Source organism: Cryptomeria japonica, chromosome 3 (genome assembly GCF_030272615.1).
Source record: "Cryptomeria japonica chromosome 3, Sugi_1.0, whole genome shotgun sequence".
Classification (NCBI taxonomy): domain Eukaryota; kingdom Viridiplantae; phylum Streptophyta; class Pinopsida; order Cupressales; family Cupressaceae; genus Cryptomeria; species Cryptomeria japonica.
Genome location: NC_081407.1, coordinates 53,039,367 through 53,183,545, shown reverse-complemented (window position 1 = coordinate 53,183,545; position 144,179 = coordinate 53,039,367). Strand labels below are relative to the sequence as shown.

The window sequence follows — 144,179 nt, the reverse complement described above, 5'->3', positions numbered from 1 at the left end:
ATGATATTTTTGCTGGAAAACAGATTAAGGAGGCAATTTCCAGCATGGGTTCAGAAAGAAACAAGCAGATAAAGGAATACTTAAAAAACTTTCAAGCAAGAATGAAGCAAAGGGAAAGAATCCCTCAGAGTATTGTTGATAAGTATGACAAATTGATATGCTTTGTTTAAAGAGAGATGAAATATGGATGGAGGTTGTCACACCTAGAACTATTTGGGTGACAGAAATGGGATATGAAGTGGACACCAACATTCTGGAAACTTATGCCAAGAGACTTCTAGATGCCCCATCGGAACATACTGAGAAAATCTTTAGCACTATTGAAACCAGAGAGAAAGATGTTGCTATTCAGAAGCAACAAAAGAAAAGGGATAAAATATTGAAAGATGCTTCAAAATTTGTCAAAGATGTTACCAAGGGATTATTGAAACTTGATCAGTTGAGTGGTGTTGCTACAAGCACAAAAGAAAGAAAATTTGACCAGCAACTGGTAACACATGTTTCTCCTGTTGCTACCTCATCCGAGACTGATAGTGACAAAGCTGGAGAATTTAAAAGGGTGGATAGGAAGAAGAGAAAATCTCCACCGGTACCTGCTCCATCACCTAAGAAGACAAGGACACTTAGGAAGAAAGAACAGGTTGTGAGAAAGCCTAGCAGTCCAAAGAAGAAGATTACATAGAAGAAACTGGCACCAAAGGTATCTGATACACTTTCCCCAGAAGAGCTCGTTAACAAAATAACTCAGGATGGTAATCTCAGCAATGTTAATAAGTTTTATCATTCTTTTAATGATTTGGATAAGAACATTATTGAAGAAAGCATAATCTTGTATTTAGATATATATAAGAAAGTTCTTATTGAAGTCATTGATGTTCTCCCCAATGACTTATATCTAAGCCCTGAGGCAAAAAGAATGTCCATCATGGAATTGGATAAGAAAATGAAGGTTGAAGCATTGTCGGCTGTTCATCCAGCTAAGTCTAGACAAGAAATAGATGAATTGATAGCAGAAGCTAACATAACTATTTTTGTCAGTGGTCACCGACAAGTAAGCTTCATGGCCGACAGGATAAAGGAAATCACAGATGAGACAACAAACAAATGGGATATTTTCTTTGTGGAAAAAGAGAAAAGAGAAGAAAAAGAAAGACAAAAAGATGACAAATCTTTTACTAAGATATATCAAAAAGGAGATAAAGGGAAGAATAAAGTTCGCAGTGTTCCTGACTTAACAATAAAAGATAACTTACCACCACTGGCTCAGAACACCCCACCGACAACAGCAGAGGCACAAGCAAAAATATAGAATCAGCCCACAGAAAAGACATCAGAGGAAGAAAAAGCAACAGATGTCGTTGATCCTGAGTCAAACGTTCTATTCACAATGAAGGTTGACACTCAGGACATCAACATTACAATGGATGATACCTATATTTCAAGAATTGATAAAGAAAGTGTTGAGGAGAAGAAATCATAATCTATAAATACTGAGATCTCTGACTCACCGGTCAAAGCAGTTGACACTTAGTAGGATATTGAGATACCGGCAGATAAAGCACAAGAACAGACAACATCTGAACCGACAAAGGATGAGAATAAGGAAGAGGAAGTGATTAAGGTAGCTGAACAAAAAACAGAGGAAGGTCAAAGAAATCAGGAGAAGAGAAGAATGATAATGCAGAACCTAGCACCTCTCCCAGTACTTCAATTTTGGATTTCAGGCCAACAACTGTCACAAAAGTATTATTGGATTCTATAAAGAAAATAATGGAGTGTAATGCCGTAGAATTTAAGACTATCGATGGTTCTCTACCGATTTTGCAGATGATTGCACTAGAGTGCAAGGTAGATCATATTGTTGGCTCGATAGGTAAATTGGACACATTGTCCAAATTCATTTCTATTAACATTCAGTCATTAGACAAAATAAATGAGGAGACTATTCAAGAAAAAGTTGATAAAGAAAAGGAAGTATTCTTTGGAAAAATAATAAAAGAATGTACTCAGCAGATTGATACACTGCTACTAGCATTGAATTCTACCATTTTGGAGTATAAGGAATTATACCGGGAATCTTGTAAACCACATCAACCAACAGATATTGATGATCGGATCAGAAAAACTCAAAAGGAAATTGATGATATTGTGGATAACATAATTGGTTCTTCAGAACTAACATCAGTCATAGAACAGGGGATGGCTATACATGAGGAGAAGATTGAAAATATTGAAAAAGAAAAGGCAAGACTGAAAATGAAAATGAGGGAGTTGAAGAATAAGCTTAGTCCAAGATTTGATAATCTAATCACTCACCGGATTGCGCAATCTAAGGCTACAATTCAAGGAGATAGATCACCGGAACAACAAATGCATTATCTTACCAGAATGATCAGGCAAACAAAAACAATAATTACCGATAGTACGAAGTTCATGCAGGGTCTAAACTTAGTTCTTGCAGATATTTTTCAAGTTGTACACAACAGACTTCAGGGTTCTAAGTAAATTTTTGAATTTTTTGAAATTTTTTGACATCCTTTGTCATTGATTCCAAAGGGGGAGTATGTAGTGAGAAAAATATACTGAGTAAGGCATGAAGAAAGTGAACAAGATGAACAGATCATTTCCCCAAGGGGAGCACTCACAGTTTTGGATTCACAGTTTTTGATTTTTCTCATGAGTGTTGCCATCAATGCCAAAGGGGGAGATTGTTGGCATTATACACTTAGATGAGAAAGTTAGTTGTTGTCATTGATGGCAACAAGGTTCAACCGGCCATAGACTTCACCTACCGGCACCGGTAGTTACAACACGGCTTATTCACACCAGTATCCAGTTTACACTGACAAAAGAGTATACCGACATTCCACGCCAACTTGACAATAAGTATTGTTTATGCAAAATAAATTGTAATATAAATTATAATTGTATGGTCGACATCTTCTATTGTAAAGACTCATATATTTATGAGTTCTTGTAGGTCATTTGAAAAGAAGGAAGTGAAAACATGAGATAAGATGGGATATGATAGCGAATAGTTGTATATGCATTTTGATGTGTTTATTTTGGAACGAATAAGAAGCAGAGCAGATCAAAGACTATTTTGTATAAGCAAAATCATTTGACAGCATACTGCTAGGGTTTTTGGCAGAGTTAGAACCGGTATCAGATAGAGCATAACAACGAACTCATCCAACATTTTGATGCAAGTTGTAAGAGTTCTATTTTAGGTTTACATTAGTGTGATGTTGTAGTTAGTGAGACTCCACTTTTGTTGTTGAGAAGTGAGCTCTAGGCAGTTGGCCTTCCTGCATGTGCAACCCCCTTTTAATATTTATTCATATGGCTAGTGAGTAAATATTATGGGTCACAAATCCCACCGAGGGTTTTCCCTTACCAGGTTTCCTCGCCAAAATATTTTTATTATGGTGTGAATTGATGTTGATTCCTTTGTTTCTCTTTACTGCATTAGTGTTTTCTTGTCGACATATTAATCTCAGTTATAAAATTGTAAGTAAGTCTAAATCTTTCATTTATCGGTTTGACACTGATTCACCCTCCCCTCTCAGTATCTTTGGGATTAATCAATCATCTAACAATTGGTTCACAATGTGACAGTAGATAAATGACAATCAATGATATTGTTGAATATGACATTCAATTTGCATCAATGGTGCTGGGTTATAAATTATATCAGTACAACAAAGACAATTCAGTATCCGGAACAACTATCGATCCGGCTTATCCGATATTGAAAGAAGACAAAAAGTATGATTTGTGTGGAGTGCTCCGGAGAGAGATATTGAGCAATTTAAAGAAAATCAAGCAAGATAAGAAGCATGCATTCAAATTTAGAACCTTGATTATATGTTTAGATTTCTACTTTATGAATGAGATTTTGGGAGTTGGGAAGGTGTAGTGGGCCTATGATAGGCCGATAGCAGTGCAAATAAAAGAAACACTTTATTGTCTTGGAGATGCTACAATCAAGAATGGTATTCTTTGGGAATACTTCAAAACATTTCAGAACATGATGTAAAGCCATGAGAGAATTCCTAAGGAGATTGTGGAGAAATATGAAGACTCAATATGCTTCATGGTTGATATTGACCAATGTCTTATGGAAGTTGTAGAAACTAGAACCTCATGGATCATGTCCATGGGATATGAGGTTGAAGCACATATTCTTGATGCCTATGTACAATATTTATTAAGCAAAGTGGTGGACTCATCTGAGGAAATATTTGGGACTTACATGGAGAAGAGCTTGGACTTACACTCTAAGTTCAAGAAGCATAAGATATAGAGGAAAGTTAGGAAGGAGGTAGAGCAGTTGGTAGAAATTAGAAAATTACCAAGGAAGTAGTCCGAAGAGCTAGGGAGAAGAATATTCTAAAAGAGGAAGATATGGTCAAGCTAAAGAAGGCTAAACTGAAAGCTCCTATTCCTAAGCCAAAGTAAGCAAAGGATTTTGCACCCTCATCCAGTGGTCAGAAACCTGTTAGTTCACCTAAGCCTCAAGTCAAACCATCCGGTGAAGGTATAAGGAAGCAAGGACAAGCTAGATTACTCATCCCTGATGATGAAGAAGAAACTGAATCAAATGATGCATTTAAGAAAATAAAGAAGAGTGGTAAAGCTGCTAAAATTGACAAAAACAAATCATTCGGTGAGAAGCAGCCCAACAAGAAGACCAAATCAGATGACTCTGTTATGACTATTAGAAAGGTTAAGGAAACTATTGTCAAGGTAACCTCAAACCTATTTCTAAGTATTATGAGTTATTGGATGATGCCAAAAAGAGGATCATAGAAGAGGAAACCATTGAATATCTGAATAAATATAATAGAGCTTTAATTGAGATAATGTCAGAGATTCCTCGAAGTTTATATGGCATTCTAGACAAGAGGAAAGAAACTGCTAGAATAGAAGAGGAAAGAATAAGGGAATATGTGTTGGTCCAACTTAGTCCTTAAATAGCCAAGGTAGAAGTTGACATGATTTTTGATGAAAAAAAAGAAAAATTCAAAAGCCAAAAAAGAGAATAAAATTATGATTGGTAAAAGTGATGAAATTAGAAGAGAAACTAAACAAATTTTGAGGGCAATTCTATTGGAGAATAAGTATGAGGTAATACAAGTGAGAAATCTTAGGAAGATATTGAGAAATCTGTTCTGGAAGTCCTAGCTATGCTATCCCTAGGAGATGAGTCAAAAAATGATGAACCTTCTGGTCAGGCCAAATCAGTTCCAGAAGAAGCTAAAGTTGAAGTAGATAAGGACAATATTGATGTAAATAAGGCTGATAATCCTTCGGTCGATGTCAAAAATGTAAACTCAGAGGAGAATGTAGTTTAGGAGAAGTTAGAAGTTAAGGTTGAAATTGAGGCAAGAGACACTGAGGATCTAGTAAAGGGGAAGAAAATTTATGTAGAGGATCCAGAATTCACTCAAGGCCCCATCTTGTCCCTTGTTAAAGCGCTTAAATTGGTCGTATTTGCTCAAGCCAAAGCCCATGAAGATTTGGAAAAATCATTCTCAGAGAACAATGAGTTGGTCATTCTGGCATCTAGTGTATTGGAGAAACTTATGCCTTCAATTCAGAAGGACTTATCAGACACTCCATCTAGCAATCTGAAAAGCCTAATCAATTTTGTGGATAATTACTTTCAATTATTTGAAAATTCTACTGAAGAGAAGGTCTGCAATGAATTCTATGTTAGAAAGTTTCAAACTCTGAAGAAGATGGTTGCAGATGAAAAAATCACCTTGGATATGGGTATAAAAGGAATTCAAGATGCATTGTCTGAGGAAGGAAATATTTATAAGTCTTGTTTAAAGCTATCTAGGTTTACTCAAGATATTGGAAGTAAGATTAAAAAGCATAAGAATCAACTTGTCAAATTGTCTCAGTCATTTGATCCATCATCAGTCTCCTTGAGAAGTCAGGAAGCTCAAGTAGTATCTTTTCTTGAGAATATTAGGAGTTTGAATCAAGAAAAGGTTAAAATAATTAGCAAAGTGTGTGAACTTAGGAGCCTTATCACTCCTAAAATGGATAATATGCTTACTGGTTTGGAAGATGCTCAAGTTGCCATGAAATCTTCAGAGCCATCCGATCTAAGATCATTAAAGGAACTTGCATACTTGCTTAGTCAGCTCATAGATGTGATCAAAAGTCTTAAGAAGAGCAGGGATGGCCATATAAACTCCCCGAGAAATTCTCATGCAGATATTTTTCAATTTTTGTGAGTATAATTGTGTGTATATGTAATGCAGCATTTTTCGTTTCTGAAACTCTACCTTTGCCATTGATGTGAAAGGGGGAGAGTAGATAAGCGAAAAGTGTTGATCTTAGGGGGAGTTATTGGTTTTTGGAGTCTGGTAGTTAGATTTTCGGAGGCAGTGTATACATTTTGGTTTTGGTCTAAACTTAGTCATTTTTTACTAAGTGTTGCTATCAATGCCAAAGGGGGTGATTGTTGGCAAGAGACACTATAGGCAGGTTGTGATGTCGTCATTGATGATAATTCATATCTATTTTAGCATTTTCACTTCATGTTTTCATCATTCCAGAAGATTGAGTGAAGATTTCTTGAGTTCGGTAAGGTCTGGTAAGATGAACAGGATATCCTATAGAATGTTCAAAGTTTTGGTTAGCAAATTATTTTGGTTATGTATTTTGCTATGTGGATTTTAGAGAAAGTTTGTTTACATGTAATATTCCTTATTCTAGGATTGTGGCATCCAATAGTGAGTTTCATGTTAGTTGAGAGATCCGGTAATCATGTTTTTGGTATGGATTGTGTATATGAGTTGTTGCATGTGGTAATTCAATTCGTGGATCTTGCGGATTGATTTTGGAAAAAAATTATGTGTTTGAGGTTGATGAGCTCCCATGTGGGAAGCGTGTGAACATTTTGTTTTGGTCCGCATGGGTGTTATGATAGGATTGAGCTGACTTCTACACATTTCATCCTTTGTGACGTGTTTTTGAAGCCGACATGAGGTTGTAACTTAATTTGCGATGAAGGTATATAAAAAGAGTTTTGCTTGATCATTTTGGTGTGTGTTGATGGTGTGAGTGATGGGTATAAGCAATTCTGCACAGTTTCAGTTGTGCAAGTGTTAGATTGTGCTTTGGATTATAGAAGAATATCAGATCAGAAAAAAGTTGCAGAGTAGTGAAAGGATACCCTATTTGTGCTTAACCGGAACTATATCAAGGCATTTGATGATGCTACTTCATAGTTCAAACCTCATTGTAATATATTACAAACATTTTGTAAGGCAATGATCCTTCTAGGGTTGTAGCACTTTTTGTAATTTGAGCAATGAGCTCTAGGCAGTGTGCCTAAATGCATGTGCATTCCCTTTATGTAATATTTCTATACTTTTAGGAAAGTATATTAATATTATGGGTTAGAATCCCACCGTGGTTTTTCCCTTAACTGGGTTTCCACGCAAAAATCTTGGTGTTATGGTGTTGGTGATTGTTTGCTTTATGTTTTGCACCTAGCTTCCGTTCAGTTGCTTCAAGTGGATTAAGAATTACTTAATAATTATTTAGCATTGCAGAACACTGATTCACCACCCCCCTCTCAGTGTTCATCGATTCCAACATGATGAAGACATAATCTTCAAGATGTTTTTGGATTTGGTCCTATCAGGACATATTGAAACATACTTTACAAAACACTTTTTGGATCAAGTTGGAAGCTAACATCTTTTTGAAGATATTTATTTGTTGTTGTGTGTGGATATTTTAGTCTCACCCCTTTCTGGTTAAGCCAACTAATAAGAATACTTGGTATAGATATATATAGCCATCAATTTTACAAATTAGAGGCATGGTTGTTGAAAGATAACTATTTGTGTACAATTTGTATATTAAAAAATTCTATGGATTTGAATGTTGTTATGTGGTGTATGTATAGTGGATGTATAAAATAGTTTGTGCACTTCAACGGAACTGTAATTCATGCATATGTTAGACGCAACTCCAACAGTTCAATTTTATACCTTGTCATCTGTTAGTGAGCCTTTTTGTATTTAGGTAGTGAGCTCTTCGAGTAGTGAGCCCACGTTGGCAGTGAGCCAACCCCTTGTACTGTGTAAGTAGTTACATATTGCATTATACCTGAGAGAACAATCTCTCTCTGGATTTTCCCCTACTGGGTTTTCCACATACATATCTGTTGTAATGTGTTTTGTGTTAATTTCTTTTACTGCATTTAAATTATGCTATGTGATTGGTTAGTTCGAAGTTTTAATAAGTTCAAAGCAATACTAATTCACCCCTCCCCTCTTAGTATTCCAGATATTCAACATACTGTTGTCCTCATTTTTGTTTCCAAAAATGAAGGACCACTACGATGGAATTTTTATGAAAAATGAAAATTATTACTCTATGACACGCTTCTCGAGGGGAAATTTTGACTAATCCTTGGACTAGCTTAATCCTCAGTCCATTCTCGAACTACGTTTCAAATTTCGTCCAATTCTGGGTTCGTTTGCCATGCCTTTCCTTCAATTTCGGGTTTTAAAACCCAGACTGCAGGTGGAGAATTTTCTTCAAAATGCAAGTTTTAATGATATTCATTGTTGTGGTCTTTGTAGGGGAATTTTTGATCACTTACATGTGCATTTTTTATTTCAAATATGTCACTTGTAATTTATTTTAAGTTTCCCATTTAATGTTTTTATCTTTTTGTTGTTTTTTGGTCATTTTTAGTTAAAATAGGGGTTTTTTAGCTCAACTGCAAGTAAACTTGCAGTTTGTCCAAAAAACCCCTACTTTAATGGGTTTTACATGTAATAGGGATTTTAAATCCCCATTACATGTGTGCAAGTGTTTAATACTTGTTGTAGGGATTTTATTTCCCCCTTACAAGTATTTTTAAACTTGCAGTTTGTCTTTTAAAACCCGATTTTAACATAAAGTTCATTTTTGACAATTTTTAAACTTGTCATTTGTCCAAAAAAACCCGATTTTGGCTTAATGAGTGAAAAAGTGAAATTTTAAACTTGTTGTTTTATATTTAAAACCCGATTTTGAGCATGAAAAGGAAAAAGGAGAAAATCGAACTTGTCATTCATTTTTCAAAACCCGAAATGCAAGAATGAAGCGATTTTGGACTTTTTCAAGGCGAAATTCGTGGATGAATCGTTGGATGATGGGGGCATTTTGAGTTTGCATCCTATCTTCTTGCATTTTTTGACATCTATCATGCCATTTCAAAGACAAATCCGCTGGTTTTTACCCTAAGAAACAGCAACTGCGTTTTTTTTTAACGTGCCTCATGAATGCCACGATTTGAGCGGTTAAATCTTCAATGTTGCCCACACTCCTAAATCGTTTTGGCCTTTCTTCCTAAGGCGTGGAGGGTAAGAGCAGGTTCGCACCATTTAATGGTGCATTGAATGTGTAATGAATGCCACGTTTTTTCACAAAAACGTGACTCTCTTGGCTGCGTTTTTTGGCATTGATACCTCTTCAAACACCTTTGGTATTATTGCTTTAGCAAATACCTTGATCGTTTTGCTGCAACAAACTTGAAATGAACACTTTCATTGGCATTTTACTCTTGCAAGTTTAAGATTGCTACCATTTTTGGGGGCATTTTCACAAAAATGTGATAAGGGTTTAAAAGTTCAGTTTTGCTTCTTCATCTCAAGAAGTATTGCATTGTTGGAGAAGCATTTTGATTTTCCAATCAAGGTATGTTCTTCCTTTCTTCTCTTCTTTTTATTTTCATGTTTTCTTCATTTTTTGTTATTAATTGCATTCTTCGCATGTGTTGTTCTTCCCTTAAAATTGGTTTTCATGAAACAAATCTTCCCTTTGAAATGCAATTGTTAAATTGCATTATTCTTCTCAAAATTCCATCTTAGCTAGTATTCGGGATTTTTAATCTCGATTACAAGTTCGCTGGAAATTGTTGTTCTTCCCTTACGGTTGAGAAATTTAATCATTTTTGGTTAAATTTCCAAGCTTGAAAAATGTGAAATACCTCTCTCTTGCAAATTCGTGTTTTGAAAACCGGATTACATGTTGAAAAGATCTTCCCATTTTCATGAAAATGACTATCCCGGATATTCCCATTTCTATCCATTCACGTTCCCCATATCCGCACTTTCCATTTCCATCATTTCCCGCAAGTCAAAATCCCATTTTTCATCCGTTTCTCCATTTTCGAATTTATAAGTATACTTGTATTCGGGTTTTAAAATCCCGATTGCATGTATGTACTTTCCAACTTGTATACTTGCGAAAATTCCCCCAAGATCCGAAATTGGTCAAAGTCAAGATTTTCCCATTTCTACATGTCTTCTCTCTTCTTCTCACAAAACCGTGAAATTCAGAGATCGAAGTTTTACCCATTTGAAAAAAGAAAGAATGATATTTGCAGCTGATTATGATGTGGCCTTAACCCTTTTAAGTCTTCATCACAGCATTCCAGGTTCGCAATCAATGTCAGATTTGCCGGCATCGCCAACTCCAAAGAAAATGAAATACAAATATGATAAATACCAGAATGAGGTTACACCTTCCCAGGTCTCCTCGCCATTGGATCGCATCAGGGACACAGAAATAGGGCATGTTGATATGGCAGAATTCATTCACAGGGTAGAAGATCCACAGGATAACAACTTGCAGCGGCTGTTGGACAGCCATATCCATCATGCGTCTTCTTTCCCAGTGGCTGCCCTAGAACCTGAATTTGTTCTTGCATGCGCCCATCATTTTGACAAAGAGTCAAGAGTCATAAAAAATGATGATGGTGAAGCCATAATTCGTCTTGATGCAGATGCAATCGAGAAGGTCTTCAAAATACCTCCTGCACCTGTTTACATGGAAATCACCAAAGAAAGTGCAGCAGAGTATTATGTGAAAAGAGAAAAAGATTGCAAGCGCCACATCAATAGGTGGATTCATGAGCCACGTCCTTCCTTCTCAAGATGGGCAAAGTTGTACTGTTGTGATTTCAAGTGGGAGATAGGAGACACCATCACTCTTCTCAGCAGAATGTTAGGCCTTGAGCACTCTAATGTCTTTGAGCCATGGATGTATCAATTCATCATGTTCATACGGCAGTCGCATCACATTTCATGGGGTGAAATCATCAGCGATGCTTTGTGCGAACAACTTGCAGCGGTTCCTACCACTATGACCTTCTTTATGAATTCTTATTTGGTATATTTAGCAGCATCACTTAGACACTTTCCAGGTCTTTCTACCAAGGGTGATCGCTCTCTCATACCCGTTTGGGAATATTATGACCAGCTGCCTTTGAAACCTAGCAGACTACATTTTAGAAGAGTCCAAGACGCATTCTTTGGATATTTTATGTGTCAGTTTGACATGGATCTCAGAAATAAGCGAGTATCAGATGAGGCATGGGTCAAGGTATCTGAGTATGGGTGCTTATTCCTGCAATTTCCCACCTTCACCTACATGAGGATTGGGTGCTATGATGGACAACCATACATGCTACCAAGATACCCGACCGATAGGATAATTCTTATGGAGTTGGGTAGACAGATTATGGCTGTTCATACTCTTCAGTCTGCTAGACACAAGGTTGGAATGGGGATCTCCAGCACAAATCCGTTGAAAATTGGTCGATACTCCCTTGTCACATCTGTGAAGGCTAAGGCCATGGAGGTTGAATTGCAGGAAATCAAGCTTAAGAGGTTCAAACCTAGAGCTGATTTTGATTATAGAGGTATGAAGGAAAAGATCAAAAAATCCTTTGTACATGTTCATCGCATTGAAGACATCTGGGCAGATCTCCGCACAGAAGCTGAAGTCCTGAAGATGGATTACTGCAGGCTCACTGTTGAGCAAATTGTTCACTTGAACTTGGCAGATATCCCACAAGGGATGATTGATGATGGGCGTATACTTGATCCTGAATACACTTCACGGAGGGTTGAGGAAGCTCCACTTCCTTTGATCCAATGGTCACATAAAGAGTGCGTCTCCATTCTTGATAGATTTCAGCCTATCTTGGCCAACACTAACGCATGGTTGAAAAGCAATGCTGTTAGACTTATCAAAATCAAGGTTGGTAAAGAAGATGATTCTACAGGGCCTCTTGGACGAAAGTCTGAGATTCAGATTGATAATAAGGAGGGTGCTTCATCTTCAAGCACAAGGATCAAGTTACGAGTTAGTCGTGCAGTAGTGCTTCCTCCTGAGGAGACAACTACTCGTGGGAAGGAGAAATCACAGTTCCATGTTCGGGTGATCGATCTGGATAATCCAGAAGAGGGGCAGCAATCTGATGATGCGCCTAAGTCTCCAGTTTCAGACACGCCTCATGAGGTCATTCCTCCAGTTTCTATTGAGACGCCTCTTTCTCCCCCTGATTTGCTCATTGATGAGTCTCCTCAGAACGCAGTTCCCATTTCAGCATACGGGCCTTCTCCTGAGCAACAACGAGAAAGTGTGTTGGAAGTTCCTGAAGATAATCCCACTTGCATTCAGTTATCAGAAATTGATACTTCCACTTCTGGTTTTGAAGAATTCATGAGGCAATCTTCATGTCCGTTGGTAACTGAGCAAAACATAGTCGCTATTCAAACAGATATTCCTCCCAGGGTGACCACAGTGATTCAAACAGAAACTGCTTCTCCTTTGCCTACAGCTGTTACAGGAAGTGAGTTGATGACTTTGCCTCCATGGCTTAGTTCTTTCACCCCGAAAAGAAAGAAGCAAGAGATCTCACCTGATGCCTTCGACTACTAGCAACTCAAACAGTCCAGATCCAAAGTTGCTAAGAAGGCGAAGACTATTTCCAGGGTAACTGTTGATAGCAACAAGATGAAAGTAGCTGAAATTGTGGAACCTATTGCAGATAAACCACTTGATGAAATGTCAGCTGCTGATTATAAGGTTACAAGGGTAGAATTGGGCAAGCAAACACATGAAGTCATTAAACATGATGCTCAGTTTTCTGTTGCTTCACTAGTGCAAAGGTGTGACGATCTTCTTGCAAAGAAAGACAAGCTAGAAGAAGAAAACCAACAGCTCATGGCAGCCATCAATAAAATCACAAAACCTGCTGCTGAAGGGAGTAACTCCATAGGTTCTTCCGGTTCCCAAGAATCGATTCGTGGAGTAGAAAGGGCTGCTCAAAAAGTACAAGCACTGGATTCCTGGATTGATCACCTTCATGATCAATGCGTGCAAGTGATAAAAGACATTTTTCAAATAATGTCTAAGCTGGAAACCATTGAGGAGAAATTGGATCAGACTTCTAACACTTTCAAAAAGAATCTGGAAAGTGTTGAGAAAAGTCTGGCAATCTGGCGTACCATGCCCCAACAACAGCTGAGTATTTTGCAGGAGCACACCATCATCTCTTCCAGGGTCATGTACTTGGAATATGAGGAACTCATGGAAAACAAAACCCTTGTTCTTAAGTCCCTCATCGAAGAGATCAGTGATGCAAGGAGATTCCGGAATGAAGTTTATCAAGGTATTGTCTCACATTGTGAAAGGGCCTCTTGCAATATAGTAAGTCAGGATGGAGAGCTAATTCCAGAAGAAGAAGTTCTTGCGGACTTACAGATGAGGATTCATGGTGAATGGAGGAGTGAACAATTCTCGGCAGTTTCAATTCAAGCATTGATGAAACATCAAGCCTTTTTGCATGAGATCCAGTCCATCCTGGATAGAGACAATTCCGCGCTCCTCCGCTGTCACGACACTATTGTGAAGACTATGGTAGTTGCTAAGAACACTCATGAACCGAATCCCAAGGAACTACAAGCGAGCATCCGGAAATTTCAAGGATTCATGTCTTCACAAAAGGCAACCTAAGTGTTTTTCAACACTTAGTTGAATTTTCTCTCTTTTGTAATCTTTAGTTGTAATTTCGTTTTGACAAGTTACATGTAAAAGTAATTTTTGTAAAATACAAGTTACACATTACTTGTACTTTTGTAATTACATGTAAGGCAACTACAAGTTATGTCCGATTAGGACTGTAGTTGGAATAAGTCTTAGTTAGTTAGAGTGACTCTTAGTTAATTAATGAAGTCTCAATTATTTATTGAAGGAGTCTTGGTGGTTGAGAGAATCTCTCAAGTTAGTTATGATCCTCCCACCTTTTTCTCAAGGCTCCTTTTCTATAAATACTTGAGAAGTCCATTGTAAATATATCTTTTGGGAAAGCAAGCAAAAACTCTGCCAAATTTACAGCAAGAAGTCTTTGAGCTTATGTATGTGGATTGAAAGTTTTTGAAGAAATAATAAAGAAGGACTACTCAAGTTTTGAGTCTTTGAGCTACATGTTTGAGTTTGAATCTTTTATTTCTTCTATGCCAAGTGTTTCTAAAGGAGCTTAGTCCAATCTGATTTGAAGTCTTTGAGCTGCAAGTAGAGAAGATTAATTAAAATAGGAAAATCTCTAGAAGGAGCAGCAAGTCTTTGAGCTTGCGTCTATTCTTGAGGAAAATTACTGTTTGATAAGAAATAGCAGCAAGTCTTTGAGCTTGCATTAATTCTTGTCTTTGTGTTAAAAGAATAGATTATTTCAGTCTTTGAGCTGTTATCTTTTATTCGTTGTAAAATTTAGTATAGCAAAGGGTAGATAGGACTTCCAATAGTCAAGTCTTTGAGCTTGATATTGCTGTCCCGTCCCGAAGGAAGTGACGGGAGTCTTTGAGCTTTCAGGAAACTTCACTTCCTTTCTCTCATTTTACTTGAAAGTGGTTACTGCTGTTATTCAATCGCTATCCTTTTCTGTGAAGAGAAAAAGGATATTGTCTTTCTTGAAAAAAAGAAGAAAGATTGCTGTCCCATCCAATTTTATTTTCCAAGTTGTAGTTAGATAGGGGGAGCCTTCCCTTAATTAGGAGAGTTTTTACTCGTGTGCTGTAGTTGAAACCACAATTTTGTATATTTCCCCAAGTGTACAAAATTTTCAACCAACACATACATCTGTAATCTTTAAAGAAATTGCATGCGATTGGAGTAGAAAGTTTTAATTGAAGAGATTGCAGTGTCGTAACTTGTATACCTTTAGTAGTGTGTCCAATTTCACGCTCTCCTAGTACCTATTTTAGTATTTCCCTTTATGCATTATGGGACTTTTATTGATTTTAATTAATATTATGGACCTTATTCTACTTTATTACATCATCACACTCTAACATGGCTAACATGTCCTAATCCTACCTTTTGACACACATTGTGGAATACGAAAGAGCCTAGAGGTATCACACAAATGGCTACTTCTTTTTGTGGAAGAGAGAGCCACGGGCTACCTATTAGGGTTTCTATTCCTTTGTTGCAATTGAAAGATAAAATGATGCAAGTTCAATCCCTAACCCCAAAGTGCAAGTATGAACTAATAACAAGATTGCATAATTGAACTTAAACTATGGAAAGCTGTAAATACAAAGATAAGACAAGAATGCAAATGCGTACCCGGAGTCAAAATCTGAGTGGAAATGTTCGGGACGGGGGCGCGGGCGCCACTGTCCTGATTTTGCACCTGAAACTGCACCTGGAACTGCTGTTTTGCACTCTGGAAAACTGTCCGAACTGCTAAAGATTGCCGTCTGTCAGGAGGACCAGGGCGCCCAGTGCCCCTGTCCCAGGGACTAGGGCGCCTAGCGCCCCTGTCCTGGCAGGACCAGGGCGCCCCACGCCCCTGTCCTGGTCTTCTGCTCCGAAACTTGTTGTGTGGTCCCGTCTCCATTTGCTTCTTTCGGATCTGCAACTTGCGGCGTCATCTGAATCCCGAAATCTGCACTTATATCTGAAAAGGTGTTTTGGGCGGCTATATAGGGTTTTGCCTTAGTCAAACCCCCGCTTTGGTGATTTCCACCTCCACGAATAGCCAAGTTGTATTGTAAAAGTAGTGTGTGTGCAGACCTTGTGTGTGTGCAAGATCCTAAAATGCAAGTAAGCAAACTAGAGCAACCTAGAAAGTAAACCCTAATTGCTTGTAAATGATAATGTAAATGCTCTAAATCAAGATGCAAAGTGATCTAAAGCATGAATACAAATGATATTATGCAAAGACATGAAAACAACATGAAATCATACCCAACCCCAAGGGAGGGGTACAAGCCAATCTTCAGTTGGTGATCCCTTATTGCACTTCAATGTCTTCCAAGCCCTAAATGGATGAATGGATTTGATAAATGCTTGATGGATGGATGTTGAATTTTGTTGAAGTCTTCAAAGATCTGCTCTTTCACTGCATAGAAGGTCCCTGAAAACAAAATTCGGATCCTTTCAAATGAAGAAAGAGAGCTCTTATATATGAAACCCTAGGTCTTAATTCCAACTTTTGGCCGACCTAGAGATTGAATCTCCCGCCAATTTCTTCGGGTTAAGCTTTATTTTATGATTGGATCGCGCTCCTAAAAATTCGGGAAAAATGTCCGGGACCGTGTGCACGCCGGGTGCCATGGTCCCGACAACTTTTCACCAAATTTTCAGGGCCGTCGGATATGATGATTTTAGAGAGAATCCCGAAGTTACAGGTGATTTCGAGATGTTTTGACCCCTGAAATCAAGCCCCCAAGTTCAGAATAGGACCTAATTAGGGTTTTAGATTAAGTGATGTATTGGAGGAATAAAATGAAAGGGGCACACTTTTAATGAAAAGAGCCAAACTTTATGATATGGGAGATGATAAAATAGAACCTTAGACCTAATTAATTTAATTAATTAAGTGCTAAAGGGGAAATGCAATGAAAAATGTAAAATGCGCCAAGGCGGGTGCTAAACTAGGTGTGAAATTATATTGCATACAATTTACGACGCTACACCCTTTATGCATTATGGGACTTTTATTGATTTTAATTAATATTATGGACCTTATTCTACTTTATTACATCATCACACTCTTATTTGGTACCTTAATTCTAGGTGTGCCCTTTATCCTTTTATCCTGCCCCAATTTCAACTTCCAAGACGCATTCTAAATTTCTATACATTATGGTTTGAGCCACCGAGACAGAATCAACATTAGAACCCCTTTATCTTGCATTTCTCAAAAGTTGGAAAAATGTTGTCAGGACCAAGGCAACCTACCACCCTTGTCCTGCACGTCTTTCACTAAATTTTCAGAAGATAATTTGGCGGTCCTAACTAATTCAAATTTAAATCCATGTGAATAAATCACAAATATATGTTGGCTTAAAGGTGATATTAACTATGAAATCCCTATATAAGGAATCTCCCTCAATTTATTTTGAACATTACATCATATGCTAACACTATCATCCAATTTAGGATCAATTCTACTTCCTCGAGTGTAGATTTGATTCAAGGAAAAACAAACTACATCAAGGAATCTTCCATTTATGTTTATCTATGATTTCATGATGAATTTTATGTGATTCATCATGTTATTGCATCAACACATGGAGGACTTATCTTAAGAACATTGCACCACCTATTGAAGGTATAATCATCTATATTCAAGCATTTCAATTCTAGACCTAGCCTTGCCCTCAAAAGGTAAGTTTTTGAATTTGATTTCAATTCAATTATAATGTTAATTCCAAACTCGGGGTTTGACCTAAGGCAAAACACTATCCACAACCTCCTTTCTTTTCTTTTATGTACAACTACAGGTACTCGATGGAGCTAGAAGACCTTAGACAACATCACGAGGCAAATATAAACCTAATCCCAAAATTTTGACTTGGTTTTCAAGGACCAAGGTGCTAGGGAAGCGTGGTCCTCAGCATTTTACATCAACTTTCAAAAGTGGCCTCTAGACTACTTCAGGTCACTTATACTCTAGCAATAGCTTAGTGTTAGGAGACCAAGTCGTTGGGGCACTCCCATCCTATCAAATCATCATCAAATTGTAGTCACATGTGTATAATCATATTGCCTACTTAGTTCTATGTCTGTTACAACATTTCTAGTTATCTGATAGTCATTTACAACAACTTAAGTATTTACTTTCTTCATACCTTAGCCATAGTTTTGCATTACTTCAAGATATCTCCATAGTTCATTCACTTTCCATAGCAGTGAAGGAATAGAAACCATAGAAGTGTCATTTGAGTCTCTTTTACAAGATTTAGTCAAATATGATCACTCCTTTAGGCAATTTTGTATTCCAATATTAGTATTAAGGTGGATCTTTCTGGTGCAGGAGCATCGATGTGGTTCTTACTGGTTGAGACAGTTAGCAGTGGAATTACTTGGAGATCATGGCATTTCTTCTTGTTTTAGAGTTTAGCATTGTGGTTTTGGGTTTATTCCTTTCTGTTCATTGTCTTTGTTGTGTTCGAGTTTCATGGCATTTAGATTTAATCCTGGTGAGTTATTGATTCCGGTATTGGCCCGATTTATATGTTCTTACATGTTAGTCTGGCAGTGTGTTGAGCAAAGTTGGATCGGGTTGCAGTTGATCTTCGTGACTTCCAGATCGTTGATTAATGTTTCTTGAGTCATTTCTGATGTTCTCAAAGGACCGCACATTGTTTTATGCATTTTGGAGTTGTTCTTAGTGATTTGAGCCGACATGTTACTGTTAGCACATTTCATGAACTGGTTGGTCTTTGGGACAACTTGATTAAGTTATTATTATTTGCGGACGATATAAATGGAATTTTGTGAATCATTTGAGAAGACACAGAAAATAGAAGCTAGAAGATTGAGTTTAGAGATCGAGAGAAGATGTCGATCCAACGAGATCCTGGTCCGATGGACTGAAGTTGGAAGGGCTAAGGTCCAGATTAGGGTAGAACCGGTAGACTGTTTCCGAAGACCGATTTGATATGTGGATGATCTGCAGATCTTATGTTTGTATTGCAAGCATTTTTTGTATCCTGGACTATGATCCAACATGTGGCATGTGTAATTCTTCAGACTGTAATAAGAATTGTTCATATTGTTTACCGTGTTGGTATTTGCGTGAAGATTGCATAATGATATGTTATGTTGTCATTGATGTCAATTAACCGGTAATGATATTGTTGTAATGTTGTTTTGTAATCGGTAGGAAGAGGTAGTGAAAGGAACTATAACCGGTAGGTAAGTTTGTGGAGTGAACCGATATTGCTAAGTATTGGAGAGTTGAACTAGTAAAACCCTACCTGTTGATTTGATAAACCCTAACCGATTAAGTTTGGTGAATTGGTTATATTGGTTTATGATCTGATGATGAGCGATAATGATTATGACACGTATGCTTATTGTATGAACAGAGTTTGAAAGTGTTTTTGGCGCGTTGAGGTAACGGTTTTTGTCTAGGGAATGAGCAAGTATATTGCATGTAATGCAAAGCACGTGATGAGTTACTGAGTTCGATGAAGTGGTGATCAAGGAGTGGTCCAGGCTTTCTTGAATGATGTGTAGAGATTGTTATGTAATCTAATGGTCATACTTGAACCGACTTGTTTGTAATCTCTATGAGAAAATTAGGTTTTTGTTTTGTTACTGACCTAATTGATTTGTTTATAAGGTCGATGAGTTGTTTAGTTTCAGAGTTGGCAAAGTTTTAGTTGAGTGTGTGGTTGCCAAACCGGATGATATATTTGTAGTTTGAGTAAAGGTGGAAAGGAGCATGAAAAGGATCTGAACAAGCAAGTGTAGTGCTATTCAAACAGATCAGCAAACCCCTGTTGTTTTCTAACAATTACAGCAGTAAAATCCCCTAACCGGGTAAGCTCTAACAAGCTTGGTGTTATTCAAATCCTCTAACTAGATGGTCCATTAGCTTGGATTTCAAATCCTCTACTAAGGTTACTCCTCATAGGGTATTTCTTTGAACAAGGCATTATAGTCAATCCCTTGACCGGGTGGTCCCTAACAGGATTTGTTCTTAACATGAGTTTTTGTAAAGCTTTAATAGGCTAGGCTCCTAACAAGGCAAACTTCAAAAGAGTTCAAATTGTTATCTTGTGAGTCTCATCTCATCGTGGTTTTTCCCATTTGGGTATCCACGTCATAAATATTGTGTCAAGTGGTCAATGTTTTTATGGTTATGTTTATTATGGTTGATTTTATTAACTACTTAATCCACTTTGATAAGTCATGATAACCGGTAGTAATATGAAATGAAGTTTTACTTATGTCAGTAAAAGTGTTTGGATGTTTATGAGTTTCAAGTTGTTTATTGTTAATCTATTGTAACAGACAACTAGTTTAACTTGACAGTTTAATCTTGAGTGATATTATATTGATAGTTCTAAGTTTACTTTGAGAAGTTGATTTTGAGACTGGTGACGTTAATATTGGTTTTTTTATCTACTGATTCACCCCCCCCTCTCAGTAGTTGACTGGATCCTTGTTCTTTCATCATACCATCATATCGTCTATGTATTCTTTGTTGTTATTGATTGTTCTTTCTGCTATTTCTCACATTGGGTTACCTGTTAGCAGTATATAGTATGGTGTTTGAGTTAGGCTGCAAGGATGGGTTGTCCTTTATTGGACCTCCCTACCTTGACTGCATCAAGTGGTATCAAAGTTGGTTTATGAACCTGTAGTTGGAGGAGGACCCGGTTATGCATCTGTTGGTTGGAAAGGAAATTGAGGCGACTTGTGGACTTGTTTAGATCACCGAATCAGATCTAGTGATGGGACTCGCTTTTCAATTAACCCCAAGAGTTTGATGTAGGAGCACCGATGTGGTTCTTACCGGTTGAGGCAGTTAGTAGTGGAATTGCTTGGATATCATGGCATTTCTTCTTGTTTGAGAGTTTAGCATTGTGGTTTTGGGTTTATTCCCTTGTGTTTATTGTCTTTGTCATGTTCGAGTTTCATGGCATTTGGATTTAATCCCGATGAGTTATCGATTCCGATATTGGCCTGGTTGATATATTCTTACCGGTTAGTCTAGCAGTGTGTTGAGCAAAGTTGGATTGGGTTGCGGTTGATCTCCGTGACTTGTGGATCTTTGATTTATGTTTCTTGCACTATGTCCGATGTTCCTGGAGGACCGCAAATTTTTTTATATATTTTGGAGTTGTTCTTAGTGATTCGAGCCGACATGTTACCGTTAGCACATTTCATGAACTGGTTGGTCTTTGGGCCGACTTGATTAAGTTGTTATTATTTGCAGACGGTATAAATGGAAGTTTGCGAATCGTTTGAGAAGTTAGAGGATAGAAGATAGAAGATAGAAGTTCGAGATCAAACAAGATGTAGTTTTCGGAGAGATTCTGATCCGAGGAGACCGAAGTCAGGATGGTTGAAGTCGGGATCAGTACATACTGTTACCAGAGACCTATTCGTCGAGCAGATGAACTGCGGATCTTAGGTTTGTATATTGATTCCAAAGAGATTCTGGTCCGGGGAGACTGAAGACGAGATGGCTGAGGTCCGGATCAGTGCAAAATAGTGGAAGTTGTTACCGGATGATGATTTGTTGAAAGGATGACCTCTGGACCATAGATCTAAGTTGTAAGAGTTTTTTTGTAATCATGGGCTGTAGTCCAGCATGTGGCATATGTAATACTTCCAATTTTTATAAGATTTATTCATATGGTTTACTGGTTGTGTATTCTATGATGTTACGGGTTGTTCTTTCTGCTATTTCTGGCATTGTGTTACCAGTTACCGATATATTTTGCATGGTGTTTCTGTTAGGCTGCAAGGATGGGATGTCCTTCATTGCATCTCCCTACCTTGTCTTCATCACTTGGTCTTAGAACTTGGTTCTATTATCATACTATATAGAGATAAAGGAACAGCCTCATGAATCTTATGAATGTTATTGATCAGAGAAGTTGATAATTTGAAGTCATACTTAAGTTGCAAATCATTGTTCCAAGTTAACAATGAGAACTTTGAAATGTCCCTAAATTTCATAATACCTTTTTTAAATAAGATCTTGCTATTTAACTCATAATTCAAAGCAAGCAACTATTAATGTGGGAAAATAAATCTATTACACCAAATAGATGAAGAAGAAAATCTCATCCAATAACTAATATCTCATCCTTTCCATTCAATAAGAGAAGACACTTGTTGGTAAGATTTCCATATGTGATGCAGGAGCATCCCCGATTCATAGAAATCTTGCATCAATCAAAAAACTTTCTTTTTGTTTTTCTTTCTGTTTGCAATTTCATCTTTTCTTTCTATGTCCTAGTTTTGGTTGACCAGATCTTGTGGATTTGGATTCTACTTGAAGACTTGATCATCTTTCTTGTTTCCTGAACGCATTGCATTTGGATCATTTTTCGGCAAGATATCATTTTCGGTTTCCTTGACAATTTCCTGTTACCGATTGACAGTTCTTGTTACCGGTTGCCTAGAGCAATTTTGGTGATCTATCGGAAGCCCTTCTGAAGCTTGTGGATCCTTGGACATTGATTTTGATGTTCCTTGGCATGTGGCCAACCTTTTCCCACGATCTATGTTTCATCCTTTGGATTTTTCGGAATCTCTTGGCAGAGGCCGACATTTTTATTTTACACGTTAGGTCTTGTTTTTTGGGTTTTGATCCCTTTTGGACTGACTAGATCCTTTGGATCAATATATATAATTATAATTGCGCATTAGAATGCAATCAATCAAAGAATGATGTAGCTATACTATGCGTAAAAGATAGATCTTAAGATTCAAGGTCATGGTCTTGACCTATTCTCTATGTTCTACCAAGCCTGTGAGCGGGTTATCCTATAACCTGGTTGTTACCGGTTGGATGTGTTGGATTTTGGATGAATTGATTATGTGTTGCATTGATGTTTTGTCATTGAAGTCAACACTAGCTGATATGGATGGTTACCGGCAGACAAGTTTTGGTTACCGGTATAAGATCTAGTGTTACCGACAGAAGAGATTATCTGTTGACACTTTTGACATGTTTGGATTAGTGAAGTATATTGGATTTCATGAGTTATATGCTCCATGAGCATGTTTTGGTCAGTTGGTATTGGCTTTGTAATTAGATGTTATCATACACTTTGGTAAACCCTTACCGATACTAGTTTAAGGCTTTACTGATAGAGCTCCATGAGCATGTTTTGGTCACTTGGTATTGGCTTGATAATTGGATATTATCATACACTCTGGTAAACCCTTACCAACACTGGTTTAAGGCTTTATCGGCTGAGCTTTCATTGAGGAATCATAACAAGCTGCACAATTGATGTTGGTGCAGCTTCTTCAAGGATTTCAGGATGTTGAAGATGTTCTTTGATCATGCTTCAAATGCTTGAAGACATTGCTTTGGCGTGGTGGACCCAAAATAGGTTCAGTTCTATCTAGGTTATGGACCGGTATCATGCTAGCGCGTACTCTACACATTACCTGGATGATTCGAGATGATTTATGGATTTGTTATTATTGTTTTGGTCTTAAGACATGGCATATCATTATAAATAGAATCATGTAATGATATTATTGTAATATCTTTAGGTAGCCGACCTAATTGATTTATGCCTTAGGGTTTGTATAATAAGAGATGGAAACTCTTTGTAAAGTATCATGGTTATTAGAAAGGTCATGGTCAAGGAATGTAATGTGCAAATATTGTAATATCATTCAGGCAGAGGAGTTGATCGATCATTGGTGATCGAATTGGATTCAGAAGAGGATTTAGTCCTTCAGCATTGAGCTTAACTAGGACTGTAATCAGGCATCGTAGATGCTATTTCCAACACTTCACTCTATTGGATTGTTGTCCTTTTATCTTGAGAAGGTTGTAGCATCTCTATAGTCAGTAAGACTCTTTTGTAATGAGCAATACGCTCTGGGCAGTGGCAAGTGCACGCCCCTCATTGTAACACATACTTTCTGCAAAAGTATCATCTGACTGTGGGTAGGCTTCCCACCATGGTTTTTTCCTTTCCGGGTTTTCCACGTAAAAATCATGGTGTTATGTGGTATGGTTGCTTTGCATTGATTATCTGGTTAATTGTTAAGTTGTATTGTTTACTGGTATCTATTCCTACCACCATCTATCTGTGCTTTATCGATACTTGATTTGTTTAAGGTTGTATTTTGGATTAAAAGTTATAATTTGTTAACAACTTATTCACCCCCCTTCTTAGTTGTTCACAGGTTATCCTAACAATTGGTATCAGAGATTTGGCAGAAGCTTAACCGCTTGAGGTAGATCCTATGGAAACTAACACTTCTAATCCATTGACAACTATTTTCAGAAGAGAAATCCCTAAGCTTGATGGAACAAATTATGGGATATGGAAAATTCTAATGGAGACTCATCTTAGATGTCTTGGCAAGGATATTTGGGAGATCACTAAGAAATGATACACACCTTATAATCTGACATCTGGCAATCCTGCTCCTACAGACATGGATAAGAATATTGTAAATGATTGCAGAGCTAGAGAAACCCTTTTGTGTGCACTTACTAATCAGCAGATTATGGGATTGACTGACAAATAATCGGCTAAGGATATATGGGACGAATTGCAAACTCTAAATGAAGGTGACCCTACTGTCAAAATTGCTAAACTTGATGGTTACCGAGGAAGGTATGAAAACTTGAAAATGGAAGAAAATGAAAGAATTGTTTTGTTTATGGAAAGAGTAAATGAGATTGTTATGGGAATTCAATGTTGTGGAGGATTTCTAAATGAAGATGAAATAGTTTCCAAAGTCTTGAGAGCCCTTCGACCAACTTACAAGATGAAGGCAACTACAATTAATGAGTTAAGAACAATGGCAAACACTTCAGCCAACAGAGACATTCTGATTGGGAAATTATCTGCTTTTGAGCTTGAAGAATTTGGATCTTCTGGAGTTGTAAAGTTTGAACCTGCTTTTCATGCATCATCATCAACATCCACCAGCAAAAGTGATTGGAGAACCCTATATGCAAAAGAATTGGAAGACATGAGGAAAGCAGATGAAGAGATTGAGCAACTTGAAGCCTTGTTTGCTAGAAGAATACCTAAAGGTCCAATTGGAAGTAAGTATGAAGGAAAAACACCTTTTAAAATTTTTGCATGCAATAAGATTGGTCATTTTGCATCTAGATGTCCTGAAAGGAAGTTTGAGGAAAGAGTTAAGAAAATTCTTAAGCCTAACCCAAACAGATATAGATTCAAAAAAAGTAAACAATGCTACATAGCAGATGAGGAAGGAGTAATTGATCACTCTGGAGATGAACCGACATAAGACTCTGCTAGTGGATCTGGAAATGGAAAAGAATGGGTGTTCTATTCTTTGAAGGAAGATGAACCAGAACCGGCTATCAAAAATGAAGAGAAGGCCCTGACAACAAAAAGTTGAAGATAAGGATGAATGGGTAATTGATAGTTGATAAGGGTTTTCAACTTCAGTTTAAAGATAGAAATTGCAAAATCATTAAAAAGATTGGTTTGGAAATTGCAACCGGTATTCAGACAAGAAGTAATTTCTTTCACTTGAACACTGGTAATAAGACATGTTTGATTGCTCATATTGATGAGAGTTGGCTATGGCATAAGAGGTTGTGTCATGTTAAGTTTGATTGCATTATTAAGATCAGTTCAACTAAGGCAGTTAGAGATATACCTAAGATTATGAAGCCTCATAATCGGGTATGTAAGGAATGTCAATTGGGTAAGTAAATAAGAAGTTCTTTTAAGAGCATACATGATAAATCTAATGATGTACTTGATTTGATTCACACTAACTTATGTGGTCTAGCAAGGACTAGAAGCTTTCAAGGTGATAGGTACTTAATTTTGATTATTGATGACTACTCTAGAATGATGTGGGTGACTTTTCTGAGGGAGAAGTCTAAAGCCTTTGAGAAATTCAAGATCTTTAAAGCGAAGGTTGAAACAGAAACTGGATTGGAAATCAAATGTCCAAGATCAGATCATGGCGGTGAATTCACTTCTCAAGAATTTAACAATTATTATGAGACAAATGGAATCAGGAGACAACTATCTACACCTAGGACTCCTTAGCAAAATGGAGTAGTTGAAAGAAAGAACAGAACCATTTTGGATGCAGCTAGATCTATGATGATGGAAGCCAAATTGCCTCATATCTACTGGAGAGAAGCAGTGAGTACGACAATCTACACATTCAACAGAGTTCACATCAAATGTGAAACCGGTAAGACCCCTTATGAACTATGGTTTGGACATACACCTACTGTTAAGTATTTCATAATTTCTGGAAGTAAATGCTATATCAAAAGAGATGATTCAATTGGAAAGTTTAATCCTAGATGTGATGAAGGGATATTTCTTGGTTATTCAATTTAGAGAAAAGCATACAGATGTTATAACAAAAGATTGTAGAAAATTATTGAGAGTGCTAATGTGAAAGTGGATGAACAGTACCGAAATCATTCTATATCATATGGCAGGGAACCAATAGTGGAAATGATCATAACTGAACCAGCAATGCCTCAACCAGTATAGGAAGCTGAGATAGTTACACCAACACAATTAGAACATTCAACTATGACTGATGATCAGAGTGGTGAACCTGAAGTTCAAAAGACACCAAGGTATGTAAGATTAAATAATTCTGAAGATCAAATTATTGGAGATAGAAACAAGGGAGCTATGATAAGAAGAAAACTGGTAAATCAAGAGGTATGTCTTATTTCTCAAGTTGAACCAACAACTGTTATTGAAGCTTGTAAGGATAAAGATTGGTTAAAGGCTATGGAAGATGAATTAGATCAAATGGAGAAGAATGAAACTTGGTCTTTAGTTTCTCGGCCTAAAAATAAGAATGTTATTGGAACTAAATGTGTTTTTAGAAATAAACTGAATGAGGATGGTCAAGTTATAAAAACAAGGCTAGATTGGTTTGTAAAGGATATTCTCAAATGGAAGGAATTGATTATGGTGAGACATTTGCACCTGTAGCTAGAATTGAAGTTGTTAGACTTTTTTTTGCCTATGCAGCTTATAAGAACTATAAGGTTTATCAAATGGATGTCAAATGTGCATTTTTGAATGGTGAGCTTGAGGAAGAAGTTTACATTGAGAAACCTGATGGATTTTCACTGACAGATGACAAAGACATGGTTTGCAGATTGAAGAAAGCTTTATATGGTTTGAAACAGGGTCCGAGAGCTTGGTATGCAAGGTTGGATAAATATCTTTTGAAGCTTGGTTTTACTAAAGGTTGTGCCGATAGTAATCTTGTTGGCATATGGACACTCCAATGAGACATTGTGTGTGATTGAAGGTTTTGTCATTGATGGCAACCTTGCAATCCTATGGCACCGGCAAAGCATTAATTAGGCAACCTTGCAATCCTATGGCACCGGCAAGACATTATACCGGCAAAGCATTACTCTAACAAAACAGTGCTCCGGCATCAACAAAATCAATCTACACCGGCACTGGCATAGAAGATGTACACTGGCACAGAAGAAAAGATGTATACCGGCACAGAGGCCGACAGGATTTTTGATATGTAATATTTTGTTTATTATTGTAAGCCGACTTGGTAAATTGTAAAATGACTCTTGTATATAAAAGAGATCATTGTAGTCATTTGTAGGATATGGATAGAAAGAAATAAATAAAATTATAAGGCAGACCTAATGTGCGAATTGTAGGTCAAGGGTATATGTAAAGAACAGAGCAAGAACCGGTACTGAATCTGGCTTTAAAGATGCTATTGTAAAGCAGTACAGAATATTGGATTTATGTAAATCCTCATTGTAAGTCAGTGTGACTTCTTATTGAGCAGTGAGCTCTAGGCAGTTGGCCTTCCTACATGTGCAGGCCCCTATTGTAAGTAATATTCTCTTATTGGCCAGTAAGTGAATATTGTGGGTCACAAATCCCACCGAGGTTTTTCCCACACCGGGTTTCCTCATTAAACATCTTGTGTTATGGTGTTATTTTCATGTGGGTGCTTTTGATTTTGTTATTTGCATTAATTCTTGCATACCGGTATACTATTACTTTATATTCTGCATATTCAGTTTTAAGAAAATTTCATTACCGGTCAGATACTGATTCACCCCCCCCTCTTAGTATCTGTAGGAACCCTAACAATTGGTATCAGAGCTTGGTCCTCTATTTTCAGAAGCCTAACAGCTTGAGGAAGATCTTGACACCGGTAAAGATGGAAAATCTGATGAAGCAACTTGAAGGAGCTCTTACTGACTATGATGCAGAGAAGTTGAAAAATATCAAATTAGAAGATGATTTAAAAGCAGCTTAGGGCATTATTCAGGCACTTCAAGAAAATCTTACTGTTACAAGAAACAAGAGAAGAGAACTTTGTGAAAAATTGTAAAATGAAAATGATGAGAAGGAATCACTAAATGATATGATAAGCAAATTGAAACAAGAGATCATGACAACAAAAAAATGAAATGCAGGATATGACTATGAGATTCTGCAAAGAGATTGAGGACAGAAAGAAGAATGAAGAAGAATTGACCGGAAGACTAAGTGATGCAGCAAATGAGAACACAAGACTTAGCTATGAAAATGACATGTTGAAGACAGATCTGATGCATACTCAAAATTACTCGAATGAACTAACGAGACAAAAAGAGATCTTGGAAAGGGAATTGGAAACTGCAAATCAACACAAAGAAAAATTCAAGAAAAGCTCAGAAGAACTTGGTACCTTATTGAAGAATCAAAAACCCAAAAGTGACATTTCTGGAGTTGGATTTGAAGTTGGAGAAAGCTCTGGTACTACAAATACCCCGGATCAAAGCAAACTGGTAAGACCCTCTAATACTTACAAATTCAATGGAAATGCTTTAACTGTAATAAATATGGTCATAGGGCAAATGAATGTAGATCTAGGAATTATCAGAACATCAATCCTCCCACCGGTCAATGCACCAAATGCAACAAAATTGGTCATAACTCTGAAAATTGCAGAATGAATGTAAGATGTTATGTCTGTGGAAGATTTGGTCATTTATCAAATAAATGCAGAACACAAACCAGCATAGGTTATGGGAAAGCTATTTAGAAAAATAATGTAACTTGTTATGCATGTAACAAGATTGGTCATATTGCTAAATTCTGTAGAAGTAAAGGTACACCGGTAGATAAAAAAAGTACTAGCTTGAAAGGTAAAGAAAAGGTTGAAGAGGTTAAGCAAGAATTTTCAAAGCAATGGATTAGAAAAGGTGATCTAAATATTGGGGTTACTCCTCCACCGGTAGAACCAACAAATGCTTCACCGGCAGGACAATATGATGCTCCACTGAGAGGACAGAGCAATGCTCCACCGGCAGGATGTTCTTCATCAAATTGAAGAAAATTATCTTGAGGGTTTGGCAATTTAATGATACATGTGCTATTATTCCCTCGGTTAGAGAAAAGAAGTTGAAAATCCTTCATTACCGGCAAATAAAGTTTAGTTAATACATTGCCGACAAACAATTAATGTGGTAGGTAGTAGAAAAGACTTTATAAAATAAGGTTTTTGGCTCCATTTCATTTCACCATGAATTCAAACTTTCAGAGAGCGCGAAGATTTCCGAGCTAAGGCATTCCAAGCAAAGAGGCAAAGCACTTAAGCAATCAATCCATCCAAAGGCAGAAAAAGGTATTTATCATCATGGCATCCTCCTCTGCACCTGAATTCATAGCAAACCCTACAGTAGTCGAGGTTATAAAATGACCTAGGCCCATGTTTGAGCTAGTTCCCGAGATAGCTAAGAAAGATGACAATATAGGTGCTTTTTCCCAAATTCCAAAGGGTGTTGTTTATGCAGAAGACCCTAGAATGTATATTCATTGCAACATAGAGGAATTAGGTGATGAAGAAACCAAAAACATGTACAAATCTGTTATATGTGACAATGCCAGAAATGTGAAACCTGAACATAAAATTGTTGAAACCCTAGGATTCACTGAAATCCTTTGCATTCCTGAATTTCCCAAGGAAGTGGTTAGGATAGTTCTTAGCAGGGTACATGTCTCATTCTTTTGGCTTGACTCAGTGCATAAAATTACAAAGGTAGCTGTGAAAGTAGTAATAGGGTTACCTTCCACCAGTACCAAACCCGACAAAACCAAGGTCTCCAATGACCTATTAATGAAATTAACTGGTGCAACATCCGACAAAAGATCATTGAGAGTTAATGATGTGACTGATACAAATGTGAGATTCATTAGCATGATTCTAGGTTACAAAGCAACTCATGCAAATAGGCTTAACTTTATTTCCAGTTTATGCATAAAAAGTGCTTATGACATGGTTAAGGACAATGTAAAAATTGATATCTGTGAATGGTTAAAAGATGAGTTAATTGACAATTTGGCAAAAATCAAGAAGGATAAGAAAGGAACCTTTAGATTTGGAAATTTGCTTGTATGCTTAATGTTACATATAACCAAACAGGCTCCCAGTATAGGCTATAAGGATTTTGGATTCGACATACCGGTAGGAAAACAATTGTCTGAATTACTCAACAACATGGGTGAAAACAGAGAAAAGAATATCAATGAGTATTTTCAAGCAATAAAGGTCAGAATGAATAAAAGAATCAGACTATCACAGGAAATTGTCAATAAATACAAGGATGACATATGTTTTGTAATAAAAAAGTATGAGATCTGGATGGAAGCAGTAATCCCAAGAACAATCTGGGTTACAGAGATGGGGTATGAAACAGATGACCACATAGTGGAAACTTATGCCAAAGCACTTCTGGAAGCCCCCAATGAACCAAAGGAAGAAGTATTTGGTAGTGCTGAGACCATCGAAAGTCAAATTCAATCTAAAAAGAGAGTAAAGAAAGTTGAGGCAGTTGTGAGGAAAGGAACTAGGAAAGCAAAAGCCATAAAAGATGATGTATTAAAGAAAACCGGCATAACAAAAGAAGAGTTGGCAGCCAAATAGCCTGAAACTCATCTATCACCAGTAGATACCTCCTCAGAAGGAGATATGTCAGCAACCTTCAAAAGAGTTGTTAGGAAAAGAGACCCCTCACTGGTATCCACTTCTTCACCTAGAAGGACAAGACAGAAGCAACAAGTTGTGAGGTCTCCAGTCAAGAAAGCCACACCTAAGAAAAAGCTGACCCCCAAAAAGAAGAAGAAGACAAACACTGACTTGGCCCCTTTTGACATATTACTGAATGAGATGACAGAGGAAGGTAAATTGAAAAAAATAGGGAAAATCTATGACACCCTATCAGATGATGAGAAAGGACAAGTTGAGGAAAGTGTTATATTACACATGGACATGTATAAAAAGTTTTTGATGCAAGTCCTAAATGAAATTCCTGATGAATTATATAAAAGACTTGAGGCCAGAAGGCAAGGAGTAGTTGAGTTGGATAAGAAAATTAAAATAGAAAAATTACTTGCAGTATACCCGGTCAACTCACCTAAGGAAATTGATGATTTGATAGCTTAGGCCAACCGGACAGTTTTTTCCACTGCACACCGGCAAATATCACTAATGGTAGGTAGAGTTACTGAAGTTTCAGAGGAAACTGAAAATGGTTGGGACATATTTTTGGTTGAAAAAGAAAAACAAGAAGAATATAGGAATCCCAAGCCCATTCTGGTATATCAAAAGGACAAAGGGAAAGGTAAATTTGGTGAACCACCAAGTATCAAGATTAGAGACAACTTATCCCCACCTCCTTTAAATACTCCACCGGTAAAAACAACAACTGCAGAAGATCAATCGGCAGCTGAGAGCATGGACGCAGAGGATAATAATCCTAATCCTGAAGTCCTATATACTGTGAATGTTGATACTCAAAAAATCAACATAGTGGTAGATAAGGATACCACAGATAAATCTGATAACAAAGAGCAACCGACAACAAAAAACAAAGAGCAATCGGCAACAGGAAACAAAGAGCAACCAGCAGCAGATTCAAAGAAAAAGGTGGAATCTGGAACACAAACAGGGCAACCAATAGAGCTAAAGGCTCCAGAACAGATGCCACCGGTAAGAAATGATGTAGGAAAAACTGTGCTTAAAGAGATGGAGACACAAACAGACCTACCAGAGGTCAATACCAGCATGGTCACTTCCACCGGCACTCAATCTATTGGGTCACCATCAAATGTAACAGAGGTATTGCTCGAATCTATCAAGAAAATAATTGATTATAGCTCACAAGCCTATAAAGCGATAGATGATTCAATTCCAGTTTTGAAATCAATAGCTCCCAATTGTAATATAGCCAACAAAGATTCTTTAGGCCAGTTGGATACACTTTGTAAATATATTTCTGGAAATTTTGAGCAAACAAAGGTAGAAACTGTAAAGGAAAGTGTAGAAAAAGAGAAACAAAAATTCTTTGAGGAAGGAATAAAGAAGTGTAATAGGGAATTTGACACACTTCTACCAGAACTGTGCAATTTATTGAAAGAGTACAAAACTCTGTACAAAGATACCTGTAAGATAAACTTTTTGACCATGGATGTAGACAAAAAGATGAGCAAGGTATAGGAAGAGATCAATAAACTTGCTAATAATTTTGTCAACTCACCTAATACATTATTAGTTTTTGAGGAAAAGATAACAAATTTTGAGGAAGAATTGCTCAAATTAGAAAGAGAAAAAGAGAAAATAATAAACAAGGCAAAATTTTTGAGATCTAAACTAAGTCCAAGATTGGACTATTTAGCATCTCTGCGTAAGGAAATCTTAGAGGCACTAACACAAGGTAGCAAAACACCGACAGAGCACTTGCAGCATCTCACCGGTACAGTATATAGAACTAAGATAGCAATAAAGGAGAGCAAGAAGTTTATGGATGGCATAAACTTAATTTTGGGAGATATTCTTCAGATAATAACTACCCAACTACAAGGTTGAGGTTATGAATTGGTACAACTACAAAATCTACTAACCTTTGTCATTGATGCCAAAGGGGGAGTAGTAGATGAGAAAATTCAAAACACAGGGATCACATGCTCAGGGGGAGCTCTCACATTTTTGGTAACATTTTTTTGGGTCTACACATTTTTGGATATCCTTTTGAAATTTCTCATGAGTGTTGCCATCAATGCCAAAGGGGGATATTGTTGGCATATGGACACTCCAATGAGACATTGTGTGTGATTGAAGGTTTTGTCATTGATGGCAACCTTGCAATCCTATGGCACCGACAAAGCATTACTCAGGCAACCTTGCAATCCTATGGCACCAGCAAGACATTATACCGGCAAAGCATTACTCAAACAAAATAGTGCTCCGCCATCAACAAAATCAATCTACACCGGCACTGGCACAGAAGATGTACACCAGCATAGAAGAAAAGATGTATACCGGCACAGAGGCCGACAAGATTTTTGATATGTAATATTTTGTTTATTATTGTAAGCCAACTTGGTAAATTGTAAAATGACTCTTGTATATAAAAGAGATCATTGTAGTCATTTGTAGGATATGGATAGAAAGCAATAAATAAAATTATAAGGCAGACCTAATGTGCGAATTGTAGGTCAAGGGTATATGTAAAGAACAAAGCAAGAACCGGTACTGAATCTGGCATTGAAGATGCTATTGTAAAGCAGTACAGAATATTGGATTTATGTAAATCCTCATTGTAAGTCAGTGTGACTTCTTATTGAGCAGTGAGCTCTAGGCAATTGGCCTTCCTGCATGTGCAGGCCCCTATTGTAAGTAATATTCTCTTATTGGCCAGTAAGTGAATATTGTGGGTCACAAATCCCACCGAGGTTTTTCCCACACCGGGTTTCCTCATTAAACATCTTGTGTTATGGTGTTCTTTTCATGTGGATGCTTTTGATTCTATTATTTGCATTAATTCTTGCATACCGGTATACTGTTACTTTATATTTTGCATATTCAGTTTTAAGAAAATTTCATTACCGGTCAGATACTGATTCACCCCCCCCTCTCAGTATCTGTAGGAACAATAACAAATCTATGTTATAAGATCACTGATAATGATATTCTGATTATTGAATTTTTTGTTGATGATATCATTTTTGGAGGAGAAGATAAATTGTGCATGGAATTTGCTAACAACATGAAATATGTATTTGAAATGTCCATGATTGGTGAGATGAAAATTTTCTTAGGTTTGCTGATCACTCAAACTGACAAAGGCATTTTTATCTATCAAACTAAGTATCTAAGGGAATTGTTGAAAAAGTTTGGTATGGAGAATTCCAAACCGGTAAGTACTCCTATGGCTACAAGTGAGAAATTATCTATCAAGGATACTTCTACACAGGTAAATCCAACAAGTTATAAATCTATGATTGGTGGTCTGTTATATCTAACTCAAACTAGACCTGATATTATGAATGCAGTAAGTATTGTTTCAAGATATTAAAGTAATCCTAAAGAAAATCAAGAATGTTTAGTAAAGAGGATATTCCGGTATTTGCAAGGAACAACAGAATATGGTTTATGGTATTCCAGAAATGATGATTTCACTTTATGTGCATATACTAACTCAGATTGGGCAGGTGATATTGATGATAGGAAGAGCACTTTTGGTGGAGCTTTCTTTCTTGGAAAGAAACTAGTTTCATGGATAAGCAAAAAATAGTCATGCATTTTTTTATCTACTGCAGAAGCTGAGTATGTTGCAGTAGCAACTAATTGCACTCATGTTTCGTGGATGAAACAAATGTTGAAGGATATCAGAGTAAATTGTAGTGAACCGGTAGTTATCTACTGTGATAACTTTGCAGCTATTGACATGTCTAAGAATCCGGTATTTTACTCTAAGACTAAGCATATATCAGTAAAGTAAAACTTTTTGAAGGACAAGGTAGAAGCAAAGGAAGTCAAATTGGTTTATGTGAACACTAAAGAACAGTTTGAAGACATTTTCACTAAACCGCTGTCTAAGGAATCATTTGAATATTTAAGAGACGGGTTAGGGGTTTCTGCCCCTCTGGCAGAGACTTGATTGATGAAGTTTGTCATCAGTCCGACATGTATTATCAGAAACATTATTCATTCTAGCACTGATGAGTGGTTCTACTTCTAAGGGGGAGTAGTCAGCTTTGAGATTCAGAGGTTTATATCATTGCTTTGATATTTTTGTTAGGTTTCTAGCATTGATGTCAAAGGGGGAGTGATAGTAATGTGAAAAATCATTCCGAACCTTATAGAGATATCATTCATAGGGGGAGAGCTATTGATTGTTGGTTATCTTCCACAGGGGGAAACTTTTTTGGCATCGTACTTAGATGTTTTTCACATCTAGTGTTGCCATCAATGCCAAAGGGGGATATTTTTGGCATTATGGATGAATTGATTATGTGGTGCATTGATGTTTTGTCATTGATGTCAACACTAGCTGATATGGATGGTTACCGACAGACAGGTTTTGGTTACCAGTAGAAGATCTAGTGTTACCGACAGAAGAGATTATCTGTTGACACTTCCGACATGTTTGGATTAGTGAGGTGTATTGGATTTCATGATTTATATGCTCCATGAGCATGTTTTGGTCACTTGGTATTGGATTGATAATTGGATATTATCATACACTCTGGTAAACCCTTACTGACACTGGTTTAAGGCTCTATCGATTGAGCTTTGATTGAGGAATCATAACAGGATGCACAATTGATGTTGGTGGAGCTTCTTCGAGGATTTCAGGATGCTGAAGATGTTCTTTGATCATGCTTCAAATGCTTGAAGACATTGCTTTGGCGTGGTGGACCCAGAATAGGTCCAGTACCTATCTAGGTTATGGACCGGTATCATGCTAGCATGTACTCTACACGTTACCTAGATGATTCAAGATGATTTATGGATTTGTTATTATTGTTTTGGTCTTAAGCTGACATGGCATATCATTGTAAATAAAATTATGTAATGATATTATTGTAATATCTTTAGGTGGCCGACCTAATTGGTTTAGGCTTTAGGGTTTGTATAAATAAGAGATAGAAACTCTTTGTAAAGTATCATGGTTATTAGAAAGGTCATGGTCAAGGAATGTAATGTGTGAATATTGTAATATCATTCAGGCAGAGGAGTTGATCGATCATTGGTGATTGAATTGGATTCAGAAGAGGATTTAGTCCTTCGACATTTAGCTTAATTGGGACTGTAATCAGGCATGGTAGATGCTATTTCTAGCAGTTCACTCTATTGGATTGTTGTCCATTTATCTTGAGAAGGTTGTAGGCTCTTTGTAGTCAGTGAGACTCTTTTGTAATGAGCAGTGCGCTCTAGGAAGAGTGCCTTCTTGCAAGTGCAGGCCTCTCATCATAACACATACTTTCTGCAGAAGCATCATCTGACTATGGTTAGGCTTCCCACCATGGTTTTTCCCTTTCCGGGTTTTCAACGTACAAATCATGGTGTTATGTGGTATGGTTTCTTTGCATTGATTATCTAGTTAATTGTTAATATGTATTGTTCATCAGTATCTGTTCCTACCAGCATCTGCCTGTGCTTTACCGATACTTGATTTCTTTAAGGTTGTATTGTGGATTAAAAGTTATAATCTGTTAACAACTGATTCACCCCCCCCTCTCAGTTGTTAACTGTTTATCCTAATAGGATGTCATCAATTTTCATGGAATAAAACAATCTGTTCTGCATTGCCTCCATCATATCTTTGTGTTTTCATTGTGTTACTCTTGGTGACCGGTCCAGATTGATCTCTTTGAGGTCCCTCCTCACCGATGACTATTTCAAGTGCTATCAGAGTGAAGTTTCGTTCCAGAGGTTGCGTGTCTTGAAATTTTGTTATAGGGTGGCATATTGTGGATCTGACCCGTAGATGTAGAGGACTAGCATGAACGATGGCACGAAGAGGAGCTAGGAATGGTGGAGCACATGGGAATGCAGACCCTAGTGTGATGGATATGTTGTGAGGTATAGCAGCCCGGTCGGAAGCCATGGAGACAACCTAGAGAAGAGGTTGACATATCAAAGATGTGAGTGAAGATGAAGGAGAAGAAGCCTTGACAGAACAAGCAAACCTACCGGTGGTTGATCTTGATGAGGAAAGGTTTCTGAGGGTTTTGAGTCGGGAGAATACTAAACCTCATTTTACCCCACCGGAATATGATGGGAAGTTAGATTCAGATGAATTGATGGATTGGATCTCGGATATGGAGAAGTATTTGGATTTTGAAAGCACTATAGAAGAGAGGAAGGTGAAATATATCTGTACCTGGTTGAAAGGTCATGCATCTCTTTGGTGGGAGAATTTGCAAGTTGATAGATAGAGAAGAGGTAAAGAGAAGATTAATACTTGAGATTAGATGATTGCTAGGATAAAGTCAAAGTTTATGCCAGCTGATTATCAAGTGAATCTATTCCAAAAATTTCAGAATTTGAGACAGAAGGACACCGAAGTATTTCATAAGTTGAATATCAAATCCAGACATGTTGATGATGAAGTTGAACAAGTTGAAAGATATTTGAATGGATTGCGGATGTCTATACAAGATGAGCTTAGTTTGATCAAATTGGAGAGTGTAGAAGAGGCTTACCAGTATGCCCTAAAGGCAAAAGAGAAGTTAAACAAAAGACATGAGTAGATGTAGAGAGGCAGAGGTGGAAGGTTTACTGGAGGAAGATTTCAAGGAGGAAGAGGAACAGGTATAGATCTAAACAAGGACAAGGAAGTGAACAAAGAAGGTAATTCATACCAGAAGGATGATAGAAATTTCTATCAGAGGAGACAATCGGATGGCTACTGAAATGAGAATTTTGGAAGACAAGACAAGAGAACATTTGGAGGAACCTTCTTTAAGTGTGGAGGAGAAGGACATCATGTATTCGAGTGTAAGAAGAAATAAAATATCGGAAGAGCAGCAGTGGTGGAAGAAAACCCCATTGGATTAGACAATAAATCAGAAGATGGAGAATTGTTGGTGATGAGGAGAGCTTTGTGTAATACGGAAGGAGATAAAGAGCCCTTGCAGAGGAAGAATTTGTTCAAGACCAGATGTAAAGTATCCGGTAAGTGTTATAAAGTTTTTGTTGATAGTGGTAGTTCAGATAATCTTGTTTCAAAAGAAGTGATGAATAAGTTGAAATTGGAGTGATTGAAACACCATAAGCCTTATCAGATAGCATGGATTCAGGATGAACATAAGTTGTTAGTAAGTGAGCAATGTTTGGTGAAATTGAAAATTGGGAATTATCATGATGAAGTCTCGTGTGATATTATGCCTATGGATATTTGTCATCTTTTGTTGGGTGGACCTTGGAAATTTGATAGATAGGCAGTACATGATGGGAGGAAGAATACATACACTATTGTGGCCAATGGGATGAAGTAAACCTTGTTGCCTTTGGAGGAACCTTTGAAGAATGAAGTCTGTATGAATGTTAGAATCTGTTTGGTAGATGGAAGGAAATTCCTGGGTGGATTGAGACATGAGAATGTGTGTTTTTCCTTAATTCCTAAGAAGACTGAGAAACCAGAACCGGAAGGAGAACACCCATAAGAGATAAAAGATTTGATGACAGAATATGAAGACATCATTCCAGATAATGTGCCTGATGGATTGCCACCTGTGAGAAGTATTAGTCATTGCATGGACTTGGTTCCTGGAGCTAGTTTGCCTAACAAAGCTGCACACCGATTGACACCGACAGAGAATGAAGAACTGAATAGACAAGTGCAGGAGCTATTGAAGAAAGGTTTGATTCGGGAGAGTCTGAGCCCTTGTGCAGTACCAACAGTGTTAGGTACTCCATGAAGGCTTCTAATAATCCATTTGGCTATGAGGCACACTCCTTGTGGAAGTGGGTCAATCACTTCCAAACCCCGTTTATTTTTGGGATGAATGATGAAGACACAAAGTAGTTGGATGACCTTTTCTATTATTTCATTTCTGCCAAAGGAACCCTCTAATTAATTTTGTTAATTAAGTATAAGAATATTTTGAAGGAAGTCAACATGATGAAATATAAGCATGACTAGCTATAAGATATATTGGCAATTTGAATGCGCACAACCATAGAAAGAAATTTGTTTGACCAAAGATCAAGTTTCTTTTTAAGTTGGTGGATGAATAATTTCCAGATCTCGGATAGAGAAACTCCTATCCCAAAAGCGATGCCGAAGTAGATTTTGAAATCAAACCATGATTAATGTATCTATATTGTGGGGGTATCCAGCGTGGTAACTAATTTATAAAAGTCATGAAAAAATTCAATTTTATTGAGAGAGAGTTGAAAGCTTAAAGTTGAACAAAGCAAGTCCAAGAGTTCAATAGTGTTATTGAGTTCTTCTTGAGAGTTTTGAATGAAAAGAAGACTATCATCAACAAACTGAGGTATGAGAGCAACTTCATCTCCCAATAGAGATATACCATGAATGAGTTTTTGTTGTTTTGTATGTTTTAAATAGTATCTAAGAGCATCAATAGTGAGAACATAGAGGTAAGTAGCTAAGGACCATCCTTCTCTTGTCAATATTCGAAAAGAAAAGGTCTAAGTGATTGAACTATTGATTGCATGAAAAACATTATTATCAACAAAGAGGAGTTTTATGTGACAAATGAGCTTGGGACCAAAGCCTAACCATTTAAGAATCTTTAGTATAAACTACCACCTAATTTTATCATATGCTTTATCATATTCCAATTTAATGAGGCAATTTTGGTGAGTCTGTTGGGCTTGTTCCATAATTTCCTAAGCCAACACCAAGTTCCCAATAATGAAATTTCCTTCTATCAATCCAGTTTGCTTAGGCCTGACAATCTCTTGCACCGTGTCCTTGATTATTTTAGCAATAGCTTTGGCTATAATCTTGGAAGAGGTATTAAGAAGAGTAATTAGTCTCCATACTGAAATGTTATTCTCTTTTTCCCCTTTAGGAATTAATTTAGTCAGCCCTTGATTGATAGAAGACCCTAGTGATCCTTGTGATAAAGTTTATTTAGAGACCTCTTGGAAGTCCTCCCTATTGAAAGGCCTCATTGTTTTGTAATATTTTGCATGTAACCCATCCATTCCATAACTTTTTGAATGATCCATATCCATAAAGGAAGCATCAAACTCTTGAAGAGTGAGCATGTGATCAAGGTAGGTTTGTTGTTGAAAATCAATTTAGTAAAAAAAGAATTGTAAAAAGTATTTTTTTTCAAGGGAACTCAATGCTCTCTATGGCGTCAATCTCTCATTATTAGACGTGTCTAATATATTTTTTTTTCTATTCATATTTTTTAACATATTCCTTCTTACATACTTTGTCCAATCAAAAAAGGAATAATAATAATGACAATTCTATGTATGAAATATTTGAATATAAATTTTAGATTGTTTATAAGTTTATCATCTATTTAGGAGAATGTATTTAATACAATATATTACTATATACATTAATCTCAAAGAGTTATTAATGAATATTCTATGTACTAACATTTTATTTTAAATAGGCATTGCATTCAGAATTGGAGAATTTGCAAAAAGGAATGACACAATTAGAAAAAATATATAGGTAAGAATTTTGAATTGATTAGATGATATTTTTTTATATTTAGGTTATAGATTTTTAATTCTAATATTTTATCTTGTTTAATAATAAAAAATATCTTATGATATAGGCATATGATTGGTGAAGATTTGGAATTGCTAAATTTTAAGGAGTTGCAACGTCTTGAAAAGAAAATTAAATTGGGTGTTAGGAAAATACACTCAAGGAAGGTAATTGATAACAACTTTTAAATTTATTTCAGTATTATATAAGTTTTCTTGAATATATTTTTGGTTCCTCTTTTAGTACTTATCAAAGTTATATGATCTTAGATTAGTAAACATGGACAATTCTTTGAACATTTTCTTTTGTCAAAAATAATTATATTGAGAAAGACAAAATTGACTTATATTACATTTAATTAAAATTATATTATCTTATGGAGATCATGTTATATGAATGTTGCAGGAGAAAATGTTGCTAGAGCATATTCAATCCCTAAAAGAGAAGGTAGCATATAATTTCCTTATGAATAAAAAAATATACTTTACTATTTTTTCTGATTGTATTACTAAATAAAGAAATGGTCTATAGATCATATCTCAAAATTAATAAAAAAATAATAATTATTAGCAATATACAAAAATACCATATCATTTTTTTTCTTAAGAATTAGATAATTAAAAGAGAGGATATTTTGTAAGTTTATTTTACATTTTTATTGGTCTCTTTAAAATAGAGATATAATATACAAGAAAAAATGCACAAATCATTTGATTAGTGTACATAATAGTTTTTTACAAGAGTAAAGGAGGGTTTTACAATAACCCAACAAAATTTTACCAAAAAAAAGGAATATCAATGATAAACATAAGAATCAATCATAACAAAAAATGAGAAAGTGATTGAAAAATAGTGGTAGACCACACATAAATGACCGCCCAACAACGAACATAAAGCAAAATGAAATAGGTTAAAATAGAAAAAATGTTGAGTTAGTGTAGTTTAAATCCAAAGTGTGCTCCCAAGATCTTTAAATACATCCACCCAACTGACTCAATAAAAAATCCTTATTATCAACTCTACCTTTTATGGTAATTTTCCTTAAATGACAAGAATTCAAGAAGCATATCATAAAACTCTCCTCCAAAGACTTCTTTCTTTCTTATTATATCTAGATAGTAATATAAGAGATTGAGTGGTATTCACTATATCCTTGTTATATATTATGTTGTTTGTTTCAATTAATGACTTTGAGATATTCTAAAAGAATGCCACTCTTTATGCTTAAAGACCTCAAGGTTTTGGCCAACTTGACAAAGGATCACCTCTGCTAATATGATAACTTTTTTCTCATTAGGTTCTATTGGACCTAGGTGGGTCACCATATGCTAACACTTAGTTGAGAACTGGTGAAAACACAAGTGATGCTACACCAAATTGAATCTTAACCCTAAAAAGAGTATACAAGGTTTGGAAATACGATGTGAAACTATTGTAGATTCTTAGGCTTCTATGAGATGGAAATTAAAAATATATCCTAACTAAATTAAACTATTTATAAATTTTGGCTTTGTGAGAGGATAAACACGAGCCTTAGTGAGATTATTACTAGACCATTGCCTAGAGAAAAAGAGTCAAATGGTCAATAAGTATCCTTTTATTACACTAAATCATAATTTAATGGATTTTATAGTAATCACAACCTTACAGTGATGCAAACTACTGAGGGCTTAGAACTTGAACATTATCAACAATCCAATTGTATTAAGATGCACTCTTTATTTTGTTGTAGAAGAAATTCTTCCACTCTTTGAGCAGATGACAACTATAACAAGACAAAATGAAGGAAATTTTTTTAGGTAAAAGATATAATCCTTAACTATATATTTACCATAATACACCAACACAATGTTGAAGATACCAAATTAAAGCATGTATACATATAATAGTAATTAGATGAGAATTAAAGAATCGTAACTGCATTAAAGACTAGATAGTGTGACTATTATGCATAAAAATACATAATTAGTAATCCTTAATAAAAAATAGAAGCTTTTATTCACATAAAAATCTAACTATCCAATAATCTAACCCTTTGGATTGATTACTGTAACGTCCTAAAATTGCACCCCTCACAATTTTCGACTACATTTGGGTCTTCGCCTTAGTGTTTGCGCCCCTCGGCCTGATCGAAGACCTGAATATGCTCATACAAATTAAAACCTGCATTCTTCTGAACCCTACACCTCAAAGACACCTTGATCTTGCCCCAAAATAGGGTAGGATTAGAGCGTGACGCCCTAGGATCCTCTATTTGGGACCTATCTTGGGGTCCCTCCCTTTGGCTCATTCTCAAATTAGTGCAGGAAAATCCCCCTATGTCGGCCTAAGTTGGAAAATCAGTCAATTAAACCCCACTGACAAGTATATAAGATGAATTTCCCCTCTCATTTGAGAGGATCATTAAATTCAATCAAGCATCCGAGCATTCAAGAGATCAAGCATTCAAGCATTCAAGAGCAATTGAGCATTTTCAATCTTCCTTTAAGATTTGGAGTAGCAATAGAGACAAGATTTCAAGCATTGAAGACGAGATCAATATTCTACTTCATGAAACCCTAATTCCATGTGGAGGCAAGAAAAACTTCACAACGAGGTGTAAGCATTTCATTTTAAGTCAATTCAACATCCCCTCAAAGAGGAGGATTTCTAATTTTAGTCATTTCATTTTCATTACTTCAACCACTTGGTTAATTCCAAAACTAGGGTTTGATATGAGGACAAACCCCCATTCCCAATACATTTCCCTTTCATTTTGTGTGTAGGAAACAAGTACGTAGCTGTACTTCTAGAATTGAGCTTTATTCGTAGAGACGGAAAAACCCTTTTCAACGCGCGGAAAGTTTAGAGGAGCGATAGGAGGGCACTCCTGTCGGGACACACAGTCCCTACAACTTTTGATAGATTTTGCAGAGCAGCTCCAAATCATCTCAAACTTCTCAAATCCAGGTGCAAGGCTAAATCCCGAATTTGTAGCTCGTTATTTTCTCATACTTTGTCTTCATTTCCAACACTTTGTCTTAATTCAATCAATCAACTTACAAAAGAGGGTCAGTTGCATTTCAATCACAACCAATATACTTAGTATTCAACCCTTGCATCCTTTAGGATTGGATCTAGTAGATTTATTCCCTATTTTGAATGTAAAGTTTTCCCCAAGTGAAAATTGAACCTTAGTAAAGTTCCCCTCTTCTTTCAAGTGGTGAATTGGCTAAGGTTCCCAATTTTCCACTTTGCAATTACAATACTTACCTCTATAGTTCAAGCCTAATTAATATGGGAAACTAAACTCATAATACAAAATTTAAACCTGCTAAGGTTAGGAGAAGAATTAATATCAATCTAATCTCACACATGTGGAAAATATCTTTATAGCATAAATAATGAATTTTGTAGAATTATTACAATTGAGATCGATAGTTATCCTTAAAATTTCATCTGAGATGTTAACTTAGATACTCTATTAGACATGTTGGCATTGAGTTGTCATTGATGTCAACCAGTATTACAGGCTACCGGTAGGGTATGTCAACTCGGTATGAAGAAGATTGAACCGACATAAGATAGATTAACATGAAGGCTTGTCAATCGGTATGGTGGAAGACAAAATTGGTATGAAGGCCTGGAAGACAAGCAAGTATTGAGACTATCAGTGACATCATTGGTAAGAGGTGATATGAAGTTTTGTGGTGGCATGACAAGTTGTAACCGTTATGAAGGCAGACTATTTGTTTGTGATAATGTTTGTGATAAAGAGGCAAAGTGACAAAGAGATCACAAACCACCGAAGGTGAATTTGAGCTACCGGTGTAGTGTATGCTGTCGGATAGCAGTAGGAGAAGGTTTTACCGGTAAGCGTTTATGCTAGTATGAGGATTTTTTGAATGTGTCGGTGAGCTGAGTGTATGTCAATGTGATGCCACGTGGAGCTGAGGTGGCGAGCATATAGAGGTCGGTGAAGTTTCCATCAACATGGTTGTTGGAGCAGTTAGTTGACATTAAATAAAATAGCCACAAATCACGGGTCGATGATAGATTGGTGCGGCTCGAGGAAGAATGAATGATAGAGAAAGATCAAGGAGTTGTTGGCGCCTGGATCGAAGCAAGGAAATCAGATTGTAGGAGGACCTCGAGAAGGAAACAACTAGGTCATAAATGTGTCAACAGATTTCAAGGCCGGAAATCAAGGTCGGGTTTGCTATTCTTGGCACATACTTTGGACAAATGAAAAACAAGTGATGACTTATCCCTCCAAAGCAGGTGTGCAATCCAAGGCAGATCAGATCAAAATGGATGCAAATTTGGTCAGTAGAAGGAAACCCTAACTACCCTCTGTTTAAATTGGTTTTTAGCGGGAAAGCTTCAGTTTAAATATGGCGACCTAAGAAAGATAGTGTTGCAACTGAAGGGTGAAGAAAAGAGTGAAATTATTATTTGAGAGCCGAAGAGATAACCACCCGAAGTGTTTGTGAGTAAAGATTATATCGGTAAGGAGAAGAAGGGTAAACCGGTTTAAGGAACAAATTGATAGAGTGAGAATAGAACACAGAGGTGACAAACTAAAAGAAGTAGTACCTGATAGAGAGTGACCAAGTGTGAGTTAAATCTAGCAGAACAGAGGGAGAGAAGATTTAGCAGAGTTGGAACCAGGAGAAAGGCTAAGCTGCAGTGTGTGTTGAGTTAACACGAACCGGTAAGATAGAAACTGGTAGTGCAAATGTTTGAAGGGTTGCAAAAATTCATTTGCAACAAGGATCTCATTTGTATATCTGAGTTTTCATAATGTTTTCATTGAGTAGGTTCTTAGTGCAGGGGTTGTAGCTCCTTTAGGTTGTAGCCTATAAATTGTGTAGGGGTTGGTGCTTCTTTGAGCTGGTACTCATAAATAAGGGGTTGGTGCTCCTTGGGTTGGTGCCCAAAAATTTGTAATCAGATCTTTTCATTGTGAGGCCGGATTGGAGCAGAAGATCTCTTGTAGCTATTCTCACTGAGGTTTTTGCCACATTGGGTTTTCCTCATATATCTAGTGTTGTGTGTTGTATTAATGTTTTAGATATTTCTTCTACACACCTTGTTTGCATTGCTTTGTAACCATTTTGCATTTTATTTATTTCATATCAAACCGGTATAGCTCTGATTAAGTAAATTATTTAAATCACTCATTCACCCTCCTCTCAGTGATCCATTATGTCCAACAAGACATTCACTACCTTTGCATGTTTTAAAGAAGCATGGCCATGAGAAAATTGAACCCTTAAGGTATAAAGGATAATAAATACCACCATTATGTTGTCTTGGATTTGATAAAATATGGCTGGAAGAGTTGGGATTCATTAAAAATGTCCTTTGTTCTTAGTTGTTTCTATAAAAAAAACTTGACCACCATGATCATTGGAGAATATTTAATTTTTTAAAAGTTAGTCATTTCTCTTAATCCTTGGTATACAATTGGACACTAGATAGGGCTCTAAAGCTTACATAATTCAACTTTAAAATAAACTCACTAATTAAAAAATATCCATGGTTAGCATGCATAATCTTCATAACTTTATTATGGTAAACCCAAGATAAGTGGAATATTTGTATGTAATAACAACTTTTAATGGGCATTGATAATGGCAATGTGCAACTTCACGTTACCATGCAACATGTGCCTAGTAGGGTCCATGGAACTCAATTTTTTAATACTAGCACTATTGGGACTAGGGTGATAGATCTGACGAGAGTGCAAACAAACAACACTTGTAGGGTTGATCCAACTATGCAATGCCTAATTGTGCTATATTGACACATAACAAATGAGGCTCTTAACTAATGACTGATATCTAAATTAATTTTTTTGTATATGATTAAATTCACTGAGGTAGTAAGTAGGCCAAGGGGGTGGTAAAAACATGATAAAATTGTTGGCAATATGTGTTGCAATTGATGTCAACCTGATGTCGGACAATGTATATTTCCCTTGATTTTTATGGTCATTGATGATATTATGATTGGTTAGTAGAGTATTGTTGTAGTTGTTGAGAAGATGACGATGAGATTGCATTGGTTACTATTTGATACTATTTGTCATTTGTTGACATTATTTGTATGATTGGTATGAATAGTTTGATATGAAGAATAGATGGATATTGGTAGTATATGATCTATAGATGTCAACCTTCTTGTGTCTAAAGTCTACATTAAGTATGTTGTATTGATACTATTAATGTTGCTGACAATATGGATAATGGAAATGATGGAATGATGAAGTTTATATAGGGTGTAAATGGTCAAAAGAAGACACCAACCTGAATCTGGTCAATAGAAGATGTTTTGGATATGTTCCCAAAAGTTTGGCCTAATTTTTCAAGACCAGGGCTCATCAATTCCCCATGGTCCTCCAAATTTCTCGTGATTAAAAGCTGAACCTATTCGCCTCTATGATTATGTTGATCCTTTCGAATGCAGATTTCTAGCTATTTACTACACATAGAAAGAAAGGGGAAATTGGTGGGAATAGGGGTTTTCCTAAGTCAAACCCCATTTTAGGAATTAACCTTGAATGAAATAATACAAATACTAAAATAAATGCTGGATAGATATGTCTTAGATCTGCAATTGTTGATGTTGATGCTTTTCTCTTTGAATGTAATCACACATGTTGTATGAAATAGCATGAACATGACAAAACCATAATCAAATACACATGCTTGCATGAAACTTAACATGACTTTTCTCCACAATGCATGATAATGAATATGCAGCCTTGAAGATCTTTCAGAATGCATTACTATGGATACTTCACGGATGCAAGAATACATTAGGTCAAATGTAGATGGAGAATTAGAATGGATTGTTGAAAATTTCCGACAACTAAGAGGGGGAGGAGTGAATCAGTTGTATATGTTGGTTAAAAATTTTGTACACCTGGGAAGATGTGCAAAATTGTGCTTTCAGCCACAGTGTGTGAGTATAAAACTCTCCTAATTTAGGGAAGGCCCCCCATTTGCTTTCTACTTCAACAATTCAAAATAAACTCTAACTCTAAATCTATTCTAAATCTAGTTGAAACTCTGTCTTGTTCTCCTTTTTTAGAAAAGACACTTAATTATTTTCTCTTCTTTCAAAAAAGAATCACAAATGATTAAAGAAATAAACTAAATAAAGAAGCAAAGTTTCCATAAAGGCACAAAGTCCTACGTTGCTTCTCCGGGATGGGAAAATAAAGTCTTCAACTATCTACTCTCCTATCAACTTTTTTAGATGATTTTGTAGTAACTAAGCATAGTATATAGTAGCTCAAAATCTAACTACATGATGCACCTCTTATGTACAAACATAGAAAATAAAAGCAACACAAAGTCTGCAAGTTACCCCCTTTTCTTGAGCATCCGACAATAGTTTCAAATGTGAAAAGCAACTCAATGTTTGCAGTATTAAATTTTAAAACCAATAGAAAACTCCAAACGCAATAAGGAGCTCAAAGTCTGCAAGATTGAGCTTGAATCCATCTTGTATAACAACTGAAAACTCACAATTGATCTCTAGAAAATATCGTCACATAACACCTTGAATCAACACAAAGTTTGAAAGCAATTTGCCTCTTTGAATTGACTGCAATCTGATTTACAACTAAGCTCAAAGTCTTAGAGTGCACATGCAAATTGACAGAATTTTATTGCATTGACAAAAGATAAAAATGACAATAGACCCCCTCAAGTATTTATAGGAGAGGAGCCTTGAGAAAAAGGTGGGAGGATCCTAACTAACTTGAGAAATTCTCTCAACCACTATGACTTATTCCAACTACAGTCTTAATCTAACTCAACTTGTAGCTGCTTTACATGTAATTAAATTTTATAAAAATGCAAGTGAAAGTGACACTTGCAATTACAAAACTTGTTTTTACATGTAACTTGTCGAAACAAAATTACAAATACACAATTGAAACTATTCTGTGTCCGAAGACATGACTCTAACTACATCATCCTTTGTAAATGACATCTTGAACCGGAGTAAGATCTTGCACCCTTGATAGTCTTTGTGTCCTTAACCAGTGAACTTTAACCTTTCACATGCTTGGGGTAGTACCATTTCTTTAGGAGGGAAAGGGCTGCTTTCCTCTTTCCATGTCATGACCATCTCTGTCTTGAAAACATTCTATAATTTGCATCCATGAATTGTTGTTGTATCTCTTATTCTTTTGTTCATTGATGAAGAACTCATAACACCTTATTCAAGATGATATTGTTATAAAACAATGACCATACCTTGATTTGTTGGTTTGATAGGCCGTGCGTGCAAACAAGACTGCCAAGGGAAGGGATAAATTGATGCAAAAATGGGCTCAGAAGTGAATTTTGGGTTTTGAGGAATGAATTACATGTGTGAAAAAATAAGAGCATTGACTTGCAATTATGGAGAATGAACATGCAACTTCATGTGTAATGGGAAAATCCAAGTTTGCACTTGTAATTGGACCCTAGAGACTCATTTTCAAGTGTTTTTAAGTGCATTTTGGACCAATTTCAGGTTTTGGAAGGCTGACTGCAAGTGCAATGTATGAAAAAATTGTACACTTCCACTTGTAATTGGGTCTTGAAGACCCGATTGCAAGTAAACCTTTATGCATTATAACTTCTTTGAAAACACTTGAGTATGGAGAGATATGACTTGCAAATGGAATGAGCCCACCAAGTTAAGGTGTCCTGACAATTTTTATACTTGCAGTTGGGTCTTGGAGACCCGATTGCAAGTGTCCAAAGGGGGGGGGTAAAAAAAATGCTTTATACTTGTAGTCGGGTCCTCAAGGCCTGACCGCAAGTTGAGTCACAAAGACTTGAAAACACTACTTCTAAACATCTTCATGAGAATCAATTTTAAGCACCATGGGGGAGAATAAAACGCAAAAGGTGTTGGTTGAAAATTTTGTACACCTGGGGGATGTACAAAACTGTGGTTTCAACCACAACGTGTGAGTATGATACTCTCTTAATTAAGGGAATGATCCCCCAATCTATAAACTATTATTAAACTAAAAATGGATGAGACAACAGTCTTTCTTCTTCTTTCAAGAAAAACTATATCCTTTTATCTTCACAGAAAAGTGATAGAAATTGAAAATAGACAGCAACAACTTATAAAACAAAGTGAGAGAAAGGAAATAAAGTTTCCTGAAAGCACAAAGACTTGTGTCACTTCCTTCGGGAAAGGACATCAATATCAAGCTCAAAGTCTTGAATATGTGAAATCCTATCCACCCTTTTCTATATTAATAATAAAAAGAACAAAGTATGGCAGCACAAAGTCTGAAATATCTTTCTCTTCTCTACACAAAACAACAAGAACTAGTGTGAGATCAAAGTCTCGCAGCTATTCCTTATCACAAAATATACTTTTAATTTCTTTCAAGAACAAGTATAGGAAAAAAGTCCTACAACTTCTCTTAACAAAATATCTACTCTAACTAATATTAATCTCCAATACTTGCAACACAAAGTGTGCAAATTAAATTTCATTAAGCTCTTATAGAAACACTAGAAAGAAAGATAATTTTGAACACAAACTCAAAATATTTAGCACAAAGTCTCAATCCTTGAGCAATCTTCTTCTATTTCTTTCAACTTCAATTTACACATAAAAAGCACAGTCTTTCTTGATCTAAATTTAGCAAAGTCTAGTTGCTTGCTTTCCCAAAAGATCCAAGATACAATAGAATCCCTCAAGTATTTATATGAGAGGAGTCTTGAGAAAATGGTGGGAGGATCTCAACTAACTTGAGAAATTCTCTCAACCACCATGACTTATTCAACTACTATCTAAGACTTATTCAAATTTACAAGTCCTAATCTAAATTGACTTGTAATCAGCCTACTTGTAATTACAAGAATACAAGTAATGACTTAACTTGCAATTTACAAAATTGCTTTTATAAGTAAGCTTGTCAAAAGGGAAACTACAATACTCAAATTACAAATTTTAAAGTTTGATTTTTCTCAATTTGATCCAGCTCTTCCCTCATTGCTTTCATCCAATTTTGATCTTTGCAGGCTTCTTCAACTATTTTAGGTTCAAACTAAGAGAGTAAACACAAAAGAAATTTCTCTTCAACAACTTTGCTTCTTGTAATAACTCCTCTTTTTCTGTCTCTTATAATTTGATTCTCAGAATGATCTTTCTACACATATCTTCAGGTTTTTGATATAGTTGCGGGAGCAACCTGGGTTTCTTCTTGCTTGTCTTCATCCTCATTCTTCTTTTATCCTTCATCAAATTCATATTCAGCCTGAGTGATAGTTTCTTTTGAAATGTTCTAATCAACCTTCACATTTGTACTTTCAACACTTTTATTCAACCTCTTGTTATAACATCTGTAAGTCTTTCTCTTTGTAGAATAACCAAGAAATATACCTTCATCTACTCTGCTATCAAAATTTCCAAGATTTCCTTCATCTCTTTGGATATAGCATTTACTTCTAAAAACTTTAAAGTACTTTATAGATGGGATCCTTCCATACCATAACTCATATGATGTCTTCCCAAACTTCTTTCTAAATAGAACTTTGTTAAAGCTATATAAAATAGTGTCTATACCTTCTCTCTAGTAGAGTTTTGATAGATTTGCTTCTTTGATCATAATTCTTGCCACCTCTTGAATAGCCATGTTCACTCTTTCACTATGCCATTCTACTAAGGTGTCCTAGGAGCTGATAACTGTCTTCTAATACCATATTTCTGATAGAAAGTATCAAATTCATCAAAAATAAATTCACTTAATTCTTCCATCAACTTCATTCTCAACTCTAGCTTTGAATATCTTAAATTTTTTTTAAGCTTATGACTTTTCTCTTAGAAATGCAACCCAAGTCATTCTAGAATGATCATGAATTAAGAGCATGAAATACCTCTTCCCTTGCAAACTCCTTGTTATGGTCAGACTGTATAGGTCTGTGTGTATCAAATTCATCAAAAATAAATTCACTTAATTCTTCCATCAACTTCATTCTCAACTCTAGCTTTGAATATCTTAAATTTTTTTAATGCTTCTGACTTTTCTCTTAGAAATGCAACCCAAGTCATTCTAGAATGATCATGAATTAAGAGCATGAAATACCTCTTCCCTTGCAAACTCCTTGTTATGGTCAGACTGTATAGGTCTGTGTGTATCAAATTGAATAATTCGGTAGAAGATTGTTAATTTCCTTTGAATGTTCCTTTTGTTTGCTTTCCCACTTGACATTCTTTGTAAATACTATTATCCGATTTAGTCAGTCTTGGTAAATCTCTCACAACTTTTATCATACTAATTGTGTGGGAGAAAAAGTGACACTAAGCAAACATGCCCTAATCTCACTTTCAACCACACACTTGTGGAATACGAAAAAGCTTAGAGGTATCACACAATTGGCTACTTCTTTTTGTGAAAGAGAGAGCCACGGGCTACCTATTAGGGTTTCTATTCCTTTGTTGTAATTGAAAGATAAAATGATGCAAGTTCAATTCCTAACCCCAAAGTGCAAGTATGAACTAATAACAAGATTGCAGAATTGAACTTAAACAATGGAAAGTTGTAAACACAAGGACAAGACAAGAATGCAAATGCGTACCCGGAGTTAAAATCTGACTGAAAATGTTCGGGACGGGGGCGCGGGCACCACTGTCCTGATTCTGCCCCTGAAACTGCACCGGAAACTGCTGTTTTGCAAAGTTGTCAAAAATGCTGAAAACTGCTGTCAGAAGGACTAGGGCGCCCAACGCCCCTGTCCTGGCAGGACCAGGGCGCCCCACGCCCCTGTCCTGGTCTTTTGCTCTGAGATTTGGTGTGCAGTTCGGTCTCCGTCTGCTTCTTCCGGATCTGTAACTTGCGGCGTCGTCCGAATTCCGAAACCTGCACTTATATCTGAAAAGGTGTGGTGGGCGGCTATATAGGGTTTTGCCTTAGTCAAACCCCCGCTTCGGTGATTTCCACCTCCATGAATAGCCAAGTTGTATTGTAAAATGTATTGTGTGTGCAGACCTAGTGTGTGTGCAAGGTCCTTAAATGCAAGAAAGCAAACTAGAGCAACCTAGAAAGTAAACCCTAATTGCTTGTAAATGATAATGTAAATGCTCTAAATCAAGATGCAAAGTGATCTAAAGCATGAATAAAGGATATATTGAAGCTTATGCAAAGACATGAAAACAACATGAAATCATACCCAACCCTTAAGGGAGGAGTACAAGCCAATCTTCAATCGGTAATCTCCTATTGTTCTTCAATGTCTCCCAAGCCCTAAATGAATGAAATTGATGAATGCTTGATGGATGGATGTTGAATGTTGTTGAAGTCTTCAAAGATCTGCTCTTTCGCTGCATAGAAGGCCCTTGAAACCAAATTTTTTGGATCCTTTCAAATGAAGAAAGAGAGCTCTTATATATGAAATCCTAGGTCTTAATTTCAACTCTTGGCCAACCTAGAGATTGAATATCCCGCCAATTTCTTGGGGTTAAGCTTTATTTTATGATTGGGTCGTGCTCCTAAAATTTCGAGAAAAATGTCCGGGACCATGTGCACGCCGGGCGCCATGGTCCCGACAACTTTTCACCAAATTTTCAGGGCCGTCGAATATGATGATTTTAGAGAGAATCCCGAAGTTACAGCTGATTTCGAGATGTTTTGACCCTCGAAATCAAGCCCCCAAGTTCAAAATAGGACCTAATTAGGGTTTTTGATTAAATGATGTATTGGAAGAATAAAATGAAAGGGGCACACTTTAATGAAAGGGCCCAACTTTATGATGTGGGAGATGATAAAATAGAACCTTAGACCTAATTAATTTAATTAATTAAGTGCTAAAGGGGAAATGCAATGCAAAATGCAAAATGCGCCAAGGCGGGTGCTAAACTAGGTGTGAAATTGTACCACCCTAGCAAGTGCGTACAATTTACGACACTACACTAATCTTCACCAAATTATGAAATTTGATATGACACATCCTCTGGTACCATAGCCAATTCTTATTGATCTATGATAATAAGAAATGTCTTGTAGCATCTTCCAATAGATACATGTTTTCACCTGTCTTTTTCCTTGTAGAAATAAAAGTTCCGCATCTCTTTTGGATCTTATAATCACCATCCTAAAATATAACATTATAACCATTTTCGGACATCTATCCTATTGGAATTACTTGTCTATGTTGTCATTAATGTCAAATCTGGTGTTCTGGATTTCTCTAGATATAGTGAAGAACAGTATGCACATGATGTATTGAAGTGAAAGATAGATGTGTATGTTGTGTTGCAGGCAATGGAAGATAGGTATGTTGCAAATGACAAACTCCTATTGTTGTTGATGTTGCTATTGATGTTTCAAGCTTTTATTATATGTATCAGGATGTGTGAGTTGTGGTGTTGATCATAGCATTTGATTATGTGCTTCAGAAGTCATTCTCCGGATGTAATACTTCAGTTGTTTGTTCGAGTATGTAGTGATGAGAAAATTCTTGTGCTTTGGTTCCGTTCGGTTTGTTTGATTTTTGGTGATACTCATTTGATGATCTGTCAGTCACATCTTGGATCTCGCTTTGCTGACTTGGATCATGATTATTATCTTTGTTTCTTAATTATGGTCTATCTTGGTTTGTTTCTCTTTGGATATTCTACCTTGTGCTCTGGTGATTGCGGCATTCAGTTAGCGTGTTGCTTTGGCACTTCGAGGATATGTTAATTTTAGGCTTGGCTGACATTAGAAGTTGATGTTTTAATGCAGTGATTGTAGCTTACATATTGACCATTGAAATGTTCCTTTGGAGAAATTTTTTGAGGATGACCTAATGTATATTTCCAATTGACACTCATATATATGTAGGTACTCTTGATTGTAATTATCATCGAATTAGTAAGTGATTAAGAAAGCATGAGAAGGATATTTTGTGAAGGAGAAGGAAAGCATGAGTGAAGGATAAAGTTGTGAGTATCAAGTAAGAGAGTTGATTCAGTGTGGATAGATTGGTGCAGTCAAATAGTCAAACATTTTTCCAGAGGTTCTTAATTGGATCTGCTGCAAGCAGTCAGTTTATTGTCAGAGCTATAACTGGAACTTTTCTCAGTTCACCTCTTTTCGTAGTGATCCCTTCTAATAGCAAGCCGTTGTATTTGAGCAGTAAGCTCTTCGAGCAGTGAGCCCTCTAGAAATGAGCAAGTTTTCTAATCTCATATAACTAGTTATATTTTTCTTGAGAGTTAACCCTCTCCATGGTTTTTCCCATTTGGATTTTCCATGTATAAAAATCTGGTGTATCTTGTGTCATTGTGTTATGTTCTATTTTTCATTTCAAGGTTAACTAAGATTAAGTTAAGTTTTAGAACATCAGGATATTATGAGTTTCAATTTTATAAATTAGAGGAATATTGATTCACTCTCCCTCTCAGTATCCCAGTTTATTCAACAATTGGTATAAGAGCCTGGTCCCTTGTTGCTAAGCTTAACTGCTTGAGGGAGATCTTGATTTGAACAGATGGCTCCCATGGAAACAGATGGAGAATATTATCTAGATTAAAAATTGAAGATAAATCTTGAAGATCTTAAAAACGTGTAATTTGAGAATGAAGAATTGAAAGAGAATGTGAAGGTAGTGAATGAGTGTGTAAAGAAACCGAGAGAACAAATCCGGAAGTTCAAAGAAAGACATTGAGAGGTTAACAAGTAATTGAAGCAAGTGAATGAGACAATTGTAAACTTAAAATTGTAGATGGTGGAAAGCAGGAAAGTGGAAGAAAAATTCAAGAGCATAGTTCATTTGAAGGTTGAAGAAAATGGAAAGTTAGAGCAAGAAATACAGAAGCTAAAATTAGAAGCAAGAGTTAGTGAAAGTAGTGCGTTATTAGATCAATTGTTGTTAATGAAGAAAAATCATAAGGATAAGGAAGGATTAGGATTTACCGCTGATTGTTCGAAAGACAACAGTAAAGGGAAAGAAAAGATGGAGACTGAAAAAAATATCGAAGCTGGAAACAAAGTCCGGAATCTCGGACCAGCTACAAACAAACCTCTTGTTTGGCAACCTAATTCTCAAAGGTACTCATCATTTAATGGCTATTATTTTTAGTGCAATTATTTTGGACACAAAGCTATAGAATGCAAAAGAAATATAAATAAGAATATTCAATATTTTGGATGTAGAAATTTTGAACATAAGGCTAATTACTACAATAATCAAGTTATAAGCAGAAGCTATAGAACATTTGTGAATGGAATGAATGGATCGCATGTGAATATGCCCTTTCAAGGTTATTGTGGTATATGCTATAAATTTGGTCATAAAGCTAATCAGTGTAGATCTAGAGCGAATTCAATATATTTAAGATAGAGGAATGTAAAGTGCTATAGTTGCAACAAATATGGACATTTTGCTAACAAATACATAAATATGAGATCTTCGGTGAAGTCAACTGAAGTTAAGAATAAGAATGTCATGGTCTAGAAAAAGGAAAAAATCAACTAAGACTGCTACACCTAAGTTTGGTGTTGGAGCTTCGTCCTCTAGAATGTTTTTGAGAGACAAATCTATCAATACCCCATCGAGTGAAAAAGATGCATTATGATTGTAGTTGCATGCTTCAGTGGATTGTGCATGTTGTATTGAAAAATTGGATGACGTCACTTTGATAAGGGAGGTGGGCCTGATGTCTTCACAATATATGCCGCAGTTCTGGTCAATTACTTTTTGTTCATCTAACGGTTCACATTATCATGGAGTTACGCGATTAACCAAAGCCACTCGTAGGAGCTAACTCCACAACTTCACCTGCATATGTGGTGTGTGGGCCCTACCGATGATGATAACACACAACTGGACTGGTGAAAAGACAAAATATGGAGGAATGTATGATGTGGCAAGGATGTGGGTCCAAATTTCTCGCCTCTTTGGTAATATAATGAATGATTATCTTTTATAGGATTGACGGTCATGATCTTCGTGCGATTAGCTGGACCTACTTGGAAAGGTTAACTCCACAACGCTGAAAGACTTTTATAAGTGGTGGTGAATAAAAAATAGTAAAGGTCTCCATGCACTTGTTTCTCATTTATCATCAACTGACAATGATCTTGTTGTTGGGGCCTCGACGTTCAAATACAAATTTAAATGGCTAGCTCCCACCATCAAACCAACTTACGTGCCTGTAGTTAATGTGCCTGAATTCCCATTACAATCCAGGATTTTGATTATATTAACTCCATTATAATTCAATTATGCACTTAGTATGTTCTGAAAATTCTTTGTATCTCTCTTGCAAATTCATGTTGTTACTATTAGGGTTTATGTTCTAGGGTTTTCTGCATAGGCCAAAATTGCATTTGTTGCATTAGTTATTGATTTCTATCTAAGTATTCTACTTTTCTATAAGCTAAATTGATCATTCAAAGTCTCATAGAGGATCATTCTAGCTTTTATTGTGAAACCCTAGCTATTTTGTATCTTTTTACATAAACCCTAATTTTGACAATGGTTTAATCTTATAGCTTGGGCAAGAGGAAATTATCTGAGGAGATAATTGCACAGCTCCTTGGGTCCACAGAAACATAGAAGAGATCTAGGCTAGGGGTAAGACCTAAGGAATTCATCATTGACTATTCTAATGGATGTAGGGATTCTTCAATCCCACCTTGGGGTTTTAGCCTATGGAGAAGGGGATATAATAAAAAAAAGGAACGAATCCTAGTGTCAAACATATGGAATTGTAATCTTGCTAGATTGGTGGTTCCCAATGTATATGTGAACATTGAATTAGTTTCTGCTATTGCTAATAATTATAGACCATAGACCAGAGAAGTCTTCACCAAAGGAGGAGGTAGATTGATAGCCATCACTAAGGAGGTCATTGATGAAATGTTTATGATAAACCCTAATATGGATTGTCTTATTAATTAAGAAGAGTTGGAAAGAGTATAAAAATAATAAAGGGTTGTACAGAGACAACTGGGCTTCTTTTAGGCCGAAGGGCGCTTACAAGAGATGAGATATCGTTGACTTCAAAACAAACTACTCCCTATAATGTTAATTTATTTCCTAGTTATTTTCTAGACACATATTATGCTTTGTGTCAAGTGTGTGCTGCACATGTAAGAAACATGATTCCTAATTGGATGCTAGTATTATGTGTGGATATCCAAAGCATGGATATCAATAGACCATTTGACTATGCTAACCTAGTGGCGGTGGGTCTCCACAATATCCTCTTTGATTTCAAGAGAGAAGAAACAATGACTTTCAGGTATTTTTTTCTATTGATGTATATTTTCTTGTATAAAGGTCTTAAGGTCTATCCTACAGACCTACATTTTATTTTTTTTTGATCGGTAATTGGCCGAAGCCTAAATAGCTTTTGGCTGGAGCTATGAACTAGTGGGGACACAGTAGGGGGCCCCATCCCCATTACTTGAATTATTATTATTATTATTATTATTATTATTATTATTATGTTTGATTAGATTGACCCCAAGACCTTCCCCATCCTATGGAAGGCCAAGAGTCACAACTTAGAATTCCCCTTCAGATGTCCCTATTGGGAATTGAACTTGGGTCTCCATAGTGAGAACCCAGTGTTTTAACCAGTTAAGCTCAACCCCTTGGACCCTACAGACCTACATATTACTACTATAGTGAAAGGTAAGTTTCTTCCAGTCCAGGAATGGACTTACATTTGGGATATGAATATGGATGAGTCTAACCATATGGATTTTGAAAATTTGTTTGTTAGAAAGTATTGAGCATCCTCTAAGGAGAGGTAAGGTGGGGTTTGAGTAAAGAAGTAAAGAATTTCTTAAGGCCTAAAGACCTAACACATGAATTAGAAGTTCCTCACAACTGGGGATCATGATTTTATTTTAAGGATCACATAATCATAAGGGTTTTGGGTAGCCTTGTTATTCCCAGGCTTTTGCCTATTACTATTTAGGATAGAGTTTCTTTCCTTGAGATTATGCATCAAATGATAGAAGCAAAGAAGTCCCTAGTTACATGGGCTCACAAGAAAGGATCATTGCTCCCATTACAAGTTTTGGTAGGGATGTACCATTTTTCTAATAGAAAGGCATATGAAAATTTGGATTTTTTGCTAAATAGCTATTGCCTTCATTAAACTCAATACAAATACTATGACTTTGAATGGTTTATTCAGGGCCTTGGAAAGACAAAACCTCAAAATAATGAATGACATGATGAAGATGAAGATGATATTATCATAAATATTGAGGATTATAATGATTTAAAAGGAAAGGAGAGGTGGTACTAAATTCAATATGAAGAACACAAGAAGAAGAGGGAAGATAGCACATACTCTCCAACATGGCATATGTTATTTATTCCAAAGGTAAGGATGAATACTATCTTTACTACTTATCCAGATATTGATAGGATTCCTTTGCCTCACGAGAGGCCTAGATTGGATATTGTGCTATTAGTCCAAGAGGTGGAGGAAAGGCTTGGTTCTCCTTAGTCCATTGATTCCCCCTTTGGTCCTACTTCCCCTCCATCATCTCGTCTACTTGGCCATGAGGAGCCTTCATCTACTCCTACTTTTGTCCAAATTGCATCAGAACCTCTCCTGTCACACAGATTGCTTGCACAAGATGCCATGAAAAAACCCATGATTGCTTCATCCTTAGGAAGATCATAGTACCAACTTCCAAAAAGCCTAAGAGCTATCACTCCATTGCATTCACTCTCTTTGGGGAGAGATATTTCATTTCAGAATTATGACTGCTTTGAATATTAAGGAGAGGCACCTCTACCACCTCATAGGTTTGACACCAAGTTGGGTGTCAAGATTCAAGACCCCTCTTAAATGTGGGCACTTGATGATTTTAAGCTTGGGGGTGACCTTGATGAATACATAAGGCTGAATGCCCGTGAAAAAGTTATCGATGATGATGAGTTCATCAACACAAGGGAGTTCTGATTTTTTGTAATAAGGAACATGCTAGATGAGCTAGAAAGAAGGAAAGGGATTAGGCTTGATAGCCTAAGTAAGGATGAAAGATTCAGACTAAAAATGAATTACTAAGAGCTACCAAGGAACAAATGGCTACCATGATTCCCGAGATGTGAAGGTAGATTGTGAAGAAAAGTGGCATGCTTCTCCAAGAGAAATGGAATATCTTCTCTACAATAGCTTTTGATGCCTTATGGAAAAGGCATGATATTGACTTTAGATATAATGAAACCACAACAAAGAAATAAGGTGCTCTCAGGAAATTTTTGATGACCACCTTAACCAATTGGTCATTTGGTGTGTGCACCAGGTTACAAGAAGACCAACCCTGAGTCATGAAATGGAACAATTATTTGGAAGCCTCCTAGTTAAGAGGGTGGTAGATACTACTGCTACAAAGGCCACAGGCATGACTTTAAATTTAGAAAATTTTACCCACAAGATTGCAATGAAACTAGATGAGGAATTTCATATCCTAAGCGATAAGGTGCAGTCATTGCAAGAGAAATTGCAAGAAAAACAAATATATAAACCTCTTGGTATGATAGAGCATTCCTCTGATGAGGTAATGGAATTGAGAAGAGATTTGGCTGAAGTTACGATAGAAATAACACGATTGAATCATGAAATTGAGATATGGAAAGTAGATACCTCAAGGATATAGAAGAAGGCAATAACTAAGATAATCCAATCTTTAATTGAGACAAAGATTTGTACAACCTTGGACCATGTTGATGCTACTTGGGATGAGCACATGGAGATCTTGGGACTCCATGAGGAACATCTTAAGTGGATTTTTTTGGGGGTTTGCTCACTATTTTACATGAGTAAAACAATTCCAGTGTTAGAGGTAGCTTTGGTTAGGCCTCTTCCTACCTATTTGTATGATATTTTGATTCAGTTCAGAACAAGGTTTGAGGTAATGAATCAAATTTTTATTATCCATAAAATGTATACTCAGAGAATAAAGATTGCGCTCAAGAGTTTCTAGTGTCTAGTTACAAGCCACATGCCAGCCCTATTTGACAAAGAAAGGAGCAATGCAGAAGGAAGAAAGGTATTGAGATCAGTGACAAAATGGAAGACATAAATTGATCAGCTTTAGACCCAATATTGATAGATATTTTTATAAATGAAGCACAAATTCAAGGGAAGATGCAGTCACACATGGATGCACAGTCAATATTTGATAGTGGGATGACAAAAATGGAGGTTGCAAGATTAGAGATAGATGATGATAGCTATCAACAACATATGAGGAGGCTGCAAGAGTTCAAGCAATATGGATTTGAATTCTTCTAATCCTTCTTTCTTCTATTTCTGAATTTTGAATTTTTGAAGCTACGGTTTCCCACCTTTTTTGAAAATGTTCTTTCTTTTCTTTCTCTTGGTGTATTAAATCAAAAGGAAAATATTTCTTATTTGTATTAGATTGTCATTGATGTCAATAGTGGATAATATGTAGTGGATAGAGATGCAGGGATGATAATGTTGGATATTGTTGAGAAGTTTGCTAGAATGATGTGTTGTCATTGATGTCAACATATTCTTCTGTGTATTCTAGTGTTGCACTTAGATTAGATCAATTGGTTTGGTTAGTGTGTTGCAGTTGAGTTGTTGCAGTTTAATGGGTTTAGAGATACTTATCTCTAGTTGATTCAGTAGAAGTTTCAGAGATTCACATGGTGATTTGATCAAGTTGTGTGGTCTGGTGTTATGATTGGTTATTGAGTTGTTCGTGTTATTCGGTATTCTTGTTTCTACTCTGCATTGCTTTGAAATTGCATTATCTTGGTTTGTGGACTTGGCAGAGTATTTGGGACATTCAAATGTGTCCTTAATTCAGATGGTTCATGATTTGGAAGTCCGTAATTGAATCTGTCAATTTGGCAGTCAGTTCAACATGTGTTCTTGAGGTTTGGTATATTGATGATGGAGATTCTAGTAAAAGGTGATGCTGCAGTTATTTCTGTGGTGATTTACATTGCTTGTGGATGTTTCTAGATCATGTTCTATCCGTGTTGTTGGTCTGCATTAATCGTTGTGCATGGTATTGATCATTTTCTTGATCTGGTGGTGTTTTTCATGTTATGCGATATTATTGGTGATTGTAGCATGTTGCAGATGATCGAGGCATAATTCTTGGTGGTGTTTCTTGGTTATGGTATTGATTTGGGTTCAGACTATGTCTTAGCCAACATTGTTTTGGTCTGCATATATTTGTGAGATGTATCTTCTTAGTATCTATGAGTGTGTGATCGAGTAAGTGTGTGAACAAGTGTTGTGATTTTTCCGAAGTGTGAAGAGAATTGTGTGGCAGAGGAGATCAGATTGTGCTTAACCAAAACTGTAACCAGGCATTGGGAGATGCTATTTTCACAGTTCATTTAATCTGGATTGTTGTTCGATCTTTGTAAGGCAATGATCCTTCCTAAGGGTTGTAGCCCTTCTTGTTCTTGAGCAGTGAACTCTAGGTAGTGTACCTGAATGTATGTGCATTCCCTATTGTAATATTTAAATTTACTCCTAATAGGGTATTATCTCATTGTGGGTAGGTTCCCACCATGGTTTTTCCCTTAATCGGGTCTTCCATGTCAAAAATCTTGGTGTTATGTGTGTTATTGATGTGGTGTTGATTTGTTCTTTTATTGTTAATAATCATATCTGAATTTAAGTTTGAGTTGTGTAGAGTTTGTGAGCAAATTGATTCACCCCCCTCTCAGTTTACTGCATTGTTGCCAACAATTGGTATCAGAGCTAGATCCTCCAGAAGAAGCTTGATTGCTTGAAGAGATCTAGGATGGAAACCTTTTCTTTTAAGAATGATAGTCCAAGACTTGATGGAACGAATTACACTCTTTGGAAGAACGGAATGGAATGTCATTTGAGATGCATTAGTGGAGGCTATTGGAAGATTTCTAAGAATGTGTATAATGCTCCTCAAAATGGTCCTACTACTCAAAATGAGATAAAAGAAGCTGAATTCAATATTAGAACTAAGGAAGAATTGCTAAGTGCCTTGTCTGATTCTGAGATGACTAATGTGATGGATTTGCAGACTATTCATGAGATATGGAAGAAGCTAGAGACTTTGTATGAAGGTGATAGCTATGTGAAAGTTGCTAAGTTGTAGAGATTAAAGGGAAAGTATGAAATGATGAAGATGGCTAAAGATGAGAATATTACCTCCTTTATGCAAAAAGTGAATGAGTCGGTGTTGAACATCAGATGTGCTAGTGGAGTATTGGAAGAATCTAAGATTGTCGCTAAAGTGTTGAGATCCTTGCCTCCTGCATACAAGCATAAGGTTGCTGCTATTGAAGAGATTCAGACTGTGACTAGAGATATGTTGATTGGTAAGCTTGCTTCTTTTGAGTTGAGTGAGTTTGGTGTAGCCCCTCCTAAATTTGAATCTGCATTTAATGCTACTGTATCCAAGAAGCAAAAATATGATCTGGGAGAAAGTTCACAAAGAGTATTCAGATATGAGAAGGAGATGGGAGAGCTTGAAGAAGATGAAAGAGAGCTTGAATATCTTGAAGCCCTGATTGCTAGAAGATTGCCTAAGGGTGCTGGTAAGTATGAAGGAAAGATGACTCTTAAATGTTTTTCATGCAATAAGATAGGACATTTTCCCTCAAGGTGTCTGGAAAGAGTTTCTAAGAATCCACTTAAGCCCCATAAGTCTAACTATTAGAAGAAGTGTTATTTTGTTGTTGCTGAAGGTGTGAGTGATGATGAGTATGAGAAAGGAAATTCAAGAGATGAGTGGGTGTTCATTGCTATCAAGGAAGATGATCTAATGACTGTTGATTCTACTAGCTCATTGAAGAGAAAGCTTTAGCTGCTAAGATTGAAGAGAAAGATGAATGGATTATTAATAGTGGTTTCTCTCATCATATGGCAGGTGATAAAAGTAAGTTTGTGAGTATGGAAAAGTATGATGGTGGTGTAGTGAGATTGATGGTGGTGTAGTGAGATTTGGAGATGACATAGCTAGTATAATCCATTGTAGAGGTTCTATTTGTCTTGATGGTAAGCATAACACCAATGATGTCTTGTATGTTGAAGGTCTAAAGCATAGTCTTTAGAGTCTTGAACAGATGGTTGATAAGGGATATGATTTGCAATTCAAGAATGGTAAATGTAAGATCTTGAGTAGCTCTGGAACTGAAATTGCATCAAGTACAAAGACTAAAGGTAATATCTTTTACTTGAATGTTGGTGGTAAAATTTGTTTGATTGCTCAGATTGATGAAAGTTGGTTATAGCATAGAAGGATGTATCATGTAAAATTTGACTGCATGGTTAAGATAAGTTCCACTCAAGCTGTAAGAGATCTACCTAGGATTATAAATCCTTCTAATTAGGTATGTAAGGAATGTCCATTAGGGAAGAAGACAAGAGTTTCTTTCAAAATAAAATAGTATACTTCTAATGGGATATTGGATCTTTTGCATACTGATTTGTGTGGTCCTTCTAGAGTGAGAAGCTTGTAGGGTGACAAGTATTTCATGTTGTTGATTGATGACTATTCAAGGATGATGTGGGTTACCTTCTTAAGGGAGAAGTCTAAAGCATTGGAGAAGTTCAAGATTTTCAAACCTATGGTTGAGATAGAGACTGATAAGAAGCTGAAGTATTTGAGCTTTGACAGAGGTGGAGAATTTACTTTCTATAAGTTTAATTCTTTTTGTGAGGAGCATGGGGTAAAGAGATAGTTATATGCTCTGCGAACCCTTCAACAGAATGGTATTGTGGAGAGGAAGAACAAGAGAGTTAAGGAAGCTTCTAGAACCATGATGATTGAAGGAAATGTTTTGCATATTTATTGAAGAGAAGCTATGAGTACTACAGTGTACACTCTTAAACGGGTGCATATTAAAGATGATATCAGTAAGACTCCTTATGAGTTATGGTTTGGTCATGCTTCTACAGTTAGATATTTCAAAAAATTTGGTGGTAAATGATATATTAGAAGAGATGAAGATCTAGGGAAGTTTGATGCTAGAAGTGATGAAGGAATCTTTCTTGGTTATTCTACTAAGAGTAAAGCCTATTGGTGTTATAGTAAGAGATTGAGGAAGATTGTTGAAACTGCTAATGTGAAAGTGGATGAAGGAAATGAGTATCTGCCCAGATGCTTCGGATATGATTCAGATGATCAGATTGTTAGTGTAGATAAAGGAAAGCATGTGCAGACCCAAAACCAAGTTCAATTTGCTCCAGAAAATCCTGAGAATGAAGGAGAAGCTAGTGCAAAAGAAAGAATTCAAGAGTCTGAGAATCATGGAAATCCTCAGACTCTCAGGTATGTAAGGGTAAATCATTCAGAGAATTAGATTATAGGTGATAAGAATAAAGGTGTGATGACTAGGAGAAGAGTTGTTGAAGAGTATTGCTTGATTTCTAAGATTGAACCTAAAGATGTTAATGAAGCTTGTAAAGATGTAAGTTGGGTTAAAGCTATGGAAGAAGAGTTGAATCTGATTGAAAAGAATAATACATGAATTTTAGTTCCTAGACCCAAGGATAAGAATGTAATTAGAACTAAATGGATGTTTCAGAATAAATTGAATGAGCAAGGTGAAGTTGTTAGGAATAAAGAAAGACTTGTTTGTAAGGGTTATTCTCAGATGGAAGGTATTGATTTTGAGGAGACTTTTGCTCTACTAGTAGAATTGAAGTTGTTAGACTATTTCTTGCTTATGCAGCTTAGAAAGATTTCAACATGTATCAGATGGATGTTAAGTCACCCTTTCTTAATGGTGAGCTGGAAGAAGAAGTCTACATTGAGCAACCAGATGGTTTTTGAGTTGACAAATTAGAAAGATATGGTTTGCAAGTTGAAGAAAGCACTGTATGGGTTAAAGCAAGCTCCAAGAGCTTGGTATACCAGATTGGATAAGTATCCGATGAAGCTTGAATTTAATAAAGGTACTACTGACATTAATTTGTACTTTAATATTGATAGTGATAACATCTTGATTGTTGAAGTTTTTGTTGATGATATTGTTTTTGGTGGAAATGATGGTTTGTGCAAGAAGTTTGCTGATGATATGCAAAATGAGTTGGAGATATCTATGATAGGTGAGATGAAATTCTTTTTGGGATTGCAAATTACTGAGTTGGATAAAGGTATTTTCATATCTCAATCTAATTATGTGAAGTTTGGTTTGGATGATGCAAAGCCAGTGGGCACACCTGCAAGTGGTCCTCCAGACCTACTATCCTCTACATAAATGATTATCTGGTCATGTCTACTTCCCCCAGTCTCCATGTCTTGCTCCTCTGCGGATATCATCTCATCCTGAACTTAATATGCGATAGGAGCGGCCCTGTGTTGTGTCTCGCTTTGGCCAACTGCCATGTCATGTGGTGAAGGCAAAATGGGAAGGTGAGGTGCAAGTGCAAATTGCCCGAGCCACCCATCCAAGGATGCATCCATATCATCATCAACTAATGCACCCAACACCGCCAACTCCTCTTGGCCATCCCCTCCTATGTCCTCCATCAATACGTCCATGGAATTATTCCCTCCGAGGGGTGTCGTACTACCCTCAACTGTTACGGTCACCTTCTCCATACTAGTACATGTCGTACTAGTACCTACCTCCTATACGGCTACCTCCTGGCTCTCATCATTCTGCATGGTGTCACCTTCCCTGGCATGTTGCACATCCATCCCTGCCACTCTACGGTCCACCACTACTATGCCGCCTAAGTCTCCACTCGTACGGTCTGTTGGTCCACTAGTATGGTCTACTCTTGGTACGACTTGTCGTTCTAGTACGACTAGGCCTATCTATGACAGTGACACCCGCCTTTGTTATGAAGGTGCCCCTTCGTCAACTTTTTTGAACAACACTCCTACTGGTCTCACATCACCTACCGGGCTAGCCACTGTGAGTGCTTCCTTGGGTACTAGGTGCGCGGAAGGAGGCAATTTGGGGTGTGTAAATTTCACCCGAGTGCTTCTCCACCGTACTCGCAACCCTCCATGCTCTAGATGCTCTCCTTCCTCCTCCCCTTCCTATTGTTGTGACTCCGCTTCTTCTTCTTCCTCTCCTCTAGCATTGTGTGGTGCCATGCAGAATTCCTCATCCCCACTCTCATGTTCCTTTGTTTCCTCTACTTCCTCATTTGAGTCTTCCATGCTGCTATCTTCTTCCACCTCTACTGCTATGTCCAACTTCCTCCTCTTCGTTGGTTGCATGGTATCTCCAAGGGTGTCCAGGTGAACATAATAGTACATGGAGGGTTGGTTGGGTTCCACCCTACCGCGTGGCTCAAAAGTACCCCACATTTGTTACCTGTTTACGTACTACATCTAGAAACAAACTCATGGCATGGTGGCACGTATAGAATGTTTTATTCTCTAGGTTGAGGAAATCAGGAATCCTTTCTGATAAGAGTTGCGCCCACTAATAGACCTTACCACACTTGATGTCGTTCATCAGTTCTATCATCCAGATGGCTATGTCAGATGCTCAGTTGTCCCCTGTGAGTCTGCTTTTCACCAAATCCATCAACCTCCACTCCCCGGGTGCAATGAAAGCATGCTTCAGTCCTCTACTATTATTTGTAGACCAAACACCATTCCACTCTTCTTCTGTCAAATAATCCCTGCACACCAACTCCAGCAACCATTTTTTTTCTCCTTGGTGAGCTTCTTGGTTGGTTTCACTGCAGATGCTCCCATATTGGGTATACCAAATACCCTCTTTCCTCAGCTTTGAAAGAAATCCTAACTGTGCAGCCCTGGAACTGAATAATGGAGGCTCTCTCATGGCGGTTGTATTCGAACACCATAGTACGAAGCACAGGTTCAAAATTCTTAATATTAAACGTCGACATTTGGATGGTGTGGTCCACCTATGCTTTCCGGAGATAATCTTTTATCACATGGTCTAAAGGGTTTTTCTCCTACCAAGTACGACATTCACTACTGGTCATAGTCTCAAAAGCCACACTTTTTATAGTGATTCCTTTCAGGTCCTTCTGTATTTTTAGCCTGATCTTCACCTTGTTGTTGTTGCTGCTAGGCTTCGTAGCTGTCATGGTGGTGCTATGGTTGCCTTGCCCTCCACACTAATTTTTCCCTTTATCACTTTCTGATCCCTAGTCGTTATTATAACTATCTGAATTTGTTGCATGCTTGGGGTCCCCCCAGCTAGTACGGACCATCGTACCAAGTTCCCTGCCAAGCCTATTGTAATGCCTACACGTGATACTTCCAGACCGTATGTTTTCTTCAACTTGTACAAAATCTGCCCATAGCTCTATACGGATGGCTATAATTCCTGCACAGATGCCTTCGATTCTTTTCTGCAACTTCTCCCTGCATGTACGGATGCCAAAGCTGAATTAATTTTACGGTTGTTGATTGTACGAGGTACATGCCCCCTTATGTTGGCCGTACGATCATTCCTGTTCTCTTGCTAGTATCCGTACGCTATCGTATGGATCAATTTGCTCCTTACCATGTCTGACAAACATTTTTTCCTACGGTACGACCCCCATGAGTTCATACGTGTGTACTGTATGGACTCCTTGGTTTTCTAGTTGTACACCATACGGATTAAACTAATGCACTTTGCGTACCACTTCTCCTACCCTGTTCATATGTGTTGACCGTATGAGATCCGAATTGGTTCATACTGATGAGTTTGCCAACCATACAATCTTAGCTCAGGCTGCTTTACAATGTACGAATACGTACGATCCTGTACTTTGACTTCTCCCTTCACTCGATTTTCTTGCTTTGCAAATTCGGCATCTACAAATTCAATTCCTCCTATGTAATGTTTAAAAATGGGCTCTTTGGGGATTTTTATAATCTTTTGCACTTTCTAGAGTTAGATTTAGGCATAAATACTTTATCAATTTTTAATAAAATAATCTCCTTTTTATTAAATGTATCTTTCCTTTATTTACTTCCATTATTTTTTCCTTGTCTTTTAATTTTCTAATATTTGCTAACTCTGTCCCTTTTATTCTTTCCATATGCTTTTTTTTTTTCAATTTTTAATACCCTCTTCCTTAGATAATTTTTTAAAATCTTCCCTCGACAATGTTTTTGAATTCAATTTCTTGTACCTTCAACTTACTATGGTATCCAAGGGCCCGTTTTTGTCGTTCAACTCTCCCTTTTTGATCTTTAGAATAGCTTATCTCTTCTGACACTTGTACATAACATTTTTTCTCCGTTGGCTTCCTTTTCGACATACGGATACTTGATTTTTTCTTTGCTTTTCCCTTGTCATTCATTCTTATTTTCTTCCATCTTTTATTTGATCCTTTGTTGGCATCCTCATCCTCTATGTTCCTTTCCAATCCTGAAGGATCGTCTCGAGATCTTAACTTAATCTCTGAATCATGCAGCCACATACATACGTGCGGCAACCTCATGTAGCATTCTTCTGCACAACACGTCCCCATGTACTCCAGATCCCATATCTTATCCACCAACGGAGCGGGTCCCACTCCCTTGTACTTCTCATCAATGTACCGGCCTTCGTATTGTTGGTACCACGTTAGCCTTTCCCTATTCACCTTTGGAGGTCCCGCGGGGTTAGGTATCACCCGGTACAATGAATTTGGTCCAGCCTCCAGTTCTCCTGGTTGTGGGGCTATGATGAACAAGTCTTCGATTTTCAACACCTTCTTCAAATAGGGACCTATTGTTGCCCCGTATTCCTGTATATCGAAATAGCTATGCCAACAAGGAGACCGAGGAGGTGTATCAGAATAGCTACCAAGGGCGGAATAGCAAATTTACCCTATGTTGATAGACCAAGCTATGTTGATAGAGGAAAATGAAGAGTTGACCTTTTGGTTGTGATTTTAGAATAACTTATTTTGATGGCGTTCGTCACCGTGGAGTTTGATCATCGGGATAACATATGTCGATAATGAGAGATCAACAATATGTCATTGGTATAACTTGTTCTATCATTTTGGCATATTTTCTCTATGCCGATAGCTATGACTGTTTTGATGAATGGTTGTCTGGCTTAAAATCTTTATTTTGGGATAGCTTATGCTGATAAAGGTTGAGATAATTGTGTGTCATTGGAATGACTTGTTCGATCATTCTCACCAGTTTTTCCTATGCTGATAGTGGTGGTCATCCTGATAAGTGGTTGTTTGGCATGAATTTTTTCAGTTCGGAGTTTGTTTGTCACTACGGAGTATGCATTTCGGGATACCTATGTCGATAAAGGGAGGTAGATAGTATGGCATCAGAATAACTTGTTCGGTCAATCTAGCATGTTTTCCCTATGCTGATAGTTAATTATATACCGATGGAGCTCTGAGAAACCGACTTCGGGATTGCTATAGCGATGAACATTTTTTGCAGATCGCATAACATGAAGGTTAGTCTCAACATGGAAATCGACTGATCTGTGTAGCCCGATGGTCCATATGGATCTTGACCGACCTTGACCATTTGAACTAGATGAAGAATAAGAGGACAAGTGGCTCCTTGGTGGATAGAACAAATTAGATATGCTGTAATCGGTGATGGTGGATCTCATATAGTCATCGAACCTGTCTGGGTAGATCGATAAGATAACAGTAATCTCATTAATGGGGACTGAGTTGTAGATGCTTGATGGGATCCAAATGATTGATAGAGGTAGGATCAGATTTGGAGTATAGATCAAGCTTGCTAAAAAGAGCAACCCAGTGGAAGAAAGTGAATTGAACATAACCCCAAAGGGCAGAAAACAAAGTAGGGTCAGTCGATTCAAAAGATCAAATCCAATCTACTGCAGACCATATTTTAGAAGGGTAGATTCAAATTACTAAGTTTATTAATATATGTACTGATCGACCTGAAGATAGTTAAAACACATTAAGTGTATGCAGTTAGTCTGAAATCATTATGTAGACAAAGAATAAGATCTAATTGAAAAAGAGAGTTGACAGTAGGTAGAGCAGTCTGATATGATTCGATGGGAGTAGATGAGAAAGAGATATTTGTGAAACTAAAGACATCTCTTGAAGTTGATTGTGTGAAAGATGTTATGTGCCTAAGTGAAGAGCACTACTGAATAGCATAGATAGAGAGAGTTAGAGTGTGAGCAGTTGCAAAAACAGAGTAGTGAGGGTTGTTGTAGCAGCAAAAGATTGAGGATAGAGAGTAGTCTGAGATAGGTGAAGCTGAGGCATAGTAAAGAAGACAAAAGAGTATAGAACAGAGAAGAAGAAAAAAAAACTGTTTGTAGAGAACTGATAGAGTGTAATCCTTAGAAACAGAGAGTCATTCTCAAGATATGAGAATTTTTTAGTGTTACAAAATTCATTTGTAACCTTGCTTTATCATTGTAAACCTGAATCTTATTATATTTGTTCTTGTTTACTAGACCATTGTTACTCATGTTTTTACTTCTGTAGAATTTTGCAATGTGACTAGATTTGTTGCATGCATAACAGACAACACTCCTTTGCATAAGCCTAAAGTTCATTTGATTAGGTCTCATCCTCCATTGATTTGAAATATGCCCAAACATTCCACAAGCATAACATCTCTTATTCTGAAAGTTGTTCACTACTGTTTTGTACATGTTTGACTTACGTCCAAAGTTGTTGCATATTAAACATTGATCGGTAAACGTAGAACCATTGTTCATCGTATTATTCATCCTACTTTTGCATTGACTTGCCATATGACTGAATTTACCACAAACAAAACATTTACCATTGAATTTATAGGCAGTAGGTTGTCTTACTGTAGGTTACTTGTTCTTATACTGATGACCAGAACCAAAGGATTCTCCTTTCTCAAATCTAAGTCCTCACATGTCTTTTCCATGTCTTTGACTTTCCAGCATCTCATCCAACTAGACTGGACTAGCTTTGAATTTTTCTTTGTACTCATTAGCAGTAGAAAGCTCATCTCTCAGAATTATGATCTACCTTTTAAGTTCTTCTCCATCATTCTTGCATTGCACCAATTCAAGATTCAACTGATCATTCTCATATGTCATTCCGCAACATTCATCATATCTATCCTTTAGTGATTGAGTTAGGGTTTCTTCATTCTTCTTCCGATCTTCTATCTCCTTTGTCAGCTTCATAACAATGGATTGTATTCCATTCTTCAAAACAACATTCTCTCTAGCCATCTTCTCACATTCATCTGTTTTGTCTTCTAGGGCTTGATTATCAATGCTTTGTTCTTCTTTCTCCTTCAGCTTATCCATCAATTCCTTTCTCTTGTCTCTAGAATTGCTCACTTGATCTTTCAGTGTCTCAATGAAATCTTTAGATGCATTTAGGTTTCTTTTTCAGGGAACTTACTTCTTTTCTTGTTGCATCAAGATCTTCAAGTGCCACACTAAGTTGTCTCTGCAAACAGAATCCATTGATTCAATCTTTCGATCTTCCTCAAGTTATTAGGCTTCCTTAGAGGAACTAGGCTCTGATACCAATTGTTGGAATCAATGAACACTGAGAGGGGGGCGGGTGAATCAGTGTTCTATAATTCTCAAACTTATAATTTGATTCTTAAACCACCAGATGCATGAGAAAGTAATCAAAGTGCAGAAACATAAAATAAACAACCACACAACTATAACACCAAGCTTTTTACGTGGAAACCCGAAAAGGGAAAACCACGGTGGGATTTGAACCCACAATATTATTATTCTATGGCCAGTAGTAGAACAATATTAGAGAAAGGGAATGCACTTGCATTCAGGCACACTACCTAGAGCTCACTACTCAAATACAAAATAGGGCTGCAACCTCAGAGAATTCACTGTCGTAAAAATGAGATATAACAGTAAATACAATGTCTGAACTGGAATACAACATCTATAAATGCCAGGAATCAATTCCGGTTAGGCTCAAAATGATTGGTTGTCACTATTCTGAAAGACTGGTATGTTCTATTTTTCTATCAAATACCGGATCCCCAAGACTCAAGATGCGCATGTGAAACTGCGCTCAATATTCCCAAAACAATCTCTCTCACACCTTATCTCCCAAAATCATCATCCAAGTCAATCTTATATATCCGCAATGCAAGAATGGATCTCCAACAAGTCGACTTCACAAAACTGCAAAATATAAAATGTGTAGTCTCATGTCAGCTCAATCCACCATACATCCATATACCAAACCTAAAACATGAGATCACAAGCTTCACACGCAACAACACAAACTTCTCCAACACAACACCAATCACCGAAATCATCCCTACAGTTCTGCAATACACATTACCCAGCTTGTCCACACAATAGCTCTGCTCTTTCGGAATCACCAGATACCGGACCAAGAATCATGCACTGGAATCAACACCAGAGGCTTGAATTAAAAGATGATCTGTCTTAAACAACCAATCGACTATCCCAATAACCACAATCAAAGTTCCATCACCGAAAATGAGTTGTGCTCATTGAATTTGTGTAATGTGTTCACACTCTCTCGGACTTATGCCTAAAGTCAATATGACTTCCGGTAGATCAAATCTACAAGTACTAGATAGGATTACTAGACTGAGTTTCCATCAATGACAACCCCTAAGTAATCTCCATACATCTAACATCGGCAGAAGAGTGTCTCTTGCTAACAGTTTCTTCCTATGGTTTTGAGGATCTTGTTATGATTCCCCATTTTCTTTCTTCATCAACGTTGATGGTTCACATGGATTCCAAGACTATTATTGCCTTTCAGATTTGGCTGAGGGATACACTATCAAATTTTTATTCTTTGGATCTTACTCCATACTGGTTTGGGCATAGATCCGGCTTGTCACCTTCTTGTTTGTTTGATTGGAGTGTGGCATCATCATCTTTCATGGAAAAGGAGACATGTAAGCTGTTTTTAGAGATATAATCATTTTTCATGCTTCCCTTTCTGAAGCAGTCATCGGCGAGGAGGGACATCAAAGAGATCAAGTTGGATCGGTCAGCAAGAGTAAACACAACGGAAACAAAAAGATATGATGGAGACAATGCAGAACATATTATTTTATTGCATGCAATTTGATTACATCTAACTTATAACAACTGGGTTACAACATACCGGCTCACAGGCCTAGTAGAATAGGTCACAACCGGGACCTTGAATCTTATGATCTATCTTCTACGCATAGTCTAGCTACTTGATTCTCCTATTGATTACTTTCCAATACACAATTATATATATATATATATATATATATATATATATATATATCGATCCAAAGATCCAGTCAGCCCAAAAGGGATCAAAACCCGAAGAACAAGGCCTAACATGAAAATAACAAGGTCGACCTCTGCTAAGAGATTCCTCCAGAAAATTCAAAGGATGAAATGTAGATCACGGGAAAAAGTCAGCCACACATGAAGGAACATCAGAATCAATGTCCAAGGCTCCACAAGCTTCAGAAGAGGTTCCGGTAGATCACCATAATAGATCTAGGGAACCGGTAACAGGAAATTGTCATGGAACCGGTAGCAATATCTTGCCGGAAAATGATCCAAATGTGATGCGGTCTAGAAATAAGAAAGATGGTCAAGTCTTCAAGTAGAATCCAACTCCACAAGATCAGATGAGTCAAAATTGGGACACACAGAAAGGAAAACAAAAACTGCAAACAAAAAAAAAACCAGAAAGGAAAATGTTTTTTCGGTTGATGCAAGATTGTTTTGAACCGAGGATGCTCCTACATCACACATCCGGGGTTAATTAAAAAGTGAGCCTCTCACTTTGCTAGGGTCAAAGTAAAACCAAGGCGGTCTACCTCTGACTAACAAATCCAAGATAAATCTTCAACTGGTTTGTCCTTCTACTTTACAAGATATTCCTTATACTCGCTGCTCCGGGTACTACGCCCAATCCTACTATCAAAAATATCTTCAATTTGATCCAATTCCTTCCAAGGCAACTGTTTCTCCAAGTCTGCAATACTTTCCTTACTGAATTCCCGTTCATGCTACTCATGAAGATCTACAATGTTAAATATAGGTGAAATACTTAGACTATCTGGTAACTCCACTTCATATGCAATTCTAGAACTGAACTTCCTCAGAATCCTGCAAGGTCCAAACTTCTTCATCTGCAACTTATTATAAGTTCTAACCAAAAATCTCTCTTCTCAAACATACCATCACTTCATCACCAACTTCAAATTCCTTATGTCTACTCTTCTCATCTGCCTTCCCCTTATACTTGTTCATGTCCTCCAAATGTTGCTTAACCTGAATATGCAATGCTGCCATGTGATCTGCAAAGTCTTTTGCTTCTGAACTTCTCTGGTCTTTACTGCTAATGTCTCTCAATTCTGATATCTCTCTAGGATGCACTCTGGTAACAATCTCAAAAGGTGTTCTTTCGGTACTTCTATCCACTGAATTGTTGTAGGCAAACTCTGCTTGTGCAAGAATCAAATCCCAACTTCCAGTTTTATCTCCAACTAAACATCTTAACAAGTTTCCCAAAGTCTAGTTAACAACTTCTATCTGACTTCAAATTTGTCTTCATCTTCTTCCAAAGTGTTCTCCAAAAATAGCCAACAAACTTAGTGTCTCTGTCTGAAACTATGTTCTTAGGTAGTCCATGCAATCTCACCACTTTCTTGAAAAATAGGTCTGTTACATGTGATACATTTGATGTCTTCTTACAAAATATGAAATGAGCCATCTTCGAAAATCTATCCACTACCACAAATATAGAATTATTCCCTCTCGGTGTTTTAGGCAATCCAAGTACAAAATCCATGCTTATATCCTCCCAAGGTCTTATCGGTACTGTCAAAGGTTTATACAATCCCACATTCTGACTACTACCCTTTGCAACTTGACAAACTCTACAACTCTGCACATATCTCTTAACATCCTTATGAATCTAGGGCCAAAATACTGCTCACTCACCAATGCTACTGTTTTGTCAATGCCAAAATGTCCAACTAAACCTCCCCTGTGTTTCTCCTTTATCAGATTCTCTCTCATAGAACTCTTAAGTATGCACAACTAAATTCCTCTAAATAACATCCCATCCTGAATGAGATAATCCAACCATTTGCTTTTGTCTACAATAATCGGTTCTCTACATGCTTTCCAAGGTTCTGCAAAATCCGGGTCATCATCATACAAGGTCTTCAAATTTTCAAATCCTAATACTGTCACTCTCATTTCTATCAGCAAATTCCTTCTCCTACTTAATGCATCAGCAACTTTATTAGATTTCCCACTTCTATGCTTTAACACAAAGGTGTAACTCTGCAAGAATTCTACCCATCTCATATGTCTCTGATTCAACTTACTCTGACTGATCAAATACTACAAAGCTTGATGATCTGTATACAAAACAAACTCCTTAGGAAACAAGTAATGTCTCCACTTTTTCAAGGCTTGAATTATGGCATAAAACTCCTGATCATGCACTAAATATCTCCTTCGGTCATCATTCAATTTCTCATTGAAATAAGCTATTGCTCTCTCTTCTTGACTCAAGACTACTCCTATTTCTGTTCCACTTGCATCACAATCCACTTGAAATACTTTATTGAAATCCGGTAAAGCTAACACAGGCTGCTCAGTCACTTTTTGCTTCAATTGTTCAAAAATTTTGTTTGATTTGGTGGTCCACTTGAATTCCTTCTAATCTCCTCTCATGGTTTCAGTCATAGGGTTACAAACTGAACTGCAATTTTTGATAAACTTTTGTTAAAAATTAGCCAATCCATGAAATGATCTTACCTCTCCAATGCTTTCCGGTGTAGGCCATTCAACAATTCCTTTCACTTTCTCAGGGGCCATCTTCAAACCATCCTCAGATACCAAAATCCCAAATATACTAATTCATCCTTCGTGAAAGTACACTTCTTGATATTGATCAGCAATTTCTCTTCTCTCAACCTCTACAAAACTTGTCTTAACTGCACCAAATGCTCCTCTTTTGTCTTACTAAAAATCAGAATGTCATCCAAATACACAATAACAAACTTACCCAAGAATTTCTTCAATACCTCATTCATCAGCCTCATGAAAGTACTCGGTGCATTAGTCAATCCAAAAGGCATGGCCAACCATTCATATAGTCCTTCATTTGTCTTAAATGTTGTCTTCCACTCATCACCTTCTCTGATCCTGATCTGATGATATCCACTCTTCAAATCTATCTTTGTAAAGTATTTTGCTCCACTCAAACAGTCCATTATGTCATCCATGGTAGGCAAAGGAAACCGGTATTTCACTGTGATCTTGTTTATTGATCTTAAATCGGTACACATTCTCCACTCTCCATTCTTCTTAGGTACTAATATTGTTGGTACTGCACAAGGGCTCAGGCTCTTCTTGATCAAACCTTTCTTCAACAACTCCTGCACTTGTCTATTTAGTTCTTCATTCTCTGCTAGTGTCAACTAGTGTGTACCTTAATTAGGCAAACTAGCTCCAGGAACCAAGTCCATGCAATGACTAATACTTCCGAAATGATGTCCCCATATTCTGTCAGCAAATATTTTATTTCTTTTGGGTATTCTTCTTCCGGTTCTGGTCTCTCAGTATTCTTAGGAATTAAGGCAAAACACACATTCTCATGTCTCAATCCATCCATGAATTTCCTCCCATCTACCAAACAGATTCTAGCATTCGTACAAACTTCATTCTTCAAAGGTTCCTCCAAGGGTAACAAGGTTTGCTTCATCCCATTCGCCACAATAGTGTATGTATTCTTCCTCCCAGCATAAATTGTCTGTCTATCAAACTACCAAGGTCTACCCAACAAAAGATGACAAATATCCATAGGTATAATATCACACAAGACTTCATCATCATAATTCCTAATTTTCAATTTCACCAAACATTGTTCACTTACTAAAAACTTGTGTTCATCCTGAATCCATGCTATCTGATAAGTCTTAGGGTGCTTCAGTCTCTCCAATTTCAACTTATTCACCATCTCTTCTGAAACAAGATTATCTGAACTACCACTGTCAATAACAGCTTTACAACACTCCCCAGATACCTTACATCTAGTCTTTAACAAATTCTTCCTCTGTAAAGGCTCTTCATCTCCTCCGGTATGACACAAAGCTCTCATCATCAACAGTTCTCCATTTTCCAGTTTATTTTCTAATCCGGTGGGGTTTTCTTCCACCACTATTGCTCTTTTGGTAGTCTCGGTCTTCTTACACTCGAATGCACGATGTGCTTCTCCTCCACACTTAAAGAAGGTTCCTCTAAATGTCCTCTTATCTTGTCTTCCAAAAGTCTCATTCTGGTAACCATTTGATTCTCTCCTCCGGTAGAAATTTCTATCATCCTTCTGGTATGAATTACCTTCTTTGCTCACTTCCTTGTCCTTGTTCTGATCTGTACTAGTTCCTCTTCTTTCGGTATATCCTCTTGCTCCTTGAAATCTTCCTCTGGTAAACCTTCCACTTCTACCTCTTTGTCTTTGTTCATGTCTTTTGTTTATCTTCTCTTCTGCCTTTAGGGCATACTTGTAAGCCTCTTCAACACTCTCCAATTTGATCATACTAAGTTCATCTTGTATAGACATCTGCAATCCATTCAAGTATCTTGCAACTTGTTCAACTTCATCATCAACATGTCTGGATCTGATATTCAACTTGTAAAATGCTTCGATGTACTCCTTCACACTAGATTCCTTCTATCTCAAATTCTGCAACTTTCAGAACAAATCCACTTGATAATTGTCGGCACAAACTTTGATTTCAACTTAGCAATCATCTGATCCCATGACTTAATCTTCTCTTTACCTCTTCTTTGTCTATCAACTTGTGAATTCTCCCACCAAAGAAATGCATGACCTTTCAATCGCATACAGACATATTTCACCTTCCTCTCTTCTATAGTATTTTCAAAATCGAAATACTTCTCCATCTTCGAGATCCAATCCATCAATTCATCCAAATCTAACTTCCCATCATATTCCAATGGGGTAAAATGAGGTTCAATATTCTCCCTACTAAAAACCCTCAAAAACATTTCCTCATCCGGATCAACCATTGGTAGGTTTGCTTGTTTTGTCGGGGCTTCTTCTCCTTCATCTTCACTTACATCTTCGATATGTCGGCCTCTTCTTTGAGCTGTCTCCACAGCTTCTAACCAAGCTGCTATTCCTTGCAATATCTTCAACGTAGCAAGGTCTGCATTCCCACAAGCTCCACCATTCCTAGCTTCTCTTCGCGCCATCGTTCACGCTACTCCTCTATAGCTGCAAGTTAGATCCGCAATCCGCCACCCTACAACAAAAGTTTTCAGGACACGTAACCTCCAGAATGAAACTTCGCTCGGATACCACTTGAAGCAATCACCGATGAGGAGGGACCTCAAAGAGATCAATCCGGACCGGTCAGCAAGAGTAAACACAACAGAAACACAAAGATATGATAGAGGCAATCCAGAACAGATTGTTTTATTGCATGAAATTTGATTACATCCAACTGGGTTACAACATACCGGCTCACAAGCCTGGTAGAATAGGTCACAACCGAGACCTTGAATCTTATGATCTATCTTCTAGCTACTTGATTCTCCTATTGATTACATTCCAATGCACAATTACAAATATATATATATATATATATATATATATTGATCCAAATGATTTAGTCAACCCAAAAGGGATCAAAACTCGAAAACAAGACCTAACATGAAAAAAAATAAGGTCGGCCTCCGCCAAGAGATTCCTCCAGAAAATCCAAAGAATGAAATGTAGATCGTGGGAAAAGATCGACCACATGCTAAGGAACATTGGAACAAATGCCCAAGGCTCCGCAAGCTTTGGAAGGGGTTTCGATAGATCACCAGAATAGGTCCAAGCAACCGGTAACAGGAAACCGTCATGGAAACCGGTAGCGATATCTTGTCAGAAAATGATCCAAATGCGATGCAGTCTGGAAATAAGAAAGATGATCAAGTCTTCAACTAGAATCAAACTCCATAGGATCTGGTGAGCCAAAACCAGGATACATAGAAAGGAAAACTGAAACTGCAAGCAAAAAACAAAACAGAAAGGAAAATGTTTGAGAACCCTACTTGATAAATAGGGAAGCCAAAGTTAAGATTGCAAGACACTATATAAGTGGATGGTAGCAGTTTCCTATAACTCCGCAAGACAGGCAGCTAGGTTGAAGTTTTGATTGCAGGTTATTGGGGTGAGGATGTGTTAATAAGTCCCCATGGTCTCACATAGGCCTAATAAAATATTATCAGCTAATTCGTGGGCTAGTAGTTAATAAGAATAAAGGGTGGTATCTGTCCTGTGAACCTACGAGGGTTAAGACTTAAGTCAAGTTGAATCCGCATGATGGAGAGGTGTGTTCTAAGCCTTGTGTTTGGTGCCCCATGGTCTTGTTGTGGGTATGAATAGTGGTTAAGGTGGCTTGAAAGATTGCGAGAGGTTAAGGTCAACAAAATGAAAGAAAACAAACCCCACTATGAATTTGTTAATCAATCCAATGTTATGTGCATCCGAACCATCCATTACTCTATGATCAAGGGTGGAGATGTAAACAGAGACACGACTACCAAGTTCACTAGTTTCACACAAGCTAATTGAATGGTGATATGATGGATGGTTCAATTATAATCAATGAATAATAAATTCAAAAGTTTTCCTTTCATTTTGGTCACCTTACATTCAAAGAAATTAGTTGGTGGAGCTCTACACAAGCGAATTCAGCAATAGCTAGGGTTTCAAGTATTCAGAAAACCTGTAAGTGATTTGTCTATTGAAAGTAGTGTTTGGAGTGGTATTTGAAGTAGTGTATTGTCTTGCATTTCCCTTTTTTGTATTTTAGGTAAGTCTATTGTTATAAGAGGCAAACCCTAGTTATATAGTGTAGTATTTTATCAAAATGCCTCGAAAGACTAAGTCAGCTTCCCAAATAGAAAAACCTTCGACACCTAAAGAAAAGAAAAGAGTATTACAACAATCCATCTTGGATGTTTTACCCAAATCAATGGATAAGAATCAGAAGAAATTGTTTAGGGATGTAGTCCAAGGATCTAGGGATACAATCATTCCTGTTTCAAGATGGGGTCTATTTGAATATTTCTTTGCTTGGAGAGAGGAGAAAGTCCCAGTGTCTAACCCCTAGATGTTAGAATTGGCAAACTTAATTGTGCCAAATATTTTCATAGAAGTTTACTTGATCAAACTTTTGGCTTAGAATTACCATGCAGTATAAAAAACAGTTAGGAAACTTGATGCTTCACCATTGGTAACCTTGGATGAGCTTGCAATTGTAGAGTGTTTTATGTTAAATAAACTAGCCCTTGACAAGATTGAACCAAAAAATCTAATTAACGATTATAAGAGGCTAAGAAAAACCTCTAGGAGAGATGAATTACCAATGTACAAGAAGAAAGGTGCTGACAATAGGAAAATGCCACTCCCATCGATTGAATAGGAACCATTCTTGTTTGAAGATTTTGAAAGGTATTTTGCTAGGAATTAGTATGCTTTGTGTGAGGTAATGAGAAAGGATGCAGAGGACGTAATTCCAATAGATTTGATGATGATGGCAATGAGAATACAACATTTAAAGGTGAATATAGAATTTGACTTTGCCACAAAATTATCCTAAGAAATGCATGAGGGATTGTTGAGAGTAAAAGGGAACTTGACCTCGGGTGACTTCAGACATTGTTCTTTTCTTTGTCACTTGAACATATATCAGAATTGAACTCAGTGGAGTGCAAAATTGGGATTGGAGATGGTGGACAAATAGGGTCAAAGGTTGCCAATTCAATGTTGGAGTCGATCAGACTCTATTTTGTTTATTTTTGCTTTTTGTTGAGCTTAATATGAAAAAGTGTCTTTCTACCACCCAATTATTTTTTTAAAATGTAACATTACCTTTTTTATTAATAAATTTGTTTTTGTGCTATATTGATAAAAAAATTTGTGATTTCTATACACTGCATGAACAAAACCACTATAAATTTTGTATTGACCACAACTTTTCTGACTTTACTATTGGAATTTATTGTCTTGGCCACTAGACAACCCCCAATGGATATCTCCCCACCTACCTCTCGGGAGAGAGATGTAGCAGAACAACCTCGAGAAGTTTTGGTTGGGATCTCCATCCCAATATCCCCTAACGTGAACTGCACATTGGCAGTGGAAATTAATTTGGTAGGTGAGTTTTTGAATTTGGAATTTGGGGGGAATTTTGAATGGACAGAAAAGAGATAAAAGGGAGAACATTCTCTAGTCAGTAAGTGAAGCACAAAGAGAAGTGAAGATCTGCAGATCACAGAGAAGAAGTGTTGCTCGAAAGTGAGTGCATAGAATAGGAACAGTAGCAACCTGTGTGTTTGTATGATTGTTTTGTCAGCTGAGCAAGATAGCTCCTGACTATATGGTGTGCCAGTTGAGTAGTGATTTCTCCTGACTATGTGTAGCTCCAAGTGAGCATTGTTGTGAGATTAGAGAAGCTCCTGATCGCTGCCTGTAGGATTAGGAATCTGTAGTTAGTGTTTACAGTTTGTTTTGTATTTTGTAATCCAATTTAATAGAAAGCAAGAAATATTGCATGTCTCCCTGTGTGTTATTGTTTTTAATCCTGTGGGTATGTTCCCAGCTATTTGGGAATTGAGACAACAGTCTCTGTGTGCTTGTGTTTGGGTCCACCCAGCTTGAAGGATTTCGTATCCTCCACATGGTATCAGAGCTATAGAGCTATAGAGCCTAAATCCTTGTGTTTGGGCATTTGTATTTTCTGGGTGCTTGAGTTGTGTGTAGGAGGCATGGCTGGAGATGAAGGAAAGAGATGGCAGCAACCTCTGTCTTTTAATGGACAAAATTATGATGTTTGGGCCAAGAAAATGAAGACCATCATGGTTGCAAATGATTTGTGGGAACTTTGTGCAACTAGGTTTGTGGATACGACTAATCTAGCTCAGTATGCTACCCTCACAAACAATCAAAAGAACTAGTTGAGGGAAACAAGAAGGAAAGATGCTAAGACATCGAGTTTGATTGAAGCATCCTTGACAGAGGCAATATTTCTTAGAATAGCAGCAGCTAACTATGCTAAGAAAGCATGGGAAATCCTCCAAACAAGCTACAAGGGGACTGATAAAGTCAGATTGGTGAAGCTCCAAATGCTTAGAAGAGATTTTGAGACACTTCAAATGAAGGACAGTGAGTCCATTTGAGAATTTCATACAAGAGTCTCTGGTTTGTTGAACCAACTAAGGTCAAATGGAGAAACCATGGAGGAGAAGAGGATTGTTGAGAAAATCCTCCGAATTTCACAATCAAAGTTTGATGTAATAGTGATTGCCATTGAAGAGGCAAAGGATTTGTCAGTTTTGACCGTTGATGAGTTGATGGGTTCTCTTCAAACCCACGAGCAGTGCCTAAATAGGTCTGCTACTTCTTCCCAAGAGCAAGCTTTCAAAGCTCAAGCCAATGCAAAAGGTAGGGAGAGAAGAAGAAACGGTAGGAGTTCAAGAGGCTGAGGTCGTGGCAATGAAGATAACTCAGGAAGAACAATCAGCCAAGAGGGAGCGAGCAACTCTCAAAATAACTGCAAAAAAACCAAGAAGAACAACAACTTGAATCATAGGTATGACAAGAGCAATGTGGAGTGGTTTAATTGTCATAAGTTTGGGCATTATGCAAGAGGTTGCTGGAAAAAGAAAGGTAATCAGTCAAAGCAAAGTGCTAATGTGGCTGATGTGAATGTGGGTGAAAGTAATCCGTCCACAACCTTCATCATGTGCAACATTGGTGAAGAAGGCAGCCCTAAAGTATGGTATTTGGACAGAGGTTGCAGTAACCACATGAGTGGTAATGATAGTTTGTTCTCATTTATTGACAAGAATGTCAAATCTAAGATCAAGATGGGGAACAATGGAATAGTTCCAGTTGAAGGAAGAGGATCTATTATGATCCGCACCAAGCAAGGTGAGAAGGAGATTGAGAATGTTTATTTTGCTCTAGGCATTAAACATTATCTCATGAGTGTTGTTTAGCTGATCCAAAATGGATACAATTTGCTGATGGAGAAGGGCAAGTGTGTCATTTTTGACAAAGATGGGAGTAAGAAAGTTGTTGTAGCAATACAAATCACAAAGAACCGGATATTTCCTTTGAGAATAGAGACGTGTTTCTCTTCTCAGTCCGGCACTGCACCTCCCAAGGAAGCATGCACAATAGTGAAGCAGTTGAAGGGCCTCAAGAGAAGCATTGAAGACCCTTCCAAGCTATGACATCTCAGGTATGGACACTTGGGTTATGCTGGCTTGAGTTTATTGTCCAAGAAAAGAATGGTAGATGGTTTGCCATGTATTGAAGAGCCTACTAGAAAGTGTGATGCTTGCATTTTGGGTAAGCCACATAGGCTTCCTTTTCAAAAAGGCAACTCTAGAAGGGCAAGAGCACCATTGGAGTTGGTGCATATTGATTTGGTTGGCCATATGCAAACCATATCTATTGGTAGCAGCCAATATTTTATGACCTTCATTGACGTTTTCATCCATAGAACATGGGTTTACTTTTTGAAGCACAAATCTGAATCTTTTGATAAGTTTTTGTTGTTTAAAGCCCAAGCTAAAAAGGAGAGTGCACATTGCATAAAAGTCCTAAGGTCGGGTCGTGGAGGAGAGTATACCTCCAATGATTTTGTGAATTTTTGCAAGGAAAATGGCGTAAAGGAGCTTATAGCCGCATATACTCCGCCACAAAATGGCATGGTTGAAGGGAAGAATATAACCATTGTTGAGATGGCAAGGAGCATGCTTAAAGGAAAAGGATTGCCAAATGAGTATTGGGGTGAGGCTGTAGCAACAACAGTGTACTTGATAAATAGAAGTCCAACCAAGGTGGTTCGTGATAAGATTCCGAAAGAGACGTGGTCAAAGCACAAGTGGACAGTTGAACACCTTAGATTATTTGGGTATGTGGCATATGCTCATGTGCCAAAGGAGAAGAGGTAAAAGTTGGATGACAAGGGAGAGAAGTGCATTTTCATGGGCTATAGTGTTGAGTCCAAGGCATATAGATTGTACAACCCCGTCACCAAGAAGATCATCATAAGTAGAGATGTTGAGAATGAGTCATGTAATGGCTCGGTGGATACTTCTTCATCCACCTCACAAATTGTGCCCATTGATGATGATGATGAGTACGAAGATCAGGAAGAAGCTCCTGACAGCTCCCGACAGATCATGATAGCTCCTGATGCGGATAAGCAGTCAAGAAGAGTGTCACAAAATTCTCAAAATTCAGTGAGCGCTAGACAGTTCCAGACAACTCCTAAGAGCTTCGGACGACTCCTGACAGAAATAGGCAGAAAGGCAAGCAACTAGAGGTAGCCAAAGAATCGGCTCCTAAATGCTCCCAATGGTATAGATCAGAGTCTGCACAACAAAGTAGCAGCAGTAGTGAGAGTTTAGAACCCATTCGCGCCTCCCTAATGCCAAAGAAGACCAAGAGTCTAAGGGAGATCTACCAAGGTGAAAGGTATGATGATGAGTTTGACGAAAATGTGAACTTTGCATTATTTTCTCATAGTGATCCAATTTATTTTGCGAATGCTATTAAGGAGGAGAAATGGTGTGAGACCATGGATGAGGAAATAGATGCAATAGAGAGGAATGACACATGGAAGTTAACTGATTTGCCTCCCAACAAGCAAATCATTGGGGTTAAATGGGTCTACAAGACCAAGAGCAATCTCGAAGGCATAATAGAGCGCCACAAGGCATGATTAGTGGTCAAGGGGTACAAACAACAGTTTGGTAGAGACTATGATGAGACGTATGCCCCCATTGCAAGAATGGAGACCATATGAGCAGTCATAGCTATTGTAGCCCAACACAAATGGAAGGTATTTCAATCGATGTGAAGTTTGCCTTCCTTAATGGAGTGTTGAAAAAAGAAGTTTATGTGGAGCAGCCGCCTGGTTATGAAGTTTCGGGTAATGAAGGCAAGGTATATAGGCTGAAGAAGGCTCTTTATGAGCTGAAGCAAGCTCCACGGGCATGGTATAGCAAGATTAACTCATATTTGATGAGCAATGGCCATGGCAAAAGCGATGGTGAGCCCACTCTTTACATCAAGACAGCTAATGGTAAGATTCTCATTGTTGTCTTGTATGTTGATGATTTAGTTTTTATTGGGGATGATGATTTCCTCATTGCTGATTTTAAAGAGGCCATGGAAAGAGAGTTTGAAATGACAAATTTGGGTCTCTTGAGGTATTTTCTAGGCATAGAAGTAAAACAAATGCATGATGGTATATTTATCTCTCAAGAAATATATGCTAATGAAATCTTGAAGATATTTAGAATGTATGGTAGCAAGCCTGCACCAACACCAACAACCATAGGTGTTAAGTTGAGCAAGGAAGATTGCAGCAGCAATGTTGATCCGACCAGGTATAAGAGTTTTGTTGGAAGCTTGATGTATTTGACAAGAACTAGGCTGGATATAATGAATGCAGTGACTCTGATTTCCAGATCTATAGAGAATCCAAAGGACACTCATTGGCAAGCGGGTAAGAGAATCCTGAGGTATGTGAATGGCACCAAGGAATATGACAATTTTGTATAATGCAGTGAATGATTTTACGCTGATTGGCTACACAAATAGTGATTGGGCAGGAAGTGTAGATGATAGGAAGAGCACATCAGGCTATGTGTTTCTTATGGGTTCAGGTGTAATCTCATGGGCTTCTAAGAGGCAACCCATTATTGCCCTATCAACAGCCGAAGTTGAGTATATAGCAGCGAATGCAACATGTCAAGATATTTGGCTAAGAAGAATCTTAGCAGATTTAAAGGAAGAATAAGAGGATGGAACAACAATCTTTTGTGACAATGTTTCATCGATTGCATTGAGCAAAAATCTTGTGTTTCATGGAAGAAGCAAGCACATTGAAATCAGGGATCACTTTATTAGAAGTTTAGTTGATAGTGGTGAAATAAAATTGGAATTTTGCAGGTCTGAACAGCAGCGAGCAGGCATTTTCACCAAGGCATTGGGCAGACATAGTTTGGTGCGCCTCAGGAGAAATCTAGACGTAATTGATTTGAATTTTGGTTGATTTTGTTGGCTCGAGACAAAGGGGGAGTGTTGAAATTTATTGTCCTGGCCACTAGACAACCCCCAACGGATATCTCCCCGCCTACCTGTTAGGAGAGAGCTACAACAGAACAGCCTGGAGAAGATTTGGTTGGGATCTCCATCCCAACAGCCCCTGATGTGAACTACAAATTGGCAGTGGAAATTAATTTGGTAGGTAAGTTTTTGAATTTGGAATTTGGGGGCAATTTGGAATGGACAAAAAAGAGACAAAAGGGTTAACATTCTCCAGTCAGTAAGTGAAGCATAGAGAGAAGTGCAAATCAGCAGATCACAGAGAAGAAGTGTGGCTCCAAAGTGAGTGCAAAGAATAGGAACAGCAGCAGCCTGTGTGTTTGTGTGATTGTTTTGTCAGCTGAGCAAGATAGCTCCTGACTGTATGGTGTGTCAGTTGAGCAGTGATTGCTCCTGACTGTGTGCAAATCCAAGTGAGCATTGTAGTGAGCTTAGAGAAGCTCCATTTTGTTAGAATAGAGCAGCTCCTGATCGCTACCTGTAGGATTAAGGAACTGTAGTTAGTGTTTACAGTTTGTTTTGTATTTTGTAAATTATTTCCAATTTAATAGAAAGCAAGAAAGCTTGCATGTCTCCCTGCGTTTTATTGATTTTAATCCTGTGGGTGTGTTCCCAGCTATTTAGGAATTGAGACAGCAGTCTCTGTGTGCATTGTTTGAGTCAGCCCAACTTGAGAGAACCTGATCTCTCCGCATTTACTTTGCAAATGGCTGATGATCTCATTGTCCTGCAACAGTGGAAAATGCAAATCTGATGAAAAAGGTAAAAGACTGTTCCAACTATATCCTCTTTGTCGTCATAATGTTTCTTTTGCTTTTGATCTCAAGGAATTTCTAAATCTGATACAAATTTGAGTGATACAAGATTGCCCTTACACCACTATAAGCTCTTACATCATTTCTCTTCTTACTAGTACTACACTTACCACCTGTTAGTTTGATTTATGTTTACTGTTTATCAGATTCTCCTTTTATTTATTCGTTCTTTGTTTAGACTTAATCTACCTAAGCTCTTAAAATGTGTCTCTCTACTACCCACTTTGATTTTCTTTGATTTTTAATACTATATCATTCTCTTTTTAATTAATAAAACATACAGTATGCTTTATTGATGAAAAAATTGTAATTGCTAACTGCTGCAAATTCCTTACTGATCACAACTGCTAATAATCTCATTGTCCCGCAGGAAAAAACACTTACAGTGGAAAGCACTAATCTGGAGAAAAGGGTAAAAGACTCCTATCCATATCTTCATTGGCATCATGCCTGATGCTTCTTTTGCTTTTGACCACAATGAAATTCTAAACATGATAATGACATCAGCGATATTGACCAGATTGAGAAAAGTCGCAGGAAGCACCTTAATATTGACTTCATGGAAGGTGTCACCAATGATTTGAAAACTCAACAAGATCCGCCTCAAACTGATCTCAATCTCGCGTAATTTTCATTATCATAATTTCTGCTTAGTAATTCCTCTCCATCTCATAGGATAAAATTTAATGAACAGATTGTGTGTGCAGCCTGTCATGAATTCCAGGGCACTCTATGTTCCATGAGATTTTCTGCAACTTACTTCAGGCGCTGTGAAGCTCCTACTCTATTTAATGAGATCATATATTAGGAAGTCCAAATATTCCGTTAAAGTTTTTATACTCTCATATCTCTCAGTTTTCTGTCTATGCTTATGATTTGTGCTTGAAGTTGAAATTTTAAGAACTTGAAAATAATTGCTAGTTTCAAATTTCACAGCGTCTTATGGTTTTCTTTCTATGATCGTTTTTCAATAAACAAATCCGTCAGAATTCCTTTCAATTGTTTTTATCCGCTATAAGTTTTTAGCAGGTGGGTAACGTTTACGCTAATGAAAATGTGAAGGAAAGAAACTGGTTGTGGGCTCTAATGCATGTACCCAAAAAAAATTGAAAAGAAACTTTATGAAGATAATCTGAAGTTGATATTTTGGGCTCTAATACATCTCTGATCAAATCATGTTGCATCAATCCTTGCAATATACCCAATTCTTAATTCCTAAATAATCAATCTCGTATTTTATCATTGTCTACTAGATTCTAACATCCTCTCCATTGCTCTTTGAAATCTACATCTTTAATAAGTTCCAACCCTGTAACTTCCAATCATCTTTGTGATTAATCCACTCGTCCTGCTCAACACATCTTGCTACATTGTTGGACTTACCACTCGTATGCTTCAACAAAATGGGTGACTTTGCAATTCAGGTGTCTTTGATTCTTGATTGTTGATAAATTAAAGTGCCTAATGATCAATCTACAAAACACACTCCTTTGGTGACAGTAGTGCCTTCAATCCATGCCTACACAATGGCATAAAACAACTCCTTATCATATACAGAATACCTATGCTTAGTGTGATTCAACTTTTCACTGAAGTAAACAATTGATCTTACTTCTTAGCTCCGTATTATTCCAGTTAGCATCACAATCAACCTGAAGCATTTTGTCAAAATCTGGGACTGCCAACAATGATTACTCCATTACCCTACATTTTAGCAACTCAAAACTCTTGGGAGTAATAGATGATCACTTGAACTACTACTTGTCACCTCTCATGCTTTTTGTGATTGGTGCATGGATATTGCTAAAGTTCCTGGTGAACTTATAGTAGAAGCTTGCCAATTCATGGAAGCTTCTAGCTTCAATCAAGTTTTCAAGTGTCACCCACTCCATAATTTCCTTCACCTTCTCAAGATACATCTTAGTCCATAGTTGTAAATCACAAATTTCAAATACCCTAACTCCTTCAATCTCTACAAAACTCGGTAGAAATGCCTCAGATGTTCCTCGTTTATATTACTTAATATATCACCTAGATATACAGCACAAACTTCCCAGTGAAAGGCCTCAATACTTCATTCCTGAGCTCAGCGAGTGTATTGGGCGAGTTGGTCCACATGGCATGATCAAGAATTCATATAGCATTCCTTTGTCTTGAAGGTCCTCTTCCATCCCTTATGTGGTCTAAAGATAGTAGTTCTTCAAAACAATATTTCACTCAAACAATCCATTGAATCATCCATACTTAATAACGAAAACCTACAGTTAATCTTATCGATAGCATACTCCATTCACCATTGGTATTGGGGTGGCAAAAGCCATTCATATAAATTTTTGTATATAGTGTTTTTAAAAAGCCCTCTCTTTTTACTGCTCTAGAAACCTGTTGTATTGACAAAGTTTTATTTCAAAATATAACATATACAGAGAATAGACCAAAATTTCATTAAAAAAAATGCCTTTGAAAGTGTTTAGGGGTAATTCCATTCTAAAGGCCTTTGAAAAATGCATATTTAAAAAAAAGAGAAAAACTAAATTTTCTCATGCAAAAATTCCCACTGAATGCTTCTATATGTCTATTAGAATAACTTTCTCCTCTAAGAAAAAATGCCTCTTATTATACTAATATTTTTAATAAATGATTGAATGTTTCTCCAATTTATCCTCTAGTGAATCACTTGCCTTGTTGAGTAAACTATCCTACATATACCACTTGATGAAGACGAGTTTGTTGTTTCTTTCATATTTTAACAAAGTCATCATTGATTTGATATTTCTTCCTTGGAGTAGTACACATTTATTTTTTCATTGTGAAGATGTTTAGCAACAACAGAGGTTTCCAACAATGGTGGAAAATATGGATGCTACAAATCTATTCAAAACTAGTTGTAATACAAGATAATCTGCTATATAAAACTCAAAAGTATTCTTATGAATCTATTTAAAGATGGTGTAGGGTCCATATTGAAAGGGTAAAAGTTTCATATGTGGCTCTTGAAGGCTCTTTTTTAAAGATGGATATAAACCTTATCACTAGCCTAAAATTGGTGAGGCATGTGATGGTGATGATTCATTTCCATGTTCTTTTAGTTAGTATGTTGTAATATCTCATTGATCCACTACTCAATAAGGTGAATCTTCTCAACAAACCTATATAGTTTACCCACCTCCAATTGATCCTATGGTGATGTTTCATTTGACATGGTAGGAACTATTGTATCAACATGTGATAATGCTTAGTAACCAATAAAAATTTGAATGGACTATGCCTTATAGAGCTAAACAATGTATAGTTGTAGCTATGTTGATGTAGGGCTTCCAAATATTTATCCCACGTGTGAGGATTCATTAAATGATATATTTGTAAAATGTGAATTAACATTCAAATAATAATTGTATTTATTTGTTAATGAATTGGAGTTTACTACAATATCACCATATATTGTTGCTATAGTTTTTGCTACTACTTTTTGTGGATTCTATACAAGTGTTTAATGATAGGTCAATTTAGATTCGAAAGCAAATATTTGGATGATCATTGTTGAATGATGTTCTTATTACTATTTATTTTAAAAACCACTAATGTTTGATCAATAGTTATTTGATTTTTTTGCCACGCGAATCTCCTATTCCATTGTAGTATTATTATCTATCGCATAACATTTGAGGAAGGACATTTGAGAATACAAAGAGATTGCATCAAGTGTAAGGAATTAAATTTACTAGTATTTGATTATGGAGTTTTTTATTATTTTAATCTTTGTAGTCATCAAACAATCACATCCCTCTACATCATCATTATTGGTCATTGCAAGCTTATATGAGTTGTATTTATTAATATGAATTGAAATATACATTTGGAGTAGGTATTGTAAATGATTTGAAGAAGAAGTGTATTGATTATAGTTTTATGCAGATTATAAATGTTAGAGTAATCTTTTATTAGCTAATAATTATTTATTTAATTATTAGTCTATTATACTCTATGCTTAAGCTAAACTTAGGAATCTTATAATTCTTTAAGATTTTCACCTTTAGGATTTCGAGTATCCTTTTATAAGGATTCTCTTTTTGTATTTTCATAACAATTGTAATTATTGAATTGCATTCTTGTTGCAAAATCAAAATGACTCCTCTTTTCTGGATCTCTAAATTCTTGCCTCCATAGCTATTTTGCTTCTCTCTTTTTGTGACAGGTTTTCATGCAGGTGATCTTTGGGAGTTGTAGAGTTGATTTTTCCTCAACTTTAATATGGTAGCAGAGCTCCAGATTTGCATGCCCCTTTTCTCTTCATGAGAGTTTTTGGGCCTTGTTCTTCAGAATTATGTATACGAAGGTTTGTGCAGTTGTTGTTTTTTTCATTTCTGGGGGTAGCTGATTGTTTGGTACATTTTGGTGCCAAAAGAACCTCACGGTTCGATTCAGGAGGTCGATTCCATGAATTTGGATATATAATTCGACCTATTTCGGTGACAAGGGCATTTGGGCCATGATTTTTCATTGGCATGTTTTACGAAGCACACAAATCTATACGGTTGTACTTGCAAATGCATCAAAAAATTTCCTTCAAAAAAGAAATAAAAACTTGTTAACCCTCTTTATGCCCTAAAAGAGGGTTTTTTTGTTTTGGTCGTAACTTGGTCATACGAAGGCGTTTTTCGACAAATTTTATGTCGTTGGAAAGCTCTTTCCGAGCTCTATCCATATTTGGAGGTTTGAATTTTTGATTTAGTTTTTTTTATGGTGTTTTTTTTCTATCAAGACCAAAGGTTCATTTTTGTACTCTGGGAGACATGACTTGAGCATCCGAACTCCGTTTTTTGAAAACTTTATATCGTTGGAAAAATTGTTCTATGTTTTTTCCATTCATATGAGTTTTCTTTTCAAATTCTGCTCCAAGTATATTTTATTCATTTTTTTGTTTTTCAGCACTCTGGTGAATATCTTGATGTTTCAGGTCCTGGGATCTCTTTCTTTGAGTAGGATGTCTCGTCTTCGGTTGTTCTTTTTGTTTTCAGTCTTCTGTCTCTTTTGATCATTGTAGTATTTTATTTATGCAAACACATTGAGATAAAGTGCCATCATGCATTGTATACTTGGGATCTTGCACATCTTGTGTCTTACTGTACATGCACTACTTATAAAGTGTCATGGGGGGGTTGATGTTTGTCTTTTGTTTGTCATCTACCTTTGTCAAGTGAGTGTTCCTTCCATGACATTATCCTCATGATGTGTGTCAAGTGAGCGTTCTTTCCATGACACTGTACTTTCTCTGCACCTTCGATATTCCTGGTTCTTCGCCATGTAGTTCTTGTTGGTCGTTCTTTTCAGTGTATCTGTCCCTCTCTCTTTTCAACATTATGAGGAGGTTTGTTTTGTTGTTCTAATTATTTCTTGGTTCAATTGATCAACTTTTTAGGCTTTGTTGTTTTATGTCATCTGTATCTTCGAGTTCAGTTGTTTGCCTTTGTTTGTCATCTGATTCGAGTGGTGTCATTTGAGGGAACTCATGCAGATTATAGTCTTCTCTACCTGGTCATGTTCTATTTCAGTGGAGGTTCTTCAAATCTGCAGTTACTCTTCAATAATGTTTGCAGCTATTTCATGCTTTAGTGGTGGTCTTCATGCTTGTTTTTGTTCCTATCTTCTGGAACACTCTTGTTTGGAGGCTTCTTAGTCCTTCACTTGATCTTTCATCTCTTCTTGGAGAGGATTTTTGTTCCCATGGGGTTTTCTCTTTTTTCTCCACTTTACAAAGATTTTATTGTACTTGGGTACCTCATCAGACCTAGTTGTTGGGACCCATTGTTGCTTTCATGCATTTTTTACATGTTTTTTTAGTCCTTAGTTGTTTTTTATCTACTCCCTAAGTTCATCTTAAGGGCGGTGTTAGAGTAATCATTTATTAACTAATAATTATTTATTTAATTATTAATCTATTATACTCTATGCTTAAGCTAAACTTAGGAATCTTATAATTCTTTTAGGGTTTTCACCTTTAGGATTTTGAGTATCCTCTTATAAGGATTCTCTCTTTGTATTTTCATAACAACTGTAATTATTAAATTGCATTCTTGTTGCTTAATCAATAAGACTCCTCTTTTCTGGATCTTTGAATTCTGGTCTCCATAGCTATTTTGCTTCTCTCTTTTTGTGATAGGTTTGCATGCAGGTGATGTTTGGGAGTTATAGAGTTGATATAATAAAGGTTTTAAATGGATAATTCTTTATACTTTGTAATTTTAAAATTTAATTTAATTGTGAAGTAAATTCCATTTATATTTCTCTTGAAAAAAATATAATCAAAGTAATTAATTTCATATGTCTGCGGTTATTCATGAAATCATAATTTGCACTTTTCACAACCAATGTTATTGTTAGACTCAATTATTTGTTTGTTTGCAAATATTTTGGGTTCAGTCACTTGAAAACTAAAAGCAAAATAAAATGTTTAAAATATTCACACGTAAGTTAAAAAATCGGATGGATCCTAATCTAATCCTTAAGGGTTCATTTGGGATTACCCTAATACCTCTTTTGAAAATAAAAGGCCTTATATTTTATATGTGAAAGGCATATATAATTCATCCTCTCGTCTTATATGATATATATAAATATACTTTTAAATGATAAATATTCACTAATCTTTTCTTCCAATTTAGTTCAATTAGAATAGTATGATATCAAACACATTCCAAACAAGTCTTGGTTAAATATTATTATTACTATATGAATATGAAAAAAGTTGCATAGGGACAATATTATTCCAGCATCAATTGTTCACAAAATGGTACCTCAAGTATTAATCATATAGAAACAATAGGTGCAAATGAGGGTTATCTTGAGAATACATCACCTATTCATAGGGTGATTAGTTAATACCCATATCATAGGTACTATGATGACTAATTTAGGCATATATCACATATACATAGTCTAAATAATTAGCACTCCAATCAAATATACATAATGTAATATATAGTCTATGCATCACATATTCATAGTGTTACTAAGACAAGAACCAAACGCATACAGAAATGTGAATAAATTAATTAGAAATACGTACAGTTGTCAAATAGAAAAGGATAAGTAGTTGCAAACTTATTGTTTGAGTAATTAAGACACTTTATGTAGTTATTTATCAAGGCAAATAACTCAATATGGATGTACACACTCATATCAAGATTCTAACTCAACCTCTAAAGCATATCCAAACTAAAAAATATGATCCAAATAAGATAAATTAACCGAGTTGTCCAAAGACCAACACAATTAAACATGCCAAAACATAGACCAACATAACTTCACTTGATGATCAAACAAATACTTGAGATTTGAACTAGAATATTGCATGAACCATATGAACATCCTCCAAGTAGAAACACATCAAACAACATAGTGGAGAAATGCAAAGCATTCTCAAGACTAGTACTGATAGATACCCCCATTGTTAGCAAATTACATCAATCAATCTCCACCATCTATGAGATTGAGAACCTAACAACATGATAGTGCAACATCTATAGAACATGGACATTATGTCCCAAACCACAAACCACAATCTTCAAAAATTGAAGGAATCTAGAGCATTCTTCCATAAGGACCTTGAATACATTTTCCTACATATTACAACTTCCATTATTGTTACCTTCCAGAAACACCTTATACTTACTCAATGCCATCACTAGACAACATAAAAAATATGAATACTCATTTCCAAACCATATATTACATCCCCACAATTGAAAAACTCTAACTTCCTCTTCATACACTCTGACATTAGTGACAATACCAGATAAGTTTGACATTAATGACAACACAACTCAAGTTTCCAACTTATTTTCAATTCAATCTCTTAGGTTTGCATTCAAACATTCTTAAAATTAAAAATACCAAAAACATAGAGATGCATTTTCATCCTTAAACTTAAGAAATCCAAAAAATATAGAGTTTCATTGTCATTTCCTTAATTGAATTTTCATCCTTAAATTAAAAAATTTCAGAAACATGGTATAGTTTACTTGCATTACCATAGGCCCATAGTATCTAGTATAACTTGAACTTTAGGATCATCTTTTGCATCCATTAGCATAGCTCTAGGAAAATCTCAAAGTCTTATATGGTCAACATACAATCACGAGCCAAAAAGATAATGGAATGCACTTTTTATTCTAATGATAATCCTACAAACACCATGAAATTTGGGTCATCTTCAAGTTCATACCAAGAATCTCGAAGTGAAGCCTTATTTCCTCCCACTAATGATGAATTCTCTTTATAAAATATTTAGAAAGGTATTGAACCCAGCAAGAAATTGATGACAAATCACAAGATTCCCATGTGCTTGTAGTCATCAATGCATTGTTATCTATAGATCCAAATAGATATCTTATACTGCTTATGAAAAATAAATCAAAACTTCTAGATAGCTTTGATGTCTCCATGGTTAAATAACCTAATGTCAATACCACATTTTAAAACCTAGGAACTTCCCACATACAACCCTCATCTCAAAAATTAATGATAATTATTCTATTTGTTAACACTTCTCGTTATTTTACTCATGTTAACATGTTTGTGCCACCCACATGACTTACAATTCAACAAATCACTCTTCACCATGCAATCATTGGACCAAACTAACATTATCCCAACTCAAAATAACATTCTCCTAAACAAAAACAACCAAAACTCAAATAACATACCACCTCCCGCACCACAAGTAAACAACAGTAACACATTTCACTATAGCTTACAAACCAACACACCTCTAAATTAACAACTCGTCTATCACAACATGAATCCTTTTATGGATTCTAATCAAAACCTTGTCTCTCATCTTCCACATAACACTCATGCCCAATTGTCTACCACAAGGATCCTATCATAACAAGTCCAAAGTCTACAACAACAAATAGCAAACACGTAAGTTAGTGGACTTAAGAAAATGCACACAATGGAGGACTTATGTCATATCCTTTTGATAAGACACTATATATGCCACCCTTTGTTGGAATCAATGAACATGGAGAGGGGGGTTGAACTAGTATTCCGGTAATTATAAATTTGTTAATCTAATTTTTAATCAACTGGATGCATAAATAAGAAATTGAATGCAAAAACACAAAGTAATCAAGCATATGACCATAACACCAATATTTTTACGTTGAAACCCGAAAAGGGAAAGACCATGGTGGTATTTGAACCCACAATATTATTCCACTATGGCTAATAGAAAAACAATATTACAAAAGAAGAATGCACTTGTATTCAGGCACACTGCCTAGAGCTCATTGCTCAGTTACAAAAATAGGGCTACAACCCCAGAGGAAGACTCACTACCTTACAGGATTATAGAGAATGATTACAATGATTAATGAACTGAATAAAAGCATCTGACCATGCAAAATAACAGTTTCGGTTAGGCACAAAGTGATCCGCTACATTGTTTTGCTAAACTGCTCTGTTTTACTCTGCTTTGCTTACTGAATCAACATAATTTAGGATGTGCACATGAAACAATGCTCAATCACTCCAAAATCATCCCACACATCATATCCACACCCAAATGCATTAACCAAGTCAATCTTATATATTCGCACTAGCAAAATTGATCTCCCACAAGTCGGCTTTGCAAAATGTCAAAATATGAAACGTGTAATGCTACAAGTTGGCTTAGATCTTCACAAAACATATTCCAGATCCAACACACACGATAACATGCTTCCCAAAAGTTGGTCCAATCACTTTTAACTTTCCAATAACCACTAGAATCAACTCAAGGAATCTGGTCCACACGTTACACAACAAAAAATGAAGATAACCATATTTTGCTGCTCAACCAGATACCAAACCTTCTAACATGCCAAAGAATCATCACCGAAGGATAATATTGCATGATACTCTGCTTCTCATACCCGATCAACATAACTCAAATCATTGGAACCAAAAGAACACCACCAAAATAAGAAATGCCCACAAAACTGTACACTGAGCTTCACCGGGTAGACTTGATACCAAAAAACTTACTCAATACATTCGGTTAACCAAAACTCCATACCGGATAAGATCAATAGGCTAAGTTTCCATCAATGACAACTCCTAAGAATCTACATGCATGAGATATAACCAATCTTCCCTGGAGCATCACCAGAACAACATCAAATGCCAACAATCTCCCTCTTTGGCATTGATGGCAACACTATGAAAAATGATAAGTACTCCCAAAAACTGCAAGCGATCCAACAATCTGAAATATGTACACTCAAGTGTTTCCATCTAACTCCCCCTAAGAATAAGTATCATTTCTCACTGCTCTATCCAACTCTCTCCCCCTTTGACATCAATGGCAAAGGGTAGGAACCCGCCAAAACTTATGTACAAAAAAATCTAATAATTTACATGAATTTAAAAATGTCTGCGTATGTAAACTTCAAGAATTGTAGTTACCCATTTCATCCTCTCAGAAAACAATCTAGAACATTAATCAGAGCACTAGACATATATGCATGCACTTCAACTCCTTTGAGATCAGATGGCACCAGTTTACCTAGTGCATCGACTGCATCTTGTTGAGCTCCAAGAAAGGTGTCCATCCGAGGAGTAATTAGACTTTTCAGTTCTCTCACTCTGCTCAATATTTTCTTCTTTTCTCTATTCAATCCCTTTATTTTGTCAGTAAAATCCATTATTTGTGCTTCAAGGGAACTAGGAAAAAATTGAATGAGGTGAAAATGAATGACCTATACTAGCAAGCTTCCCTTCAAAATCTCTTATTTGCTTATCAATGTCAGCAGTAAACTTAGGAAAAAATAGACATGATTTAAATAATTTACCACCTTCACTTAATGCATCCTCTGTACTCTTCACCACAATCTTCAAAACTTCTCTATCATCTTTAATTGCTTTCAGATAGGTTTGAAGTCTCATCTTAGTGAATTTATTCAAGACCTTTATGTCAATCGCTTTCTCTAATGACACAAAATCAAATTTTACCTTATTCAACATATCCTTAAGCTTACCGGATGGTGAGTCGTTTGAAATCTTCTTAAGGTCAGGCAAAATTTTTTCCAAAAATGCAGTAGCCAAAGATATCACCTCTTTCTCCTTAGATGCAGACTTGAGTAAGTCTTCATTGGCCTTGATCTGTGCAAGAGTGGCCAACTTCAATGCTTGAAGAGGGGACATGGTGCTTAAGTCTACCATACCATCAACTACAATTTGCTTTCCCTTGTCAGGGATAGTGGCTTTGGTCATGATTACCAGAGCTTTATCTGTTTGTCCTTCACCCTTCTCCTTCATCAATTCTGCATTTTTATCCTTATCACCTTTTTCATCAACTTTGTCATCATCTTTATTCTTCCCCATTTCACCTAACTCCTCAGCTATCATTTCTGCAATTATTTCTATTTCAAAAGGATCCTAAATAGCATCACCGGAGTTATCCACAACTTGATTATCAAAGCTATCAACAAGAGGTTGTCCAATCAGATCAATAGATGATTGATCTTGTTGTTTACTGAAAACATCTACAAATACATCTGGAATAGATGGAGTATCTTTAGGCTCAAAATTTGTTGCTTTCTCTTTTAGAACAATTTTTTCTTGAGAAGAGTCTATCGGATTTACATCTACTCTTTGTTCAATCAAAAATTGTCTCAAAATTGTTTTAGTTTCTTTTACCACCTCATCTTTCTTTCCTATCATGAGCTTATTTACCCTTCTCTTGCTTCAGAATTTATCCTTGGCAAGTGTTAATAACCAGGCGATTTCATCTCTAGAAATAACAAAAGATATATTTACAAGCAAATACTCCTTTATTCTCTCATCCTCAAGCAAAGTTGTATGTCTTCGTGCATCCAAAATGTTATACAAGCTCTTGGGGATCATAGATGATAATTCTATTAATACCTTACTAAATTTATCCATATATTCTAAATTGCCTCTTCAATTTCTCACTGATCTTTATCCTCAAAATTCTTATAGTATACAAAAACATTTTTGAAATTACCATCATTCAAACTTTAATCAATTAGCTATTGCAGAGTCAATGGGGGCACAATTTCACATGGGCTTTCTATCTTATTGGACTTCAGAGCCTCATCTATTCTAGACTTCTTCTTCTTGCCAGGTCTAGCCTTTCCAGATGACCCTTCTTGAGGCTTATCTTTCTTAGCAAGAGGAGCATCACCAGATGTAGGCTTCCAGACTACCCTTGCATAAGTGGCAGTCTTATTTACTTGCCTTACCTCTTCATCTGACTCTGTTTCTTCTTCTACTGCAGAATATTGTCTAGTAGGCTTCTCCTTCTTCCTTTTCTTTGCTCCACCGGTAGATACTGCTAGTTTAGGCTTAGGTGGAGGTACCGATTTTTGCACATTGGGGGTGGTTACTGATTTGGTAGGCTTGGCCTTCCAGATTGCTTGGAGGGAACCGATTTAGCTTGTGGCTTCACCACATCTTCCTCCTTTAAAATATTGTTTTCTCTTTCTTGTTGCACTTCTTCCTGGGTAATACCCATCTACTCTGCAAGTTCCTTTACCCCCTTTCTCACTTTCCTCTTTCTTCTGGCATCGGTGAACTTTTAAAGCAAGTTATTGATCTTTATCAACCATAAAATAAATTGTTTTCTCTTATTTATCAACTATTTCCTTAGGAATTCTTTCTCGAGCTTTCATAGAGGCTTGAAAGGTCTTAAAATAGCCCCATAATGTAGATATTCTCATTGTGGCATAACCTATTCCCCACAACCCTTCCTTAATTTGCATTGCCACCAGTTTGTCATAAGCTCATTGGACTTTTCCTTTTATTCCAGGGATCTCATTCAAGAAGTATAATACCAAACAAATAAGAAGGGACTCAAACTTGAAAGTGTGTTTCTTGTCATGTTTAATCTTCTTCAAGTTACTTATCAATTCATTTAGGAGAATTATGCACAAATCATACCTTTTATCTTCCTTGAGCATTTGATATGCTGAAAATATTATAGTACCAGAGACCAAGTTCTACGTGCTTGATTGATAAACATTGCAACCTACCACCATCGAGTCAAATCTGACATCATGCTCCAAGATATTACTAATAGTCATTGCCTTGTTGTCAAATTTGGATCTAGTAGCGGCTATCACTGTGTTTTTTTGTACTTTTCTCAGATCGAGCACTTCACTAGTTGCACTTAAGCATGTGACTGCTTGAATGTCTTGCTTTGTAATCTTATGTGGTCTATCCAACCAGATGAATTCATCATGAACCCTACTAAGAATATATCAGACCCATTCCGCTTCATCAAATACCAGGAAATGAACACACTGCGCAAAGCCCTTGTCATGAAGAATCTTATGTTTCGGCTTCAAGTTCCCCAAACTATCCATCAAATGCTTGTTGTAGAGTGTAAAAATGTCATCATTTCTGAGTTCCTCAATATCACAATGGACATAAGCTCTAATGTCTTGATTATGAAGAAAACCGTACGAAACTGAAGAAAATGCTCATTCCAGATCATCTTCAACCGATTTGAAAGGATGTCTCTTGAAAACAGGCCTTGCCATCTCAGAAATCTCAACCACTAGAGGAGTAGAAATACCAGATGTAGATGTCATGATGATCCTAGGGTTTTAAATGATAGCTTGTGAATAGATAAATACCTTTTAGTTTGCAACCAGGTGCAGGAAATTACTGGATGATCGCTTCAAACTTGGCTTCGCTAACAAATCTCTTACACTCAGATGCTCTGCTCTTTTCTATTAATTGCATTGTGAAGAATAAGCTTTCGAAATGCCTTTATAACCTAATTTGCAGTTATAATAAATTCTCAACCATAAAGTTTTCAGTTACACTGTTTTTAATCAATTCTTTCACCTAATTGCCAAACTGATACAGTAATCTTCTAGATATCAACTGCGTGCTCAATCTAAATCTTTTGCAACCTTCCACAACCAGTTACAAATCATTGAAAGGGGGTTCTAGGATTTGCATACACACAAGATTATTGCACACACATTTTCAGTACATTATCGACTAATTGTGGAGGTGGAAATCACCAAAAGCAAGGGGTTTGACTAAGGCAAAATCCCATATAGCCACCTAGACACCCTTTTCCAAGTTGTAGGTGCAGGTGTAGAAATCCGACAAATGCATGAATTTTGGGACCGACAGAAGACACAAAGACAACCTTAGTGCCAAAATTGATCTCAGATCACAGAGACAGGGGTGTGGCACCCTGGTCCTTAGGGTTTTACAATTTTTTATGCCAGATCTACATCTCAATCCCTTAGGACCTCATATTCAGAAATCCAGTCTTCTATCAACATAAGGACTAGTCACCCAACACCCTGGTCCTACCCATTCCACATCATATTTCAGCAACAGGTGCACCTCTAAGCCTCTTTTCCAGTCCTGCTTTCTATAACTCAATTTCAGTTTGCACAGAATTGACATTTTTTTAGTTTAAGTGTATTTCGTTTCTCATCTCCTATCTTAGTTGATTGTTGCATCATATTTTGCATATCTAATCCTTATTTACGACAAAGTAATATAAACCCTAAGATATATTCCTTGACTCTCTCTTCCCTACAAGTAGTCAAAGCGAGATATCTCCATAGGCTCTTTCGTATTCCACTGTGTGTACATGAGAGTGAGATTAGGTCTTAGTCACTTGATTCCATTTTTGTGCATCACACCGACAGATACATTTGTATATCTAAGCGATAAGTTAGGGTATCTACCCCTCCTAATGAGAACTAGATACATTGAGATGCATCAATCCGGTGGACTTCATAGTCTTACCTTCTTATCCGAATTGATGAGCAGGTGCTGCTACTCAACTGGAGTAGTCAGTGTGTTGTTCAAATGTTCAAATTGGTGAGTTTATCCTAAGGGGGAGAGATTTTCCTTCTTCGAGGGAGAGATGCATGATTTGTATGTATCTTTGGCATTGTTGTCAAAGGGGGAGAGAAGCATGTGAAAACAAACCTTATCTTGGAAGCTTTGTGTGCATGATCTTAGGGGGAGATTGATGGTTTTGATTTATTTCTTTGTATTGATTATTTTTCACATTCATATGTTGCCATGAATACCAAAGGGGGATATTTTTGGTATAGAGGAGGGGATTTGTCACCTCCAAGATGATATATCTCAGACAACAAATCAATCCATCACTACCTCACTCGAACTGGTGTTAAGGTGAGCCAGGGGATAAAAATAACAAACTAGAGAAACCACCCACAACCTTAGATTCTTAGACGACTCTGTCAAGCCTCTATCCCAAGGAAAAGCACATATAGATGGGATACCAGTGCGACACACTTTCGTCCTATGTAGATGAAGTGCAAAGGCCATATAGAAAGTACAGGACACGGGTGCAATGTGATGAAAGTGCAGAAAGCTATGAAACCAAGCTAATAGATGCAAAATATGAAATGATTAGGATAAAGTAAAGAGGAAAAGATAAAAGGAACTCACAACCAATCCATGATTGGATCCTCCCACAATAACATAACTTTCCCACAATTATAAACCTACACACAAGCCAGAAAGGAAAAATGTTTGGGGCTGCTTGTGGACTTGCCTTAGTCAAATCCCTTTTTTGGTGTTTCTACCTCCACAGACGGCCATATTGATTGATAGAATAAAAGATAAATACAAGATAAGATAAATGATAAATGATAAATGGTAGAAGAGAGATATGATAAATCTCAAGATGCCCAAAGATAGGATAAATAGATAGATATTACCAAAGAGGCTAGAGAAAGCCAAGTGAGTTGCAAAATAAATACTGTGAGAGCTTGAGAGTGATTTAGTGAAAGAGAGACTATTGTAGCAAGAAAGAGAGAGCTGGAGAGATTTGTGAGAGCCCAAAGAATAAGAGAGATTGTATGGAGGAACTAGAGAGCTTGAAAGGAGAGAAATGATAGATTTAAAATGAGAGGAGAGAAACAAGGGCTGACAAGTTGTTTGAAAGATTCGGGGCCATTTCCATCGACATGAGCAAGTGACAAGTGGAAAGGCACTCAGAACCATCATTCAAACATTAAGATGTTGCAGGATGAATGTCGGTGCGCTAGTGTCCAAATGAATCACGCTAAAAAACAACAAGAGACAATGGAGACACATGGCTAACGAGACTGATGCCACGAGGGAGCTGCTGAAAATGGGGTCTTGAGAATCTTGAGAGGGAAAAGGCTGATGCAAGGGTTGAAGTGAGCCTACCCAAGTGCTAGGGGAATGGACACCAAAGTGGTTACCAAAGATGTAGGTCAAAATACAAGGGGTATGCAATTTTAAACACTACTATTGAATATTGTTGTTGCTAGGATATGTTGTTGTCATTGATGTTAACATATTCTTGTGTTCTTGCATTCCAGTATTGTAGACAGTTGGTTTGGCTGTTTAAGTTGGGTGCTATAGATGTGCTTGTGAGGATTTTTTTATTTCATTAATGAAGTATCTCTAGTGATTCAGTGTTGGTTTCATAATGCTACATGGTGACTTGATCGAGTTATGGATTCTGGTATGAGGATTGGTTTTTCAGTGTTCAGTGTTGCAGTGTTATGGTATTTGTTCCGTTGTGCTCTAGAATGATTACATCTTTAGTTATAGATTTGGGAGAGTGTTTGGGTTGTTAATGTGTATCTTCAATTCAGATGGTTCATGATTTTTTGCTCCGCAAGTTATCTTTCTAGTCATAGTTGCTGCTATTGAGTGTTCTTGAGTATTAGCATGTTGATCGATGAAGATTTGATTAAGTGGTGTTGGTGCAGCTATTACATATGATTTTAATGTTCTTGTTGATGTTTCCTAATCGTGTCCTATTTATTGTTCTGGTCCGCATTGATCATTGTGCATGTCATTGAGGGTCTTATGGGTTCGGTGATGTTCTTTGTGTTATGCAACATTTTTGGTGGTGTAACATGTTGCAGATGATCTTGGAGAGATTTCTGGTGGTGTTGCATGTTCATAGATTTGATTTGGGTCCATGCTATGTCATCTTGGAATTGTATTGGTTCTGTGGTTGATCTATGTATCATGTGATGTAATTTTCTAATTAGGTCTTAAGGGTTTAGCCGACCTTGTAGTCAAGGTTGATAATTTGTATAAATAGGTGTCATATTCATGTAATTTGGATATTGGTGTTGTGTCTGCATTATTAGAGAGTGGTGTATGTGCGAACAAGCAAACTCATCTTTTCGATAAAAAAGTGTAGAGCAGAGAGTGTTGCAGGGCAGACAAGCTTAAATGAAACTGTCATCAGGCATTTGGAGATGTTATTCTTTTAGCTCATGTAATCCGGATTGTTGTCCCATATTTGTAAGGAAGTGAGCCTTCCTCAGGGTTGTAGCCCTTCTTATTTTGAGCAGTGAGCTCTAAGCAGTGTGCCTGAATGCATGTGCATTCCCCATTGTAATATTTACACATACTATTGTAGAGTATCATCTTATTGTGGGTAGGTTCCCACCATGGTTTTTCCCTTAACCAGGTTTTCCACATCAAAATCTTGGTGTTCTGTGTGTTGTTGTTATTGCTCTTATCTTTGTTCTTGCTTCAATTGATCATATTTAAAGTTGTGATTAAATTGTTAAATCCGGTGAAAATCGATTCACCCCCTCTCAGTTTTCCTTCATTGTTGTTTCCAACAAACAAGAATAGATAATTTCACAACTTAAGAAAGAAAATAATGATTTGAGGGAAACATTGAGAGTGTCTTCAAGAAAGGGCCTCTTATTGGAAGCAGAGGCTACAAATTCAAAGTTACAAACTGATGTTATTTCTGAGAAAAAGAAAAGAGAAGAACCAAAGAGGCAATTAGTCAAAGCTCAACAAGAAAATGTATCTTTGAAAACAAAACTCAAAATTAGTAAGTTCAAAATGGTTCAAAATATTATGAAAGCCAAATATGAACGAATGTTATCTCATTTGCACTTCCTCTGAACAAGGTACTAAGAGATTATCTAAATCATTGATAGACAAAGAAAAGTAGAACTTCATTTAAATCTTGTGATAAATATTTGTCTAAAAAGTAGAAATTACTTTATTGCTTAGATAAGATTTCTGAGAATGTCAAGGATGAAGTGGCTTGAAGCCATGGGCCAACATGATGAATGAGTTGGAGATCATTGTTGGAATCCAAGAACACTGAGAGGGGGGTGAATCAGTGTTCTGGCATTTTGAGTGTTTTAAACCTTATTAACACAATAACTTAGCAACTGGTAAACATAAAAGCATATAACAATAAGAAACAATGCAACCACAAAGATGAACACCATAACACCACATATTTATACATGGAAAACCTCAAAGAGAAAAAACCATGGTGGGATTGGAGACCCGCAATATCTATCCACTGATCAGATGAATAAATATTACAATAAGGGGCCTGCACATGCAGGAAGGCCAACAACCTAGACCACATTTCTCATCACAAAAGGAGCCTCACTAACTATAGAAAACATTGGACAACAATCCAAAATGAAGATTGAAGTACAAATATATCATCTTCTATGCCTGAGTACAAATCCAATTAAGCTCAATACCGGAGGTCTTAAACCTCTTCCACAAACCCAATTCAATCACCTACGATTGACCAAAACCTCTGCATATGATTATAATATTATTTGCATACAGATAATCCCATTACCTTAATCCCATACCATGACCTAAAAAGAGATCTTACATCATATTTATATCAACCCGAGACCTAAACAATTAGATTGACCACATAAAAGATAATACAATAAATCCATTACATAATCCAACAAACCAATGATAAACCAAGTCCGCCTAAGATCGAAACAATATAAACCAAACAATAATTCCAACCGGTGATGCATCGGGAGCATCAACCAACACGTTACATAAACTGTACCATAACCTAACAGAATAACCATCAAACCTATAATAGGTCACCATAAGCCAAATGAAACACCACAAACAACTGGAACACGAACATGATAACCATCAGCATCCTGATAACCTTCTAGAAGTTGCACCAACACCACTTAGCACATGCATCAAAAGATCTTCAATAAAGCTCTCTCGGTAGAACCCTTACCGGTGACCAAAAGCCTTACTAGAACAAATGATAGCTCCTAAGTCATCAAATAGAGAACCAACTGATCATGATACACATTTGAATAACATGAATGTTAGATCCAAACCAATTCCACAAACTGAAGCATATCGGAGCATACCGGATCAATATCATAATCCAACCACTCTACCAGAACCTACCGAAAACCGGTAAACAAGAAAAATAGTCAGTGTTCCCATCAATGACAAAACATCAATGTCACACATAATCAATTCCTCCAATTTTCCAACAATCTCCCCCTTTGGCATTGATGGCAACACTAGATGTGAAAAAAATTCAAGTGCCAAGAAATGCCAAACAAGTCTCCCCTAAAGGAAGACAACCAACAATCTCCCATAAGATGATATTACAATGAAGTTAACAAACTCCCCCTGTGAATGATATCCCTATTAAGCTCTTCTTTTCACATATATCTCTCCCCCTTTGACATCAATGCCAAAAAGAAGACATGAATATCAAAGAAAAATCATAAATCCACTGAACCACACAGCTAACTACTCCCCTTGAGTAGTAGCACCAACACATCAATCCAGAATGAATGATAGCACTGATAAATGCATACCAGAGTGATGCCAATAAACATCACTCAAGTCTCTATTGGAGGGGCAGAAACGCCCAAACTATCTCTCAAGTACTCAAATGGTTCCTCAAACCAATCTGACTTCATTTGCTTCTACCTTCTCCTTCAGAAAATTATACTTGATATAAATCCACTTTGTCTTAGAATGAAATACCAGATTCTTTGATATGTCAATAGTAGCAGAGTTATCATAGTGAATAACTACTGATTCATTACAATCTACCCTTATATCATTCAACATTTTCTTCATCCATAGAACTTGTGTATAGTTAGTAGCAGCAACAACATACTCAGCTTCAGCAGTAGACAAAGAAGTGCATGGCCTGTCCCATGTTGGCATTATGGATGAATTGATTATGTGTTGCATTGATGTTTTGTCATTGATGTCAACACTAGCTGTTATGGTTGGTTACCGACAGATAGGTTTGGGCTACCGACAGAAGATCTAGTGTTACTGGCAGAAGGGACTATCTGTTGGACACTTCCGACATGTTTGGATTAATGGAGTATGTTTGATTTTATGTGTTACATGTTCCTGGAGCATATTTTGGTTAGTTGGTATTGACTTGGAAATCAGATGCTATCATACACTCTTGTAAACCCATACCGATATTGGTTTAAGGTTTAACCGACAGAGCTTTCACTGAGGAAACTTGACATGATGCATAAGTGGTATTGGTGCGGCTTCTAGATGGATTTCAGGATGCTAAAGATGTTCTTTGATCGCGCCTCAACTGAATGAAGACATTGTTTTGGCATGGTGGACCCAGAATAGGTTTGGTACCTATCTAGGTTATGGACCGTTATCATGTTAACATGTACTCTACACATTACCAAGATGTTTCGAGATGTTCTATGGATTGACTATTTTTTTTTGGTCTTAAGCCAATATGGCATATCATTGTAATATGGATTTATGTAATGATCTTATTATAATATCTTTTAGGTGGCTGACCTAATTGGTTTAGGCCTTAGGGTTGGTAAAAAATGATGTAAGATCTCATTATAGAAAGTGTGTTGTTGTGTGGAATGCAATATCATATGTGAATGCGATTTGGTCGATCATAGGTGATCAAATTGGGATTAAGGAAGAGGTCAAAGGCCTTTGGTATTGAGCTTAACTAGGACTATAATCAGGCATGGTAGATGCTATCTCTGACAATTCATTATTATGGATTGTTGTCCATTTATCTTGAGATGGTTATTACCTCTCTGTAGTCAGTGACTTTTGTAATCAGCAGTATGCTCTAGGCAGTCTGCCTTCCTGCATGTGCAGGCCCCTCATTGTATCACATACTTTCTGCAGAAGTATCATCTGATTGTGGGTAGGCTTCCCACCGTGGTTTTTCCCTTTCTGGGTTTTCCACGTACAAATCATGGTGTTATGTGGTATGGTTCCATTGTGTTGATTATCTATTTTATTATTAAGTTTCATTGCTTACCGTTATCTATTTCTAATATTCTGGTAATTAATGTTTATATGATTCGGTTTAAGGTTATTAAGTGGATTCATTGATATAATTTGTTAACAACTAATTCACCCCCCCCCCTCTCGATTTTTCACTGGTTATCCTAACAATTGGTATTAGAGCTTTGGTCCTCTTTTGCAAAATCTTAACCACTTGAGGTAGATCCTATGGCAGCTAACACTTCAAATCCACCGGCAACTATTTTTAGAAGAGAAATCCCTAAGCTTGATGGAACAAATTATGGAATATGGAAGATTCGAATGGAGAATCGTCTTATATGTCTTGGCAAGGATATTTGCAAGATCACTGCAAAAGGATACACACCTTATGATTCGACATCTGACAATTCTTCTCCTACAGACCTAGAGAAGAATATTGAAAATGATTGCAGAACTAGAAAAGCCCTCTTGTGTGCACTTACTGATCAAAAAATCATGGGATTGATTGATAAATCATTGGCAAAGGTTATGTGGGATAAATTGTAAACTCTAAATGAAGGTGATCCTACTGTCAAAATTTCTAAACTTGACGGTTACCAGGTAAGATATGAAAACTTGAAGATGGAAGATAATGAAAGAATTGATGTGTTTATGAAAAGAGTAAATGAGATTTTAATGGGAATTCAATGTTGTGGAGCATCTCTGAGTGAAGATGAAATAGTTTCCAAAGTCTTGAGAGCCCTTCCACCATCTTACAAGATGAAGGCAACTACAATTAATGAGTTGAGAACAATGGCAAACACTTCAGTTAACATAGACATTCTGATTGGGAAATTATCTTCTTTTGAGCTTGAAGAATTTGGATCTTCTGAAGCTGCAAAATCTGAACTTGCTTTTCATGCATCATCATCTACTGGAAAAAGTGATTGGAAAGCCTTATATGCAAAAGAATTGGAAGATATGAGGAAAGAAGATGAAGAATTTGAGAAACTTGAAGGCTTATTTGCTAGAAAAGTACCTAAAGGACCGACATGAAGTAAGTATGAAGGAAAAACACATTTTAAATGTTTTGCATGTAATAAGATTGGTCATTTTGCATCTAGATGTCTTGAAAGGAATGCAAGATTTGAGGAAAGAGTTAAGAAATCTTTTAAGCCTAACCAGGACATATATAGATTCAAGAAAAGTAAACAATGCTACATAGCGGATGAGGAAGGAGTAACTGATGACTCTGGGGATGAACCAACATAAGACTCTGCTAGTGGATCCAATAGTCGAAAGGAATGGGTGTTCTATTCTTTAAAGGAAGATGAACTATAACTGGCTATCATGAATGAAGAAAAGGCCCTGGAAGCAAAAGTTGAAGATAAGAATGAATGGTTAATTAATAGTGGATGCTCACATCATATGACTGGATATAAAAGAAAATGTTTGTCCTTGCAAGAATACAATGGTGGTCAAGTCATATTTGGAGATGACAAAGCATGTATGATCAAAGGTAGAGGTATTATTTCTTTGGATAGAAAGAATAATACTGATAATGTATATTATGTAGAAGGTTTAAAGCATTATCTTTTGAGTGTTGGTCAATTGGTGGACAAGGGTTTACAACTTCAGTTTAAAGATAGAAAATGCAAAATCATTAACAAGACTGATTTGGAGATTGCAACCAGTATTCAGACTAGAGGTAACATCTTTCACTTGAATGCTAGTAATAAGACATGTTTGATTGCTCATATTGATGAGATTTGGTTATGGCATAAGAGGTTGTGTCATGTTAATTTTGATTGTATTGTTAAAATCAGTTCAACTAAGGCAGTTAGAGATATACCTAAGATTATGAAGCCTCATAATCCGGTATGTAAGGAATGTCAATTGGAAAAGCAAGTTAGAACTTCTTTTAAGAGCATACATGATAAATCTAATGATGTACTTGATTTGATTCACACTGACTTATGTGGTTCTGCAAGGACTAGAAGCTTTCAAAGTGATAGGTATTTCATGCTGATAATTGATGACTATTATAGAATGATGTGGGTGAATTTTCTTAGGGAGAAGTCTGAAGCCTTTGAGAAATTCAAGATCTATAAAGCAAATGTTGAAATAGAAACTGGATTCAAAATCAAATGTCTAAGATCAGATCAAGGCAGTGAGTTCACTTCTCATGAATTTAACAGATATTGTGAGACAAATGGAATTAGGAGACAGTTATCTGCACCTCGTACTCCTCAACATAATGGAGTAGTGGAAAGAAAGAACATAACCATTTTGGATGCAGCAAGATCTATGATGATGGAAGACAAATTGCCTTACATCTACTAGATAGAAGCAAAGAGTACATTAGTCTACACATTCAACATAGTCCACATCAAAGGTGAAACTGGTAAGACCCCTTATGAATTATAGTTTGGACATACAACTTCTGTTAAATATTTCAGAATTTTTGGAACTAAATGCTATATCAAAAGAGATGATTCAATTGAGAAGTTTGATCCTAGATGTGATGAAGGGATATTTCTTGGTTATTCAATTCAAAGAAAAGCATATAAATGTTATAACAAAGATTATAGAAAATTGTGGAGAGCGCTAATGTGAAAGTGGATGAGTAATACATAAATCAATCTAGATCATATGATAGGGAACTAGCACTAGAAATGATTATAACTGAACCGACAATGCCTCAACCGGTACAGGAAATTGAGATAGTTACACCGATACAATTAGAAAATTCAATTGGGACTAATGATCAGAGAAGTGAACCTAAAGTTTAGAAGACACCAAGGTATGTAAGATTAAATCATTCTGAATATTAAATCATTGGAGATAGGAATAAGGGAGTTATGACAAGAAGAAGACTGGAAAATGAAGAGGTATGTCTTATTTCTCAAATTGAACCAACATCTATTATTGAAGCTTGTAAAGATGAACATTGGTTAAAGGCTATGGAAGATGAATTATATCAGATAGAGAACAATGAGACTTGGACTTTAGTTCCCCAGCCTAAAAATAAGAATGTTATTGGAACTAAATGGATTTATAGGAATAAACTGAATGAGGGTGGTCAAGTTGTAAGAAACAAGGCTAGATTGGTTTGTAAAGGATATTTTGAAATGGAAGGAATTGATTATGGTGAAACATTTGCACCTGTAGCTATAATTGAAGCTGTTAGATTATTTCTTGCCTACGCAGCTTATAAGAACTATAAGGTTTATCAAATGGATGTTAAATGTGCATTTTTTGATGGTGAACTTGAGGAAGAAGTATACATTGAGCAACCTGATGGATTTTCATTGACAAATGATAAAGATATGGTTTGCAGATTGAATAAAGCTTTATATGGATTGAAACAAGCTCCTAGAGCTTGGTATGCAAGATTGGATAAATATCTTTTGAAGCTTGGTTTTACTAAAGGCAGTGTTGATAGTAATTTATATTATAAGATCACTGATGATGATATTCTGATTATTGAAGTATTTGTTGATGATATCATTTTTGGAGGAGAAGATAAATTGTGCATGGAATTTTTTAATAATATGAAGAATGAATTTGAAATGTCCATGATTGGTAAGATGAGATTTTTCTTAGGTTTGCAGATTAATCAAATTGACAAAGGCATTTTTATCTATCAAACTAAGTATCTGAGGGAATTATTGAAGAATTTTGGTATGGATAATTCCAAACTGGTAAGTACTCCTATGGTGACAACTGAGAAATTATCTATCAAGGATACTTCTACACCGGTAAATCTGACAAGGTATAAGTCTATGATTGGCAGCTTGCTATATTCAACTCAGACTAGACCGAATATTATGAATGCAATAACTATTGTTTCAAGATATCAAAGTAATCCTAAAGAAAATCATGAATGTAGAGTAAAGAGGATATTCTAGTAATTGCAAGGAACAACATAATATGGCTTATGGTATTCTATAAATGATGATTTCACTTTATGTGCATATACTGACTCAAATTGGGCAAGCGATATTGATGACAGGAAGAGCACATCTGGTGGAGCTTTCTTTCTTGGAAAGAAATTGGTTTCATGGATCAGCAATAAATAGTCATGCATTTCTTTATCTACTGCAGAAGCTGAGTATGTTGTGGCAGCAACTAATTGCACTCAAGTCTTGTGGATGAAGCAAATGTTGAAGGATATCAAGTTAAATTGTAGTGAACTGGTACTTAACTACTGTGATACCTCTACAGCTATTGACATGTCTATGAATCCGGTATTTCACTCTAAGACAACATATATCAATAAAGTTTAACTTTTTAAAGGACAAGGTAGAAGGAAAGGAAGTCAAATTGGCTTATGTGAACACTAAAGATCAGATTGCAGATATATTCACTAAACCACTGTCTAAGGAATCATTTGAGTATTTGAGAGAAAGGTTAGGGGTTTATGCCCCTCCGATAGTGTTACCCCTTTTTTTTTTTTTTCTGCTTATAGCCCATAAAAAATAAGGGTCATATTTTCGTAGAGCTTAAGTCTTCATCAATCAAGTTTCGTACTCATCTGTTGAACCTTTTATAAGTTCAAAATTCGGGTTTAAAGGAAGTGCGATCCATTAAGTTCTAAGTATTCATTAGCATAGTCATTGAACTTGAACTTTGAACCTTTCCGGTTCAAGGTTCAAGGTTCAATTGGTCTTTTGTCTTGTGTTTTGTGGCTATCTCTTTAGTACTAGTCTTGTGATCACTTTGAACTTGAACCATTGAACCCTTTTTTTGAAATGGTTCAAGGTTCAAGGTTCATTCCCATGTCATTGAATGTTCCTTTTGTCTCTTTCTACCTGTTCGCAAATGTTGATCTTTTGTCATTGAACTTTGAACCAATGAACTTCTTTTGAAATAGTTCAAGGTTCAAAGCGGTATTTCAAATCAGCCCGATGGTGTTTAGGAAGAAAAGGCGACACGATGGAAACAAAATATTCCTTGTTTTTCGTGTTTTCAAATTGTAATTATGGAAAACAATCATGAGAAAGCATGTCGACTGTGTCAAATTGATTTCTAATTAATGAGCATGTCAGAAGTATATCAAATCATGAGGGGTTTTACACAGATAAATGACCTGGGGTGAAGCGTGTTTTGGTACTTTTCAGTGTTTTCCATCCTTAAATATGATGCTTCTTATGTAAGATAATTATTGTTGCCGCTGGCGAAGAGTAGAGACACGGAAGGTAATTTAGCTCAGTTTTTTCGAGGGTTTAACAGTTTGATGGTGAAGACAGGTGAGTTCAATTGCTTATTTTCCCCTGCTCTGTTTTAGTTCTGAAATTGGAAAAGTGTAATTCTTTGCCTTGGAGTTGAATGTTGTCTGATTGATGCAATTTTAAGCAAAAATGAGACCGACTCTTCCAGAATTGGGTCAAACATCATGCTTGATTAGTACCCTCCCAGAATTAGATGATACAGCCTTCGTTCAAGATGAGTTAGATAATTTTCTAGAAAGGGCTAAGAACCCAAAAGCCAATTCCATGATGGGAAAGATAGTTCATAATGGTCTTGTTGAGGCCGCCACATTCCCAATTGTTGCTCCTTTCCCAGAATTAGTATATGCATGCATGAACAGATATGATGCTAGTAATAGGTGTATTAGAGCCAATAATGGAGACATGCTAGTGCGGATTGACAGAAAAATAGTAATGGCTGCAATTGGAATTCCTCACAAAGAACCATATGAATATTGGTCCTTAGGAACCTCATACGCATTCTTCTCTGAGAAGAAAAGTGTTTATCGGAGCGTCATTGCTAGAAATTGGCTCCTTAAAATATAGAAGGGAGGTTCTAGGTTGCCTAAACCTTTGACAAGAGAGCATTTTATTACAGAAGTAAGAGATATTGTGATTCTTTTGAATAGGCTTAAGGGGAATTCACATGCTTTCTATTGGGAAGACTGGATGTTTATTATCTGGTGAGAAATACCTTGATTGGGCGCAGGTAATTGCTGAGAGATTGCATGAAGGTTTGAGTAATTTTGTTGGAACAGCTAATTTTCATATGACTTCATACCTATTTTATATTTTAGCTTGTATCATAGATTGGCCAAGATTATATCAAGAACCTTGGGTTAATGGAATGAAGGTCTATGAGTTCTATCCACATTTGCAGATACAGAGGTACACAGAAAACTTCTTGAGATGGAATGATGTCTTTGTGGGAAGATTAACTTTTGAAATACAAGGAAATTTGAATAATAGAATGTCACCTAAGGCATTAAAGTTGGTCAGTACATATGGGAGTTGTTTTATTCAATTTCCTAGATTTACTTATATTAGAATTGGTGGTTTTGAAGATGAACCTTTCAAATTGCCCAGATATGCTCGCGATAGTTATGAACTCTTAGAAGTTTGCAGACAGTTAGCTCATGTTGATAAGAAATTAGGGATGAAAAGTGAGTCTAAAGCAATTTTTCCAGTTCAACTCGGATATTATAGTTGCAAAACTATTTCTGATGCATTGAACTTAGAAGTGGAGCTCAAGAAAATGAATTTGCAACCTTATGTTGCTCGGTAGGGGTTTGACAACAAAGAATATGCAATGAAACACTTGAATGTTGATGTAAACTTTTCACATATACCTCAGTTAGAAGACTATTGGGAACATTGTCGTGATGAATTTGAAGTTCGGAGAAAATTATGGTCAAGATTCACTATATGACAAATCATTGCTTTGAAATTGCCAATGAACATAGTAGAAATACAAGAAGAGGAAGGTGAAGATGTATTGGACCCGGAGTTCAATGAAAGAGTTCATGAGCAACCTATTCCTAAAATTGACTGGGATAGGAGAGAAGAAGAAAATATTCAATCTAAAACCTTTAATGTTATAAGGAGAATAGAAAAATGGTTAAGAGACCATAGATCTAGATTAAGATTGACCACTACCTCAGTTGAGAAATCAGTTGAGCAACCTCATGCTGCTGTACCAATTTCTTCTTCTAACATTATTGTTGATATTGCAGGTGTCACTGATACACAGAGTGAGAAGGTTCAAACTAGAAGATTGAAAGAACCACTATTTGGCCCCTCAACAGTTCGAGTCACTCGTTCCAGAAGTAAGAAGAAAAGTAAAGAAATTTCAGGAAAAGAAACTATCATAATTCTTGATAGTGAAGAGGCGCAAGTGATTATGGGTGAACCAGAAGCAAACATCCCTGTAGATCAAGATGAAGGTAAAGAAAAGGAGCAACCTGAGGAAAGCCCCAGTCAAGTGGCTACTTTGGCTATCATGGATTCATCTGAATATCAGATGCCGCTAGCAAAAGAATCTCCAAATGTTTCAAGGTGGTTGGGAGCGTCAATTAGTAAGAAACGTAATGTAGTCCCTATCAGCATACCAATGGAGGATATGGTGAGTAGATGCCTCGGGAAAACACCTAAGTCTAAGAAACTAAAAGAAGAAGCTATGCTAGAAGTGGATGAGAATACAGGGCATTGGGTAGTTGAAGTGGCTAGGCCGATTTCAGACAAAGATCCAGAGAATGCTACTGAGAAGGATTTTGTTGTTGAAAAGGTTGATTTAGGAACTGCTTCAAGGGCTGCTAACGCAAAACACCAAGAGTCCTCCACTAAATGAATGTTATTCAGAACATGGAAGGATGAGAAGGACAAACGGGAGTTGAAACAAATTGTTAAGTTGATGGAAAAGTACATCAATGCCATACATCATCCTAGTCCATAGCCCCTGTCACATGTTTCTCAGAGTTTTGATCCTAAATCACCGATGAACCAAAATTTGTTGGATAAGGTTCAGAGGAATCATATGTTGGCGGAAACCTTCGAGGAGTGGCTTGAAACCATAATTCAGCAAGGAACAGAGTATATCGCCAATCTAATCAGGGTGTACGAAGATGTTGTAACTGTAACTCAAGAGCTTGAAACAGAGGTGTCGGCGTGGGAGAAGGAAAGGAAAAAATGGGCCACAGTATTGATTCAGATGAGAGATGTGCAAAAATATGGTGTCATGAAATTTCTCATAGAAAAGGGAGTAAACAATTTGGATGACAAGGTACTGTATGTGGCCAAGGAAAATATTGAATGGAGAAATTCAATTATAAAGCAAGGTCATGAAGAGTCCATTAAGCTATTGAAAGAATTGAAAGAACTCATTGTTGTGATGCAGAAAGACTTAAAGTGCATTAATGTACAACTTCTTAAGGAAGATGGACAGACCATCGAGCAAGCAGTAGATATGGTGGAGAGTTTCAAAGGAAAGATAAACTTGGTTAAAGAATCAAAGTCTTTAACCAGAGTAGCTCGAATTGAATCTATGTTAGTTGTTTGTTCAGATCACTTAGAAGTGCACAAAATTAAATTTATGCAAGTGAGTATGGACAAAGAAGTTTGAAAGCAAGGCATCCTGCACATTGGTCTCCCACATTACCAGGTTGTTCATAACTTCTCCGTGGCTCATATATGTGGCACCACACACACCCCTAAGACAATTTAAGCCATTTTCTATTCTTATCATTATAGCTCTATTTATGGCTTTTGGCCATTTAGTTAATTTCAGTTACGAACGGTTGTTACTTGAAACTTTGGTTTGAGTTAATGGGTCAGTTTCATTTGCTAAAAAAAGACAATTGAGCCTGGTGGCTATAAATATTAGTTATGGATGTTTTGGCGGGATCCAAAAAATTTTGTAAAAATTGAGAGAGTAGACTGGTTTTTGACTTGTTAATTTTAGTGAAATACCCATCTTTGAATGGAATGGAATATATGATACAACTTTAGAGAACCTGTGAGTTTGAATATATAAAGATTTCTATTGGAATAATTATGTGTTCATGTATCAGATTCCTTTCTCTGATTTTTCATTTTAAGTCTGTGAATCAATTTGATGAATGAAATTAGCTGAAAGCATTTGAATATTCTGATTCCCTTTGTCCTGTGAGACAAGAGCGAGTATTAATCAGAGTTCAAATATTTTTGATCATGCTATGAGTGAATCTTTATTTGAAGTTTAATGTCTTAATATGAATTTCATTATCTATCATGAAGCATTCACGTTGTGTTGACAAGTGAATGTTAAAGCCTTGTGTTTGCTTTCTGGTTAAAAGTGAATTACATGATTAAGTTTATTCAAGATTGATTGAATATCATATAGGGAGCTATACCTTTATGTAGAGGGTAAAATAATATTATTTACCCAACTTTTGGTTCTCATTGGTTTTCTATTGGGCAATAGGAGTATTTATTTTGAGAGATCGAATCTGTTAACCAACAGACAGAGACTTGATTGATGCAATTTGTCATCAGTCCACCATGCATTATTAGAGATATTATTCATTTTGACACTAATGAGTGGTACTACTACTTAGGGGGAGTAGTCAACTATGGGATTCAAAGGTTTATATTCTTGCTTTGATATTTGTGTCAGATTTATGGCATTGATGTCAAAGGGGGAGAGATAGTGATGTGAAAAAAAATTAGATTTTTATAGAGATATCATTCACAGGGGGAGAGTTATTGATATTCAGGAGATTGATGGTTGTCTTCCATAGGGGGAGAATTGTTTGGCATTATTTTGGTACTTAGATCTTTTTCATATCTAGTGTTTCCATCAATGCCAAAGGGGGAGATTGTTGGCATTATGGATGAATTGATTATGTGTTGCATTGATGTGAACACTAGTTGTTATGGTTGGTTACTGGTAGACAGGTTTTGATTACCGGTAAAAGATTTAGTGTTACCAGCAGAAGGGACTATCTGTTGGACACTTCTGGCATATTTGGATCAATGGAGTATGTTTGATTTTATGTGTTACATGCTCCTAGAGCATGTTTTGGTTAGTTGGTATTGACTTGGCAATCGGATGCTATCATTCACTCTTGTAAACCCATACTGACATCAGTTTAACGTTTAACCAACAAAGCTTTCACTAAGGAATCTTGATAGGATGCATAAGTGGTGTTGGTGCGACTTCTATATGGATTTCAAGATGTTGAAGATGTTCTTTGATCGTGCTTCAACTGAGTGAAGACATTTCTTTGGCATGGTGGACCTAGAATATGTCTAGTACCTATCTACGTTATGGACCAGTATCATGTTAACGTGTACTCTACACGTTACCAGGATGTTCTATGGATTGGTTATTGTTGTTTTGGTCTTAAACTGACATGACATATTATTGTAATATGGATTTATGTAATGATATTATTCTAATATCTTTTAGGTGGCCGACCTAATTGGTTTAGAGCTTAGGGTGGTATAAAATGATGTAAGATCTCATTATACAAAGTGTGTCATGGTGTGAAATGCAATATCATATGCGAAGGAGATTTGGTTGAGCATAGGTGATTGAATTAGGATTAAGGAAGAGGTCAAAGGCCTCCGGTATTGAGCTTAACCAAGACTGTAATCAGGCATGGCAGATGCTATCTCTAGCAGTTCATTATTCTGGATTGTTGTCCATTTATCTTGATATGGTTATTACCTCTCTATAGTCAGTGAGCCTCTTTTGTAATGAGCAGTATGCTCTAGGCAATGTGCCTTCCTGTATGTGCAGGCCCCTCATTGTATCACATACTTTCTATAGAAGTATCATCTGACTATGGGTAGGCTTCCCACCGTAGTTTTTCTCTTTCTGAGTTTTCCTCGTACAAATCATGGTGTTATGTGGTATGGTTGCATTGTGTTGATTATCTATTTTATTGTTAAGTTTCACTGCTTACCAGTATCTATTTATGCTATTTCAGTACTTAATGTTTATATGCTCTGGTTTAAGGTTATTGAGTGGATTAATTGATATAATTTGTTAACAACCAATTTACCCCCCCCTCTCAATTGTTCACCAGTTATCCTAACATCCCAATCCGTATATAAACATTCTCATAGTGTAAAGTCATCATAAACAAAAAAACCATATGAAAAAATCCTTTAAAATATCTAAAAAAATCCTAGCTACCAAAGCAAGGATTCAACATAATCAATTCCTTCCTTCAGAAAATATCCTTTGTAAACCAATTAAGCCAAGTTCCAATAACATCCAAGTCTGTGTGTTGTCCTTTTCCAACTGATCCAATTCCTCTTCCATAGCTCTCATCTAACAATCATCCTTACATGCTTCTTCCACTGATGCAGGTACAATTAAAGAAATTAAGCATACCTCATCAGCTGCCAACCTTCTCCTTGTCCATTTATTTGATCTTCTGAATGATTCAACCTTACATACCTAGGAGTCTTCTGACTTCCTGTTCCTCTGATTTGATCTTTAGTTACTTGTTGAATTTTTTGATACTGCTGGAGTAACTGGTTCAACATTTTGTTCTGGTATAGGTGCTACCAGTTCAGTTATGATCATTTCCACTTCCAGTTCTCTCTCATAAATTTTGATTTGACCTTTGTACATCTCATCCACCTTGACATTAGTGCTCTCCATAATTCTCAACAATCTTTTGTTATAATATCTATATGCTTTACTTTCATTAGAATAACCAAGAAATATCCCTTCATCACATCTAGGATAAAATTTCCAATTCACTACCAAAGATTCTGAAAAACTTGATTGTAGATGTATGACCATACCATAACTCATAAAGTGACTTACTGGTAAACCAAACTAGATCCAAGATCTAACAAATCTTCATTGGTTAACCTTCAAACCGAGTCCTTGAAAGTCTGAAATAGGACCACTACCAGGGGCAATGCAAGATTTTTCATCAATTCGCCTCTCCCTAAGGCAAATGCCTTAGATATCAGATGAGTTTCCTATCGGTGTAGGAACATTCTGCTCTGCTAGTTGGGTAACCGGAGAATATGCTTCAATTGAATGAACATCTAGGGCAATTGATTCTATCGGTTGATCCTCAGACTTCATAACCCACTTCTTCCCATGCTCCTTCCAAATATCATCAACCTTCTACTTTCCCTTCTCATTAGATCTTGCCGATAGGTTCTTTTTTCTGCAAAATTTAGCAATATGTCCTACTTTGTTGCATGCATAACAAGTAATATTGTTCTTTAGAATTGCCTTACTATAACCTTGATCATTCCTCAACCTACATTGATTAGCCATATGTCCAAACTTTCCACATGCATGACATATCACATTCATTCTAGAACCTTCTATCCTATGACCATACTTCTTATAATTTGAACGCTGACTGTAAACTGGATTATTGTCCTGATTTGCTTTATTTTTGTATTAACTTTCTCTATGACCAAACTTATTACAAACAAATCATCCACCATTAAATTTATGTGCATTGGGTTGTCTTACCGGTGATTTTTGATTTGGGTTGACCTTGTGACCGAATGTGTCATCCTGATTTGCAGTACCAGAGCTTTCACCATGCTCAAATCCAAGACCTCTAGTGTCTCTCGTGTGCCTTTGATCCTTCAATAATTCATCAAGCTTAGCAGAATTAACCTTGAACTTATCTTTGTATTCATTTGTAGCATCCAGATCATCTCTTAGGACTGTTACTATTCTTTCCAATTCTTGTTCATTGTTCCATGATTGCACCAATTCAGTTCTCAACACATCATTCTCATGCACCAACCTAATGCATTCCTCAAATCCATTTTTTCACAGATTTAGCAATATTTTCTTCATTCTTCTTGTGATCTCCAATCTCCTTAGACCTCCTCATAGTTATATCTTGTATTTTATTCTTCATGACAGTATTCTCCTGACTCAACTTTTAACATAGTTATTTAAGGACATTCTTTTCTTCATCATCTTGATTTTGCAATTGATCACATAGTTCCTTCCTTTTAGCTTGGGCAGATGACAACCTATCCTGTAGAGTAAAAATCAATTCCTTCACAGATCTCAACTCATCTTGTAGCTTCATGTTCCTCAACCTTTCAGCATTATAGTATTCAAGAGCTACTTGAAGTTCCCTCATCAAACTTATCTCCATGAATTCCAGATACATGATCTTCCTCAAGCTGTTAGACTTATTCCGAGGCACTAGCTCTGGTACCAGTTGTTAGAATCCAAGAACACTGAGAGGGGGGGTAAATCAATGTTCTATCGGTTTGAGTATTTTTAACCTTATTAACACAACAACTTAGTAACCAGTAAAAATCAAAGCATATAACAATAAGAAACAATGCGACCACAAAGACGAACACCATAACACCACATATTTATATGTGGAAAACCTCAAAGAGGAAAAACCATGGTGGGATTGGAGACCCACAATATCTATCCACTAATAAGATGAATAAATATTACAATAAGGCTCCTACACATGCAAGAAGACCAACAACCTAGAGCACACTACTCATCACAAAAGGAGCCTCACTGACTACAGAAAACATCAGACAACTGTTAATCCTATGAGGATCTGGTTAATATTGAGAGGGGGGTGACTCAATATTAATACTAATTGAAACTTTAAACCTAAAATGAAACTTATATTAGATCTGAAATCATTTATCAAATATCTCAACTTCTTTTATTAGATCTAACAACCTCCTTATTAGATTTGCTAACACATTAATCAAATCATTTACCACATCTATCAGTTCTTTCACCACTTGAGCAATCATATAGATTTGATCATATACCAACTTATTATCCTCATCTATCAAATCAAACACTTTCTCTAACAAATCTTATCAATACCGGTAACCTTTGATAAACCTCTAATAAAACATCATAGCCAGTGTACTCAGAAATAGTACATGAAATGAAACATAAACAAGAACATTACATGAAAAGCATTCCACACATGAACACCATAATTTTTTGACGTGGCAAACCAAATAGGGAAAAACCATGGTGAGAGTTGGCACCCACAAATATTTGTACTCTTTTGAAGTGCGCCTTGTTAGGAGCTTAGCTTTGTTAGAAGCTTACAATATGCCCTATTAGGAGTCATCGGGTTAAGGGATTTGCCTAGCAACCCGGTTAGGAGCTTGATGATATGTTAGGATCAACCTCATGAGAGGATTTAACACTCTTTTTAGAGCTTCCCTGTTAGGGGACTTAAATGTTTAAGGCATGTTAGGACCTACCCGGTTAAGAGATTTAACCTGCTCCAACTGTTAGGGAGCAATAGTGAAAAATTTATCTATAACTTGCACTTCTCAGCTTGCTCGATCAGATGTGGTTATGATCAACACTCTACAACTCTCAATAATATCTCACACTTCTCTTGAATGTCTCAACACATTCTCTAAGACCATCAACACAATAAACATCAACTGTGCCATCTAAATAGCCATCTCAACTAGGTCCACCACTAAACCCTAATTACATTAGGAATTTATAATATAAATCATAAGAGATCATCTCGGATCAATATACAGATAATTACATCAAATTACAATGCAATATCAAACATTGGTTGATCATAACCCATCACAAAAAATAAAATCTGTACCAAAGTCAAAGCCTCAAAATCCAATCTATACCAAAGTCAAAGCCTCAAAATAGTAATCAAATATTTCACACAGGTTGTGTCATGTTACCACCTTCATGTAGACTCATCGTCAATCACCATCATAACAAAAATCATTACCAGTTTGATGATTTCTTCACTGGTCTTAAACCCTACTAAAACCTTAGCAAAACTTCATCAGAAATTAGAAACACGCCTTCCGGTAGTCATCAAAAGTTTTGGTTTTGGTCAAATACTTCTTTCCATGATACAACCTCACATTCCAAACCACAAATCACCAATCATCACCAATCGTCCAATTCAATCAAAACATCAAGTTTCTTTAGCGGTTAAAGTCCTATTTCATAGACTTCAGTTCTCTGCTAGTAAACCCTGTCTTTCGGTAAACCAAATCACTTAGATGACAAAACAAAACATCAATAGTCATCATTTGAAATCATTTTCTATCAATGACAAAACAATAACTGATCAAGTCATCTAATCAAAAAATCTCAATCTCTTCATCACAAATAGACTTCTATCCTTTACCGATGTAGTCATCCATCTTCAACTACATCACCTCATCTGTATCAGTTATGCCAAATGCCAAAAATCTCTCCCTTTGGCATTGATGGCAACACTAATTAGATATACAGTTAGAGTAACATCATCATCTGCAACTTGCTTGCCGGTATCACATCATCTGCTGGTTCTCCTCCTTTTATCTTCCCCCCCTTAACCAATGCTTCTCTCAATAAGATCTTGTGATCTTCAACTTCTCTCATATTTTTTCTTCTCCCACATTTAATTTCTTTTCTTCTCCCCCTTTGACAACAATGCCAAAGGTATAAATGAATCACTTATTTTCAATTCTGTTGTTGCCTCTTCCATCATCTCAGCTAATCAAATCAGAAACATTATATCAGAGTATTAAATCAGAACTTTACATCAGACTTACTCCCCCAAAGGAGTAGCCTGCACCTTCATCAATCCTTAGTGAAAGATAAACATGAATCCACAAGATTGATATATCACCATCGTTCTAGTTCTTCCGGTGTAGGGGTCTAACCCCTAGTTTAACTCTAAGAAACTCAAAGTTAGCCTTCGATAAGGGCTTAGTAAATATATTAGCTAACTGATCTTTACTCTTCACATATTCCATTTTCACCTATTTTTCTTGAACTCTTTCCCTTAAGAAATGATACTTCAATTCAAGGTGATTGGTTCTAGAATGAAGTACATGATTCTTAGAAATGTTTATTTCACTTGTATTATCACAATAGATAGTCACCAGTTCAAACATATCTATCTTGAATCCTTCTAGCACATGTCTCACCCATATTTCCTACGTGAAATTCATGGATGCATCTACATACTCTCCTTCAGCTGTAGATTGAGAAACACAAGTTTGTTTCTTGCTTCTCCATGCTACTAATCTTGCACCATGTAGAAAAGCTCCATTGGTTGTGCTTTTTTGATCATCCACATTACTTGTCCAATCAGCATCAGTAAAGACATCCAAAGTAAAATATCCTTTTTAGGGATACCATAAACAATAGTCTATTGTGCCTTTGAGATACCAAAAAATTATCTTCACAGCCACCATGTGACTCTCCTTAAGCTCTTTTTAAAATCTAGCCACTAATCCAACAACATGAGCAATATCTGATCTTCTATGAACAACATAGTGGAGCTTGCCAATCATAGATCTATATTCTTTTTCACTAACAATAGGGGAATAATATTGCTTGGACAACTTGCAACCTATCACCATCAGTGTTTCTACCGATTTGTAGTCTTCCACGTCGAAAGTCTTCAACACCTCTTTGATATACTTGATTTGACAAATAAAAATACCATCATCTAGTTGTTGAACCTATAAGCCAATAAAGAACTTTATTTCATCGATTAGAGACATTTCAAATTCCTTTTTCATTATATCAGAAAAATCCATACACATCATCATTTCCACCAAAAATTATGTCATCTACAAACACTTCTACTATCAGCATCTTCTCTCCATTAGTCTTCAAATAAATGTTGTTGTCCTTACTGGTACGTTAGAATCCAATTTTGATCAAATGTGCATGTAATTTCTCATACCATGCTCTTGGTGCCTACTTTAGATTATATAGTTCTTTATCCAATTTACACACCATTTCCTTATCATTAGTTAAGGAAAATCCATTTGGTTGTTCAATGTATACTTCTTCTAGAATCCCATTTAGAAAGGCTGATTTGACATCCATTTGATAAACTTTGAAACCCTTATATGCAGCAAATGCCAACAATGTCCTTACTCCTTCTAATCTAGCGATAGGTGAAAATATTTTACCATAATCCTCACCTTCTTCTTGAGCATACCCTTTGCAGACTAATCTCGCCCTGTTTCTTACAATTCTTCCTTCTTCATCCAATTTATTTCTAAAGACCCATTTTGTTTCAATTGCATTCTCATCCTTCAGTCTATGAACAAGTGACCATGTTTGATTCTTCTCAATTTGATCTAATTCTTCATTCATTGCATTCACCCAATCATCATCCTTTAGTGCTTCCTTAACAGACAGGTTCAATTTTTGATATCAAACATGAGTTCTCTCAGATCTTTCTCCTGGTATGCGTTCTTATCTCCAATTATCTGGTCTTGTGAATGGTTAATCTGACATATCTAGGTATTGCCAATGCCGATTCTGCATCTTCTGCATCAGGTTCTTTATTTTTTTCTTCACTGTCATTGCTTACCAGTTGAGCATCTGATTCTGCATTTGCCGATTCTTCATTATTCTTTGTCTCTAGTTCAATGATCACAAGTTTTTCTTCATTATCATCCTTTTCAGGTTCTGATCTGCTCATACCTTCAGACTTATCAAATAGATCATCAACTTTTACATTATCACTTTCAATTATTTTCTTAGTTCTCTTATTGTAACATTTATATGCCTTACTCTTAGAAGATTAACCAAGAAAAATTCCTTCATCATATTTTGCATCAAATTTCTTAGTGTAGTTATCTCTCTTAATAAAATATTGACTTCCAAAAACTTTAAAATAACTTATACAAGGTGTTTTTCCATACCATAACTCATAGGGTGTCTTATTATTACCTATCTTCACCCATACCTAGTTTAAAGTGTATACAACAGTACTGTTCGTTTCTCTCCAAAACACTTTGGATACATCACCCTATAATAACATGGTTCTTGCAACTTCAACCATTGTTATATTCATCTTTTCTGCTATGCCATTCTGTTGTGGTGTCCTCAGAGCAGACATTTGTCTCTTGATACCCTATTCATCACAATACTTAACAAATTCATCAGATGTGAATTCACCTCCTCGGTCTGATCTTAAACACTTTAGGTTCTTACTGGTTTCATTCTCAACCAAATCTTTAAATGATTTAAATTTACTAAATGCTTCTAATTTCTCCTTAAAAAATGTCACCCACATCATTTTAGAATAGTCATCAGTAAAAATCATGAAATACCTATCACCGTAATAACTCTTTTCTCTCATTGGGCCACAGACACCAGTATGTACCAAATCTAAAATATTCTCATAAATACAATTCTTGGCTCTTTAAAGAAATAGAGGTCATCTTACCGATTTGACAATATTTTCATATCACAATATCTGGTTTGACAATTTGTGGCAATCCTCTTAAAACACTTGACTTGCTTATCTTAACCAAATTATCAAAATTAACCTGACAAAATCTTTTATGCCGTAACCAACTGTCTTCCATTCTTGCAACTAGACAATTATTAATATTACTATTCAAATGGAATAAGTTACCTCTAGTTTGCTTCCCGGTAGCAATCAGTTCACCATTACCTCCAAGAATTCTATAGACTCCACTTTTAAACTCAAGCAAATAACCCTTATCATTGAGCTAACCAACACTTAAGAGATTATGCTTTAGACCATCAACCAAAAACACATCATCATCATTACTCTTCCCATTTAGAGAGATTGAACCTTTACCTTTCACCATGAAAGGAGATTTATTTCCAAATCTAACAACACTTCCACCAAATTCCTTAAGGGTTATGAGCTTACTTTTGTCTCCAATCATGTGGTGTGAGCAACCACTATTTATAATCCATTCATCACTATTCTCCATATGAGATACTAGTGCCTTTTCATCTGTTTGTTCCTCCTTCACGACTACAAACACAATTTCCTCATTGTCATCTTCATCTTCAGACTCTTCATCAGTCACACCTTCATATACTACAACATAACAATGTTTTTTGCCCTTTCCTTTGAATCTTCTAAACTTCTCTTTCTTATCACTGTTAGGGCAGTTAGCATAAATATGACCAATTTTACTACAAGAGAAACACTTCAAAGGTAGCTTTCCTTTATACTTACTGGTGCCTCTTGGAAATCTTTTTGCTAATAGTGCCTCAAGTTCCATCACTTGATCTTCATTGTCTTCATTTCCCTGGTTACTTCCATGACTTGACCCGCACTCATGATTTTGACATATATCTTTTCCTTTTCTAGCAGATGAACTGGTAACAAAAGCTTTAAAGGCAAATTCACTTGATTTTGTCACACTATTGTCAAAACTATTTAACTCAAAAGCTATAAGCTTACCAATCAATGAATCAATAGTTACATCATCTTCAATTTTACCTCCAGCACTCTTTATGCCGGCAACAACTTCTTTGATTCTCTGACCATACTATGAAATATCTCCTCCTTCAAACATTCTCATGGCATCAAACTTTCCTCTCAAGCTTTCCTATTTGGCTCTTTGAACATGCTCATCTCCTCCATAGATTGAATCTAACTTTTCCCAAACCTCACCTGCAGTTTCCAATCCTTGAACATCAATATATTCTGGATTCGATCAAGTACTTACAATAGCTTTTAGGCATTTCATGTTAACTTGTTGCTCTTTGAGTTCATCCAATGTCAAGGGAGTAGTAGTAGGAGCAACATATGTTGTTTCAACTTGCTTCCAATATTATGCACCAAAACCTTTGATGTAGATCTCCATTCTATCTTTCCAGATCTTGTAGTCATCCTTGTTTAACTTAGGACCCTCTTTCTTCATCATCTTTACTTCCTCAGAATCTGTTCCTCAAGCGGTTAGGCTTTCTGCACATAGAGGACCAAATCTTCTGATACCAATTGTTAATCCTATGAGGATTCGGTTAATATTGAGGGGGGGGGGGGGTGAATCAGTATTAATATCAATTGAAAATTTAAACCCAAAATGAAACATATATCAAATATCTCAACTTCTTTTATCAGATCTAACAACCTCCTGATTTCCTAACACATTAATCAAATCATTTACCACATCTATCAATTCTTTCAACACTTAAGCAATCATATAGTTTTGATCATATACCAACATATTATCCTCATTTATCAAATCAAACACTTTCTCTAACAACTCTTGTTAGTACCGGTAACCTTTGATAAAGCTCTAATAAAACATCATAACTGGTGTACTCAGAAATAGTGTATGAAATGAAACATAAACAAGAACATCACATGAAAAACATTCCACACATGAACACCATAATTTTTTGATGTGGAAACCCAAATAGGGAAAAACCTTGATGGGAGTTGGCACCCACAAATATTTGTACTCTTTTTAAGTACGCCTTGTTAGGAGCTTACAATATGACCTGTTAGGATCAGAACTTTTTAGGAGTCACCCAGTTAAGGAATTTGCCTAGCAGCCCAGTTAGGAGCTTGATGATCTGTTAGGATCAACCTCGTGAGAGGATTTAACACTCTTTTTAGAGCTTCCTTGTTAGGGGACTTAAATGTTTAAGGACTTTAAGGACCTACCTGGTTAAGGGATTTAACCTACTACAACTGTTAGGGAACAACAGTAAAAAAGTGATCTATAACTTGCACTTCTTAGCTTGGTCGATCAGATCCGGTTATGCTCAACACTCTACAAATCTTGGATAGATCTCACACATCTCTTGGATGGCTCAACACATTCTCTAAGACCACTGACATAATAAACATCAACTGTGCCATCTAAATAGCCATCTCAACTAGGTTGGCAACTAAACCCTAATTACATCATGAATTTACAATACAAAATATAAGAGATCATCTCGAATCAATATACAGATCATTACATCAAATTACAATGAAATATCAAGCATTCATTGATCGTAACCCATCATGAAAAATTGATCTGCACCAAAGTCAAAGCCTCAAAACACTCTACTAAGCATTTCGTTATTTCCCAAGAAATTCTTCCTTGAATCGTGCCAAAACAGTAATCAATTCTTTCACGCAGGTTGTGTCATGTTGCCACCTTCATGTAGACTCACCATCAATCACCGACATAACAAAAATCATTACCAGTTTTGTGATTTCTTCATCGGTCTTAAACCCTACTAAAACCTTAGCAAAACTTCATCAGAAATTAGAAACACGCCTTCTGGTAGTCATCACAAGTTCCGATTCTGGTTAGATATATTTTCTATGATACAACCTCACATTCCAAACTGCAAATCACTAATCATCGTCGATCATCCAATTCAATCAAAACATCGAGCTGCTTTATTGGTTAAAGTCCTATTTCATAGACTTCAATTCTCTACCAGTAAACCTTGTGTTCTGGTAAACCAAATCACTTAGATGATAAAACAAAACATCAGTAACATCAGTAATCATCATTTTACATCAATTGCCATCAATGACAACACAAATAACTGATCAAGTCATCTAATCACAAAATCTCATCTCTTCATCACAAATAGACTTATATCCTTTACCGGTGCAGTCATCCATCTTCAACTGCATCACCTCATCTGTGTCAGTTATGCCAAATGCCAACAACAACAATCTGGAGTGAAGATTGAACTACAAATATAGCATCTTCTATGCCTGAGTACCATTCTGGTTAAGCTCAATACTAGAGGTCTTAAACCTCTTCCAGAAACCTAATTAGATCACCTATGATCGACCAAAACCTCTGCATATGATTACAACATTATTCGCATATAGATAATCCCATACCATGATCTACAAAGAGATATTACATCATATTTATACCAACCCGGGACCTAAGTAATTAGATCGGCCACCTAAAAGAATATATAATAAATTCGTTACATAATCTCACAAACCAATGATAAACCAAGTCGACCTAAGACCGAAACAACATAAACCAAACAATAAATCCAACTGGTGACACATTGGGAGCATCAACCAACATGCTACATAAACTAGTCCATAACCTAACATAATAACCACTGGACCTATAATAGGTCACCATAAGCCAAATGAAACACCACGAACAACTGGAACACAAACATGATAACCATCAACATCCTGATAACCTTCTAGAAGCTGCACCAACACCACTTATCATGTGCATCAAAAGATCTTCAACAAAGCTCTACCGGTAGAACCCTTACCGATGACCAAAAGGGTTACTACAACAAATGATAGCTCTCGAGTCATCAAATCTTGAACCAACAAATCGTGATACACATTTGAATAGCATGAATGACATATCCAAACCAATTGCACAAACCAAAGTATACAAGAGCTTACCGAATCGATATCATAATCCAAATGCTCTATCAGAACCTACCAAAAACTGGTAATCAACCAAAATAGGCGGTGTTATCATCAATGACAAAACATCAATGCAACACATAATTGATTCCTCCAATTTTCCAATAATCACAATGTTTGAGGTGGATGCACTGCTAATTGGGCATCACAAATTTCATGGACAAATAACAAGAGCTCTTGGTAGGTTTAATAAGTTGCAGGGCACCGCTCCTCCACCATTTGCTAAAGACAATGGGGAGTACAAAATAGAGCAAGAGTGGAGGGTTGAGATTAGAAATTTTCCTTTACATAACATAATTGGCAAAGTCATAGATGATGTTGATAAGCTAGAAGAGAACCTACAAAAGTAATTGGATGGTCTATATGAGCTAGACTATAACATTAAATTTTTGAATAAACAAAATGCAACTATAGCAGGAGTAGTATATAATGCTCATCTTGATGCTTGTAATCAGTTTTTAATGAAAGAGAAGTAAATAATAGAACAAGAAAAGGTTTCAATGCCTTGGTCATTTGTGACCAAGCATATTTTTTCTTATGTACATGTCATTTCCAATAGGACCCACAAGTGCTAGCTTACCATTAGATTTGGTTTTTGCTTCAACTTAGCATGGACATTTAAGCACCTAAAAAATCATGACATGAGTAATCCTTAGAAGTTACAGGTTGAGTTTTTTACATACTCTTGTAGCGTCGTAAATTGTACGCCCTAAATAAGTGTGTCCAATTTCACACTCTTAGCACCTATTTTAGTATTTCCCTTTCCTCTATGCATTATAGGACCATTATGGTGCAGGGGTACCTCATCAAAATTCCAATCATGGCTCTAAGGATGAAGACTAGGATCATTGTAGTGTCTTAATGTGTCTTGTGGTTATGAAAGTTTGTTTCATGTATTCAATAACCCCCACCATGTAAGCCCATGTCACCAATTAGGCAATTTGATAAGCCAATTGGAACAATGTGGTCAATAGGGGTAGTAGATGGTTTAGTTTTGTCTTTGATAGGTTTTTTAAATGTTTTAGGAGTGGTTTGTTGATCCAAGTGTGTGGATCCTAACCTTAGAAAGTGTGACAACATTTTGTGCAAAATTACAAAAATGCAACTTTTGGAAAATGCAACTTTTGAGTGCAAAATTGCAACTTTTTTGAAATGCGGTTGGGGAAGCCTTTCAATGGCTCCAACCTCCTCCAAATTAGGTTGGAAACTATTGGGGAGTTTTATAAACCTTATGGACATGATTCCCAAGGAGGTTGTTGTTGTGTTGTGAAGTTGTGAAGCAATAGAACACAAAAATACTGAAGTTATCCCAGAATTTTTGTCTTTGCATTGATTGCACGTGCCTGTACGGATTGGATTGAAGAAAACCATTCATGTATTAGATAGAGGGATGAAGTATATTTTTTTTGGTGGTGGTCTAAGGTTCTAATTCTTTCTGAGTAAAGAGAACCGTCTATTTTTCTAACTGTAACCCAAAAGTGAGGGTTTGGAGAGGGTTTTGAATAAAAATGGCCTTATCTTGCATTCTAGTCCACTAGAAGACTCTTCTTTTGGTGGGATGTAGGATAGGCCTCTGTACTCTAGGGTTTTCATTGGTTTTTTCATGGGAGACTTTGTTGTGTGGAGAAGGAAGAAAAATTAGTTAGGCATCTCTATGTGACTACCTAGGACAAGATTTAGGATAGTCTTCCTAAAATCTAATAGCGGTGGATTCTAGGCGTGTAACCCTGGAATTAGAATTTATTCACCATACCCCACATTCTCAGAAAGTTGTTTTTGTAGTTGGGATACCGGTAAAGGGGGTTGCTTTGTAAATTAGGCCTAATTGCCCTTATTATGTCTCTAGGTCACTAAGGGGTTTAGACCCTGGAAGTACAGATCTGATCAAACCATTTTGGGGAAAAGTAAAAATCCTAAAACGGTATCTATAATGGTGAGTAGTTTGTCAGAGTGTGTGGAATATTTTGGAGTTAAAGGCAAAATACCGGTGTAGGAGGGCTACTAGCCTAAGGGGTAGGTTTCTAAAGGAGGTATAAGGAATTGATGCCTAAGACCCTTCAAATGTCATGAATGGACCAATTACAAAATCCCTAAGAGCAGGAATCACCGGTAAGGCATATTTGAGAATTTGAAGCCTTTTACTCATCTTGAGTAGGTGTCAGACTTGAGTAGTGGAGAGTAGTTCTAAACCTTAAGATGTGGAGTCCTTTCTTGTAGGGTCATTTTTGACATTTGAAGGGTCAGACCCTAACCTTTTGGACTTGTCCTTAGGTGTAAGGAGGCCTCTACATCACATTATTGTAAATAATTAATATTTAATTCAATATTATAGTTCTTATTCCACTTTATTACATCATCACACTCTTATTTGGGCCCTTAATTATAGGTGTACCCTTTATCATTTTATCTTGATTTTTCCTTAATCCTACCCTAATTTCAACTCTTAAAGCATATTTTGCATATCCATGCATCTTGGGTTGAGCTACCAAGCTAGATTTAGCATTAGAATCATGAAAGCTCATATCCCTAGAAATCTAAAAAAATAATGGTCAAGACCAGAGTGTTGGTCGCTCTGGTCCTGCGCTTTTTTTCCTAAATTTTGGGTGGATGATTGGGCGGTCTTATCTTATTCAAATTTAGATCCATCAAAAAATATATTAATTTTAAGTCATCCTAGAGGTGATTTTAATTATGAAATCCCTATATAAGGCATCCTTATCAACTCATTTTCATTTAATATTAATCTAAGCATCCATCTATTCAAGAAATCAAGCATACTTCAATCCGTGAAGCATTATCGAGCATTTTTAGAGATCCTCAAGGTTGCATATTCTTCATTCAACCATTTAGAAGAAAATTGCATCATTTTTATTCAAGTATATGTGTGTGATTAGGTTTTTGTCATGTTCATATCATTCATACAACATATGTGATTGTATTCAAGAAGCAAAGCACTATTTTTTGTCATTATAGATCTGAGGTATATACATCCATCATTTATTTCAGTATTTGCAATATTTCATTCAAGGTTAATTCCTAAAATAGGGTTTTACTTAGGCAAATCCCTATTCCCAACCTATTTCCCTTCTCTAGTGTGTGCAGGAATAGGTACGGAGTTGTGATCTTCAAAATTATCTTTATTTACATAGACAAATAGATCCCCTTTGGAGTGTGAAAAGTGTAGAGGACCAAAGCGATCATTTCTCCAATCCTAACAAATCAAGAGCTCCTTCTAGGATAAGGTTCAAACACACTTATATTCCTCGAATCTAGGTTTGTGGCTCAATCTGACGACTATAGCTCAATGTTCATGCATTTTTACCTTAATTTCAGCACATTTACCCTAATTTCACCATCTTCAACAATTCAATTTAACTTAAGGGAAATGAGAGGCACATTCAATACCCTTAGAATCTTATTAGAATCTAGATCTATTAGGTTTAGATCTATCAAATTCCTATCTTTCCCCTATGTAATGGTAATTAAGAAAAATTAGTGGTTTTACTACATCCAATGGTGGAAACCCTAATTTTCACCATTACATTTTGGTGAATCTGACTCCTTATGCCCTTATTTCTAAATTATGTTCTCAGATATAAGTGTTTGTGCAATTTAAAAATCAAATTTACATTAGCAAATTTAATTTTCACTTGAATTTCTAAAATTTAGAGGTTAAATTCACAAAACCCTAATTTTTTTATTTTAAAATTGAACTTGTGAGCTATCTTATTTAGATCAATTTTTTCAAATCTAACTTGTGAACATTATAATTTTAAGTTTTGCAAGTATGTTTCCTTTTTCTTATATTAGAAAAATATCAAACTTATTTTTACAATAGAATATTCCTAAGTTGTAAGGCTGTAAGATATATGAAAATCCCCTTTATGAGCCTTTCAACTATTCCTCTCCCAAAGATTCTCTCCCTAAAGAGGAAATATTGATGCAAGAAAATAATTTCAACACTTCTCACAATGATCTCCCTATTTGGGATGAACCATTGGATGATGGTGTGGATTATTCTCTTAATATGTTCCTCCTCCACGAGGGTACCTTGGTGAAAGAGGATGATATTATGGTAAAAGAAGGTGATATGAGTGAGAATTAATTTAATAAGACTTCACCTTCTATTCATTTTAGTAACCTTCCCCCTTGAGATGAAGCATCAATAAGACTTGATTATCCCTTTCATAAGGTTTGTCATAAAGATACTTTAGAACAAGAGGATAATGCAATTTCCCATCATGTTTTCAATGCTCTCTCTCCTAAAGATGAAGAACCTAACCAAGATCCAGTCAATATTATTCATGTTACTGAAGAACCTAAAATTGTTGTTAAGGATGTGATGACTTGTCAACCTGATTATCATGTAGTTCCTTACATATATAATAATGAAATGTTTTCTTTGGAAGTTGATGAGAATATACAAATTGAAGAACATTATAATTTGCTAGTTCCTAGAATCCTCTCTCCAATTCAAACAAATACACTATCTCCTACTAAAGAAGTTTTTGGAGAAGAACTCCTATAGGATGATTGGGGGTCATTATATTTCACACCTCCTTTTTGTAGAAAATCTAAGATGACTAAATTTGATACTCAAAACTCTTATCCTAACACATGTCTAGATCTTGATTGGGCTTCTTTTAACTTCAATCCAATTCCACCTAAGAGAAAACTCTCTCCTAATCTCACACATGGATACAGTGGACAAGTTTTAGGATGTGTGCAACAAATTCATGATAAATCAAACTTTTCTAATGAAAATCTAGGTTTCCAACCTCTTCCTTTGTCAACATCCCCTCCTCCATTGTCTAATGGATTTGCATCTTCTCATTTCCATATGGCATCCCAACAAGCTAGTGTCTTATCCAATTCTCTTTATACAAGCTTGAATTCACTTCTTTGCTATAAACTTTGGCCTAGTACCCAAGGACCAGGGTGTCCAATGCCCTGGTCTTCCTAATTCTGATCCAATTTTTTTAATTTCCTTCTCCGTGTCACACTTTTATAAAGGAAAGGACCAATGTTGATTCAAATTTTTAAATTGAATCAATATAAAGTGAAATATATGTTTTGAATTTTGAAATGATGTAAAATAATAAAATGTTTATTCTTATGGTATTTTATGTTTGTAATTTTTATAAAAAATTAAAAAATTATTTGAATATAATTTTGTATAAAGTAAACACTATAATTTAGTTGTTGATAAAATGTTGAAATTGAAGTTACACAAGCCGCCACACCTTATGTAATAAGTTTTACCTTTTTAAAAAAAAAATTGTGTATATTGATAACTTGAAACTTTAGTGCATGGATATATATATATATATATATATATATATATATATATATATATATATATATATATATATATATATATATATTATTTACTATTTTTAATAAATAAAGTTTTTAATACATTTGAAAAGTTGCGTGTACGAAAATATAACTCTTTCCATTTGCCGCAACCTTTTTTATTCATTATTTATCCAAATTAGAAAATAATTATATCATCTTGGCATATATTCTTTTCTCTAGTGCATCATATTTTTTTCAAAAATTTTAAATAAATTTTAGTATTTTTTCTTGTCAAGATAATCGATCTTATATTTAAGTGTTGATGACCTACTTTCAATAAAAATAAAATGTAAAATATAAAAAAAAATTAAAATATTAAAAGATTTATATTTTGAAATATTCACTTGTAGGTCTATAAAAGGGTATTTTTACATTTCAAAAAAATTTTTTTTTATAAGAGTAGGAGTTGTTGGAACATCAAGTTTTTCAAAAAAAAATTTTTTTAGTAATTAGACCCAAAGTGATATAAAATATACATTTAGTAGACACTTCCAATTGGAAAAGTTGTGGTCCGTATAGAAATTATATATAATAAATCTATATAGATCATACGTTTAACTGAAATTAATTTTTAGTTAGAAAAACTTAACTTCACTTTTGCTGATAAGTTGGCCTGCAACATGACATAGTATTGTACTTTTACCCCTTCTTTTTGTAGAAAAACTAAGATGACTAAATTTGATACTCAAAACTCCTATCCTAACACATGTCTCGATATTAATTGGGCATCTTTTAACTTCAATCCAATTCCACCTAAGAGTAAAATCGCTCCTAATCTCACACATGGATACAATGGACAAGTTTTAGGATGTGTGCAACAAAGTCATGGGAAATCAAACTTTTCTAATGAAAAATATAGGTTTCCAACCTCTTCCTTTGTCAACATCCCCTCCTCCATTGTCTAGTGGATTTACATTTTTTCAGTCCCATATGACATCCCAACAAGATAATGTCTTGTCCAATTCTCTTTATACAAGCTTGAATTCACTTCTCTCCTTTAAACTTCAGCCTAGTACCCAAGGATCAGGGCACCCAACACCCTAGTACTCCTTAGGCCAAGGTTCTCAATGCTCTAGTCCTCGGGACCAAGGTGCCCAATGCCTTGGTCCTCCCACTTCTAATCCAAATTTTCAGATTTCCTTCCAAACTGTTTCAAAATCCAGATTTCCAATTTGCACCTCTGAAGTTCATAAAAATAACATAAAAGTAACAAGTGATAATGGATGGCATATTTTTCATGATCGTTTCAAATAACATTCAAGTTCCTATTATGTTTCTCCTCACTATGTGACATTGTTAGGTTACGTATTGGGTGTTCATTGTCATTCAAGGTGATACAATTTTGGGTGCAATCATACTGAGTGAGCAACATAATAGTTTATTAATTCTTGTCTCTATGATTGGGGGGTAAGAATATTATTCTTTATTATCTCTTTCTTCTCTCATGTGTCACTTTTCCCTTTAGGGGTTGCATTTTTCATGTATTTATATCCTTTCTTTCATAGAATGCTATGTCTCTTATGATTAATCTTTCCTTAGTGGAGTATGTGATCCTTTTTCTAATTCTCTCTTTTTCTCTTTGAAGATTACATCTTCTTTAGAGTAGCATTTTACATATATTAATGTATTTTCTTGCATTGAATATTCCTTCATGTGAGTGTTACCTAATTTCACTTCCAAGTTCTCAATCTAGAAGAGCTCGAAAAGTGTGTATAACTAAATAGGTATAGTTGCACATTTAAGTTATGTTGTAATATTCTTTGGAAGAGAAATGTAATCAAATGAACAATAGATTCAATGAAGTGTTCAAAAGAGAAGAAAATTACATAGCTTTGAATATCAAAAGACTACTTTCTTTATTTATTAATGATAAAATGTCCCACACAAGCCATGAGAATGATTGTTTTAATGCATTACAAAGAGAAAACAATGCATATGAGAATGAAACATAAGAAAAGAAGAGGGATCCGTCATTGCCTAGAATGACGAACCTCGTAGTTGAATTATGTATCTTCATCTCCAGTTGCTTCACCATTCAGAAACACCTGCAAGGAGAAGGGAGATATTGTGCTAGAGCTCAGGACTCTGAATCTTTACTTACACGTCATCAACTGATGCATAGTTCACCCTCATAATACATCAAATAGTTAGCATATGATAGATGCCCAAAAAATAGGCGAGTCATCAGAAACACTTACCATATGCTTATTTTTATCTAACATTGTTTGTTTCCATGTGCAAATATAGGTAAAATAATATGATTAGGTTTCACTCAGTGTTATTATTACAACATGTGGAGTAAAATGAGGCTCCCACAAGGGTTGATCCCAACATGCGTTTATGTCAGTATTGCTTCGTCGCTTAGGAACTCATCATTTAGAACAATGAGTCATAGATAATGAGTTTGTGCCCAATGAAACCATACTGGCATAAGGAAATCCATTCAATGAATAATCTTAGATGCAAGTCCAAATACCAGTCATAATATCAATAACAATACTTAAAGAACGATTAGCACATGACCTAATTGGTAGGGGCAAGGTATGAAGACATCATAATGAGAGCAATAATAGAGCAACAATAAAGAATCATTTTGTCACAATCATATGAGTAAATGGAGGAGATTTTAGTCATGATATAATGGGTCTCAATGATTGGATGTAGTGATCAAATACTACAATCATAAGGGGTTTCAGAGAGAAATCATATAAGAATAGTCAACATAAAATCTAACAATGAGCATGTGAGCAACCTTTTGTTCCCAATGAATAACCCATCAATAAAGAGTCATATATTCACAGAGGTAGTCATTGTCAAAGGTAGCAATTGTAGGGTTGTAATCACAATAATGAACCAGACTTGTAGGCTAGTCTTATTGTGGCTTTTCATGGTCATTATTGAGGAAAACACTATATAGCAGCATCCTTGAGGTTGTGGTAATCAAACCAAGATTGTGACAATGAAAAGAAACAAAGCCAGTAGCCCAGAGCAGGGTAATAGGAAGAGGGTAAAACAATATGATAATCACAAGGCATGAGGACCTTGAATGATAGTGACATTAGCTCTAAAGAATAAGGATACTATTGTAAAGGGGTTTCCAAGCCACAATAAATCCTCATGTTATAGGCATAACAGTAGTGCAACCTTCTATGATATAGATTAAAGAAGTCATGAGGACCATGATCTATATCCCAATCATAAAATGAGGTCACAGTAAACTCCATAAGGTTATGAATAAAGGTCCTTTTAAGGAAAGGTTTAGCACTATGAAGGAGCATTACAATGAGAGGCATAATCAACAATGTCAGTCCAAGAACATTTGATGAAGGAGAATAATGATAAGCTTTGTTCTCCATATAGGGTATTCAAGAAAAAATAGGGATCATTTTAAAATATACAGTCCAATGAAAAGAAGACAATGCAACATTCCTAGAGAAAATAAAGTGCCTCAAAGGACTAAGAGCATCTTCCATTCTTGTCATATAATGAACACATTCCTAAGCCCTAATGAATGCAATGATAGAAGTGACCTTCATATGATGACCATAGAGCAAAAAAAGAGAGATGTATGTTGAGAGCCACTATTTAAACAAAGTAGTGATAAAGACTAAGGAAGAGAAAGTATATTGAACAATTATGGCAAGGGCCTGATTTTGAATTAGCTCAAAACAGTCTCAGGAAGTCACACAACAGATTCATCACAAAGATCATTCAAAGAACCTAGGGTGGAAAAATGTTGCAGCATCCAAGGACAATGAGCATAAAGAAATACATGTCAAAGATAATGACAATGCAAGATGTTCCTGCAACAATGAACTACAAGTATAATCAAAGCCATCTCTAGCCACAAAATTTTATGGATACCAAAGAAACACATTTAAATGTCATAGAGCTTGTACATGATATGTTGTTGTTACTATTTTTGTTATGACAGTCAAACCTAGTTAGAGCATTCAAGAATAAAAGACACAATTCTTGTCAAAAGTAATGAAGGCACACCCTGTACATAAGAATCCATTGACATAGGACATAGCTTCAAAATAAATGCATTAACTTAGAGCAAAAGAAGCCGCAGTGTATGGAAGTCATAACCTAAAGGCGACCATGAAATTTTAAGAAGGGCTTCAGATACATAAAATAAATCACAATGATGAAATCTGCATTTCAGAGCTACAATTACAATGCAAAAACCTATAGATGAAGATGCTTTCAGGCAGATACAAAGAACTATGAGAAGAGTTTTTATAACGAAGCTCCAATCACCAAAGGGCAGAGATAGAGGGAATCAATATCATGTTAAAATGCCCAAAATCAAAATGGAGTTTAAGATTTGAACACTCTATGTATAGCATACTAAGAAGTGAAAAATTCACAGAAGAGCAACAATATTACTCATGTTTAGCAGCTCAAAGGCGAGTTGTTGTGTAGCTCACCTGGAGTGGCCAGTAATGGAGTTCTCGATCTGCAAACCCTCCAAGAAAGCTTCCATCAAACCCTTAATGAAGGAAAAAGTCCTCATGGTGATGCTCAACATAGAGAAAAAATGAAAGCAATAATGCCAAAAAGATGAAAATGAATGACTTAGGACTGGTGACCCTAATATGTCGATGGCACTTAGGCATTTTTTTGATAACTCAATGATGAGAAAATAGTACCAAACTGGTATTGAGAGGGGGGGTCGAATTAGTACATACAATGGAATTTCTCTTAAACCGGTTTGACAGCAAACACTTCAAAAGACTAGCAGACAGTGACACCGGTTTGAAACAAAGAGCAACCGGTAAAGCTAAGAATGTCTGAGGCAAGCATTAACTGGTTACTCATTTAGCCTTTCACTCAACTTGAGACTACACTACTAGTTCACCCTTATGCATAAATAGGTAATCTATCATTAGATCATAATAGCAACTAGTTCAACATGTTTTATTGATAGGCATAAAACACAGAACCATCATATGCTTGACAAACATTAGCAAAGCATCACAAGATAAAAACATCACACATGAAACACATATTTTTCACGTGGAAACCCAACTGGGAAAAACCACGGTGGGGATGAATACCCACAATCTATTTTTGAACTCTTTGGAAGTCCGCTCTGTTAGGAGCCTTGTCCGATTAGAGACATTACAATAGGTTCTGCTAGGAATCGATCCTGTTAGAGATCACTCGGTTAAGGGATGGCTACAATACCTGATTAGGGGTTAAACCCTATTAAAGGTTACCTTGTTAGAGGATTTCAAGACCTCAGTAGCTAAAGGACTTCAAACTCAGTAGCTTAGAGTTACCCTGTTACAGGATTTACAGCAAGCCAATTAAGGCTACCCTGTTAAGGGATTTTCCAACTGTTGAGGTGGTTAGAGATCAATAGATATTACTATGATCTGGTAACAACACTCAATGCCAATGAAGATCCACTTAAGCTCCTCTTCTCCTTATGTACTTACACTCTGCAGGTATCACTTCTCTCCTTTTGGTCAAAAGCATAAACCCTAAACCCTAAACCTAATAAGTTAAGGAATTCAAATGGTTCAATCCTGACCGTTGAGCATACTGCATTAATCTCCATTGTTCATTTTCCACCGTTTCCATGGTGGCTGATAATCCATCATACGTTATCATCATTTTACAGTCTTCTCATATTCCCGAGGTAGATAGGAAAGATCTTCTTCATGCACGATCCTTCATGCACACAAGGCTTACGTGGTAACATGATCTTGTTCTTTGTTATCATGCTACCTCATTACACAAAGTCACCGGTTGAGCCACACAGGCTTGAAGCACTTCTACCAGAAACCCTAAAGTTGAGACTACCAACTGGTAGTCATACAACACTTCCATATGCCGGTTCCCATAAGCATATGTCGGTTAATCTTGAACAAGCACACCGCTTCACTTTGGTACAAATTTTGGTTCACACTTTTACAACATATTGACATCAATGACAACATACAATGTCATTATGTCCTTATACTGATTCTCATAATGCCAACAATCTCCCCCTTTGGCATTTATGGCAATATACACAAATATCTCTCCACTTCACATCTTCTCCCCCTTTGACAACAATGCCAAAGTGGAGGCACAAGCTTCCCTATTCCTTTATGCTGGTCCCCCTTAGGAGTAGCATCCTTCAACACACCAATCCAAAAAAAAATTGACTATGCAGTACCTGACTGATGTGGAGCATATTCTTTTAGTTCACCTCTTGAAGGGGCAGTACCCCTAATTCACCTCTTAAGTATGTAAATGTAGTCTTTGGGAGAGGCTTGGTGAATATGTCTGCTAACTACTCCTTACTGGAAACATGCTCCAGTGCAAACTCTTTGTTCTGAAGCTTTTCCCTCAAGAAATGATACTCAAACTCAAAGTGCTTGGTTCTAGAATGTAAAACCGGATTCTTGGAGATATTAATTGCACTAGTATTGTCACAGAATATGCTTACCGGTTCATATACAGGAATTTTGAAGCCATTCAATACATGCTTCATCCAAATTGTCTGAGTGCAATTCATGAAAGCTGCAACATACTCTGCTTCCATTGTAGACTGAGAGATACAACTCTACTTCTTACTCATCCAGGAGACCAATCTACCACCAAGGAAGAATGCACCACCGGTTGTGCTCTTTCAATAATCTACATTACCAGCCCAATCAACATCTGTGAACACTTTCAAGTTGAAATCCTTGCTATATGGATACCACAATCCATAGTCAACAGTTCCCTTCAGATACCTGAGAATCTGCTTGACTACAACCAAGTGGGATTCCCTTGGACTTTTTTGGAACCTTGCAGTAATGCCAAATGCATATGCAATATCTAGTCTACTATGCACTACATAATGCAATTTACCAATCATTGATCAATATTCCTTCTCATCAACCAATGCTGAGTCATCCTCTTTGGATAGTTTACAACCGGTCACCATCGGTGTACCAACCGATTTGCTATCTTCCATGCCAAAGGTCTTCAACACCTCTTTGACATACTTGGACTGAGTGATAAAGATTCCATCTCTCATCTGCTGGATCTGCAGTCCAATGAAGAACTTAATCTCCCCTATGAGTGACATCTCAAACTCTTTCTTCATCTCATCTGCAAACTCATGACTCATCTTGTCATCTCCACCAAAGATAATGTCATCAACAAATACCTCACAGATCAGGATCTGATCTCCTTTAGACTTCAAGTAGATATTGCTATCTTCACTTGTTCTCTCAAATCCAATCTTCACAAGATGGAAATGCAGGCATTCATACCATGCTCTAGGTGCTTGCTTTAGACCATATAAGGCTTTATGTAGCCTACACACCATGTCACTATCTTCAGATAGGGCAAACCCATCTGGTTGCTCTTTTTACACCTCCTCTTCAAGTACACCATTTAGAAATGCAGATTTTACATCCATTTGATATACTTTGAAGCCTTTAAAGGCTACATATGCTAGAAGCATACAAACTCCTTCCAATCTGGCTACAGGAGCAAAGGTTTCGCCATAGTCTTCTCCTTCTTCTTGGGCATATCCTTTGCACACCAGTTTGGCTTTGTTTCTAATCAGTGTGCCATCCTCATTCAACTTATTTTTGAAGACCCATTTGGTACCAATGACATTTTTGTGCTTTGGTCTGGGTACCAAGGACCATGTACCATTTTTCTCTATCTGGTCAAGTTCCTCTTCCATTGCCTTGATCTAGTCTTCATCCTTATGTGCCTCTTTGAATGTTTTAGGCTCAAATTCAGAGATCATCCATGAGTTTTCTCTGACTTTTCTTCTTGTAAGGATTCCTGCATCCTTATCTCCTATGATCTGCTTAGGATCATGATTCAGCTTGACATACCGAGGAATGGTCTTGATAGATTCCTCTTGCTTTTCTTCTTCATCCTCATCTCCATCAGTGTCAGCATCTACATCTGCCAATGTAGGAACACTATTACTGGGACTCAATTGATTGACAACTGGTTCCTAGAAGGTTACAACCAGTTCACTTACCACTTGCACATTGTCGGTTTCCTCAGTTTTCTCAGAGGTTTCATCAACTCTTACATTGATGCTTTCCACAATTCTCTGAGTCCTGTTGTTGAAACACTTGAGAGCTTTGCTCTTGGTGGAATATCCTAGCAATATTCCCTCATCACATTTTGCATCAAATTTGCTCTAGTGTTCACTTCTCTTGATGTAACATTTGCTACCAAACATTCTAAAGTAGCTAACCACAGGTGTCTTACCGGTCCAATACTCATAAGGAGTTTTATCCTTACCTTTCTTGATGAGTACCTGGTTCATTGTGTAGACTGCAGTGCTCACCGCTTCTCTCCAAAAGGTGTGAACTACCTTTCCTTGAATCAACATGGTTCTAGCTGCTTCAACCATAGTCTGGTTATTCTTCTTTACTAGGCCATTCTATTGTGGAGTCCGGGGGGCAGACAATTGCCTCTTGATGCCATGTTCTTCACAGTACTTGTTGAATTCACTAGAAGTGAATTCCCCTCCTTGATCAGTTCTCAGGCACTTGATCCTTTTACCGCTTTCCTTCTCCACTAATGCTCTGAAAGCTTTAAAATTTACAAAGGCTTCAGACTTGTCTTTCAAGAATGTGACCCACGTCATTCTTGAGTAGTCATCAGTGAGAATCATGAAGTACCTATCACCCTGCACACTCCTAGTTTTCAT

At 36.4% G+C, this 144,179-nt stretch overlaps 1 protein-coding gene across 2 annotated transcripts; it reads left to right on the top strand.

Annotated features, from left to right (window-relative positions):
* The first annotated feature begins 40,209 nt into the window (after positions 1–40,209).
* Positions 40,210–88,107, top strand: LOC131032899 (MADS-box transcription factor 14). Of its 2 annotated transcripts, XM_057964003.2 has the most exons (6): positions 40,210–40,279; positions 40,386–40,485; positions 40,724–40,765; positions 87,545–87,586; positions 87,695–87,798; positions 87,882–88,107. In XM_057964003.2, the coding sequence occupies exons 1-6, from the start codon at positions 40,254–40,256 to the stop codon at positions 87,889–87,891; spliced, it is 324 nt and encodes a 107-aa protein (XP_057819986.2). In that variant the 5' UTR covers positions 40,210–40,253; the 3' UTR covers positions 87,892–88,107. The 2 variants fall into 2 exon arrangements, with proteins under 2 accessions (XP_057819986.2, XP_057819995.2); XM_057964012.2 differs by lacking the exon at positions 40,724–40,765.
* Positions 88,108–144,179: the final 56,072 nt, after the last annotated feature.

Bases quoted from the DNA above. Each gene is read 5' to 3' on its own strand.
- LOC131032899 (XM_057964003.2), top strand. From the start codon at position 40,254: ATGACACAATTAGAAAAAATATATAG. The intron at 40,280-40,385 runs GTAAGAATTTTG...CTTATGATATAG, and splicing joins CAATTAGAAAAAATATATAG to GCATATGATTGGTGAAGATT. The intron at 40,766-87,544 runs GTAGCATATAAT...ATTGTCCCGCAG, and splicing joins TTCAATCCCTAAAAGAGAAG to GAAAAAACACTTACAGTGGA.